The 144,179-nt window shown below is 42.7% G+C and overlaps 2 protein-coding genes across 2 annotated transcripts; one reads left to right on the top strand and one right to left on the bottom strand.

The window, feature by feature from the left end:
* The first annotated feature begins 14,436 nt into the window (after positions 1-14,436).
* On the top strand, positions 14,437-84,561 carry LOC115369336 (zinc finger protein 585A-like). The gene is made up of 3 exons (XM_030065923.1): positions 14,437-14,668; positions 27,230-29,145; positions 83,756-84,561. Exons 1-3 carry the CDS (start codon positions 14,479-14,481, stop codon positions 84,359-84,361), a joined length of 2,712 nt encoding a protein of 903 aa, XP_029921783.1. The 5' UTR covers positions 14,437-14,478; the 3' UTR covers positions 84,362-84,561.
* Positions 84,562-141,114: 56,553 nt separating this feature from the next.
* LOC115369352 (gastrula zinc finger protein XlCGF57.1-like) lies at positions 141,115-142,211 on the bottom strand. Its single transcript, XM_030065943.1, has one exon. The coding sequence runs from the start codon at positions 142,150-142,152 to the stop codon at positions 141,115-141,117; it is 1,038 nt and encodes a 345-aa protein (XP_029921803.1). The 5' UTR covers positions 142,153-142,211.
* Positions 142,212-144,179: the final 1,968 nt, after the last annotated feature.

Genomic DNA, 144,179 nt, shown 5'->3' on the forward strand with positions numbered 1-144,179 from the left:
TGTTTCTTCCAGGCATAAAACCAGATTGTTCTTCATCAATAATTTCATTTAATCCAAGCTTTAATCTTTTGGCAAAGATCAAAGCAAAGATTTTCGCACCATTGTTCAGTAGACTGATTGGTCTCCAGTTCTCAATGTTAAGTTTATCTTTTTGTGGCTTTGGAATTAATTTAATAAGACTTTGTTTCAGGGTTGGAGAAAGCTCCTCTTCTCTTATAGCTTCCTCAAACATGGCTACTAAAAATGGAGCTAGTGTTTGATTGAAATCTTTGTAAAACTCCCCTATTAGTCCATCATTACCTGAATATTTGTTGTCTTTCAATGCATTAATACTGTCTTGTACATCTATTATATTGATTTTTTTGATAACATATTGATTTAAAATTCTCGATTTTTTTTTAGTCTCTGGTTCTATTCCTTTCAGAAACACCGCCATATCATCTTCATCCAGTTGATCTGCCCCATACAGTTCCTTATAGAAATTGGCCACAAATTGTGAGATTTGCTTTTCATCATCACATATAAGGTCATTAATTTTGAGTTTACTGCTTGTGCAGTTGTCAGTTCTTCCCCTTCTTCTTCAGACAGGTTTAATTTGCCTGATAGACTGATTTCAAACTTCATTAGTTCCCAGCATTGCCCAAAATTGTTTAGAACCTTTGCTTGTTTCCATTATTTATCTATGACTTCTTGGGCTTTTTTTTTTTTTTTAATTCTTTGTCATGTATGAGAAATTTGTTTAGTTTCCAGTATTCACCATTAGAGTTGTGTCTCCTTGTCCCCATATTAATTCTGATTGTTACACTTTTGTGATCTGTAGGTTCTATTGTGACTGAATCCACTTTGTTTTCAATATCAGATGAAATTAACCAGAAATCCATGTATATGCTTTTTTATCTGAGTTTCTATGTCTCCAAATATCATTGAAACTTATCCTGTTGCAAACATTTTCTAATTCATTTATTTGTTTCTGTCTGGGAGGCCATCTATCCATGCTTTCATCCATCACTGTGTTTAAGTCCCCACCCCACAAAACTTTAGCTGAGGGAAAAGTTGATAACAGTTGGGCAATCTTGTTTTCTAGTGTTGATAATAAAGTTATATTCAATTGCTTATTGTTGAAAGCATAGGTATTTACAAGAATAAACTGAAAGTGGTCAAGTTCTGTTAGAAGAATTACCCATCTGCAATTTGTATCTGCAAAATGATTACTAACATGGCCTTTGAATTTCCCAAGCAAAATAGCTACCCCTGCTGATCTATTGCTGCCATAAGAAAACCATATATCTTTACCCCACTGACTTCTCCAATATAACATATCCGTTTGTACAGCATGAGTTTCTTGAACAAAATAAAAGTCTGCCCCTTTATTATGGCAATGTAAAAAAAGACATTTTCTCTTCAACTGATTTTTGATCCCCCTGGCATTGACAGAAAGAACACAAATTGACATCCAAAATAGCAAACAAACAATAAAAAACAAAACAAAACAAACAAACAAACAAACAAAAAAAAAAAAAAAAAACAATAAAGCAGAAATCACACCTACTCAGAAAACCTCTCTGGGTTGAGAGCAGATGCTACTACTACTGTGGCTGGCTACTGCAGCAGAACAGACTGCATTTAAACTTAACTTTTAGCTTTACCCCTCGTCATTTATTGTTGCATCTCCCTCGAAAAAAGAGCGAGAAAAAAAAAAACAAACAGACAAAAAAAAAAAAAAACATCTTTGGTATTATTGTTACTTCACGAGAGAGGGAGAGAAGGAGAAAAAATTAAATACTCCCAAAAATCAGGATGCAATATTTTAACAGTCAAAGGCTGTAGTGTTATTCAGGAGAGTAAAAGAGAAAAAGGGGGAAAAAAAATAAACATCTTACATGTCCTTAATTGTGACTCTTTTGCCATCGATGTAAGCGTGCGCTCCTCTGAAGCTCTCTTCCCCTCTTTCCTCGCCTTCTCCACCTGCGGTCACAGCTGGTTTCTGGGTTCTTTGACTTCTTGTGTCAGGTCCTCCATGATCTTTATCTTTCTCTCCTTCAGGAACTCTGATGTTCTGGCATCCTTCCAGATCTTATCTCGATGAGATCTTGACAGAAATCGTACTATGACGCGTCGGCGGGTTTCGAGGCAGCCGACCAATCACCAACATGAGCGACAAACGCACAGCGTGTTTCACGGCGGAGGAGCAGCGCCTCATATTAGAAAAATATGAGGAGGAAAAAATTAATATTCTAACAAAATCGAACCCCGTGGCTGCCGCGAAGAGAAGGCAGAATGCGTGGCAACGAATTGCCGACTTCATAAATGCGTAAGTTACACATCAATGGTTCCACATCTGATGTCGAAGCCCATTAAATAACTGTACTGCACAGGTGTGTTGCGTGTATGACAGGTATAGTTGAATTCCTCCAGGTGTAATCCCTCAGGGGTTAAAAGGACTTGGGAGCAAGTCAAAATAAAGCACAAGAACATCATTGCATCTGGTAAGTTTGCCTTTTTCATGCCATTACGTTATAGAGGCTATAATAAAGCTATAAGCTGACGCCACAATTCAATCACGTCAGTACATCATGTTGTTAGCCTGAATAAAATCATATACTGAGCCACGAAAGAACTTAGTAGGAACAAACGGAAAATATAAAGGCCTACTCGCCCTCTTGTACGTGTAATTATCAAATTTCCTTTAATGATCTCTAATTTCTGTTTCACTCTCTTACAGTGTCAGCTCTGTATACCAGGCAGCTTTTAGCCAGGTTGAAGTGCTGCTTCACGTTAGTACTACATCCTTTCTCTTTCTAGTCTTTTACACCAGGTTGTATGGTTTGTCTCTCTAATCCCTCATGGAAGTAGCTTCAATTTAACCACATTTTCCCCTCTGATTTACTCTGCTACAGCCAACAGGAAGAAAAACCTGCAGAGGCAGACGGGGCACGGTGGGCCTGGGGAACAATATACTCCTGCTGAGGAGCTGGCCCTGGCAAACAATGAGGGTCGCCCCATAATGGATGGGGTGGGGGGTGGGGTTGCCTCCAACCCAGGCTCACAGAGCAAATATGTTAAAAGTATGTATGTGTCAGTGTCAAAGCGTTGGCAGTTTACATAAGATACATCTGTTTGCATGGATCCTCATGTTGCATCACAAGCTCAACAAGTTATACATCCCCATATAATGCATTATACTACACAGTTCAGAACACTGATACCACTTTTCAAAATTCACAGATTTTATTGCTGTAATTGCATATTCAGTACAAGAAACATAAAAGCACGATACACCGTCTGCACAGAAACATTGGGACCTTACTAACACAGGCCAATCCACTTTCCCCTCAGCTGTTGGAGAAACCGTGGAGGTGGTGGTGCCAGAGGTGCCGCCAACATCTGACACCATGTCTCAAACAGAGGTTTGTCACACACACCTGCCACACACCTGCGCTGGACCCATGGCTGCTGGCATTTGGCTAATAGACCATTTCCACAGGTGGTGGACATTGGGGATGACACACTGTCCATATCCTCGGACAGAGCTGTGGAGGTATCACCGTTGCTCTTTACCACATATTGTACTGCATATGTATTGCACATATTGTTCAACCTTTCCACAGCAACACAGAGGGTGGGAGTGCAGAGACTACCGAATGGTGGTGGTCTTCACATAACTAAAACTACCTTGAAATGTTCCCTATTGCTGCAACTGCTATGTTAATGCAGCAGGAAGAACACTGTCCCTCCCCAGAAGAGCCCCAAGCCTCCACATGGACAGAGAGCAGAACCTCCACATGTGGGGGCAGACCCACCCAACATAAGAGATCACAAAAGGTAATGACATTAACCATAACAGGAACATGGAGGCTAATGTGACATTCCCTCCCCTGCAATTAGACAATGCTGAAATGTCAAAGCAGCACAGACATCCAAGTCAGGACAGCATTATTCATCAATTTTATATGTACATTATATGTACAATTTTCTAGTTCAAACACTTCCCATGCTTTAATCTGTGTGCTCTGTATTCTTATTTCAGAGTGCAGCTGACCCTGTGAGGGCTTTGTATAAGAGGAGCCTTGAAAAAGACATAAATTACAAGGACCTCAAAATGAAGAAGATCAAGCTTGAGATTGAGTATCTGAAACTCAAGATTGCAAAACTAAAGGTGAGTGAGTAATAACATTCATTGGACTGTGCTCAATTAAACTTGAACTGCCTAAAAGGTCAAATTAATGAAGTGGAGGATCTTAATGGGTATTCAGTTAACTACAGTGTGCATGGGGTCACTGTTAAGTATGTTTGACATAAACTGTACACATCTCAAGTACATTGTCAGTCGTCACAGGGTTACGTACATTGACTCACTCATGCCTCCACTACATCACTGTTACTGTGAGCATGACAACATATTCCACACTATTTGAGCCAGTAACATATTTTAATAGATTTATACTGTGCCATGAGATACCAAGCTACTGGTCAGGGTTTCTACACCCTTGCTAAATAAGATTTCAAACACCTTCGTGAATCTGCAAGCACCACAAATGTGTTCATTAACCTGCCTTCCAGGGACAAGAAAATGTATAACAGAAAAAGAAGTCTTCATTTTTTTTTCCTTTTTTTATGCAAGTTTATGGTTGCGCTACTGAACAGAATTGCCCCTTTGGAATAAATAAAGTAGTCTTTTTCAGTTGAAAAACTCTTGTGTGATTGCCTCCCTCACTGCCTGGCCTGTCGGATATTCCAAGTTTATGGGGTCCACAACATCAAGGGGCTGGAGGTCAAAACAGGGTGCTCTCTCCTTCCTGATTGTGGCAATGTTGCGGAGCACACAACAGGCAACTATAATTTTGCAGGCATGGTCTGGGGCCACCTTCAGACAGCGCAGGGAGGCAAAGCAAGCCTTCAGAAGGCCAAAAGTATTTTCAATCTTGACCCTTGTCCTGTTGTGTGCCAAGTTGTAATGGGTCTGTGGTCTGCATGTAGGTGGTGTTGTGGACTGATATAAAGAGTTTGTGTTATGAGTTCAGGATCCGCATGGCCTGGGGGAAAAGCTCCTTTTCAGCCTCTCAGTCCTGGCTTTGATGGAGCGAAGCCGCTTCCTCTCTTAGGATATGAGCTGCTATTACGTCTGCGACAGATCAGTGATCTTAGGGGAATTATTAAATTCATTTCTCAAAAAACGAAAAAAGAGAGAGGAGGAGAAAAAAAATAAAAAATAAAAAATAAATAAATAAAAATATGTATATTAGCTTACTCAAATTTAAGACAAAAATACAGACGTTACTGCTCTTATTAAAAGAGCCTACATTTTAAGTTTAGGTAAAGCACCAAAGTAATGGGAAGAGAAAAAAAAGAGCAGAAAGAGAGGGAAAAAAGAAGAGCGGTGGGCTGATGTTAGAGAGAGAGAGAGAGAAAAAAAAAAAGGAAAAGGGGCAGAACAAATATATGTTGCCTAACATTTATAATCCCCCCTGCAAAAAACTAAGAAAATCGCCCTCCATCTCAGCGGTTAAAGTATTTCTGAGAAAGAAACAAAAGAGAGAAAAAGGCTAGATTTAACCTGAACTAACCCTCTAAATTACTTTAGTAGGTCTATGCAATATTATTCGCACTCAGGTATTTGACATAAAAGGGGATAATATTTCAAAGTCTGTAAATTCTAGCAAACCATATGCGCTTTAACACATCCTATAGGCCTATAATTTATAACCACTGATTCCGCGATGCTGTATAGAGCAGCCTAACAACATTTACTTGTCCTTCACTGTAACTTTTTTACCATCAATAAACGCCGCAGCACCTCTGAAGCCTGCTCTCCTCCCATCCCTCCTCGGCTGCTCCACCAGCGGCCACAGCTTGTTCCTCGTGTCTTTAACTTGTTGTGTCAGGTACTCCATTATTCGGATTTTCCTTTCTTTAAGTAAGCCAGAGGTTCTGGCGTCCTTCCAGATCTTGTCCCCGTGAAACCGTGACAGGAACTGGACAATGATCCGGCGGCTGGAGCGCTCTTCTGAGGAGCGGGGACCCAACCTGTGCGCGATGTCCACAGAGAGAGGCAGCTGGTCACTGATGTCGGGGGAGATCTGGCTGAAGAGGTCGGTGATAATCTTCTTGACGTTCTCTCCGGTCTGCTCCAGGATCCCTGCGACGCGGAGGTTCCATCTCTTCTTGTAGGCGTCCAGGTCGTTGCATTTTTCGCGGAGCACTGTATTTTCATTCTCAAGAGTTTCTACTCTGGTCTGGAGATTGTCAGTTTTCTTTGTTACATCCTCCACCTGTCTCCCCAAAGATTCAAGGGAGTCTGTAACGCCTATCAAAGTGTCTGTGTTGCCTTTAACAGTTGTTTCTAGGGAACGGAGCCGCCTGAGGGATTCTTCTTGCATCCTCTCAACTCTTTCCATGGCTGACAGCAAGCGAGAGTTGAGCACAATCTGCTCGTCCTCCTCATTAACCAGTGTCTTTGATTTCTTGGATTTTGGCTTTAAGTTTGAAGTTTCAGGAGAGGACTCTGAAGATGGCCCCTCTGGATTCAGTAACTTGTCCATAACTTCCAACTGATCCTCCAGTGATTTTCGTGCATATGAGTGCATATTGGCGTGAAGTGAGTTCTTATTCATTTCCAGCGTTTCCAGAGTTCTTATTCATGAACAGCATTCAATAATCCAGCCGACAGATACAGGTCCGAAGCCAGGTAAAAAGTTTGGCTGGCCTCGTGTTCAATCACCTGTTCAATCAGCTGCAGCTGGCTTCAGTTCAATAGGTAGATTGGTGGACTCACGTCTCTTGGTTCAATATCCCCCCGCCCCTTATCTTAACAGTTCAGGTATAGGCATATCAGGCCCCTGGGAAAAAGTAAGTCTTCAAAAAAAATATATGTTTCACTCATCATATCGCAGAATAACTCCTGTTGGGTTTTGACCCTGAATAGTTGCTGGAAAAACTATTGGCCGCTACAGGGCTCCTATCAGAGAGCAATGCGTCATCAAAAGGTCGATTTGACTTTTTAATGTAGTCAGTGGATAATATTACATGCGGTTACAGCGGTGAATGAGGTAGAAGTGTCTGAAAATAAAACACAAAAAGGTACAGTATAAATACAACAGCTCCTGAAATACTACACAATCAACAAATAATCTACTAATCACAAATGATTATAATGTATGAATTATTAAGACAAATTACAACCGAAATGTGCATTATTAATGTCTCACACGCAAGCATTCTCTCCCGCTTAACCAGCAGAGGTCCCCACAACACCACAAACCAGCCATCAACCGCAGTCAACACAAACAGCATGACAGTAATATACTATGTAGCATCCAACATCAATACTATCCACTCTAGTCTCAGGTAACAAACACAGCAAACACACAGCTAGTATCTTGACAGACACAACAACTTGAGACATGTACAAGAGACTTAAATAACAAATTAAAGCACAGAGTCCAAACTCACATCGTCTCTGACTTCTATACCGGCAACCGCCGTAATAATTTTTTTTTTTTTTTTTTTTTTTTAATTAACAACGTACAATATACATCACACAAAGGGGTCAGAGAAAAAGAGACAAAAAATCAACACAAACAAAGAGAGAAAGAAACACGAAAAGGACAAAGAAAAACAAAAAACAAATAAAAAAAAAAACAAAAAAAAAACATAAAACATGGACCAGAGTACAGATTAGATACATAGAGAGATGCATAACATGCAGTCATCAATTTTTATAATATTTTTCCAAAACGGAGCCAGTTTTTAGAGCCTTTTTGCTTTCAAGTCCATCAATAGTTGTGCAGTACTGCTTCAGTTCATTAAGGAAGTGATCAAAGCTGGGTTTGGAGTCAGTCCATTTTTTCTTATGAATATGAAATTTTCCTAGAAAAAGCAGTAGCTGTACAAAAAAAATAAAGTCTCTTTCCTTTTGATTTTCTTCAAAACAAATAAAAATGTCTTTCTCTTTTAAGTTGATTGCTTGCCCAATTTTCCTGTTAATGTAGTTTCGCACATCCTCCCAGAACCTTCGAGCATACATACAGTGATAAAACAGATGGCAAATAGTTTCTTCCTCAGATCCACAGAAAACACAAGAATACTCAATATTAATGTTAAATCTCTCCAAGGTTTTTTTTTGCTGGATATATTTTATGCATTATTTTAAACGAAACCTCTTTAACTTTATTATTCAAACAAAATTTATCCCCAATTAACAAAATTTTCCTCCAGTCAATATCCTTATACCTCGCTGTCCAAAAAATTTTTGCTGAGGGTACAGTCAGGATGAGACTCTTGATAAATTTATTCGAACATTTATTCTTAATAATATCAATACCTCCAAGAAACAAAGCATTACTGGATGGATCTTTCACAGAAACAGTTGACCCTCTAATCAGCTGAAGTACACTTCTTGGTATGGCATCAAAGACCACTGCATATTCTTTTGGGGTAATTGGTAACCTAAATTTATCAATGAATTCTTCATACCTTAGTAGCTGTCCCTCAGCATTCCGTAATAAAGTTAACTCCGTCTTTTTTTTTTTTTTTTTTTAATTTTATTTGTCACTCCACGCATAAAAATACATATGTACAAACATACAAGGGGTACTAGGTGCCATGAGCAAAAAACAAATAACCAACAGAAAAGGATTTTACAGATCACTTCCACAAAATTTCTCCATGATAGCATATGTTTTAGCAGCTTTCTGATTTTTAATGTCTTTAATTGTGGCAGCATAACGTAGCAGTTCTTTTCTAAAAAGTACAATGTTTGGTTGAGATTTGGCCCATTTGTTTTTATGGATATGAAATTTTCCCAAACTCAAAATTAACTGACAGAAAAAACATATATCTTTCTCTACAGTCTGATCATCAAAGTAAATTAAAATATTTTTTTCCTGAAAAATGATCGTTCTTCCTGTATTTCTTTGTACAAAATGCTGGACATCTTCCCAGAAAGTTCTGCTGTATGTGCATTGATAAAATAAACGAGTGATGGTTTCATCTTCAAGTCCACAGAAATCACACAGATATTCAATATCTATTTTAAATCTTTCAAGTGTTTTCTTTGCAGGGTAGATTTGATGCAATATTTTAAATGAAACTTCTTTCACCTTATTATTAAAACAGAATTTCTCATCAGCCAGCCACACTTTAGGCCAGTTAATCTCTCCAAATCGAGCAGACCAGTAAATTTGTCCTCTGGGCAAAGTTGTAGAGTGTAAGCAACTTCTCAAATATCTATTAGAGCAGGATTTCTTTGTAATGTCTACTTCACCAACAAAAATCTCACATTTGTAATTTTCTAACAACAGCAGTATTCCTTTCAGTCCCCTTCAGAAGCTGCAGCGACCCCTGTGGTAGTGCATCAAAAATCACAGCATAGTCCTTTGGAGTAACTGGCAACTGAAATTTTAACAAAAATTCTTCACAGGAAAGTAAAAGACCTTGGTCATAGTTAACTCCGTCTCACTGCGCCGCCCCCAGACGTCTTACGCAACTGACGTACGTCATCCACGCAACTTAACTATGAACAACGCAAACTGCTCAGTCCCAGTATGAATGTGAGGAATTCCCAACAACTCCGATGCATTCTTACAGGCACGCCATCGCCTCACAAGCTGTTCCGTGCACACCGATCCTTACGTCTTCTTTCTCATGTTCTTCTTGTTCGTTTCCCCAATCCTTTTGTTTACATCCGCTTTCCTTCAAAAGTGGCGCAGACGCCCCACAATGCAAAGCGGCGTGACGTTCCCTCACATTCTCTATTGTGATGCCCACTAAAGTGTGATCACATTTGTGGTAGTTTTTTGTAATTTCATAATTCATCCTTTCTTGAGTATTTGTTAAGGGGTGTTCAACCTGTTTCCACCAACTTTGCACTAAAATATTTCATGTACATATCAGGAGTAATTAACGTGTGATCACCAGCAGGGGGCAGTGTGGCGTCTACTGGGCCCCAGGGGCTTTACGTCAGTTTGGTCCGCTTTGCAGCTTTCCTCTTTCTGCTGAGTGAGAAGACAAACAGACGTGGAGTTTCTCTGTCTCATTCATTTCTCCTGTTTACAGGTTGGTGGAATAGTAGATTAAGAAAAGTAATTGAAGTGCAGTATATTAACATGTCGCTGAATGTTTTAATGTCCGGTATTAAGCTTGTTTTATGAAGATGTGGACATATATGTGTACAGAGTAGTAGCTGTATTTTCCAAGGCTGTGTCCAAAATCACTCCCTAATCACTATATAGTGCACTATATAGTGATTACGCCTTTTTGTAGGGGTGTCCGAATGTTTAGTGATTATTAATGTTCACTGTATAGTCCACTACATTGAATTCCCTATATAGTGAGTAGGGAGGAGGGAGTGAGTGATTTCGGACACAGCCCAAGAGTATCTTGCTGCAGGCAAGATGGCGGACATGGGCACCGCCATACATCCAATCTATACCGGAAGTTTCTTCTTCGTGTAATTTATGGTCCATACCGATGCCGGAAGTCTCAAGCGGTAGTTGGTTAATCGCTACTCCGACCAAAAATAAAAATAAAAGCATAAAAAACACGAACGTTTACAAATAATTCTACGGATTTTTTGGCAGTTACATGTTTATCGTAAACGTGACTAGTTGTTTTTTTTTATAACTTTATTTAGTCATCTGAAAAATACAACATTTAAGGCACCATTTGTGTATTCATTATCCAAAGGTTTTTTTATTATTATTATTATTATTATTATTATTATTTTACAAGATCATGTACAAACAACATGGCTTACATTTTTTTAACATTCCAAAAATTATCCATTATCCAAAGTTGAAACAGCTTTCAGACAAAGAAAATAGAACAATCATAATAATAATTAAAAAAACAACAACAACAACAACAACAACAGAAAAGGAAAGCCAAAGATGTGAGAGTCTTCATCTTGGAAGGTAAACAAATCCATTAAAGAAACGAGTGTTCGGGCGATTTTTAGAATAATTTGACTTTGAGATTATTTATCCATCCGCTGATGTTGGGAATTGACTAGTTACCGTATTGATCTGAATATAAGACGATATTTTTTCCATTGAAAATGCCCTGAAAAAACGCCCTTGTCTAATATTGGGGGTCTAAGCAAATACACATGTATTGTACTTGCATATGTTCCGTGCTTGAATACAGCACACTTCCCCCGCTCTGGCATGGTTGGAAGGGGTGTGCTCCAGTACGGTACGGGCGTTCATGCACGAGCACATGCACGGTCATACACGCAGCGCGCGAACGTGGATACAACGTAAATCATGCAACTTTCCTCCTGCCTCCGCAAAATCGTTTAATGCGCAGCGCGATTACCGGCGATTGGCCGCGTTGCGCAATCAATAATCAACCATGTTGTCTGTGTCGCTGTCCATGGTGCTGCTGCAACCGCGTATAAACAGAAGTTGATTTATGATGAAAGGTATATATGGCAGTCTCTGCGCCGCGCACCTGTCAGATCCGGCAGACCTAACGGGGAGTGCGGTGCTGCACTGTGTGCGCCGCCACCCGGTTGAATGTAGCAGCCAGCTGACGTGCCGCTCCGGCTGTCAGTTGGACGCTTTCTGAAGTTACCTCCGAAACTGTCAAGGTAAATAAACATCCCTTAACCCTGGCCCTGAGTGCAATGTGAGACGGTGGCGGTCTCAGAAAGAAGAGCTAAAAAATGCCCACAGCCAGAGAAGAGCTTTTCGTGGTCCAAAAACTGGTCGATTAGACGAGATTGACAGGAGGGTGTGCGATTTTGTGAATGAGAAACGTAGTGAAGGACTGCCCGTTACGAGGGCTGTGATGCAGCAAAAAGCACTTGAAGTTGCCACAGAGCTCAACATACCCCGCACTGAGTTTAAAGCTAGCATGGGCTGGTGTCGCAGAATGTCCATATAAAAAGTATTTTTCCAAAAAAGGGTCTTGAAAAAGAGGGGTCGTCTTAAAATCAGGGTCGTCTTATATTCAGATCAATACGGTATTTTGACTCTGCAAGTTTATAGGCTACTGTAAAACTCAGAAGTTAGTAAGCCTACACTAATCACTAAGTTTTAATGTTAATGTGTCATGAATATAACTTTAATAACAACGTTATAAATACAAATGTGAATATTATGTTTGTGTGGTGGTGGTGGTAGGGGCGTCTACCCTCACACACACACACACACACACACACACACACACACTCAATAGGACTGAATAATAGCTAATATTGAATAGACTGAATTCTCATATTACATAAACTGAGGATTAATAAAATGAGAATTTACACAACCAAATTAACTGAAGACTTTCAGATTAGGCAGCAGTTGCAACATGCACAGTCACAACAATATATGTCATACTTACTTTGACATTAATATTAATTTTAATTTAAAAAAAAAAAAAGGGTTAGGGTTAGGGTTAGGGGTCCAGAACTGCGGTTCTCTCTCCTCTACACCATACAGGAAGAAGAAACTTCTGGTATGGACTTCCGGTATGGATTGGATGTATGGCGGCGCCCATGTCCGCCATCTTGACTGCAGTTGGTTTTTTTTTATTTATTTATTTTTTTTATTTATCAACCCACACATAACAATACATATTTACAAACACACAAGGGGCTCTACCATGAGCAAAAAAGTAATAACCAACAGAAAAGGATTTTACAGATCACTTCCACAAAATTTCTCCATGATAGTGAATGCCTTAGCAGCAGTTGGGTCCCTCTCGTATTTTCGCGCCTGATGACGTCATCTGTTGCTACCCAAGTCACGTCAGTCAGTTTTATTTTCAGCTCCTTGAATATTTTTATGAAGTCTTTATATTTTTCAAACGTGTAATATTGTGTAAAGGTTGAAAAATTGTGATTTCATGTACTGTAAAAAAAAAAAAAAAGGTTAAAAGCTAATGTTAAATACTAATTTTATATATTCTAAAATTGGTTAAAACAACTTGAAAATCTGTCAGCTCATGCATTTCTGGAAGAGTAAAGGATTTAAGTTGAAGGAGGAAACATACACTTAGGAACCGTATGTAATTTGTAGTATAAGCTATGTGTTATTTTCAGTTGGAAGAAGACAATCTACAGTGTAAAAACATTGGTTATTGTCATTTTGATTTATTTAATCAAACAAAGCCTATAATAGTTTTTGTTGAATGATGAGAAATTGTATCTCATTTTGAAGTTGTTTTTTTTTATATGGAGAACATTGAGTGTACATGTACTGACAGTAAAACAATGGGTTAAAGTGCACGTTTTATTAAATCCTCCTCCCTCTTTCTGCTGAGCGAGAAGACAAACAGACGTGGAGTTTCTCTGTCTCAATCATTTCTCCTGTTTAAAGAGAGAGCATAAGCTGTTTATGTGGTGCCCGCCGGTACCTGTAGCATTATCAGCGGTAGCAATGAAAAACTTTACAACTTCCGAAAATGTTATCGTCTTGATGAGACAGAGACCAAAAAAATCACTAACTGGTCGCGGAGTAGACGTTAGTCCAGACAATGTGGGGACAGCAGCATCCTTTACAAAATGTCTTTGTGGAACCGGCATTGTATTTTGTCAGGTTGATAAAACAGTCAGCGTTGAAATGAGCCCAACAGATGAGCAAATTTGGACTAAAATCCTGCGGGACCTGGGAAAAAATGACCATGAGCCGCTGGTCTGTAACGTGTGTTTCTTCTGGAAGAGTGTGCAGAGAAACATGAGTCTCCTTGCATCCGTTATCTGGGGAGGGGAGGCGGGCTGGCTAGTTTAAGTGGGCGGAGTCTCTGTATGCGTGACATCACAGAAATGGGGGCAGAGTTGTCTGTTCGTTTTAAAGGGAGAGAGTTTCAAAAAACAGGCTGTGTGCATTTCTCCATTTATCACAGGTTTAATGCATGGGACAATGTTTATGTGGCCCCGAGACCTTCCCTATCACCAAAACACAACCAAAATTGCATTTTTCATGTCATGAGGCCTTTAATGCCTCTGGATTTACAATGGGAGGTGTGAAAGGAAAATACACATTTTGGGCAGCTCAGACTTCCTGATTGATTCAGACTTGCTAATTGACTGGCCCATCCTGTGGTCTGGCCCTGGCCTTTAATCCTGTGGGCGTGAACACAAACACTTTTCATGCCTTTTGTTCCCATTCCGAATGGCATCCAACCTGATCACTGCGTCACAATAGCTTCCCTCACCTTTTGTTCTCTGCCTATTTACATATCGTCTGTAGTCACTGTATAAAGGTCTTCCTCTGACATTGCTCTTGGTCAGCTCATCGCCCCAGATACTCTCTGTGTGGGTCAGTTCACCAGTGTGCCGTGTACTTCAATTAACTCACATCATTGCAGCAGACTTCTAGACTGGACTACAATGGTTTTAAAGAACAACATTCTCAGAATCAGAATCATCAGCCGAGGAAGAAAATAAACAAAAACTCATTTCTGAGTCTATTTTTCTTTGTGTCAAAGCAGCAAAACGTCGGATCTCTTGCAGACGGCAGGAAGTGGAGGACCAAGTTTGTGAAGATGTCTGAACTCTGCGAGCTGAGATCGCAGGTGATGCGGCGACAAACTGCAGCCGCCGAGGAGACACTGGCTCTGCCAGAGGAGACGCTGGCCGAGTACAAGCTGCAAAGCTCTCGCCTGAAACTGAAAGTGGAGAGGCAGCAGAGGCTCCTGGACGCCATCTTGCTGCCGGAGGTGCGACTGCACAGAGGTTCGTAACTTTTAAACGCCATTTTCACATCACCGACTCACCTGGACCCTGACAGGCGAGGCTAACCGCCAGTTAAGATTCAGAAGAAAAGAAAAGATAATGATATAAATATCAATGTATGATAATAACAACTAATGATATCAATATCAATGCATGATAATAACTCTAAATGACTAACTTCATAGGCTAATATCATGTTAGCGGGTCTGTTCAGCCACAACTTTCAGATCATTTTAAAAACAAATTGTTTATTCTGAATGCAAATGATTTATCATCATATTTACTCACAGACAGCCGTTAATAGAGCAATTTCCGTATTTTACCACACGACCCGGCGCCTCGTCTGTCTGTGCCTTCATCCGTTTATCGGTGCTGTCGCCTCTTAGAGAATCAAGAATAAGAATTTCCCAGTTTGGGATCAATAAAATCTATCTATCTATCTATCTATCTATCTATCTATCTATCTATCTATCTATCTATCAAAACCAAGAATTTTAAGAAATGAAGTTAAAGTGGCTGCTGTGGATCACACAGGCCTCTGTACGACGGAGTACCAGGGTCACTGCAGGGGGAGTGGGGTGACATTCTGAAACAAAAAACTCTGAATTTTCTAGACAACTACTACTAGTACTACTAACAGAAGTAATAGTAATAGTGGTAGTAGTATATTAGTAGATGTAGTAGTAGTAATAGTTGTAATAGTAGTGGTAATAGTAGTAGCAGTAATTGTAGTATTAGTAGTAGTTGTAATAGTAGTGGTAATAGTAGTAGCAGTAATTGTAGTATTAGTAGTAGTTTTAGTAGTCATAGTAGTAGTAGTATATTAGTAGTAGCAATAGTAGTAGCAGTAGTGGTGGTGGCTGTAGCGTAATTTGCCATAGGCCCATGACAGATGACAGATGGCGCCGCTCTAGTGGCAGCTTGTTGCAGCAGCTCCCGTTCCCGTGAACGTTTTTTTTCCTTTTTTTCTAGTTTAATCTTAACTTTTATTTCTATTTAATTATTTATTGGTTTATTTAACTGATCAGTGCACTATGGAGACCAAAGTCGTCGTGTTTGTTCTGGTCTTTCTTCTGTTTTTTTCACTTTTTTCGTCCGTGTCTGGAGAGCGCGTACGGGACCCCATTGTTTACAGTAGGGATCAGCTGTTGGCCCTCCGTGGCACCGCGGTGCTGCCCCACGAGAGGCCCGACGTTCCCCGGGAGTTGAAGAGGAGGAGACGGGGGAGCCGTGCCGGAGCTGCTCGCCGCGCTAGAAGGAGGAGATACAGACCCGTCCTCCCGTCCATCATCATGGGGAATGTAAGATCTCTTCCCAATAAGATGGACGAGTTAGCGGCGCTGACTCGGCACCAGAGGGACTACCGGGAGTGCAGCATCATGATGTTTACGGAAACATGGCTGACTGAGCTGACCCCAGACACAGCCGCGGACCTGGACGGCTTCAAGCTGGTGCGGGCGGACAGGACGAGGGAGAGCGGTAAGAGGAAAGGAGGAGGGCTGGCAGTGTTTGTGAACGATAGATGGTGTAACTCTGGGCACATCACTATTAAAGAACAGCTCTGCTGCAGGGACATTGAACTGTTAGCGGTTGGTATGAGGCCATATTACCTGCCGCGGGAATTCTCGCATGTTATCGCGATAGCTGCGTATATCCCCCCTCCGCTAACGCTGATGCAGCCTGTGATGTTCTCCACTCTGTCACAAGCAGGCTGCAGACAGAGCACCCACAGGCCCTCCTTCTTATCTCTGGGGACTTTAATCATGCCTCTCCATCCTCCACTCTGCCCACTTTCACCCAGTATGTTACATGTTGCACTAGAGACAGTAAGATACTGGATTTGTGTTATGCCAACACCAAGGAGGCATACACCTCATCACCCCTCCCCCCCCTGGGAAGATCTGACCACAACCTGGTTCATCTCCTGCCTGTGTACAAACCTCTCGTGCACAGGCAACCAGCTGTGTCCCGCACAGTGAAGAGATGGTCCGACGAGGCTGAGGAGGCTCTGAAGGACTGTTTCGACACAACTGTGTGGGAGGAATTTTGTGATTCCCATGGAGAGGACATTGACAGTCTCACACAATGCATAACGGACTATATTAACTTTTGTGTGGAAAACACTGTACCCACCAGGACTGTACGGTGTTTTTCCAACAGTAAACCGTGGATTAACCCTGACATAAAGGCTCTCCTGAAGGAGAAAAAGAGGGCCTTTAAGTCTGGAATTAAGGACGAGCTGAAGGCTGTGCAGAGGCAGTTGAGAAGGAAGATCAGAGAGGGGAAGAACACCTACAGGAGGAAGATGGAGGATCAGCTGCAGCAGAGAGATGTCTGTGGAGTCTGGAAAGGCCTGAAAACCATCTCTGGCCACAAGAAACCTGACTCCCAAGCTACGGGGGACCAAAAGTGGGCTGATGATCTGAATTTATTCTTCAATAGATTTGATCAGTCATCTGCCCCTCCCCCAGCCCAGTCCTCCATGCTGCAGCCCCCCCTCTCTGCACCCAGTGTTAACTGCCCAAATTCCTCCCCCTCCCCCTCTACAACACTCAGCTCACAGCCACCCCCCACTTCTCACCTCATCAACCCAACTCCCCCACTCACACCCTCCAGCACACAGCCCCCCTGCTCCAACCTGTCTCTCACAACGACCCAGGTGAGAAACCAGCTCCGGAGGATCAAGGCAAGAAAGGCTGCAGGTCCAGACGGCATCAGCTCCAGACTCCTCAAGTCCTGCGCAGATCAGCTGTGCGGGATTGTTGAGCACATGTTCAACCTGAGCCTGAAGCTGAGGAGAGTGCCACAGCTGTGGAAAACATCCTGCGTGGTACCTGTGCCCAAGACTCCGCACCCCAAGGATCTCAACAGCTACAGGCCGGTGGCGCTAACATCCCACCTGATGAAGACCCTGGAGCGGCTGGTCCTTGTTCATCTCCGCCCCCTGGTGGGACCATCACTGGATCCACTTCAGTTTGCCTACCAGCCTGGCATTGGGGTGGATGACGCTGTGATCTTCCTCCAACACCGAGCTCTCTCTCACCTGGAGAAACCTGGGAGCACTGTGAGAATCATGTTTTTTGACTTCTCCAGTGCTTTTAATACCATACAGCCTGTACTTCTGAGAGACAAGCTGGAGCACACCGGGGTGGACCACCACCTCACACACTGGATTCTGGACTATCTCACCAACCGTCCACAGTATGTGAGGACCCGGGACTGTGTGTCCGACACTGTAGTCTGCAGCACGGGGGCCCCGCAAGGAACGGTCCTGGCTCCGTTCCTCTTCACCCTCTATACTGCAGACTTCTCATACAACACACCCACCTGTCACCTGCAGAAGTTCTCTGATGACTCTGCAATCGTCCGCCTCATCACAGAGGGGGACGACAGAGAGTACAGAGAACTGACGCAGGACTTTGTGGACTGGTGCCAGCGGAACTGCCTCCAGATCAACGCGGGGAAAACCAAAGAACTGCACTCTGCCCCTCGACACCGGTGAACATCAAGGGAACAGATATTGAGATGGTGACATCTTATAAATACCTGGGTGTTCACCTGAACAATAAACTGGACTGGAGCCACAACACAACTGCACTTTATAAGAAAGGCCAGAGCAGACTCTATCTGCTCAGGAGACTGAGGTCTTTTGGAGTGCAGGGGGCACTCCTGAAGACCTTTTATGACACCGTGGTGGCATCAGCCATCTTTTATGGAGTGGTCTGCTGGGGGAGCAGCATCTCAACGGCTGACAGAAAGAGACTTGACAAACTGATCAGGAAGGCCAGCTCTGTCCTGGGATGCCCCCTCGACTCAGTGGAGGTGGTAGGTGAGAGGAGGATGATGGCTAAGCTGTCATCCATGATTGTGAACGACTCCCACCCCCTGCAGGACACTATAACTACACTGGAGAGCTCCTTCAGCGACAGACTGCTTCACCCAAAGTGTGTGAAGGAACGCTATCGCAGGTCCTTCCTTCCTGCAGCCGTCAGACTCTATAACAAGCACTGCTCCCAGTAGACCACACACTCTCCAGGACTGCACTGACTGCACTAGAATGCACATTCTCAGCACCTTAACTACCCCCCACCCCCACCCCCACCCCCCACCCACGTACACACATATACACACACACACACTGCACTACTGCACACACATAAAGACGGGAGGGAAGGGGAGATCCCATAAGGCAGGATCAAGTGTGACAGTTCCTGAGACCCAGTCCGGGAGTCAGGTTCTGCCACTTGGTCTCATGGGTTCACACTAACCCTGAACCTCCGGAGTGTGTTGTTCCCCAGGTTTTGGGTTTTTTTCTTCTGTGGTTTAAATTGTTCACAGAGTATTTTTCTCATTCCTTGTTTACAGTGTTTATATTGCTTGTTTACAGTGTTTATATTGCTCTTTGGTCGTGTTATCTGTATATACTGTTTATTGTGTAAATTGTGCTTCGTATCTTGCTATCCACTTTGCTGCTGTGATGCGGGAAATTTCCCCACCGTGGGACTAATAAAGGAATATCTTATCTTATCTTATCTTATCTTTATGACCTGTGGGCCCCTTTGCCTGACTTGGGGGCCCCCTGGGCCCTTGCTGGAAAAAAAAAAATAATAATTTCACCATTTACCATTATATTTGTGATCTTATCTAAATAATAGATGCTGTCAAAAATGATTCATGATCGCCGTATCAAAACCTTGCAGGCTACCGTCGCCTGGTTGCGTGGTTGGTTTGTTACATCTGAGAGTTCTAAAGGCCAAGCTCGAACGAACGAGTCAGAACCAGAACGCAACGCACGCGGTCACTCACGGCAGAGTAATTTCTAGCTAGCTCGTGACAGTCTATCTCAGTGTTTCTCAAATGGGGGTACGTGTACCCCTGGGGGTACTTGAAGGAACTCCATGGGGTACATGAGATTTTTAAAAATAGTAGATCCGACCGAGCAATCTGATTGATCAATCAGACGTTTAGAATGTGCTCAAATAAGCATGACAGTACGGTTAGCCATGCTCAAATGAAAAATACTGAATCAATCACTGAAAATATTGAAAATATTGAAAATCACTAGTCTCTTTCCGTGACTGTTGCATTTTTTCTGATATCAGAGACATGGCTGCAGCCATCTATTACTGGACTTGGCTATTCAACTAGCAGGATGCACGATGCTTTCTATTCTCCCCTGCACCGAAGGGACTGAGCCCTAATTTCGTTGCATTATTATACGTATATGATTGTGCAATGACAATAAAAATCTATCTATCTATCTATCTATCTATCTATAACCAACCAAGCTACACTGTGACAACATACTCAGATCGAACAGAAAGTGCAACATTATTTAAGCAATAAGCCCCGAGAAGCCGTGGGTTACAGTGATTTTACAACGGCTGAGTGGCGTTCTTACCTAAGACACGACGCGCAGCGGAGTTTTAAAATCACTGTAACTCACGGCTTCAAGGGGCTTATTGCTTTTATAAAACGGTTACCCCAAAATAGCCCATAAAATACAGAAGACACAACACAGAAGAAAAATTGAGAACTATTCATTCTTCTACCAAGCAAGAAGGAGTGGACAGAACGGTTGGCAAGCAACACAGACGCTAAGATTGCTTTTTCATCTAGCGCCATCATCACGTCACATCAGGCTATTTGGGCTCGTTAATGCTGAATTGGATATTTCCATTAATAGTGTAACTGTTAAAATTGTGTTCAATTATGTTTGGACTCCTCTTTGCGACGGTGGCGTGCGTTTCGCGATAGGTGCGTTTTTGCGCAGACGTATGCCTAACGTTGACTGTAACAATAACAATAATAATAAAAGTATACTGTTAATTTATCATACATCGGTGCTGTCACACTGTGTCTGCTTTGGGTGGAGATAAAAGGCAGGTGGATAAGGCAGCAGGGAGAGGTAGGCTATTTCTCCAGGGAGGCCACCGGACACAGTGGGTTACCCGGCTGCTCATATATGAATCCCCGCAGACTTTCTATGTTTTTTTTGGCATCATCTTTGTGATTTTTTGTGCATTCAGGGTGACATATTTTAGGCCATTTTCGTTGTGGCGAATGCTGAAGGAGTCGGGCTTTAATTTGCGGTTGCCCTCGTTCGCGAGGGCAACCGCGAACGCGATTTCTTCCTTTCCTCGTTGCGTCCCAATTGAAGCTGCACGTCAAACCAGACTTTACAGACAAGCCCCCAAGGTGTGTTTGAACTTCGTGCCTGAAAGTGCTTCATCTTCTGGCAGTCTGCCTCGGTTATGGCTTGGTGGTGGGAAGATTTGTCACGTCCTTCTCGGCAGAGTTTCTTTACCTCACCGGCGAAAACATTGTTGCTGGTGGTGAATTCAGCATCCTTTAACAGACACCAAGCACCTCCTCCAACCACTCATCCAGGCTCAGGCCACCCAGCAAATCAAAATTCACTACAAAGTCTGACATTTTGTTTACAAAAGTCTTGAAACAAATGTGACCTAACCAGGAAGTGGAGCGCAGAGTAGTTGGTTGCTAGGCAACACTATGTCCATTTACATTGGCGCAGGGATATTTAGTGCTGCGGTCTACCAGTGGGTTACACTGATTTTACAACGGCATGGAACGCGGCTCAGCCAATCACATTTAAGGATGGGAAACATCCGTTTAATAAACAACGGATAAAACGCACACACAGTTATTTTTATTACTGTGGCTTGGCCTGCTGACATGACTGTGAGGGGATGAATGAATGAGGAGGAGTAGGAGGACTAGCGTTGCTTTGGGAGCGGGGCCGGCCGGCTGAGCTCACCGGTAAACAAGCACTCGCACTCGTAACATTTAAATCAAGTGGTGGAATGGCCGCAGGAGTTTCCTCCTGCTCAACACAGTGTCGTTTGGTGAAAAAGCCAAGTAAGCTGCTCTGTTTCGCCATAATAAACTCACTCTCCGTCTCTCTTTTTTCTCTTTACCTGTACATATTTCTTTCTTCCTGAGTCTGGGAGGGACCGTTTGCGCGCAAACTAAGGCTGTGTCTGAAATCACTCACTCACTCACTACTCCCTACTCACTATATAGAGAATTCAGTGTAGTGGACTCTATAGTGAACTCAATAGCGGACCGTTTCGGACACTACTACCACTACTTTGCCCGTTGTTCGGCGCCGTTCCGCAATGCATGACGGGATATATTGCCTGATTAGTGACCATCGGATGTCCACTACATTTTGCGGTGGATTGTGGGATACATCCAGTGGACTATATAGTGAACATTAATAATCACTAAACATTCGGACACCCCTACAAAATGGCGTAATCACTATATAGTGCCCTATATAGTGATTAGGGAGTGATTTCGGACACAGCCTAACTCATTCATTTCATTGGGTCACATGCTGATGACGCAGGCTTGGGTCGGGCACTCACGTATGATAGAAAGCTGCTGATTGCCTGAGAAGCTAGTTTCACATGAGCTCTGAGCTCTGGCAATAGGATGAACATTTTAATCCCAAAAACATTTTCTTCTGATTGGGTGGGCCTGGCTCAAAATGGGTTGGCACCGCCTATGCGGTAGAACAGCCGGTGCCCCTCTGGCCACTAGCGGCGCCCCTCCAGCAGATGGCGCCCTTAGCATTTGCCTATACTGCCTATGCCACGGGCCGGCCCTGATTCAATTAAACTAAATTCAAATTTAATTATGTAGCACCATGTTCGTGTTCGGAAATATAAGTTCAGACTTATTTCCCATAATGTGACCAAGCATGAATGTACGTGTTTACTTAATAAAAATAAACGTAATGAAAATCATGTGTTACCACTGTCAGTCTCTGAAATCAACCGAATAAACGATCAATTACTCATTCAAATTTTATTCATGTAGCACAAGTCATTCATGGTCATCCCAGTTTTGGAATGATCCCTTTTTATTTGGATTTTTACATGTATAATTTAAGAAAGATTGTGCCTCAGTTTTGAAATCATTTATTAACCATTCCAAAAAAAAAAAAAAAATCAATCATCATAATTTTGTTCAAGCTGTGAAGACAAAGAATGAAAGCATTAAATACAGTCCAAACCATGGCTTTCTGTTGTGTTTAAATTTATACTTACTTCCTTCTCCAGTTTTTTGATTTCCATTGATTTCCGACGGTGTTGCGCCGGTCAACAATCCCGCTTGCGCCGCACCTCTGGCCACTAGCAGCGCCCCTCCAGCAGATGGCGGCCTAGGCAATTGCCTATACCGCCTATGCCAAAATCCAGCCCTGTTTGTGATGATTTCCCTATATTCTTCATATAGTTCCATCAGCAGTGTCTGCTCCATCACTGAAAACGTCGAGGCTCTCCTTTTCCCCTCCTTTTGAGACAGTTGTATCTTTGTTTCGACACTCGACTGTTCTGGGCTGCTTATGTACCCTGTGAACGCGCACACTTGAAGCTTGTTCAAACGTTGCTAGAATTAGCGTTGACTTGACACGGCTGAATCGCGTTAGTGGAACGGGTTGAGGCTTTAGTGAAAGTTGACGCTAATTCAAGCCAGGCTATATCACGTAAGCGCAGCTTTCTTTAGCTGCTTTCATGGAATAGCCCTCTGCGCTCAGCTTGGGCACAGGCACATCTCACACTAGCTGAGGATATGTGTTTAACTTTATCAAAAAGCAGCTGACGAGAAATAAATGGATGGGAATAATCTCCTGTGTGTGCGCGTGAAAACGTGAAAGTTTGCGGGAGTTTAATTCTCACTCTCAACCTGTTTTATTGGCATCAGGCATTCTCTTTTTTTTTTCTTTTTCGCTCAAAGATGAAAGTTTAAGTGGAAATGATTTTGGATTCATAGCATTTAAAACTGGAATTACAGGTTCAAGATTCCCTCCGTAAAGCTGGACGCTCAGGCCAAGAATCAATTAATCAATCAGTGCTGCCAACCCATTTCTACTCTGGTGAAGTTTCCATTTTCTTTTAGGAATTTAAAACCAGACTTGGATATTTCCTACGGGATTTTCTAATAACAAAACATTCCTGGATATAAATATAATTTCACCGGTTGGTCATTGTAAGGCTCATCTACCAATTCAGACTTTTAGAATTTCAGTTTCTCCCTGTGGTCTGTCATTGTTGGTGGCCATCATTTCTGCTCAACATGAATCGGCTTTCATCAGAGAACAGCACTGAGGCCCACTGGTCCCTCGTCCAGCGTAAATGCTCCCTGGCCCATGTAAGACGATGACACCTGGGCCTGGTGGTGTGGTCAGATACCCTTGCAGGTCGTCTGGCACGCAGACCATGCTGATGTGAACGGTTTCGAATGGTCTGACATGACACTTGGGTGCCTCTCACCTCCCTTAAACGTGCCTGGAGTTGAGTGGCATTCATCATCCGGTTCCGCAGGGCACTGTTCACAATGAAGCAGTCATCAGTGTGGGATGTGGCCAAAGGACGTCCACTTCTATGCCTTTCTGTGACTCTTCCAGTCTCTCTGTATCTCTGTTGCAACCTGCTGATGACACTCTGTGACACTCTAAGCTCAGTGGCCACTTCCGTCTGAGAACATCCTGTTTGAAGCCTCGCAATGGCGAGGTGCTGCTGATCAATTGTTAGGTGTTGTCTTGGTCTCATGATGTCAAAATGTGAACAGCATGATGAGGAGGACTGTTTAAATACCAATTCTAATTGAACCAGGAAATTTATTGGTCGATTCATGGATCAAACACCTGATGTGAATTTTGCCATTAAACTCCTTGTTAGAGAACAGCAACTTGTGCAAAAAGTACTGAAACACTGAACAGTTGGACATGTGCATTCAAAAGTTTACAGAAGGTCACATTAAGTTCACCTGTAAAGGTTATAATGCATTTTAGGTTCATCCTGAAATTTCACCCGAAAGCCGAATATCCCTAACTTTTTGTGAGTAGTGTGTATATATGTATCTATATATATATATAGATACATATATCTATATCTATATCTATCTATATATATATATATAGAGAGAGAGAGAGAGAGAGAGAGAGAGAGAGAGAGAGAGATATAGATATAGATATAGATAGATACATATATACATATAGATATATAGATATCTATAGATATAGATATATATTTATCTATCTATATATATATATCTATATCTATAGATATATATATATATATACATATAGATAGATAGATACATACAGTACAGGCCAAAAGTTTGGACACACCTTCTCATTCAATGCGTTTTCTTTATTTTCATGACTATTTACATTGTAGATTCTAACTGAAGGCATCAAAACTATGAATGAACACATGTGGAGTTATGTACTTAACAAAAAAAGGTGAAATAACTGAAAACATGTTTTATATTCGAGTTTCTCCAAAATAGCCACCCTTTGCTCTGATTACTGCTTTGCACACTTTTGGCATTCTCTCGATGAGCTTCAAGAGGTAGTCACCTGAAATGGTTTTCCAACAGTCTTGAAGGAGTTCCCAGAGGTGTTTAGCACTTGTTGGCCCCTTTGCCTTCACTCTGCGGTCCAGCTCACCCCAAACCATCTCGATTGGGTTCAGGTCTGGTGACTGTGGAGGCCAGGTCATCTGCCGCAGCACTCCATCACTCTCCTTCTTAGTCAAATAGCCCTTACACAGCCTAGAGGTGTGTTTGGGGTCATTGTCCTGTTGAAAAAGAAATGATCGTCCAACTAAACGCAAACCGGATGGGATGGCATGTCGCTGCAGGATGCTGTGGTAGCCATGCTGGTTCAGTGTGCCTTCAATTTTGAATAAATCCCCAACAGTGTCACCAGCAAAACACCCCCACACCATCACACCTCCTCCTCCATGCTTCACAGTGGGAACCAGGCATGTGGATTTTCTGCGTCTCACAAAGACACGGCGGTTGGAACCAAAGATCTCAAATTTGGACTCATCAGACCAAAGCACAGATTTCCACTGGTCTAATGTCCATTTCTTGTGTTTCTTGGCCCAAACAAATCTCTTCTGCTTGTTGCCTGTCCTTAGCAGTGGTTTCCTAGCAGCTATTTGACCATGAAGGCCTGATTCGCACAGTCTCCTCTTAACAGTTGTTCTAGAGATGAGTCTGCTGCTAGAACTCTGTGTGGCATTTATCTGCTCTCTGATCTGAGCTGCTGTTAACTTGCGATTTCTGAGGCTGGTGACTCGGATGAACTTGTCCTCAGAAGCAGAGGTGACTCTTGGTCTTCCTTTCCTGGGTCGGTCCTCATGTGTGCCAGTTTTGTTGTAGCGCTTGATGGTTTTTGCGACTCCACTTGGGGACACATTTAAAGTTTTTGCAATTTTCCGGACTGACTGACCTTCATTTCTTAAAGTAATGATGGCCACTCGTTTTTCTTTAGTTAGCTGATTGGTTCTTGCCATAATATGAATTTTAACAGTTGTCCAATAGGGCTGTCGGCTGTGTAGTAACCTGACTTCTGCACAACACAACTGATGGTCCCAACCCCATTGATAAAGCAAGAAATTCCACTAATTAACCCTGATAAGGCACACCTGTGAAGTGAAAACCATTTCAGGTGACTACCTCTTGAAGCTCATGGAGAGAATGCCAAGAGTGTGCAAAGCAGTAATCAGAGCAAAGGGTGGCTATTTTGAAGAAACTAGAATATAAAACATGTTTTCAGTTATTTCACCTTTTTTTGTTAAGTACATAACTCCACGTGTTCATTCATAGTTTTGATGCCTTCAGTGAGAATCTACAATGTAAATAGTCATGAAAATAAAGAAAACGCATTGAATGAGAAGGTGTGTCCAAACTTTTGGCCTGTACTGTATATATACATATATACATATATATATATATATATATATATATATATATATATATATATCTATATATATGTATATATATATATATATATATATATATATATATATATATATATATATATATATATATATATATATATATATATATATATATATATATATATATATATATATGACTAAAACTAATGACCAAAACGAGACGAAAGTCTTTAATTTTCATCGACTAAGACTAGACTAAAACTATTTAGGACAGCAATGACTAAAATGTCACTAAGACAAAAAATTAAAATGGCAATGTAGACAGGACTAAATCAAAGTGTGATTCAGAAGTTCAAGGTCTCTAGAAGACAAGCTATTTTTGTGATGTTTCTCATTTAAAGAAAACACTGGGCAAGCTTCGAGACATGAAGACATGAACTGGTCAAAGATGACACCGAGATTCTCAGCGGCAGGTTTAATGTTAGAGCGAAGTCAGCCAATAAACTCATTAAGTGAGGCGGTGAGATTATCAGGACCATGTATAAACAAAGTTTTTATAGGGGCTCAGGTGGAGAAAGTTAGGGGACATCTGATCTTTGGTTGCCAAGCAATCATGGAGGGAACTGGAATTAGCTGAGAATAAGAAACAACCTGTTTCTCACCAAATTACAAAACAAACCAAAAAACCAAGTGTTGATTGTCACCATATCTGTTTTTTTTTTTTTTTTTTTTTTTTTAACAAAAGCTTTAGAAGGGATTATGCTGACATGAAGTGATGGTGACAGGCTCGGGTTAGCTTCCAAGCATAATTGTGTGTGTCTGTGTGTTTTTTTTCCAGTAGAGTGTAAAGAAGAGGTTCCCCCTGAGCAGCTTCAGCGGACCCCCACTCTGGAGTTTGAGTCCCCACATATTAAGGAGGAACAGGAGGAACTCTGGACCAATCAGCAGGGAGAGCAGCTTCAGGATATCACCAAGCTGCTGTTCAGTGCTGTCACTGTGAAGAGTGAGGATGATGAAGAGGAGGCTGAGTGGAACAGAGACGCCCACAACTTCACTGGACAGATGGAAGCAGAAGATGGTGAAGAGGAACGAGCCAGGAACCCAGAACCCTCCTCTGAGGCTTACACTGATGACAGTGATGACTGGGATGAGACCAGAGAAGCTCAGTCAGGTTCAAACCCACTGAGTGAAGTCCGTCTCAGTCATGACAGTCCTGATGTGGGAGAAAAACCAGCTTCCTGCTCCAAGACCAAGAAAACAGCAAAGAGTACATTCCCCTGCTCACTCTGTGGTAGAGGTTTTACACATAAAGGACACTTCAAGCTACACATGAGAAACCACACTGGAGAGAAGCCGTTCCCCTGCTCACTCTGTGGTAAAGGGTTTGCACAAAAAGGACACCTCAAGCAACACATGAGAATCCACACTGGAGAGAAACCATTCCCCTGCTCACTCTGTGGTAAACAGTATTCCGATAAAGGAAAACTCAAGAGACACATGAAAAGCCACACTGGAGAGAAACCGTTCCCCTGCTCACTCTGTGGTAAAAGGTTTACCGAGAAAACAACACTCAACAGACACATGAAAATCCACACTGGAGAGAAACCGTTCCCCTGCTCACTCTGTGGTAAACAGTTTACCGAGAAAACAAAACTCAACAGACACATGAGAATCCACACTGGAGAGAAACCGTTCCCCTGCTCACTCTGTGGTAAAGGGTTTACTGAGAAAGGACACCTCAAGCTACACATGAGAATCCACACTGGAGAGAAACCATTCGTCTGTTCACTCTGTGGTACAGCGTTTGCAGATAAAGGAAACCTCGAGGTGCACATGAGAAACCACACTGGAGAGAGACCGTTTCCCTGCTCACTCTGTGGTAAAGGGTTTGCACAAAAAGGAAACCTCGACCTACACATGAGAATCCACACTGGAGAGAAACCATTCGTCTGTTCACTCTGTGGTACAGCATTTGCATTTAAAGGAACCCTCGAGGTACACATGAAAATCCACACTGGAGAGAAACCGTTCCTCTGCTCAGTCTGTGGTAAAGGGTTTGCCAGGAAAAGAATACTCAACACACATATGAGAAACCACACTGGAGAGAAACCATTCGTCTGCTCACTTTGTAGTACAGCGTTTGCGCAGAAAGGAACCCTCACGGCACACATGAGAACCCACACTGGAGAGAAACCTTTCCCTTGCTCACACTGTGGTAAAGGGTTTGCACAAAAAGGATCCCTCAACAATCACATGAGAATCCACACTGGAGAGAAACCATTCGTCTGCTCACTCTGTGGTAAAGGGTTTACTGAGAAAGGAGACCTCAACAGACACTTGAGAACCCACACTGGAGAGAAACCGTTCCCCTGCTCACTCTGTGGTAAAGGGTTTACCAGGAAAAGAATACTCAACATACACATGAGAATCCACAGTGGAGAGAAACCATTCCCCTGCTCACTCTGTGGTAAAGGGTTTACCGAGAAAACAACACTCAACAGACACATGAGAATCCACACTGGAGAGAAACCATTCCCCTGCTCACTCTGTGGTACAGCGTTTGCAGAGAAAGGAAACCTCGAGGTACACATGAGAAACCACACTGGAGAGAAACCGTTCCCCTGCTCAGTCTGTGGTAAAGGGTTTGCACAGAAAGGAAACCTCGAGGTACACATGAGAAACCACACTGGAGAGAAACCGTTCCCCTGCTCAGTCTGTGGTAAAGGGTTTGCAGAGAAGGGATCCCTCAACAAACACATGAGAACCCACACTGGAGGGAAACCGTTCCCCTGCTCACTCTGTGGTAAACAGTTTACAAAGAAAAGAAAATTCAACACACACATGAGAATCCACACTGGAGAGAACCTGTAGGGACGCAGTGCTGTGTGTGTGTGTGTGTGTGGGGGGGGGGCGAAGCTTCATTGATCATCATACAGATGTAAGCAAACACGTGTGTGTCAGTGAGAGCAGCAGCAGGAGATGTTTCAGAGTCAATGCTGATGTTAGAGATCCAGCACATCCCAACACATTTTGTTACATATGTTGTGTTCATACAGGGAGAATTCGAGTTCCGGCAAAGTGTTTACTGTAATGAATGCCTGTTTCCTAAATAAACTGTTTGACGTGCAAATGCAGACAGTGTGTGTGGCTGCTTTTCCTGTGTTTCTGTGGTCTCCTATGCAGCAGCAACCAAAGTTGGCTCCTGGGCTCGGCCTCGGCCCCACAGATTGCGAGCCGGGCCCTCTGGTCCAACATCAGTGTCTGACCTCACAAATGCAAATTCCCACAGACACACTCCAACATCTGGTAGAAAGCCACCCAAAGGAGTGGAAGCTGTGCTGCTGCAAAGGGACCAACTCCATATTAAAGGCCCCATGCTGTCCACTTTTCCAGGGTTTTATTGGAACTGCTTATCTCCCTGCAAGATGTACCTGTGGTTTTGAGTACCTGTGGTCCGCTAAATATAGTTTCACAGCTCCTCTCTCTTGCCTTTCTCCTGGAGCTGTGGCAGCACACTTCGTTTAGCCAATCTGAAGAGAGAATCAGCACCCCTCCACTGATTGGTTGACTGTTTTTTGAGTAGCATACGGTCGGGTCAATCACAGGCAAGTTAACGGCTATAACGTTTTCAACGGTACCAATGAAAAACTTTACAACTTCCGGTGATGTTATTGTCTTGATGAGACAGAGACAAAAAAATCTCTAACTGGTCACAGAGTAGACGTTAATCCAGACAATGTGGGGGACAGCAGCATCCTTTACAAAATGTCTTTGTGAAACCGGCATTGTATTGTGTCAGGTTGCTTAAACAGTCGGCGTTGAAATGAGCCGAACAGACGAGCAAATTTGGGCTAAAATCCTGTGGGACCTGGGAAAAAAATTATTCAGACTTGCTAATTGACTGGACCATCCTGTGGTCTGGCCAGTGGGGGCGTGAACACAAACACTTTTCATGCCCTTTTGTTCCCATTCCGAATGGCATCCTACCTGGGGCCGGATTCTCCAAAAAGTTCTGACTAATAATCTTAAGATGTTTCTTAAGAGGAAAAATGAGAAGTTCATAAGAATGTTCTCAAGTGCTATTCCCCATTATTTTCTTAAGAACTGCACATTATCTTAAGAACTTCTTAATTTTTTCCACTTACGAACTTCTCAACTATCTACCTTTATGTAAACAAACAGCCTCGAGCTGCAACCCACAGCAGTTCCATCTAAAATACAACAAAACAATATCCGTTATAGTCTCAACTTGATGTTATAAAAGTGTTTTCTCAAAAATTGAGATACATACTTTGTATTGGACAGCGACGATATTACTAACCTATTAGTTAATGGAATCTAAATATAACTGACACTTGACAAAATGTCCTCATAGACTCAGAAACAATAGCCTACATGTGTCTAAATATTGGTTTAGATATTAGGCTGAATTACAGTTTTGATAACGATTATCACTATGTTAACATATACAATGTAAAATTATTAAGGTATTAGCCTACTACATTAATCTATGTTATATAATCAAATTCGGCTCTAAATCAATCAAAGATGTTTGAAAATTAGCTTACCTTCACACAGCATGTGGTTACTTAAGAAAAATCTTAAGAATAAAGTTGAGAACATTCTTAAGATCTTTTGTTTGGATTCTTAAGATATTTCGTTTGTGAATTCGAAAATATCTTAAGATTCTTCTTAAACCCAAACTTAAGAAAAAAAGTGGAACTTAAGAAGAAATTTAATCTTAAGAACCTTTGGAGAATCCGGCCCCTGATCACTGCGTCACAATAGCTTCCCTCACCTTTTGTTCTCTGCCTATTTACATACCGTCTGTAGTCACTGTATAAAGGCTGAATTATGCTTCAGCGTTAAAGAGCGTACGGGGGTTGTGCGAAGCAAGCATTTCCAACGCAGCGCGTGTGTGTCCAACATACCTCTGCGAAACACACTTAGCAATTCTCCGCCCACCAACGTCGCTGCTCTTCTGTATGTCTTTGTAATGGCGAGAGGACGAGTCGTATAGGTGCGGGTACTTGCGCACCTCCTCGGCCAGGCGTTCTTCCGCGAGATCCAGCACTCTCCAAAGTTTTCAAACACAACCGACGAGTCGAGACACAACAGTTGTTTTAAAAACGGCGCTGCCAGCCGGCACAACAGGATGTGATGCCGGTTGCAACGAAATGCCGGAAATGATGTACTTCGGCGGACCAATCACAGCTCTTGTGGGGCTGCGTAGGGTCCGCGTAGTTACAATTTTTGGGAGGCGCACGGCAAGGCCCTGCGGCGGTCGCACAACCCCCGTAAGCTTCGCACAACCTCCGTACGCTCTTCCTACGCGGAAGCATAATTCAGCCTTTAAGGTCTTCCTCTGACATTGCTCTTGGTCAGCTCACTGCCCCAGATACTCTCTGCGTCGGTCAGTTCACCAGTGTACCGGTAAACTTCAATTAACTCACATCATTGCAGCAGACTTCTAGACTGGACTACAATGGTTTTAAAGAACAACATTCTCAGAATCAGAATCATCAGCCGAGGAAGAAAATAAACAAAAACTCATTTCTGAGTCTATTTTTCTTTGGGTCAAAGCAAAGAAACGCCGGATCTCTTGCAGATGGCAGGAAGTGGAGGACCAAGTTTGTGAAGATGTCTGAACTCTGCGAGCTGAGATCGCAGGTGATGTGGCGACAAACTGCAGCTACCAAGGAGATGCTGGCTCTGCTGGAGGAGACGCTGGCCGAGTACGAGCTGCAAAACTCTCGCCTGAAACTGAAGGTGGAGAGGCACCCGGCACCTCGTCTGTCTCTGCCATCACCCGTTTATCGGTGCTGTCGCCTCTTGGAGAATCAAGAATAAGAATTTCCCCCTTTGGGATCAATAAAATAAATCTATATATCTATCAAAAACCAAGAATTTTAAGAGATGAAGTTAAAGTGGCTGCTGTGGATCACACAGGCCTCTGTATGACGGAGTACCAGGGTCACTGCAGGGGGAGCGGGACAACATTCTGAAACAAAAAACTGAATTTTCTAGACAACTACTACTAGTACTACTAACAGTAGTAATAGTAATAGTGGTAGTAGTATATTAGTAGATGTAGTAGTAGTAATAGTTGTAATAGTAGTGGTAATAGTAGTAGCAGTAATTGTAGTTGTAGTAGTAGTAGTAGTAGTTTTAGTAGTCATAGTAGTAGTAGTATATTAGTAGTAGCAATAGTAGTAGCAGTAGTGGTGGTGGCTGTAGCGTAATTTGCCATAGGCCCACGGGTTTTTTGACCCGTGGGCCCCTTTGCCTGACTTCGGGGGCCCCCTGGGCCCTTGCTGGAAAAAAAAAAAAAATTCACCCTTTACCGTTAATATTTGTGACTTCTTTTTTGTCTTATTTAAATAATAGATGCTGTCAAAAATGATTCATGATCGCCGTATCAAAACCTTGCAGGCTACCGTCGCCTGGTTGCGTGGTTGGTTTGTTACATCTGAGAGTTCTAAAGGCCAAGCTCGAACGAACGAGTCAGAACCAGAACGCAACGCACGCGGTCACTCACGGCAGAGTAATTTCTAGCTAGCTTGTGACAGTCTATCAGGTAGATCGGCGCAGTCTCCTCTGCACAGTTGATGTAGAGATGTGTCTGCCACTAGAACTCTGTGCAGCATTTATTTGGGCTCTAATCTGAGGTGCTGTTAACTTGCGATTTCTGAGGCTGGTGACTCAGATGAACTTATCCTCAGCAGCAGAGGTGACTCTTGGTCTTCCTTTCTTGGGGCGGTCCTCGTGAGCCAGTTTCGTTGTAGCGCATGATTGTTTTTTTGACTTCACTTGGGGACACATTCAAAGTTTTTGCGGCCTGACTGACCTTCAGTTCTCAAAGTAATGATGGACTGTCGTTTCTCTTTACTTAGCTGATCGGTTCTTGCCATAATATGAATTCTAACAGTTGTCAAAAAGGGCTTTTATAGCTGTGTACCAATGTGACTTCTGCACAACACAACTGATGGTCCCAACCCCATTGAGAAGGCAAGAAACTCCACAAATGAACCCTGACAAGGCACACCTGTGAAGTGAAAACCATTTCAGGTGACTACATCATGAAGCTCACTGAGAGAAGGCCAAGGGTTTGCAGCGCTGTCAACAAAGCAAAGGGTGGCTACTTTGAGGAATGTAAAATATAAAACATATTTAGAGTTATTTAACATTTTTTTCTTTGCTACATAATTCCATATATCTCGCTTCATATATTTGATGTCTTCAGTATGTGTCTACAATGTAGAAAGTAGTAAAAATATAGAAAAAACATTGAATGAGAAGGTGTGTCCAAACTTTTGACTGGTAGTGTATGTGTGCATATCTAGCCTACCTCTCCACACCATGGATGTATAAAATATACATTAGTAAATAAATAGTTAAAATTCAGATAAATAAGTAAATAAATAGTTAAAATATTGTAATCAACCTTGTTCCTAAACATATTTCAAGTAAATTCTTCAGCATACCATCAACCTGTTTCATGGTCCTCTTTTGTTCATGAATTATTCATTATCCGAGACAACAATTTTAACCATGTACATTGATTTCAAGCATTTTCTGTGGTCTTGATCTTAAATCTGAGCATGGCATTGAATTGCCCATATGTGAAAAACAATAAAAACACATTACATCCAGGTATTTACCTTGTACAGTCGAAAAGATATGTGATTAATTAGATTTTGACCTGGTGGCGGCGGCCATTTTGGATTTCTCCATTTTGAGGCATTATGGGACATTTTTGAGCCTGGCATACAGAAGATTTAAATTCAGCACCCTTCAAAACCCCCAAAAAGGTTGTATGCCAAAAATTAACACGATTTGCCGTTGGGACTTTAAATAAGCACATTTTCCAAAATCCTGCCTAGTCTATTCCATTTCCATGTAATTCGACAAACTGAAAGCGAAAGCTGGCAGCCTGTTGTGTTATAATTTGGTGAGAAAAAGCACAAGCGGTTCACCTTGCAACGGGTCCTAAAAACCCTATTTGTGAGTGAATGTTTTCTGTACTTTCCTGCATTTGAGAATGTAACTCGTTTTAATAATTTCCATATTAGAAGTAGTCAACAGTATCTGCCTTATGATGTCTTGATACAAAACACTGTCTCTTGGGAAAGAAAAATAATAAAATTACCTACAAAGTCAGACTGCAGTATTAAGAAATCACCCAATTGGAAGATGCTGATACCGACCTGTTAGACGCCAAAAGCAACCTTTGAGCTCCGTACGAGGTGCAGGCGGAGGTCATAACAGTACTGCAAACTGCTACTCAGGTAGAAGTACTGTTCCTCTACTGGTATTTGACTGCAGTAGAAGTAGAAGTAGTGCAGTAAAAATCTCCTGCGGTAAAAGAAAAAAGTGTCTTATTTTTAAATGTCCTGGCAGTAAAAGTGACTGAGCTCCTTTTTCCAAACAGTAACTGTGTTAGCTGGGATCTTTTCCATGCAGTTAGAAAAGGAGGAGAGAACACGCTGCACACTACATGCTTTTAAAGGGGCATTACGCTAAAACTGGAGTGAGGACCCTGTAGACTCAACTGACACGTGGGATAATCACATTTTTTGCCAGTTGAGTCTCAATGGTCTTCACCTCCATTGACCATCTGCAGTTTTTCATGGTGCAGTTTTTATTGTGAAATTAAAAAAAAAAAAAAAAAGTTGAGCCAACAAAGTGGAAGCAGGTTCCTCTTCTCATTTTTGTGAGTGAGCTTTTATTGTGAAAGGTTCCACAATGTGTCATTAGTCATTTGTTATCGAGGATGGATGCGATTTAATACTCAAGCACAAGAAGAAATGTACTTCAGTAAAAGTCAAATTACTGACTTGACAAAAAGTACCAGTACACAGATAATCTACTCAATTACAGTAACATGAGTGAATGTAATTAGTTGCTTCCATACATTTACATTCCATACATTCCATTTAATCATACAGGGTGTCCACAAAGCAAAAGATCACTGATGCCATTGCCACCACTGATGAGGCTCTGCTACAGTGAACATGGCAAGAAATTGAGTACTGTCGTGATGTGCTTCGTGCAGCTAATGGTGCCCATATAGAGGTGTATTAAATGAAGCAAAAAAAAACAAAAAAAAAAAACTTCAATATCTACTCCTCATTTTGTAATAATTTCCACAGATTTGTCTATTCATTTGCTTTTGTAATAAATTTGTTAAATCGTAAAGAGACTTTATGGACACCTTGTATATACATTTGTACTGTAAATCCTTCTGCCACAACTGTAAAGCACTTTGGGTCATCTCCTGTTGTTTTTAAATGTGCTATGGAAGTAAAAGTGACTTGACAATTTGTCATCTTAACCACAGGCCTAACCACAACCACAGGACCCAAAAAAGGCAGGAAGCAGCCGTATCCAGGCTCCCGCTCGTCTTCTTCCTCTGACGACCATAACCTAACTCCAGTGTTGTTTTTGGTCCATCTTTGTGCTGTCGTGGTGCAAAGCATGATCAAAAGTTATGCTGTTAGACTGAATATCAGTCCTGGCTTCTTTTTCATGAGTCTAAATGGTTTCCATTATCCAGCCGACTCACTGATAGATTATGTGCTCATTTCATGTTTTTGTTTGGTGAATCTATTTTAGATGGTCCTCTCTTAAATCCACTCATGCATTGTTTTACATAGTAGCTAACATTTCTAATCTAGGAGTCCCTATTATTCTAGATGGAAAGGGGGGTACACGTGCATAGGGTGGGTTTTTAATCGGGACCCGTTTTTTCTTAATCCTTGAAGGGTGTATTTTAAGATTCTGCCATGCAGGTACCAGGCTGAAATAATGTCCCATGGGGTTTCATTTTGAACCCTTTCTTACACATGACAAAAAGAAGAAAAGAAAAGAAAAGAAGAGGGAAGAGGAAGATTAGAAAAGAGGAATTTGCTCAGAGCATGATATGGAGTCCTCTGACAGTCTAGGCCTATAGCAGCACAACTAAGGGCTGGTCCAGCTTTGTCAAAAAGGAAAGTTTTAAGTCTACTCTTAAAGGTAGAGAGAGAATCTGACCTCCGAACTGAGACAGGAAGTTGGAAGGATCTGCCTCCCGTTCTAGTCTTAGAAATTTTGGGAACCACCAATAAACCTGCATTTTGGGGGCGCAGTGCTCTGGCAGGGAAATAAGGAACTATGAGCTCTATGAATTAAAGGACAAATCCACATCAAAAATGACTCAGAGGTTCCTTAAGCTTCCTATTCACGCTGTAAACTCTTTTCCATGATCACCAAACAGCTCTTTCATGCAAATCTGTGACTGGGTGACAGTTTTGTGTTGAACTGTAATTGTTATTACATTATGCGTTCAGTTATTCCATTTTTGAAAACTGAATAACTCCCTTTAATGTAATAATTATGACATTAACAGGAAAAAAAAAAACGCATTTCATGAATGGTAGGTACAATTTATTACGTTTTTCAGGAGATTGTGGATTATTATGTCATACAGTACAAATTGTTGTTACGTTAATGTTTTATTACGAGTGTTGGGTCACCCTGTGGTCCTCTTGAGGACCCCTGGTGGTCCCTTGGCCCCAGTTTAAAAACCAGGGACCTGTAGTATCAACCAGCCACACACTGACACACACACACACACTACAGCTGTGGACAGGGAGTAGAGGCCACATAGCCTCAGCATAGGCAAACAATGAGGGTCAGCCACCGAACTCTACTAACATGTAAGTAAACTCATCTACAATCTCTAATCTCTGCTGTCCATCCAAACATGGCATTTAATCTTCTGTTGAACATGAAAATCTTTTTTTTTTTTGGTATTTTTTTCTTAAAGTGTAATGATGCAATGATTGCACTTGTCCACAGCCTACTCTGACTTGCTTCAGGAGATTTTCTAGATTCAATCATCAGTATTTTTTTTTTTTTTTTTTTTTTTTTTAAGAAAAGGCCAGATCACTCTGATATCAAGATGGTGGCAGTGGCCTGGAGGAAACTGTTGGGACAAATAGATTTTTAGTGGAAAGAAAAAATAAATATGATGAGCTATCAGCAGCAGATGTCAGACAGCAAAATCATATTTTAATGTCTCCTGAGCCCTACAGTCTTATTTGTTTTATTTCAGGAAAATTTCAAATGACAGCATCTTCTATCAAGGCAGAACAAAAACTCAAAATCAATCAATGTTGTGAAAATGATCTCATTTGACGAAAAAAAGTTTTTGGTGGAAATAAAACTAAAGGCACATAAAATTGGTAGTTCACCACAAATTACAAACGTATACACATGTCATGAATTTAAAGGTTATGCTGAGAAATAAATGATAATAAACGATAATAAAATAATAAGAAGTATAATAAATAAAGTTTTCAAGAAATTGATTGAATGGATCAGAAGTTGTCAGTGTAGACTGATTTGCATTGGGACTTTTTAGATTGAAGTGAAATAAGGCAGATGATTTTTTCAGTATCATTATGTCAGATTAAAAATTTTGGCGTGTTTAAACCAAACCATTTGCACTGGAAAAAAAGTAAAATTCTCTCCCTATTGACAGATTTTGTTTCTGTATTTTGTATTATATTTTTATGAGTTGCACAAGATTAAATGTGTAAATTAAAAAAAAAAAAAAAAATGGAGCACATTTTTTGTTTTGCTTCACTGCTTCATCAGATTCATTGGCATAACCTTTTATTTTTTTTACTTGAAATGATTAAAATTAAGCAACTTCAGATGCGCTGGTGTTTGAGTTATTTAGTTTGCCGCAAATGTACTTTCTGATTTTCATTTTCTCTTTCGCTTTTTCTGGTGCCTTATCGGACAACAGATTAGACCGCCACAAGCTGTCCGCTTACCATCTCAGATACTGTTCCAGGTAAATGCTGGTAAAAACTTCCATTTGGTCTGTATCAGGGACCTGCAAAAGGAACAATTAACGGACACTGAATTCAAGAAACCCCTTTAAACCACCTGATCTGTATCAGAGAAGAAGTAAAACTATTTCATCCCACTGACTCTGATAATTTATTTCTCTGTTATTTAAAGAAAACCAAGATTTAAAGGCTTAATAAAACATTCTGCATTAAAAAAAGGAAAAAAAGTATTGTCTCTTGTTTATCTTGGTGCAAAAATGCAAAACCTTGCTAAGCAAAATTACTTGAGCAAAGTCGTTAATATATCTCTTTGAAAAACAGATTATGAATTGAGTCTTTATATCTTTACTTAAGGCTTGTAGTTGCAATTATCAAAGATTTAACCCTTTTGTGCATGATCATTATTATATAATAAATCACGAAGTAATCAAAGTTTTTTTTCTGAATTTTTTTAATTTTTTTAAAGAATTATAAACTGTGAAGAGGAAGCTGAATCTTTTATTTTGTAGGACTGACTGCTCGGTCGTCTGTAGGGAAAAGTGCATCAACGGTACAAAAGAGTTACTGGAATGGAATTTCACATAGAGGCCAGTGGAAAATTTCTGTTTCTAAACCAAAACCCTGCAACAAATGACTACTGTATCATCTTTGCAAGAGTAGTAGAATTATTCATTATAATTATTCACAATTAATTAATAGTTGCACATTAGAATTATTATTATTGTTGTTATTAGAATGACATTGCTGCTGTGTAACGTACAATACAACTTCCATGCCTAGGCTTAGGGATATAATTCAGTATAATATAGTGAATTGGATGAATTTCAAGCTACAGACAAAAAAATATAAATAATACAATCTGGACAAACCTATTACTTACATCTCATGTAACTGAAAAAAAAATGTATATACATATATATCTATATATCTATATCTATATGTATATCTTTTACCATGGCAAAGGCGGCGCATATGGATGCAGCAGCTGGTGGCTCCCTCAATTTCAGCATAAAGAGGAGTGATTCTCCCGTTCTTATTGCTGAGAATCGTGTCACTTGTGGGTGTATCACTTATGACAGTAATACACTCTTCAATATCAGAAGAGGAAGTGCAATAATTGCATTGAGTGCTGCGGACCTTGAGACGATATCTGCTCTCGGCATCTCAAGATCCGACAACCAAAACATTCGGATCAGACGTCATTGCAAGCGGTGCGGTCGACCCAGGAAGAGAGGGAAACGAGCCGGGGTAAGACTTAAACTAAAGGCTGAATTATGCTTCTGCGTAAGAAGAGCGTACGGGGGTTGTGCGACCGCTACAGAGCCTTGCCGCTCGCCTCCCAAAAATTGTAACTACACGGACCCTACGCAACCCCACAAGAGCTGTGATTGGTCCGCCGAAGTACATCATTTCCGGCATTTCGTTGCAACCGGTATCACTTCCTGTTGTTGTGCCGGCCGGCAGCGCCATTTTTAAAACAACTGTTGTGTCTCGACTCGTCGGTTGTGTTAAATACATGCATCAATTCATACATGCGGGTATAGCTGTCTCCACTGCAGCTGCCACGCTTTCTCCAAAAATTTACCCAAAGCAAATACCTCTTCTTCAAACAGCCATCTTAGCATATTAAATTCGGACAACCAAAACAAATCAGGATTCCTCGTTTGTACTTTTTCAAATAAAACATTTCTTAGGCTGGCATACAATGGACGATAAAAAACAAAGTGTAACTCGTCTTCTACATTTCCTAGATCGAATAAAGTACACAAATGCTGTTCTTCTGGTATCCCTTGATACGTACCCACCTCAACTGCCAGAGGCAAGACGCCAGCTCTCAATTGGGCACAGAGTGATCTTTGACCTTTCCTCAAATTAGATGCAACATATGGTTCAGTGCCGTACTCCTCTTTAAACTGAACATAATTTCTTAGCTTGGGTTTTTTTTCCAAATGTCCACCTCCCATTGCTCCTGACATTTAATTGACAATTTCTGTTTAATAATAGTTATGCTACACTGCACCACCACATTCGATCACGCACACCTTCCCGGTCTTTTTGCTCTCTTAAATGTGTATACCAACTGTGCAACTCTTTAAAGCCATAATGCCATGCAATTAGTTAGCTGTCATCAGCAGTGTTGGGCACATTACTTTGAAAAAGTTATTAATTATAGTTACTAGTTACTTCTACTAAAAAGTAACTGAGTTACATCATTGTCAAAGTAATTAATTACCAGGAAAATCAACTATTACGTTACTTTTTAAAAAATTGTTCAAATATGTCAAATAACTTGGCTGCCCCAGTCATTCTGGCGTATAGTACTATAGTGGAAAATACAATATACAATACAATAGATGAAAATACAATAGATGAATTGGAACTTTTTTATTCTATTGAACAGGCCACAACAGGCCAAGGCCTTTTGGGCATCTACTTCAGATTAGTAAGTGCAGGTGCCTATCAGCATGAATGGAAAATGAGCCCAGACTGCACATAGGAAGGTCATGGTGACAAAGTATACCACACAAATCCGTGTTTAAATCTGAATCTGATTCGATTGGTATATATATCTACCCATAAAGTTAGAACAAGGCATTAAAAAAGGCAAAAAAACAAAACAAAACAAAACAAAAAAAAAAAAACAAGGCAAAATAATAATAACAATAATAATGATGATAATAATAATTTAGCACCTGGGTTACAAAACAAATTCACAAAGAGTACAGAAATGAAAACTACAGAAACCCTAAATGCCACTGTGTGTCATCTAGTCAATGACAGGCAGAATAATAAGAATCACTTCACTCTCATGGTTAACAACAAAGTGAGGTAATAAAGTAAAAACACACTCCTGTCCAGTGGGGAATTGAACCCCTGGTCTCCTGCATGGCAGGCAGAAACACTATACGCTCTGCTATCAAAGAATGTAATGCCTTTGAATCGTATGTGCTTATCCTTCATTCATGCTCATAAATTACGAAAAACTCCGACAGTGAAAAAGTCCGATCGGTTTGAAATCGGTTTGACAGACGCTTTTTTTTCTAGCAGTTTCCATCTCAGTAGATCCTATGAGATAACGTTCGACCGCGCTGCACTGCACACCAGCGCACCGAGCCACAGGCTCGTGATATGATTGGGCCAGCCCCGTGTCAGTGAAGAAAAATAACCAATGGGCCACAGAGCAGCGTGTCTTAAGGGCCGGCCCGGTGGTTAGTAAACAAACTCTTGCAATGACTTTATTTGCCGAAATCATTATGCAGCCGGGACCAAACTACGCAAAAGGGGTTGTTTAGCAATGTGACTGGGCCAGCCCAGTGTCAATCGGGCCACTGATCTACTGGTTGTATGGGCAGGTCAGCTATTTAAATAATAATTTTTTTAAAAAAAAGTGTCGGGGGACTGTCGGCCCACGTAGCACATCGGCCCACCTGGCAAATGCCCGGTGTGCCCGATGGCCAGTCCACCCATGCTTCTCTCCCTGTCTCATGAAGTAACAATAATACCGAAGATGTTTTTTTTTTTTTTTTGTCTGTTTGTTTGTTTGGGTATTTTTTCACGCTCTTTTTTCGAGGGATATGCAACAATAAATGAAGAGGGGTAAAGCTAAAAGTTAAGTTTAAATGTGGTCTGTTCTGCTGCAGTAGCCAGCCACAGTAGTAGTAGCATCTGCTCTCAACCCAGAGAGGTTTTCTGAGTAGGTGTGATTTCTGCTTTATTGTTTGTTTGTTTTTTTCTTGTTTGTTTGATTGTTTGTTTGCTGTTTTGGATGTAAATTTGTGTTCTTTCTGTCAATGCCAGGGGGATCAAAAATCAGTTGAAGAGAAAATGTCTTTTTTTACATTGCCATAATAAAGGGGCAGACATTTATTTTGTTCAAGAAACTCATGCTGTACAAACGAATATGTTATACTGGAGAAGTCAGTGGGGTAAAGATATATGGTTTTCTTATGGCAGCAATAGATCAGCAGGGGTAGCTATTTTGCTTGGGAAATTCAAAGGCCATGTTATTAATCATTTTGCAGATACAAATTGCAGATGGATAATTCTTCTAACAGAACTTGACCACTTTCAGTTTATTCTTGTAAATACCTATGCTTTCAACAATACGCGATTGAATATAACTTTATTATCAACACTAGAAAACAAGATTGCCCAGCTGTTATTAACTTTTCCCTCAGCTAAAGTTTTGTGGGTTGGGGACTTTAACACAGTGATGGATGAAAGCATGGATAGATGGCCTCCCAGAGAGAAACAAATAAATGAATAAGAAAATGTTTGCAACAGGATAAATTTAATTGATATTTGGAGACATAGAAACTCAGATAAAAAAGCATATACATGGATTTCTGGTTAATTTCATCTGATATTGAAAACAAAGTGGATTCAGTCACAATAGAACCTACAGTTCTTACAGATCGCAAAAGTGTAACAATCAGAATTAATATGGGGACAAGGAGACACAACTCTAATGGTGAATACTGGAAACTAAACAAAATTTTCATACATGACAAAGAATTTAAAAAAAAAAAAAAAGCCCAAGAGGTCATAGATAAATATTGGAAACAAGCAAAGGTTCTAAACAATTTTGGGCAATGCTGGGAACTAATGAAGTTTGAAATCAGGAATTTGGCTATATTAGTCAGTAAAAGAATCTCTAAAATGAATTTAAAAAAGAATCTCAAATTGTTGGAAAAATTATGAGTCTATCAGAAGGGAAAGAACTGACAACTGCACAAGCAGAACTTGACAAAGCATATGAAGATAAGGTCAGAGGTGCTTTTATCAGATCCAGAAGAAAATGGCTAGAACAAGGTGAGAAATGCACCAAATACTTTTTTAATTTAGAAAAAAGAAACTTTGAGCTATCTTCATTGAGTAAACTCAAAATGAATGACCTTATATGTGATGATGAAAAGAAAATCTCACAATTTGTGGCCAATTTCTATAAGGAACTGTATGGGGCAGATCAACTGGATGAAGATGATATGGCAGTGTTTCTGAAAGGAGTAGACCCAGAGACTAAAAAAAATCAATGATAATTTGAAATCAATATGTGATCAAAAAATCAATATAATAGATGTACAAGACTGTATTAATGCATTAAAAGACAACAAATCTCCAGGTAATGATGGACTAATAGGGGAATTTTACAAAGATTTCAATCAAACACTAGCTCCATTTTTAGTAGCCATGTTTGAGGAAGCTATAGGAAAAGAGGAGCTTCCTCCAACCCTGAAACAAGGTCTTATTAAATTAATTCCAAAGCCACAAAAAGTTCAACTTAACATTGAGAACTGGAGACCAGTCAGTCTACTGAACAGTGATGCGAAAATCTTTGCTTTGATCTTTGCCTAAAAGATTAAAGCTTGGATTAAATGAAATTATTGATGAAGAACAATCTGGTTTTATGCCTGGAAGAAACATAACCAATAACATACGACTAATACTGGATATGATTGATTATAATGACTGTATATTGGATGATAGCTTTGTCTTGTTTATTTATTTTTACAAAGCTTTCGACACTATAGGTCACCAGTTTATGACCAGGATTATTAAATTTTTTGGTTTTGGAGAAAGATTTCTGAAAGTGGTCAAAACCTTCTATAAAGGATGCAATGGCTCAGTGAAGCTAACAAACGGAACAACCCCCAGATTTGATATCTTTGACATCTTTGACATATTTGACATCTGCTAGTTGCACAGGTTATGGCAGTTCATATTAAAAAGTATCGATTTCTAGGTGTTAGAGCTCTAGACAGAGAATTTAAATTTTCTCAACTAGCAGATGACACAGCAGTATTTTTAAAAAAACAAATATGAGGTGAACAAAGCCATTAAATGCATTGGAGAATTCTCTGTTGTATCAGGCCTAAGGATGAACCTAAACAAATCTGTGCTATTTCCAATTAAAAAATGTGATCTACTAGAACTTGATAACATTCCTGTGAAAAACTCACTTACTTATTTAGGTGTTGTGATTGATAAAAATGTAAATAATTGCTGTAATCTTAATTATAATGCAGTAATTCAACAGGTAAGCAAAAAGTTTAATATGTGGCTGATGAGGGACCTCTCACTGAATGGGAGAGTTCTTCTCTCTAAGGCTGAGGGTATATCAAGGTCAGTTTGTGTATCCTTAGCATTAGCAATGCCTCCTGCTATCTGCAAAAACTTAGATAAAATCCTGTTTAATTTTATTTGGAGAAATAACTGCCACTACTTAAAGAAAGGAATTCTATGTAACCCCAAGAGTAAAGGAGGAATGGAGGTACTGAGTTTTGAAATGTTGAATAATACTTTTAAAGTGAAATGGTTATCAAATGTGATCAAAGAGAATGACAACATCTAGAACACCTTCCCTAAACATGTATTTAATGGTGTTGGTGGGATTAAATTCTTACTGAAATGTAATTATAAAATTGAAAAGTTGCCTATCAAATTATCCAACTTCCACAAACAAGCTCTACTCACCTGGAAACTAATTTATAAACATAACTTTTCACCAACTAACCTTTACATCTGGAACAATGAGAGTATTCTGTACAAAAATAAGTCACTATTTTATGGAAAATGGTTTGACCATGGTATTGTGTTAGTAAGTCAACTTCTCAATAATGAAGGACAACTGCTGCACTATGAAGAATTTCTCTCAAAGTTTCACCTACCAGTTTCACCAAAAGAGTATGCTATTGTTTTTGATGCTGTACCAAGGGTCATACTGCACCTCCTTAGAGGCTCAGGAGTCTCCAACAAGGGCTCATTTAACAGTTCTGTTTTCATTGATGGGGTAGATATCACAAAGAAACAATGCTCCAATAAATACATCAGGAACTGCCTACAAATTATAACTCTGCCACCAGGTCAGTCCTTCTGGAACTCTTTATATGGTGACATCAACTGGAACAAAGCGTGGTTCGTTGGTGAAAGGTTCTGTATTGGTAACAAAATAAAAGAAGTGTCCTTCAAAATATTGCACAACATTTATCCCGCTAAGAAGACTCTGGAAAGATTTAAAATTGATATGGACTTTCTTTGTGTTTTTTGTGGACGAGAAAATGAAACAATACAGCACCTTTTCTATAAATGTATGTCCTCTAAAATATTCTGGACTGACATTCAACACCTCATAAGAAGAACAGCCAGACAAACGATCACGCTACAGGAAAAGGACATTTTTATTTTGTTTGAGAACAAGAAGATGGACAAAAACACAACATTCTTTATACAACTGGTACTGCTTATGGCCAAATTCCATATCCACAAAAAATGCTGGGTTTGGACAGAATCCAAACCCAGCCTGGAACACTTTACCCAAGAAATTCATCAATATGCAACAACAATAAAAGACATTAAAAATAAAAAAGCCATAAAAACAAACTGTATTTTTGAGAAGCTCAACATAGCCCCATTTTAAAAACGATTGTGGATAGTAGCTATTTACATTTCTGGCAATGTCTTCTGTTTCTGTTTGTTTGTTTTTTTCTCTTTCTTTTATTCCTGTCTCTTATATTGTCTCAATCTTCTGTTTCCCCTGGTTTCTGTTGTATGTATGGTAATTCATGTATATAATGTATCCCATAAGTGTTTTGTTTAAATAAAAAAAAAAAAAAAAGTCCTTATTGGACGGGAAAAGATAGAAATTACAGCCGTTCCTGCTGGAATGTGGACAATCGCCATCTTGACTTGAATCTGGGTGGAGAAGTTGTTTTTGTTTGTTTGTTTGTTTGTTTGTTTTTTTGTTTTGTTTTGTTTTGTTTATTTACACAAGTGCTGCATTACAGCCACGAAGACATCCAAAAAACAGAACAAACATACATACAATCATAGAAGCAGACAGCCATAAATCCCCCCCAACAAAATGTGTTGGAATGTGCTGCATCTCTAACAGCATTGACTCTGAAGCATCTCAATACAAAATAAATACAAAATTAAAAAAAAAATCATCCATTTCAAAAAGTACTCCCATTTTATTTTTATTTTAAGGCGGTAAATAGAGGCGGTAAATAAATAAATAATAATTAATAATAAAGGCTACTCGAATCTACGCGATGTACTCAGGTGGTAGCTTAGGAAGAGCGCGGTGGGTCTTAGGCGGCTACCAACAACACTACAAGCAAAGTCCACTTCAGGCACCGCCGCAAAATCTACAAATAAAAGCATGCACACTACAATACGGTCCCACCGCCTCTCAAGCTAGTATAGCCTGTTAGGTCCAAAATATGGTTGATTTACATCAGTCGTGTAGTGAGGAGAGGTACTTAACTGGGAGGAGGGATGAAGCGTACTTCACCCCTCCACAGATCCCACAACGCCTCCTCTCGTCTACCCCTCCTCTGGTGGCTACGACGCCGGCGCTCCTCGACTAGGCGACCTCTTTGGACCCACGCCGGCTCTTCAGCAGTGGCTGCGCCAGACTCTTGCCTGTCTCGTCTCCTCCAGGCTCACCGGGCAGCCGCGTGCTGCTTCTGCTCATCGCCACGTCTCACTAAGGCTCACCGGGCGGCCGCGTGCTGCTCGTCACCGCTTCTCACTCCCTGCAAAGCAAACAAACCCCGAAACAAAAAGAACCCACCCTTCCCCCATGGGCCAATCATTCCCCTCACCTTTACCTGCCCAGGTGTCCCGCAATCAACAATCCCCACCACCACATTCTCACGAGGGAAAAGTTAATAGACACCACCCCCTCACACACACACACACACACACACACACCTGTGACAGTAGCCTACAAGTATTATAGGAGCTTCATAACTGTTAAATCTGTCAATGACCGTGAGCGTCAATCTGTTCTGATTTGCATTTGTTAATCATTTTACATGCATATAATTACAGAATAAACACAGCACTCTGCTATAAAAGCAATTTTATTTGTATCAACATATACAACAAATTACAACATAAACAACATTTAGGCCTACAAAGTGCAATGTTTGTAAAACATTTTTCAATAAAAAATACATTGGGAAACACAAGCTGCAACACGCCATAAAAACAATTACTTAACAACTAAATAATACACTTTTTAACAAGGTCATTCGGCTGTAGGCCTACTTCTGTTTTCAGCAGGCAGTCTCTCCTATTAGGCCAATATTTGGTTAGGCTTCACATTAACTGCATAAATGAATGCATTCATAACACATCCGTATGTGTTAGTTTCCATGACTCAAAAATGAATCTTGATTTCCCGAAACTGAATAAATACCAAACATAACACAAAACTGCTTTGCTAGTTCAATCATGTTGTAACTTGAATATCCGCTGGGAAGAAGAAAAAAAAAATTAATGGACTGATAGCTATGCTTCTGCCGACTTCTCAGTCATTTTTAATCTAAAAGGTGTCGTGACAGCGACTCACCAACACACCTGATCTTTATCTACAACCAACCAAATATTAACAGTTATATTTAAATATAGCTGGGGGTGTGTCACTCCAATTTAACGTCAGCTCCGATTAATGTGGCTAAGCAGCAAAAGTAACGACAGTAAGCAGTCACATTAAGGCTGAACAGAGTTATATAATCACCTTTTCAGGCTGTTATCAATTTACCTCTGAAATAAAGACGACAATTTTCACAAATGTTCATTTCAATGTACACATGCAAACAAATTGTCAAATGTATTAAATCAATGGCCATAGGCCCAGGAAACTCATAAAGATTGAACAAATTAATAACGATTAATAGGCTAATTAATAACTGATAACATTAACACATTAATAACAAGAACAAAGTTATAGCTGCACATCTCTGTGGAAAATCTTACAGGTACTATAATCTGCCTCAGAAGATACTGTCCGTGGTGCTGAATCTGCCTCTGCCAGCGGGTACTGTCCGTGGTGCTGAATCTGCCTCAGCCAGCGGGTACTGTCTGTGGTGCTGAATGTACCTCTGCCGACGGGTGCTGTCCGTGGTGCTGAATCTGCCTCAGCCAGCGGGTACTGTCCGTGGTGCTGACTCCGCTGCAGCACTTTCTTATAGAAATTAAAGCTCCATAAAATTCACGGAGGATCTTGTTTAGCTCTTCTTTCCTTACAGCTGAGAAATCAGCTGTTTGCCCGGTGTTTGTCAGGTAGTCTTGTAGACATTTGACGGCCCAAGACGTTGACCAGGCCGTACCGGCTTCATTTCCTGACCTCTCCAGCTAATCCAGCTCTTCACTCGTCACTCTCGCGTATCTCTCCTTTTTCTCTTCTGTCTTGTCTTCCTTGTTCAGCCGTTTATCCAAACTTAGGTCACCAAATAAATCAAAATTGACAACAAAACGGTTCATTATGCAGGCGAACAAAGTTGACAGCGGCTATTGCTGTTGTCAATGCCGATGCCGAAAAAACCTCGCCGGTAGAACACTAGCGGGTGGTCCAATAATAAAAGGATGTGTCTGCACATGAGTGGCTATTGTGTCGCTGTCCTCACCTCAGTGCTGAACTGGACAAAGACGTTTAACTCAGCAGACTTTATTTCTCTCTCTGCACAAAACTGTGAATGGAAATATATCTTTGGACGTTTTGTCTCCCTCTCTCTCCATTTATTTAACCAACCAAGTTACACTGTTACAACATACTCAGATCGAACAGAAAGTGCAACATTATTTAAGCAATAAGCCCAGAGAAGCCGTGGGTTACAGTTTTTTTCAACAGCTGAGGGGCGTTCTAAGGCATGACGCGCAGCGGAGTTGTAAAATCACTGTAACTCACGGCTTCAAGGGGCTTATTGCTTTTAAAAAACGGCTACCCTACATATAATCCATAAAACAAACACACAAGAAAAACTGAGAACTATTCATTCTTCCACCAAGCAAGATAGAGTGGACAGAATGGTTGCCAAGCAACACAGACGCTAAGATTGCTTTTTCATCTAGCGACATCATCATGTCACATCAGGCTATTTGGGCTCGTTAATGTTGAATTGGATATTTCCATTAATAGTGCAATTGTTAAAATAGTGTTCAATTATGTCTGGATTCCTCTTTACAGGGATGGTGGCGTGCGTTTCAAGCCAGGTGCGTTTTTGCGCAGACGTATGCCTAACGATAACAATAATAATAAAAGTATATTGTTTATTTACCATACATCGGCGCTGTCACACTGTGTCCGCTTTGGGTGGAGCTAAAAGGCAGGTGGATCAGGAGGCAGCAGGGAGAGGTAGGCTATTTCTCCAGGGAGGCTACCGGACACAGTGGGTTGCCCGGCTGCTCATATATGAATCACCGCAGGCTTTCTATGTTTTTTCGGCAGCATCTTTGTGATTTTTTGTGCATTCAGGGTGACATATTTTAGGTAATTTCGTCGTGGCGAATGCTGAAGGAGTCGGCCTTTAATTAGCGGTGGCCCTCGTTCGCCCTGCGTCCCAATTGAAGCTGCACGTCAAACCAGACTTTACAGACAAGCCCCCAAGGTGTGTCTGAACTTCGTGCCTGAAAGTGCTTCATCTTCTGGCAGTCTGCCTCGGTTATGGCTTAGTTTCTTTACCACACCAGCGAAAGCATTGTTGCTGGTGGTGAATTCAGCATCTTTTAACAGACACCAAGCACCTCCTCCAACCACTCATCCAGGCTCAGGCCACCCAGCAAATCAAAATTCACCACAAAATCTGACATTTTGTTTACAGAAGTCTTGAAACAAATGTAACCAAACGAGGAAGTTGAGCGCAGAGTAGTTGGTTGTTAGGCAACGCTATGTCCGTTTACACTGGCGCAGGGATATTTTGTGCGGCGGTCTGCCAGTGGGTTACACTGATTTTACAACGGCATGGAACGGAGCTCAGCCAATCACATTTAAGGATGGGAAGCACCCACACACAGCCAGTGCCCCGCTGGCCGCTAGCGGCGCCCCTCCAGCAGATGGCGCCCTTAGCATTTGCCTATTCTGCCTATGCCACGGGCCGGCCCTGAATTTCTCCCTCAATTGCTCAAGTTGACAGATGCTAAAACTACCTTTAGCAGGAAATCCCCCTTTTTCGCACCACAAAGACAATTCAGACACCGCCAACTCACCATGCTTTTCATACATGCATTTTACAACACCGGTTAAATCATTAAAATTAATTTTCTTTCCACTGATGTTTCCCATCTTTTTAAATTTAAGTGCGCTACTTTCACTAGATTTTTAATTTTACGCGCGAGTTTGGTTTTCCTTTTTTTATGCTTTTTTCTATATATTACTCACCATCAATTTCCATACAGTGGGTTTTCACCTTCAAAATTAATTACGTGTTCACAAAAACAATAATACTACAACAACACCAACTTCCAGGACAAAGCACTCCTCTGCAACAATAAAAGCACAGACATAGACATAAACACAGACAAAGACGCTCACACTCAGACAAATAAATAAGCCAGCAAAACCTTCAACTCAGATCATGTGATTTCACTTTAGCCCTTCCGGCTGGCGCCCTCGGGAAGATTATTTTCCCTACAACTCAAAGGCCTTATTCCTCCTACACTGCGTTCCAACTTATTATGCAAATGATATTTTTGTCCAATTTTCCTAAATAGTCAATGAAAATGACAGTCAGTATGATTTTCAAGTCACCAACAGTAGAGTATAATTTGATTTTTATTGAACAAAACTCAAAATGATAACAGTATTTAAAAAAAAAAAAATAAAAAACTCAAAATACACTGTTCCAAGCTATTATGCACAACAGATTTCCAAAACATTTTGTAGGTTGTAAAGAACTGAAAATGGTCATTTGTTGACTTTGCAGCATTAGAAGGTCATATTTACGGACATCAAAAGCTATTTCAATCAAAAACATGTTAACAGGCCAAATTACATGTTAACATAGACATCTTAGATATCACCTTCACAATTCTTGCATCCATTGAACTTGTCAGTTTATGGACAGTTTCTGGTTGAATTTCTTTGCTGGATGTCTGAATAACCTCCCAGAGCTGCAGTTCCAAATACCTGTTTGCTGGTCTGTAAAGGCATTTTAGCAGCTGCTCTCTTGATTCTATGGATTTGTTTGGCAGAAACCCTCTTAATTATGCCTTTATCTGAGTGAACCCATCTGTGCTCTGACTCAGACACAAATCTTTTAACAGTGCGATGATCTCGCTTAAGTTTGCGAGAAATGTCGAACGATTTCATGCCTTTTCCAAGGCATTGCACTATTTCACGTTTTTCAGCAGTAGACAGATCTTTTCTCTTCCCCATGGTGCTTGAAACCTGTGGCTGCTTAATAGTGTGGAACATCCTACTTAAGTAGTTTTCCTTTAATTGGGCTCACCTGGTAAACTAATTATCACAGGTGTCTGAAATTGATTTCAGTGACCCAAAGAGACCTAAGACACAATACCAGCCATGAGTTTAATTGAAAAACAAAAAATTAAATGTTTATGGCACTGAAATCCAAATTGCATAATAAGTTGGAACACAGTGTACTTCAGAGCACTGATGTCCTCAGAGGACTACTTTCCTCCTACGAATAATTAATGATCAGGGAACTCCTGTTCCCCTACCCTTCAGAGGCCCCGGGCCTCCTACCTTAGAGCTCCCAGAGCTCTATGCTCCTACTATTCAGAATCTTACAAACAAATAAGCCAGCAAAACCTTCAACTCAGATCACGTGATTTCACTTTAGCCCTTTCGGCTGGCGCCCTCGGGAAACTGATTTTCCCTACAACTCAGAGGCCTTATGCCTCCTACTTTAGAGCACTGATGTCCTCAGAGGACTACTTTCCTCCTATGAATACTTAATGATCAGGGAACTCTTGTTCCCCTACCCTTCAGAGACCCCAGGCTTCCTACCTTAGAGCTCCCAGAGCTCTATGCTCCTACTATTCAGAGCCTTCCGCTCCTACTGCTTAGGTCCCAGACCTAAGAGGATCCCTTGGGTCCCAGACCCAATACTTAAGACAATCAGACTATTCAATATTGCTCTCGATATTTAATAGGATCACTTAGTGATGTCCACCAGCCAACGAAGAAATCCTAGGGCGTCTCTGAAGGCTAAGCGAGGTTCCCCTGTCTGCTTTCAGACTAAATTTTCTCCTGCAGGCCAATGGCATCAGGTTAGTGATCCCATCCTCGTCACCAAATTGTCGTGGAATTCTACAGCAAAAACGAACAGTCAGATGGTCTTCAGGCCTTTAATGCTGTGACAGCAGGAGAATCATAAACACCAAAGCTTGGGGGTAGATTGTCAGCATGACGGAGGTGACAGAGGACACTTTTAAGGTCTTCAGATTTTACATACACTTTGCATGTGTTACATAGTCAATCAGGTAATAAAGCAATAAAAACTTTCCAGAACCAGACCTAGTTAATGAACAGGTCTAGTCATAAATTCCAGACAAGTAACTGACCACCTCTAAATGAGATAAGCTGGTAGAGGGTCTGCTCCATTGCACATACCACCAGTTTAACTCTGAGGTCATATAAAGGCTAATGTAATGCATGATTTTAATGGTAAATTCCTTCACAGGTGCTGGAGAGGCTGGTCTTGGCCCACCTGAGGCCGCAGGTGAAGGCGCTGTTGGACCATCAACAGTTTGCTTACCAGCCCCATTTGGGAGTTGACGACGCCGTCATCTACCTGCTGCAACGAGCTCACATGCATCTGGATGGTGGTGGCAGCACTGTGAGAATCACATTCTTTGATTTCTCCAGTGCTTTTAACACCATCCAGCCACTGCTGCTGGGTGAGAAGCTGTGGGTGATGGGTGTCGACACCTCCATTGTCTCCTGGATTACTGACTACCTGACAGGCAGGCCACAGTTTGTCCGTCTGGGCAGTGTTCTGTCTGACGCGGTGGTCAGTGATACAGGAGCTCCACAGGGGACTGTGCTGTCCCCTTTCCTTTTCACCTTATACACCACAGACTTTCAGTACAACTCCGAGTCATGCCACCTGCAGAAATTTTCTGATGACTTGGCTGTTGTTGGGCGTATAAGTGAGGGAAGGGAAGGGGAGTACAGAGCAGTGGTGGATAACTTTGTGGAGTGGGCTGGACGCAATCACCTGAGGCTGAATGTCAACAAGACCAGAGAGATGGTGATCGACTTCAGAAAGAAGAGCACGGCTTCACAGCCACTGTGCATTATGGGAGAGGATGTGGAGGAGGTGGAGGACTACAAGTACAAAATCCAACACTGAAGCTGTCTACAAGAAGGGGATGAACAGATGTCATAGGATGCAAAAACACTGCCTTTTGGGTTTAATAGTATGATCGGGTAACCTCATATTTTGGAAATGCTTTGTTTATTTTATTGCCCACATTGTGTTATATGGTTGTTTGTATTGCTGAGCGCTACAAGCGATGGACAAGATTTTATTATTGCAGTGTGCTATGATTATGGTGTGCTGTGGAATTTGTGGACTGGTTTACCTGTGACGTGTTAAACAGAGGCACCCGTTGCTGCAGACAGACACACCTGAACCTCATCAGTGATTACAATCACGAGTTGTTCCTCCCACTCCATATAACCAAGACGCCAGATACCTGCGGGGTGCTGGACCGTGCAGACGGGTTGTTGGTGTTTCCTCCTGCTGTGGCTGCTGTTTCCTCGGGTCTCGACGGGCTCCCCGCTTTCCCCCCTCTGTGCGGACCCTCTGGCTTGGCGGGCTGACCTCCAGACTCTGAGTGTCAACGCTCGCTATTTCCGCACAGAAAGGGAAGTGTCCATTTTGCCTCTCTTGTTTGTGTGTCTGAGAGTCCCCCTGCATGAGCAGAGTGGGCGTGAGTGCACTTTCTTTCTGTGTGTCGAGGGTGTCCGACCTGGGAGACGGCAGGCAGCGGTGTTGGCGGCGTGATAAGACAGCCGACTGCGGAGCGGAGTCCCCAGCACCGGAACCGCGCATCGGGCGGCAGGCAGCGGCGGTGGCGGCGTGATAAGACGGCTGATGGCGGAGCGGAGTCCCTGGCGCCGGAACCACGCATCGGACGGCAGCGTGGAGAGCCGGCTGTGGCACCCACCGACTGGCATCTGGGCACAAGGAGAACCCGGAGCGTAGCACAGGACTAGACTGACGGGTACCCCGAACTTGTTGAAGTGACAGCTTCATTGGAACTATTTATTGGACTGAGATTTTAAGATTTATCAAGTAAAGCAATTGCATTGTTTTTATATATTGTCTTCTAGGAATAATAAATTTATTTAAACACACATCTGTGCTTCTCATTGTGTTGGTGTGGCCGGGAATCAAATTTTAAGACTGAGTAACATTTCATTTGTGTTACACAGACTCTACTTCCTGAGGAAGCTGAGATCCTTCAATGTGTGCAGCAAGATGTTGGAGATGTTCTACCAGTCTGTTGTGGCCAGCGTACTCTTCTTTGCCGTGGTTTGTTGGGGGAGCAGCATCGGAGCCAGTGACACCAACAGACTCAATAAACTGATCAGGAGGGCTCGCTCCGTGATCGGCTGCAAACTGGACACTGTGGAGGCTGTGGTGGAGAGGAGGACACTGAACAAACTGTTATCCATCATGGATAACCCCGACCAATCTCTCCACCACACACTGGACAGACAGCGGAGCTCCTTCTCCAACAGACTGTTACAGCTCCGCTGTCGAAGGAACAGATACAGGAAATCATTCCTGCCACAAGCCATCACACTATACAACAAATCACTTCTGTCAGACAGAGACTTGCAACTCTCTGCAGTATAGTTCTGTTTTTAACACTCCACTACTCAGCACCTTAATTGTTTATTTATTATCCACGACTCAGCACATTACTGGCATCACCACCAGCACAAGGTTAGGAGATAAAGTGGTAGATTAAAATGTTGAGGCCCTACAGAGTTATATCTACCTATGTTCATATCTTGTGTATGCCTGGCCCACTGGAGTAGGACTCAGGATTCATTTATGGTCATGTCAGTGGTGATTGGTGGTTTTCCTGTGTGGGTGTGTTTGGAGGGAGGTTTGAAATGGAAGGAATGTTTGGGGCGGGGGAAAGAAAAAAGAGGAGAACAAAGGAAAAGAGGGAGCAGAGAGGAGAGACCAGGGAACAATAGGAGGACATTCAATTTATATTGTGTTAAATTAAGAAAATTACTCTTTAGCAGAGGAAAGAGTCAGGTTTGAGGGATAGGTTCCCCGTGCTGAAAACCTCCAAGCAAGAGTGAACGCTGTGTTTCACAGTAACTATTGGGACTTCATCCTTTCCTCCACTCCCTGGAAATATCTGCTCTGCTGGTGAGATCGTGGCTTTTTTTTGCCCTTTTTGCAATGCATTGCTGTTTTCAGTTACATTTTTGCATTTTGAAGGGTATTTTTTCCTAATTGGAAGGATTTTTGAGTTGGACCCGATTATTTCACTTTTCTGGACCTATGGACTCTGCCAGAGACAATGAGAAAGCAATTAAGTGCATAGAGATCTCCTTTGTTAAATAAAATTGTTTTGTTTGACAGCACCATCTTTGGTTCTTATGTTTGAAAGTACCCCTCTGATTTAGTTTTCCTAACCTGATACTAACAGATCAATCAATTTACAGTAGGATCCTTAAGACTTGTGGTAACTAGGCTTTTAATTATAAGGCTGATTGTTACAGCACCATAACTGTTTATTTATTGGAAGTGATGATGATGAAGTCAGACAGTTCCCGAATCCCAGTACCAGGTGTCGGGTTCTGCCACTTGGTTTCCTAGTTTCATGGTTTCAAGCTTACCCTGTGCCATACTATCTACTATCTGTATATTTCATTTTTCATATTTATTATTACCATCGTTATATCTCACATTTCAACATCTCATATTCTTAGGTTAGTTTATTGTGTATATACTTAGCCCTTATTGTCTTTAGTGTATATATTTAGTATATTTAGTCTCTACTGTATATACTTAATTTTAGTTATGTTTTTTATTGATGATGCTGCTGTAACGTGGGAATTTCCCAGCTTGGGATCAATAAAGTCTATCTATCTATCTATCTATCTATCTATCTATCTATCTATCTATCTATCACAATAAAATGCCGGTTCCACAAATGAATTTTGTAAAGGATGCTGCTGTCCCCACATTGTCTGGACTAATGTCTACTCTGTGACCAGTCAGTGATTTTTTTGTCTCTGTCTCATCAAGACAATAACATTTTCGGAAGTTGTGAAGTTTTTCATTGGTACCGTTGAAAACATTATAGCTGTTACCTTGCCTGTGATTGGCCCAACCGTATGCCACTCAGAAAACAGTCAACCAATCAGTGGAGGGGTGCTGATTCTCTCTTCTGATTGGCTAAACGAAGTGTGCTGCCACAGTTCCAGGAGAAAGGCAAGAGAGAGGAGCTGTGAAACTATATTTAGCAGACCGCAGGTACTCAAAACCACAGGGACATCTTGCAGGGAGTTCAGCAGTTCCAATAAAACCCTGGAAAAGATGACAGCATGGGGCCTTTAATATGGAGTTGGTCCCTTTGCAGCAGCACAGCTTCCACTCCTTTGGGTGGCTTTCTACCAGATGTTGGAGTGTGTCTGTGGGAATTTGCATTTTTGAGGTCAGACACTGATGTTGGACCAGAGGGCCCGGCTCGCAATCTGAAGGGCCGAGGCCGAGCCCAGGAGCCAACTTTGGTTGCTGCTGCATAGGAGACCACAGAAACAAAGGAAAAGCAGCCACACACACACTGTCTGCATTTGCACGTCAAACAGTTTATTTAGTAAACAGGCATTCATTACAGTAAACACTTTGCTGGAACTCGAATTCTCTCTGTTTGAACACAACATATGTAACAAAATGTGTTGGGATGTGCTGCATCTCTAACATCAGCATTGACTCTGAAGCATCTCCTGCTGCTGCTCTCACTGACACACACGTGTTTGCTTACATCTGTATGATGCTCGATGAAGCTTCTCCCCCACACACACACACACACACACACACACACACACACACACACAGGACTGCGTCTCTACATGTTCTCTCAAGTGTGGGTTCTCATGTGTATCTCGAGGGTTCCTTTATGTGCAAACGCTGTACCACAAAGCATGCAGGGGAACGGTTTCTCTTCAGTGTGGATTCTCATATGTGTGTTGAGGGTTCCTTTCTCAGTAAACCCTTTACCACAGAGTGAGCAGGGGAACTGTTTCTCTCCAGTGTGGTTACTCATGTGTAGCTTGAGGTGTCCTTTTTGTGCAAACGCTGTACCACAGAGTGAGCAGGGGAATGGTTTCTCTCCAGTGTGGATTCTCACGTGTCGCTTCAGGTGCCCTTGACGTGCAAACGCTGTACCACAGAATGAGCAGGGGAATGGTTTCTCTCCAGTGTGGATTCTCATGTGTCGCTTGAGGGTTCCTTTCTCTGCAAACGCTGTACCACAGAGTGAGCAGATGAATGGTTTCTCTCCAGTGTGGATTCTCATGTGTCGCTTGAGGTGCCCTTTGTGTGCAAACCCTTTACCACAGAGTGAGCAGGGGAATGGTTTCTCTCCAGTGTGGATTCTCATGTGTTGCTTGAGGTGTCCTTTTTTTGCAAACGCTGTACCACAGAGTGAGCAGGGGAATGTACTCTTTGCTGTTTTCTTGGTCTTGGAGCAGGAAGCTGGTTTCTCTCCCACATCAGGACTGTCATGACTGAGAGGGACTTCACTCAGTGGGTTTGAACCTGACTGAGCTTCTCTGGTCTCATCCCAGTCGTCACTGTCATCAGTCTCAGCCTCAGAGGAGGGTTCTGGGTTCCTTGCTCTGTTCCTCTTCACCATCTTCTGCTTTCATCTGTCCAGTGAAGTGGTGGGCGTCTCTGTTCCACTCAGCTTCCTCTTCATCAGCCTCACTCTTCACAGTGACAGCACTGAACAGCAGCTTGGTGACATCCTGAAGCTGCTCTCCCTGCTGATTGGTCCAGAGTTCCTCCTGTTCCTCCTTAATGTGTGGGGACTCAAACTCCAGAGTGGGGGTCCGCTGAAGCTGCTCAGGGGGAACCTCTTCTTTACACACTACTGGAAAAAAACACACAGACACACACAATTATGCTTGGAAGCTGACCCGAGCCTGTCAGCATCACTTCATGTCAGCATAATCCCTACTAAAGCTTTTAAAATGATCTGAAAGTTGTCGCTGAACAGACCCACTAACATGATATTAGCTTGTGAAGTTGGTCCTTTAGAGTTGTTATTATCATGCATTGATATTGATATGATTAGTTGGTATTATCATGCATTGATATTGATATCATTATCTCACAGATGCTGCAGATTGTCTCTGTTTTTTTTTTTTTGTTTTTGAATCTTAACTGGTGGTTAGCCTCGCCTGTCAGGGTCCAGGTGAGCCGGTGATGTGAAAATGGCGTTTAAAAGTTACAAACCTCTGTGCAGTCGCACCTCCGGCAGCAAGATGGCGTCCAGGAGCCTTTTCTGCCTCTCCACCTTCAGTTTCAGGCGAGAGTTTTGCAGCTCGTACTCGGCCAGCGTCTCCTCCGGCAGCGCCAGCTTCTCCTCGGCGGCTGCAGTTTGTTGCCGCATCACCTGTGATCTCAGCTTGCAGAGTTCAGACATCTTCACAAACTTGGTCCTCCACTTCCTGCCGTCTGCAAGAGATCCGGCGTTTTGCTGCTTTGACCCAAAGAAAAATAGACTCAGAAATGAGTTTTTGTTTATTTTCTTCCTCGGCTGATGATTGAGAATGTTGTTCTTTGAAACCACTGTAGTCCAGTCTAGAAGTCTGCTGCAATGATGTGAGTTGATTGAAGTACACCGGCACACTGGTGAACTGACCCATGCAGAGAGCATCTGGGGCAGTGAGCTGACCAAGAGCAATGTCAGAGGAAGATCTTTATACAGTGACTATAGACGGTATGTAAATAGGCAGAGAACAAAAGGTGAGGGAAGCTATTGTGACGCAGTGATCAGGTTGGATGCCATTCGGAATGGGAACAAAAGGCATGAAAAGTGTTTGTGTTCACGCCCACAGGATTAAAGGCCAGGGCCAGACCACAGGATGGGCCAGTCAATTAGCGAGTCTGCATCATTTTTTCCCATGTCCCGCAGGATTTTAGCCCAAATTTGCTCATCTGTTGGGCTCATTTGAACGCCGACTGTTTTATCAACCTGACAAAATACAATGCCGGTTCAACAAAGAAATTTTGTAAAGGATGCTGCTGTCCCCACATTGTCTGGACTAACGTCTACTCTGTGACCAGTTAGTGATTTTTTGTCTCTGTCTCATCAAGACGATAACATTTTCGGAAGTTGTCAAGTTTTTCATTGCTACCACTGATAATATTACAGGTACTGGCGGGCACCACATAAACAGCTTAAGGCTGGTACACACTACAGGATAATCAGGGCTGATTTTTGTCCCATCTCCCCCTTCCGATCAAAGCCAGCAAAGGCCCGATTGTCTGATGTCTGCAAACGTCACCGTGTCTGATTTTCCTGTGGTGTGGGTGTGTTAAGAGTGATTTTGTCCGGTCCGATCGGCTCGGAAGGCCTCGGAAGAAGAGATCGTAAATAATGAACGTGTAATATTTGCGACTAGATATCCTGTAGTGTGTGGGGTGCTCCGACAGGAGCCGAGCACGCACTGTGTGTAATGTCCAGTGATGGGAATAATGCCGTTATAAATAAACAGTGTTACTTTTATCAGTATTGAGTAATCAAAAAAAATTGTTTCCCCCGTTACAACGCCGTTACCGTTACTGACAATAAAATGCACCGTTACAAGGCTATAACTGAGCTCACTGATGCGGGTTTCAACCGAGTAGGCTCTCTGTCAGCAGTCGGAGTTGACAATGAGCCCAAACCATAAGAAAAGTACACAATTCCGGATGGCCGAGTGGTTATTGTCCCCATCTGACATGCAGGAGACCAGGGGGTTCAATTCCCCACCCGGACAAGAGGGCATCACTACTTTATTATTTTACTTTGTTAACAATGACACTGAAGTAATTTTTATTATTCTGCCTGTCATTGGCTAGATGACACACACAGTGGCATTTAGGGATTTTCATTTCTGTACCTTTTTCGTGAATTTGTATTGTAACCCAAGTGCTAAATTGTTATTATTATTATTATTATTATTATTATCATTATTATTGTTATTATTACTATTATTATTCTACATGTACCGGAACAAAAGCCAATCAAGACGTGAGCTGAGTCAGTTGACTACGCGAGATTTGGAATATTGAGTGAAGACCCTGAAACTCTGCTGAAGAATCGGTCAGTGTGTGGTGTACTCCGTAGTGCAGACCACACACTATAAGATCAGAAGAGAGAGATCTAGTGTGATCTGTCTTTTGTTATCATCAAGTGTGTGGTCTCTAAATCTGTGAAGGTTTGAAGAATCCTGTAGTGTGTGCCAGCCTTTATGCTCTCTCTGTAAACAGGAGAAATGAATGAGACAGAGAAACTCCACGTCTGTTTGTCTTCTCGCTCAGCAGAAAGAGGGAGGAGGATTTAATAAAACATGTGCACTGTCAGTATGTTAGCTCCCGATTCTTTTGTTGAAAGCCCAAGAACAGACCGGAGTCAATCTTCAATTTTCTGATGCAATATTTATTATGGTCACAAATAAAGCAAGGCAGCGCTGGTCTCAGTGTGACAGAGCTCCCGCAGGATCTCCGTCAGAATGAGCCTCGATATCAGGAAATGATACACATTTATGTTCTTGGGCTGGGCCTGCCCCGTACAGAGGTTGGACTTAAACGCAACCGAGAATAATTGGCCAGTTACCCAGACATGGACAGGCCAACCACTGTCCATGCCTTGTTTCTGGAATGTGCTATGCTATGTGTGTGAATGTTGACTGGGCGTGTATCTAATGCAACAGACCTAACTAACAAGATAGAGAAAGTACATCTGGCTTTTGCTTTGTCTGTCCTCTGCTTAGCAGCCAAGCTGTCCTGAACTATGTCATACATTGGATAATGCAAGAAACATTGAACTATACGGCCAATTGTAACAAGTACATGTGCACTCAGTGTTCTCCATATAAAAAAACACAACTTCAAAATGAGATACAATTTCTCATCATTCAACAAATACTACTGTAGGCTTTATTTGATTAAATAAATCAAAATGACGATAACCAATGTTTTTACACTGTAGGTTGTTTTCTTCCAACTGAAAATAACACATAGCTTATACTACAAATTACATACGGTTCCTAAGTGCATGTTTCCTCCTTCAACTTAAATCCTTTACTCTTCCAGAAATGAATGAGCTGACAGATTTTCAACTTGTTTTTAACCAATTTTAGAATATATAAAATTAGTATTTAACATTGGCTTTTAACCTTTTTTACAGTACATGAAATCACAATTTTAAACCTTTACACAATATTACACGTTTGAAAAATATAAAGACTTCATAAAAATGTTCAAGGGGCGGAAAATAAAACTCTGACTGACGTGACTTGGGTAGCAACAGGTGACGTCATCAGGCGCGAAAATACTGCTTCTACACTGTACACATATATGTCCCCATCTTCATAAAACAAGCTTAATACCGGACATTAAAACATTCAGCGACATTTTAATATACTGCACTTCAGTTACTTTTCTTAATCTACTATTCCACCAACCTGTAAACAGGAGAAATGAATGAGACACAGAAACTCCACGTCTGTTTGTCTTCTCGCTCAGTAGAAAGAGGAAAGCTGCAAAGCGGACCAAACTGACGTAAAGCCCCTGGGGCCTAGTAGACGCCACAGTGCCCCCTGCTGGTGATCACACGTTAATTAGTCCTGATATGTACATGAAATATTTTAGTGCAACGTTGGTGGAAACAGGCTGAACACCCCTTAACAAATACTCAAAAAAAGGATGAATTATGAAATTACAAAAACAACCACAAATGTGATAACACTTTAGTGGGCATCACAATAGAGAATGTGAAGTTACGTCACGCCCAGGTCCGCCCCTGGCCAAATTGGGGCCCGCCGTGGGATGTGTGGACTGGGATGAAGCAGATCACAGGATGTAAAGGGAGACAAAGGCAACCATCAGGCAGCTAGGAAAGAGCCAACGAGCTGAACGGTTTCTTTAACAGGTTCAGCTCACAGCCTTCTGTCTCCCTCACACATCCAGACCCCCTCACACCCCCACCGCATCCAACCCTCCCCCTCTCCCCTCTGTGGTTAGCACTCCTGTGCAGCACCTCTCCTCCCCCTTCCCCTCTACCTCCCCCAATAGCAAATTTCCTTTGGCTTGGATGTGGCCCAAATGAACAGCAAAGATGTGGCCCAGTTACGGAAGTGAATGACGGCCATGGGTGGACTGGCCATCGGGCACACGGGGCATTTGCCCGGTGGGCCGATGTGCTACGTGGGCCGACAGTCCCCCGACACTTTTTTTTTAAAAAAAAATTATTATTTAAATAGCTGACCTGCCCATACAACCAGTAGATCAGCGGCCCGATTGACACTGGGCTGGCCCAGTCACATTGCTAAACAACCCCTTTTGCGTAGTTTGGTCCCGCCTGCATAATGATTTCGGCAAATAAAGTCATTGCAAGAGTTTGTTTACTAACCACTGGGCCGGCCCTTGAGACACGCTGCTCTGCGGCCCATTGGTTATTTTTCTTCACTGACACGGGGCTGGCCCAATCAGATCACGAGCCTGTGGCTCGGTGCGCTGGTGTGCAGTGCAGCGCGCGTCGAACATTATCTCATAGGATCTACTGAGATGGAAACTGCTAGAAAAAAAAAGTGGCTGTCAAACCGATTTCAAACCGATCGGACTTTTTCACTGTCGGAGTGTTTCGTAATTCATGAGCATGAAAGAAGGATAAGCACATACGATTCAAAGGCATTACATTCTTTGATAGCAGAGTGGATGGTGTTTCCGCCTGCCATGCAGGAGACCAGGGGTTCAGTTCCCCACTGGACAGGAGTGTGTTTTTACTTTATTACCTCACTTTGTTGTTAACCATGAGAGTGAAGTGATTCTTATTATTCTGCCTGTCATTGGCTAGATGACACACACAGTGGCATTTAGGGTTTCTGTAATTTTCATTTCTGTACTCTGTGAATTTGTTTTGTAACCCAGGTGCTAAATTATTATTATCATTATTATTATTGTTATTATTATTTTGCCTTTTTTTTTTTTGTTGTTGCCTTTTTTAATGCCTTGTTCTAACTTCATGGGTAGATATATATACCAATCAAATCAGATTCAGATTTAAGCACGGATTTGTGTGGTATACTTTGTCACCATGACCTTCCTATGTGCAGTCTGGGCTCATTTTCCATTCATGCTGATAGCAGGAGCGCCGGATTCATTTAAGAAGTGGGGGGGCCAAAAAGTGCGGTGTTGTGTGTTCAGCTCATTCACAGTGCCTCTATTCCGTGCACCTCATCAACGCCCCTATATTGCAACACTTACAGTATAAAAAATAAAACGACGTTTGGCTCATTCCCGTTAACTCAGACACACATGCCCCAAATCCATCACCAAGATTGAGGTGTCTTTAAAATTAATGCTTTGGATTTGTCGTTTCAATGTATATCATGAATTAACGCGCAGTGAGGTCCGTGGCTGGGTAGGCAGGATCAGCCAGAGCTGAAATCGCATAAGACATGCATACAAAAATATATATGAAGTAGAACTCAATATTAAAACCACTGCAAAGTCAATCAAGCTGCCGCTGTCAAAAATGTAGTTATTGACATCGGCGGATTATAGCGCGCACATAATTACTGCCAAGTAATTATCTGAGACAAACATTCACCTGCATTTCTGCAGAATTTACAGCCCAGGAGCTCCCAAAGACAAGATCACAACAAGAAATCAGCTGAATCTCAACAACACAGGACTTCCAGCTCCAGTGCAGTCTATAAGACCAACAACAATTAAGCAATAAGCCCTGAGGAGCCGTGGGTGACAGTGATTTAAAACGCCCCTCAGCCGTTGTAAAATCACTGTAACTCATGTCTTCTCGGGGCTTATTGCTTTTATAAAACGGTTACCCTACATATAGCCCATAAAATAAACACACAAGAGAAAAATCAAGAATTTATTGGTAATAATGCAACAATAAAATTGAGAACTATTCATTCTTCCACCGAGCAAGATAGAGTGGACAGAACGGTTACCAAGCAACACAGACTCTAAGATTGCTTTTTCATCTAGCGACATCATCATGTCACATCAGGCTATTTGGGCTCGTTAATGTTGAATTGGATATTTCCATTAATAGTGCAATTGTTAAAATAGTGTTCAATTATGTTTGGACTCCTCTTTGCAGGGACGGTGGCGTGCGTTTCGCGACAGGTGCGTTTTTGCGCAGACGCATGCCTAACGTCGGTTGTAACAATAACAATAATAATAAAAGTATACTGTTAATTTAGATTTAAGATTCAAGATTCCTTTATTTGTCATTTCGCCCATAGTAAAAAATACACAGGTTAAAACGAAATAGACGCTTCGGGTGGAGATAAAAGTCAGGTGGATCAGGAGGCAGCAGGGGAGGTAGGCTATTTCTCCAGGGAGGCCACCGGACACAGTGGGTTACCCGGCTGCTCATATATGAATCCCCACAGGCTTTCTATGTTTTTTTTTCGGCAGCATCTTCGTGATTTTTTTATGCATTCGTTCAAAGACAGAGTGACATATTTTAGGCCATTTTCGTGGGAAGATTTGTCATGTCCTTCTCGGCGGAGTTTCTGTACCACACCGGCGAAAACATTGTTGCTGGTGGTGAATTTAGCATCCTTTAACAGACACCAAGCACCTCCTCCAACCACTCATCCAGGCTCAGGCCACCCAGCAAATCAAAATTCACTACAAAGTCTGATATTTAACCTAACGAGTAAGTTGAGCGCAGAGTAGTTGGTTGCTAGGCAACGCTATATCCGTTTACAGTGGCGCAGGGATATTTTGTGCCGCGGTCTATCTGTGAGTTACACTGATTTTACAACAGCATGGAACGCGGCTCAGCCAATCACATTTAAGGATGGGAAGCACCCGTTTTAAAATACATTATAAACACCGCCCGTTCGGATCGCACATTAAACCTCCAAGCAAAACTCAGTCTAAAAAACCTAAAAAGCTACTGAGTCACTCACATACGAGCACAACATAGGAAGACTTTATAACCAGAGAGAGATCTCCCTGTTAGCTTTTACCTTTTCGTTGTGTGCACTGATGTGAAGCCTGAGCTGCTCCTCCAGCGCTGTGTCTGTGTCTGTCCGGCTCTTCCCACATGTCTTCAGGTTGATCAGAGAGCGGATGTGGGCTGTGGAGGTTTGGTGCTCCAGCAAAGCCTCGGCAGGCTGTGCAGGTCGCAGTCAGCCTCTCTCAGCCAGACGCTGCCGCGACCCGCTGAGAAAAGGAGACTCGGAAAGCACAAAAACTTGCTAGCTCGACTGCATCCACACAACCCGGTCCTTCTTTTTGTACCATTCCGTTTGAAAAGTCCTCGCATTTTTTGTCCCTTCCTTTGGATTAAATCCTTGAGGTCAGGTGTTGGTTTCCCAGTTAATATTAAGTTTTTTCCTCAAATATCAAGTTAGAAAGTATTTTCATGGGAAATCTCCTTCTTTGCTGCTAGCCAAAAGCACTGCGCGCCGTGGCGGTGACAACAGCATCGCGAGACCTTGTGGGGGGTTCAGGGCCTGTCGGGATTCCTGACATTCTTCATGAAGTTCAATTTTGTTTGCCAGTATTTTGTTTTCTTTTTCACCGGTTCGGACATGTTTGCAGATGCAAGCAGTCAATTCATAACAACATGCAGCAATGAAACAGTTTTATTGGCTGATGTACAGTACACTGCATGTATTTGAATTGTGTGACGTCCTCTTTGATTGGATTGAAAATGTAAGTATTCTTCTCTTGTTTTATGTTTATGTACTACGGAGCCGCGGAGGGGCCATTGAGAGAAAAATAAAACACACCATGCTACGTTATACTACGCTGTGCACTAGAAATGTTTGAGTGCTAACCAGATATAATTTGTGAGTGCCTGCTGTCAGCTGTATCTTTCTCTCTATGGCCCCTCTCTGTATTTTACCTAACATATGAGTTACCGTAAGTGTTGCAATATAGGGACTTTGATTGTGATTAAAAATAACGTGGGAGGAGGGTAAAAGTGGGGGGGGGCAATGGCCCCCTGGCCCCCCGTTTCCGGCGCCAGTGGCTGATAGGCACCTGCACTTACTAATCTGAAGTAGATGCCCAAAAGGCCTTGGCCTGTTGTGGCCTGTTCAATAGAATAAAAAAGTTCCAATTCATCTATTGTATTTTATTGTTCCACTATAGTACTATAGGCCAGTATGACTGGGGCAGCCAAGTTATTTGACATATTTGAACAATTTTTTAGTTGATTTTCCTGGTAATTAATTACTTTGACAATGATGTAACTCAGTTACTTTTTAGTAGAAGTAACTAGTAACTATAATTAATAACTTTTTCAAAGTAATGTGCCCAACACTGCTGATGACAGCTAACTAATTGCATGGCATTATGGCTTTCAAGAGTTGCACAGTTGGTATACACATTTAAGAGAGCAAAAAGACCGGGAAGGTGTGCGTGATCAAATGCGGTGGTGCAGTGTAGCATAACTATTATTAAACAGAAATTGTCAATTAAATGTCAGGAGCAATGGGAGGTGGACATTTGGAAAAAACCCAAGCTAAGAAATTATGTTCAGTTTAAAGAGGAGTACGGCACTGAACCATATGTTGCATCTAATTTGAGGAAAGGTCAAAGATCACTCTGTGCCCAATTGAGAGCTGGCGTCTTGCCTCTGGCAGTTGAGGTGGGTACGTATCAAGGGATACCAGAAGACCAGCGTTTGTGTACTTTATGCGATCTAGGAAATGTAGAAGACGAGTTACACTTTGTTTTTTATTGTCCATTGTATGCCAGCCCAAGAAATGTTTTATTTGAAAAAGTACAAACGAGGAATCCTGATTTGTTTTGGTTGTCCGAATTTAATATGCTAAGATGGCTGTTTGAAGAAGAGGTATTTGCTTTGGGTAAATTCTTGGAGAAAGCGTGGCAGCTGCAGTGGAGACAGCTATACCCGCATGTATGAATTGATGCATGTATTTATTTACTTTTGTTGGGAGTGTCTTATAAGCCCATGGGGGCTGGGCATTATTGTATGCAGGACACTTGAATAAAAATTATCTATCTATCTATCTATCTATCTATCTATGTGTGGTGGGCCGGTCTGGTCCAAAATGCCCGGGCCGATTTTTTGTCCCAGTCCGCCCCTGCTATCTACATCGGTATATCTCACATTCCAACATCTCATATTCTTAGGTTAGCTTATTGTATATACTTAGCCCTTATTGTCTTTAGTGTATATATTTAGCATATTTAGTCTCTACTGTATATACTTCTTAATTTTAATTTTATTTTGTTTTTTACTGAAGATGCTGCTGTAACATAGGAATTTCCCAGTTTGGGATCAATAAAGTATATCTATCTATCTATCTATCTATCTATCTATCTATCTATCAACCTGACACAATACAATGCCAGTTCCACAAGGAAGTTGCAAAGTTTTTCATTGGTACTGTTGAAAACGTTATTGTCGTTAACTTCCCTGTGATTGGCCAGACCGTATGCCACTCAGAAAACACTCAACCAATCAGTGGAGAGGTGCTGATTCTCTCTTCTGATTGGCTCAACAAAGTGTGCTGCCACAGCTCCAGGAGAAAGGCAAGAGAGAGGAGCTGTGAAACTATATTTAGCAGACCACAGGTACTCAAAACCACAGGAACATCATGCAGGGAGATCAGCAGTTCCAATAAAACCCTGGAAAAGATGACAGCATGGGGCCTTTAATATGGAGTTGGTCCCTTTGCAGCAGCACAGCTTCCACTCCTTTGGGTGGCTTTCTACCAGATGTTGGAGTGTGTCTGTGGGAATTTGCATTTGTGAGGTCAGACACTGATGTTGGACAAGAGGGCCCGGCTCGCAATCTGAGGGGCCGAGGCCGAGCCCAGGAGTCAACTTTGGTTGCTGCTGCATAGGAGACCACAGAAACAAAGGAAAAGCAGCCACACACACACTGTCTTGCATTTGCACGTCAAACAGTTTATTTAGTAAACAGGCATTCATTACAGTAAACACTTTGCTGGAACTCGAATTCTCTCTGTATGAACACAAGATATGTAACAAAATGTGTTGGGATGTGTTGCATCTCTAACATCAGCATTGACTCTGAAGCATCTCCTGCTGCTGCTCTCACTGACACACTCGTGTTTGCTTACATCTGTATGATGCTCGATGAAGCTTCTCCCACACACACACACACACACACACACACACACACACACAGGACTGCGTTTCTACAGGTTCTCTCCAGTGTGGGTTCTCATGTGTTTGTTTAAGTTTCCTTTATGTGCAAACCCTTTGCCACAGAGTGAGCAGACGAACGGTTTCTCTCCAGTGTGGATTCTCATGTGTAGCTTGAGGTATCCTTTATCAGTAAACCCTTTACCACAGAGTGAGCAGACGAATGGTTTCTCTCCAGTGTGGATTCTCATGTGTCGCTTGAGGGTTCCTTTCTCTGCAAACGCTGTACCACAGAGTGAGCAGACGAACGGTTTCTCCCCAGTGTGGATTCTCATGTGTAGCTTGAGGTGTCCTTTCTCAGTAAACCCTTTACCACAGAGTGAGCAGACGAATGGTTTCTCTCCAGTGTGGATTCTCATGTGTCGCTTGAGGGTTCCTTTCTGTGAAAACCCTTTACCACAGAGTGAGCAGGGGATTTTAGTCTTTCCTGTGTTCTTGGTCTTGGAGCAGGAAGCTGGTTTCTCTCCCACATCAGGACTGTAATGACTGAGAGGGACTTCACTCAGTGGGTATGAACCTGACTGAGCTTCTCTGGTCTCATCCCAGTCATCACTGTCATCAGTGTCAGCCTCAGAGGAGGGTTCTGGGTTCCTGGCTCGTTCCTCTTCACCATCTTCTGCTTCCATCTGTCCAGTGAAGTGGCAGGCCTCTCTGTTGCAGTCACCTTCCTCTTCATCGTCCTCACTCTTCACAGTGACAGCACTGAACGGCAGCTTAGTGATATCCTGAAGCTGCTCTCCCTGCTGATTGGTCCAGAGTTCCTCCTGTTCCTCCTTAATATGTGGGGACTCAAACTCCAGAGTGGGGGTCCGCTGAAGCTGCTCAGGGGGAACCTCTTCTTTACACACTACTGGAAAAAAACACACAGACACACACAATTATGCTTGGAAGCTGACCCGAGCCTGTCAGCATCACTTCATGTCAGCATAATCCCTACTAAAGCTTTTAAAATGATCTGAAAGTTGTCGCTGAACAGACCCACTAACATGATATTAGCCTGTGAAGGTTGTCCTTTAGAGTTGTTATTATCATGCATTGATATTGATAATATTAGTTGTTATTATCATGCATTGATATTGATATCACTATCTCACAGATGCTGCAGATTGTCTCTGTTTTTTTTTTTTTTGTTTTTCAATCTTAACTGGTGGTTAGCCTCGCCTGTCAGGCTCCAGGTGAGTCGCTGATGTGAAAATGGCGTTTAAAAGTTTTGGGTGGCTTTCTACCAGATGTTGGAGTGTGTCTGTGGGAATTTGCATTTGTGAGGTCAGACACTGATGTTGGACAAGAGGGCCCGGCTCGCAATCTGAGGGGCCGAGGCCGAGCCCAGGAGTCAACTTTGGTTGCTGCTGCATAGGAGACCACAGAAACAAAGGAAAAGCAGCCACACACACACTGTCTTGCATTTGCACGTCAAACAGTTTATTTAGTAAACAGGCATTCATTACAGTAAACACTTTGCTGGAACTCGAATTCTCTCTGTATGAACACAAGATATGTAACAAAATGTGTTGGGATGTGCTGCATCTCTAACATCAGCATTGACTCTGAAGCATCTCCTGCTGCTGCTCTCACTGACACACTCGTGTTTGCTTACATCTGTATGATGCTCGATGAAGCTTCTCCCACACACACACACACACACACACACACACACACACACAGGACTGCGTTTCTACAGGTTCTCTCCAGTGTGGGTTCTCATGTGTTTGTTTAAGTTTCCTTTATGTGCAAACCCTTTGCCACAGAGTGAGCAGACGAACGGTTTCTCTCCAGTGTGGATTCTCATGTGTAGCTTGAGGTATCCTTTATCAGTAAACCCTTTACCACAGAGTGAGCAGACGAATGGTTTCTCTCCAGTGTGGATTCTCATGTGTCGCTTGAGGGTTCCTTTCTCTGCAAACGCTGTACCACAGAGTGAGCAGACGAACGGTTTCTCCCCAGTGTGGATTCTCATGTGTAGCTTGAGGTGTCCTTTCTCAGTAAACCCTTTACCACAGAGTGAGCAGACGAATGGTTTCTCTCCAGTGTGGATTCTCATGTGTCGCTTGAGGGTTCCTTTCTGTGAAAACCCTTTACCACAGAGTGAGCAGGGGATTTTAGTCTTTCCTGTGTTCTTGGTCTTGGAGCAGGAAGCTGGTTTCTCTCCCACATCAGGACTGTAATGACTGAGAGGGACTTCACTCAGTGGGTATGAACCTGACTGAGCTTCTCTGGTCTCATCCCAGTCATCACTGTCATCAGTGTCAGCCTCAGAGGAGGGTTCTGGGTTCATGGCTCGTTCCTCTTCACCATCTTCTGCTTCCATCTGTCCAGTGAAGTGGCGGGCCTCTCTGTTGCAGTCACCTTCCTCTTCATCGTCCTCACTCTTCACAGTGACAGCACTGAACAGCAGCTTGGTGATATCCTGAAGCTGCTCTCCCTGCTGATTGGTCCAGAGTTCCTCCTGTTCCTCCTTAATATGTGGGGACTCAAACTCCAGAGTGGGGGTCCGCTGAAGCTGCTCAGGGGGAACCTCTTCTTTACACACTACTGGAAAAAAACACACAGACACACACAATTATGCTTGGAAGCTGACCCGAGCCTGTCAGCATCACTTCATGTCAGCATAATCCCTACTAAAGCTTTTAAAATGATCTGAAAGTTGTCGCTGAACAGACCCACTAACATGATATTAGCCTGTGAAGGTTGTCCTTTAGAGTTGTTATTATCATGCATTGATATTGATATCATTAGTTGTTATTATCATGCATTGATATTGATATCACGATCTCACAGATGCTGCAGATTGTCTCTGTTTTTTTTTTTTTTGTTTTTCAATCTTAACTGGTGGTTAGCCTCGCCTGTCAGGCTCCAGGTGAGTCGCTGATGTGAAAATGGCGTTTAAAAGTTACGAACCTCTGTGCAGTCGCACCTCCGGCAGCAAGATGGCGTCCAGGAGTCTCTGCTGCCTCTCCACCTTCAGTTTCAGGCGAGAGTTTTGAAGCTCGTACTCGGCCAGCGTCTCCTCCGGCAGAGCCAGCGTCTCCTCGGCTGCTGCAGTTTGTTGCCGCATCACCTGCGATCTCAGCTCGCAGAGTTCAGACATCTTCACAAACTTGGTCCTCCACTTCCTGCCGTCTGCAAGAGATCCGGCATTTTGCTGCTTTGACCCAAAGAAAAATAGACTCAGAAATGAGTTTTTGTTTATTTTTTTCCTCGGCTGATGATTCTGATTCTGAGAATGTTGTTCTTTGAAACCACTGTAGTCCAGTCTAGAAGTCTGCTGCAATGATGTGAGTTAATTGAAGTTCACTGGTACACTGGTGAACTGACCCATGCAGAGAGTATCTGGGGCGGTGAGCTGACCAAGAGCAATGTCAGAGGAAGACCTTTATACAGTGACTACAGACGGTATGTAAATAGGCAGAGAACAAAGGGTGAGGGAAGCTATTGTGATGCAGTGATCAGGTTGGATGCCATTCGGAATGGGAACAAAAGGCATGAAAAGTGTTTGTGTTCACGCCCACAGGATAAAAGGCCAGGGCCAGACCACAGGATGGGCCAGTCAATTAGCAAGTCTGAATCATTTTTTCCCAGGTCCCGCAGGATTTTAGCCCAAATTTGCTCATGTGTTGGGCTCATTTGAACGCCGACTGTTTTATCAACCTGACAAAATACAATGCCGGTTCCACAAAGAAATTTTGTAAAGGATGCTGCTGTCCCCACTTTGTCTGGACTAATGTCTACTCCCTGACCAATTAGTGATTTTTTGTCTCTGTCTCATCAAGACGATAACATTTTCAGAAGTTGTAAAGTTTTTCATTGCTACCACTGATAATGTTACAGGTACGGGAGGGCACCACATAAACAGCTTATGCTCTCTCTTTAAACAGGAGAAATGAATGAGACAGAGAAACTCCACGTCTGTTTGTCTTCTCGCTCAGCAGAAAGAGGGAGGAGGATTTAATAAAACATGTGCACTTTAAACCCATTGTTTTACTGTCAGTACATGTACACTGAGTGTTCTCCATATAAAAAAAACACAACTTCAAAATGAGATACAATTTCTCATCATTCAGCAAATACTATTATAGGCTTTATTTGATTAAATAAATCAAAATGACAATAACCAATGTTTTTACACTATGTTGTTTTCTTCTAACTGAAAATAACACATAGCGTATACTACAAATTACATACGGTTCCTAAGTGCATGTTTCCTCCTTCAACTTAAATCCTTTACTGAAATGCATGAGCTGCAAGCAACAGGTGACGTCACCAGGCGCGAAAATACAGCTTCTACACTGTACACATATATGTCCACATCTTCATAAAACAAGCTTAATACCGGACATTAAAACATTCAGCGACATGTTAATATACTGCACTTCAATTACTTGTCTTAATTTACTATTCCACCAACCTGTAAACAGGAGAAATGAATGAGACAGAGAAACTCCACGTCTGTTCGTCTTCTCGCTCAGCAGAAAGAGGAAAGCTGCAAAGTGGACCAAACTGACGTAAAGCCCCTGGGGCCTAGTAGACGCCACACTCCCCCCTGCTGGTGATCACATGTTAACTACTCCTGATATGTACATGAAATATTTTAGTGCAAAGTTGGTGGAAACAGGTTGAACACCCCTTAACAAATACTCAAGAAAGGATGAATTATGAAATTACAAAAACAACCACAAATGTGATCACACTTTAGTGGGCATCACAATAGATAATAGATAACATTCCGGTTCCGGCTCCGACGCGAGTGGCAGCCTTTCAGCAGCTCCGTGTATGTCCGCGTTTGTTGTTGTTATTTGTTTGTTATGTTGTATCCTTTTGTACCTGGGGCCTATTCCATCAAGCTGGCTAACGGGATAGCCTGGCTTATTTCGATAAGCCTCGCTAATTTAAGCAAGAGTTCCGTTCCATCAAAGTGGCTTATACAAGTTGCAGCTCAGTAACCATGGCAACTTAGTCAGCAGAACTTTTTTTTTTTTTTAATTTATTTTTTTTTTATTTTAGTCATTTCAAAAACAACATTTCAGGCACATTTTGTGTTTCCATTTTCCAAGGTTGAAACAGCTTTTACAAACAAATAAAAAAAAAAATAAAAAAAAAAAAACAAGAGCACAGGAAGGCTAATGATGTGAGAGGCTTAATTTACCAGGACAAATAAATCTATTTAAGAGAAGAGTCTTCGGGCGTTTTTGTTAGACATGTAATACAGATATTTTTTTAAATAATTTGAGATCATTTACCCATCCATTGATGTGTGGTCTTACTTTAAGAAATTTAGATCTATGAATAAAATATTTTCCAAGAATTATTAAATTATTTACCAGGAAGTCTAAATTTTTTTCTTTTAACTGCACTCCAACTTTTACAGATATCCAATTTAAAGGGTGTATATGAATTTGTTTAGATAACAGCCAGCTTTTAAAACTTAACCAAAATTCCTTAACATAGTCACATTCAAAGAAAATATGTTCCACAGTTTCAATATCTCTCTCACAAAATCCACACAAATTATTTTCCCAGTTAAATCTTGTATGTAAGAAGTGATTAGAAGGATATATATCATTAAGAATTTTAAAAGTGACCTCTTTGGCTTTCTGTGGAATTGGATATGATATATATCGCTTTCTTATCATTTTTGCCTCCACAGAATTGAAATCACGTAGAACATACCTCCTTTTTAGCTGACAGGGGTAATATTGTGCAGTCAGGATGTTTCTAATAAACTTATTAGAGAATAAATTACTCCCCAAATGTATTCCCTTCACACCAAGAACTCTTAAATTAAAGCCATTTGAAAATACCATCATTTGTTGAGTCATTGTTTTAAAGGGTGTTGGAATGGCCTTTAATACTTTCTTGTATTCTTTAATTGAGCATTGCAGGTTATATTTAACACCAAAATCCTCATGGGTTAATATATTTCCCTGTTCATCCATTAAATGAGCTACAGCCCAAATTCCTTTGTCCAACCAGGTCCCCAAAAACAATGACTTGCGATTCGACAGAACATATCTGTTGTTCCATAAAGGTGAATTGTGAGGAGTAAAGTTATGTTTAAACATCAAGCTCCAATACAGGAGAACTTGTTGGTGATAGTTGGAAAGTTTCACAGGCAGTTTACAAACATCATAATCACAACGCAACAGAAATTCAATACCTCCCATTTTTTCAAAAATTGCTTTAGGAATGCTGAACCAAAAAGAGTCTTTTTGTCGAATAAAAGCATTTAACCATCTTAATTTTAAGACACCATTCATAACTGAAAAATCAATGGCATTTAAACCACCCTCTTCAACACTTTTGACTACATCAGCTCTCCTAATATACTGGCATTTATTTTTCCAAATAAACTTGAAATTTAAGTTGTTGATAAGCTTGGTCATTTTATCTGAAATTTCAAGTGAGAACGCAGGATAAATAGCTCTTGATAGACTCTCCATTTTAGAAAGCAAAACCCTCCCAAATACAGTGATGTCTCTTTGTAACCAAGAATTCAGAATAGCTTTACACTTATCTATATTTTTACCAATATTTTCTCTCTCCCTTATTTCTTTATTCTTGGTGATAATTATGCCCAAGTATTTGACTTGTGTTTTAACTGCAATATTACAGATTGAAAGAGCTGGCTGATCATGCAGGGCAAAAATTTCACATTTATCCATATTTAATTTTAAACCAGAAGCTTTGGAGAATTGGGTGATGGATTGTAATGCTTTGGGAATTTGACCTTCATTTTTTAAAAATAATGTAGTATCGTCCGCAAATTGACTAATTATAATATTTCTTTCCAAAATGTGTATTCCATCAACTCCATTGTTTTTCATCAAAATTGATAATAGCTCAGCCACTAGAATAAATAATAAGGGAGAGCTGTTGCACCCTTGTCTAATACCCCTTTGGACTTGAAATCTTGAACAGGTACCGTGCTCCAAAGACACACAACTGTTAATATCCTTGTATAACATACCAATCAAGTTTAGAAATTTCTGACCAAAACCAAAATAATTTAGAGTATTTAGTATGAAATGGTGTTCCACTGAATCGAAAGCCTTGTAAAAATCTAGGAAAAGAATGAACCCCTCAACTGATAATTCGTGACTATAATCAATTAGATCTAAAACCAGACGTATGTTATTGTGAATAGATCGCCCACCCAGAAAACCAGATTGCGTTTCCTCAATAAGCTGTGATACACCTTTCTTCATTCTAGCTGCTATACACCCAGAGAGCAATTTATAATCAGTGTTGAGAAGAGTAATAGGCCTTAAATTGTCTAATATTCTTTTATCTTTGTTGTGTTTGGGAATTAATGTTATCAAACCTTGTTTCATGCTTGGCATTAATTCTTGTTTCTTAATGCATTCTTCTATTGCTTTGAATAACAACCTTCTGATATTTTTCCAAAAGAAAAGGTAGAAGTTGGCTGTGAGCCCATCGGAGCCAGGGGATTTATTCAGAGGCAGTTTCAAACTAACAGCATCTAATTCTTCTATTTTAAAATCGGATTCGCAAGCTTCTTTAAATGAATCATTAATCTTGGGTTTGAAATTTGCAATTTGGTCAAACAAGTTGTTGGCGTCAATTGGAGAATATCTAGATAAGTAGAGATCACTGTAAAACCTAAAAACTTCTTTCTCAATAATTTCGTTATTCTTGCATTCTCTTGCATTAATTAATAAACTTGATATCGCCTTGCTTTCCTGTCTTTTTTTCTCTAGCCTGCTGAAATATGTCATATTCTTTTCTCCCTCCTCCATCCATTTCGCTCTTGATCTTATAAAGGCACCCTGGGCTTTCTTCAGAAAGATATCATCAAGTTTGGATTGTAAAAGGAATAGTTTCTCTTTGTCTTCAGTAGTCATAACAGGTTTGCCACAGCATTGACTAATTTCTAGTTTTCTTCCCTTCTTTTTTCTTTATTTAATTCTTTACTAATTTTAATAGAGAAACCTCTAGTTTTGTATTTAAAATATTCCCATTTATTACAAAAGCTATTTATGCTGTCGTCATTTTCAATTTCAGTTATCATTTCTTTAATTTTAGAACAATAATCTTTATTTTTTAGTAAATTGGAGTTAAATTTCCTATTTCCTATTTTAATCCTATTAGTGGAATTCAACGTTAATGCTGTTATACAGTGATCTGTTAAAGGAGCTTTGGAGATTGAAACTTCTGAGACAGTTTCTTCAAGCTCATCTGCAGCAAGCCAGTAGTCAATTCTAGATTTAGCAGTACCATTAGGCTTAAACCAAGAGTATTGTTTCTTCCCCGGGTTCTGATTTCTCCAGATATCAACTAAGTTATTATCTCTAATAAATTATACCATGAGGGGATTAAAATGGTGATTATCAAATTTGGAGGGCCATCTATCTTCCCACTCATCCAGTGCCATATTCCAGTCCCCTCCCATCAATACAAAGTTGGTAGGATGGATTGCTCTCAATTCGGAAATCTCAGTAGTAACTTTTTCCAATATTTGTCTATTTTGAGAGACAGATTTATGACCATAAATATTAATTACCATCAGATAATGACTTTGCACCTTCAAAACCACAATTAGCCAGTGACCTTCCCTATCTGTTCTTTGAGAGATTACATCACCTGGAAACCTGTGAAAACAAATAGCAACACCAGCAGACCTGTTGCTTCCATGGCTGAATAATATACGATCACCCCACATATTAGTCCAAAAGTTCTCATCAGCTTCTGAAGAATGGGTTTCCTGTAGCAACATACAATGTGCATTACGCCCTTTACAAAATAGAAATAAGGCTTTCCTCTTAGCCAGGTCTTTAAGTCCTCTCACATTTAACGAAGCCAATGAAATAGTGCAATTGAACATTCACAACAAAATAAAGAAACAAGTTTAACAATAAAACTTTAAGTGCTTAGAGGTAGAACTTGTCTTACTCTTTTAACAAGCGGTAGAGTCCCTTATTAACATCTCTCAGTCAATCAGCATATTCGAGTATTGAATCTGCCAGTTATTAGCCAATTTTCTGACCATCTATGAAACCGTGAGGTCCACGGTAGTAAGCTTTTTTCCCCTCACGCCGAGCCTGTTCGATCTGCGGCCACAATTTCTTCCTCGCCTCTCTGTCCTCCTGTGGCATCATCTCCGTGAAGCAGATGCCTCTCTCTTTGCACACTGGTGAATCCTTACTGCAGCGCCAGATCTCTTCCTTGACCAGTCTCCGTACGAACAGCACCACCACCAGCCTGGACCGGTTGTCCTCCTTTCTCCCAACCCTGTGCACGACGTCGACAGCTTCTTCTAGCTGGTGCATTTCCAAGTTGGGAGCAATCTTTCTGAAAAGTTGAATGGTGTCTGCTCTCACATTTTCGTCACTTTTTTCGGCCATTCCTTTAAGCTTCAGACACCACCTCATCTTGTATCTTTCCTGCTCCTTAATTCTCCTTTTCAATTCCTCATTTTCACTTTTGAGGAGTTGATGCTGTTTTTCCAAATCTTTTACTTTTCCCTTGCATTCTTTAACTTCTTCAGCGTTGAACTGCACCGCTTTGGTCAAAGCTGCTAGCATGCAGCTAGTTTGTTTAGCTTGTTCCTTTAGCTCGTCGAAGTTTTTCTCCATATCTTGAATGGCTTCTAGTATGGTCAGGTTAGAGACCTCCGTCACTTCGTGTTGACCTTTACTTTTCTTGCCGACCGGAGGTTTGTTTGGGGTCACAGGAGTGGACCCTGTGTCTTTTCGTTTAGTTTGATTAGCCAAGCTAACCTCCATGGTATAATCGTGGTCGCCGACCTGCTTGATATCATCCTCCGGCACTTTCTCTAAGTTGCTCTCTGTTCGGGTCTTAGCGACCTTTTCCTCCGGCATAATCAGTTTGGCAGGCTTCAAGACGTTTTTAGAGTTCATTTTGAGTTTTCTGAGTGATTCTTAATATAAACTTTGGGACAAGTCTACCGCAGCTTCCGAGTATTGCTGCCGTTCAACACGCCATCTTGCCGGAAGTCCTAGTCAGCAGAACTAGCCTGCTCCGTGTCGGGCTTACGGTCAAGCTTAGCTCAGCTGCGTGTCAGAGAATGTCCGACAGACGCAAACAGACCCCCAAATGACTCCGTCACGCAGTGTTGGGCAAGCTACTTGGAAAATGTAGTGAGCTAAGCTACCAGTTACTCTGCATTAAATGAAGCTTCACTACACTGAAGCTACCCTCCAGATAATGTAGCAAGCTAAGCTACAACACAGTGACAACATGTAGCTTAACTACATCAAAGCTACTTTTTTTTTTTTTTTTTAAACATGAACCAACTTCATTCCAAGTCAGAAACAGAAAGTCAGGCAAAAAATGTTCAGTTCATTAGTTGATGAAACTGTGCTCTCTCTGCTTTTACTGCTACAAACCATGGCAACAAAAATACACAACATGTCACATAATAACAAAAAGCAGGTAGTGCATTTATACTAATGTGGGGGAAGTATGTATATATGTTAGTGTGTGTGTATGTGTGCACACCTGTATTTGCATGTAGTTTCTGCCTGTGTTCCAAAGTTTTTTCCTTATTAGTGGATAAGGAGGCCAGGCATCCTGATCTTTCTTACCAGCTTTCTTAACAGCTGCTTGTTCACGTGACACATGTGCTCGTGTCCCGCTGCAGCAGACAGGTAGGACAGGTACGCGACGTCAGACAGGAAAGTGGCTGTCGGCTACACGTACAAGTCAGCAGAGCAGCGGTGACGTCACCCACTGCTCCCGATCTATGTCAGATGTCAAACCGCAGCAAAAGCTCCGTTGCATTTAAGTTTGAGAAATGCCTGGGAAAATGTAGCTTCTGTGGACGCTACCGCGCTATTTGATCAGTAAAATAGTTTCACTACGTAAAAGCTATTTGATTTGGAAAACAGCGACGCTACGACCACGCTACTGACAAATGTAGTTAAACTAGTAAGGTCGCTACTTGTAACGCCGCTACTGCCCAACACTGCCGTCACGTCTATATTGTTGCCCCGGCATCACATATTCAATTTAATTAAATTCAAATTTAATTATGTAGCACCATGTCCGTGTTCGGAAATATAAATTCAGACTTAGCCTATTTCCCACAATGTGACCAAGCATGAATGTACGTGTTTACTTAATAAAAATAAACGTAATGAAAATCATGTGTTACCACTGTCAGTCTCCGAAATCAACCGAATAAACAATCAATTACTCAATCAAATTTTATTCATATAGCACAAGTCATACATCAATATGTTTGTGGTGTTCCCTAGCCATGTGAGCACACTAACTGTTAAAGAGGCATTTTACCAACTAGCAGGTGTTTTCATACTTCTCTCTAACCTATGACTTAAGCTACTTGCATAATGAAATCTAATTCTTTATAGGATTCCCCAGGGTTATGGGTGCAATAGATAGCACCCACATCCCAATCACAGGACCCTTGGGGGAGAACGAGTGAGACTATGTAAATAGGAAATCACAAAGTAATTTTTGTCCAGTGATTGGTGGCACATATGCACAATGCAGGTATACTATTAGTGGTGCACAGACTTCATGTTTGTTAGAAATATTCCGTTGTATCACAGACTTTGTTATAGTAGCCTACTTTTTTTTAAAGGAAACCCCTTATATTATAATGGTGACTGTCACGGCATCTGAAGGTGATGATTGGACGGGAGCAGCCCGTGGTGATTCAAACGCACTCCAAACGCCACTTATTCCGATTTAGAAAAAAAGATTTAACAAAAAAGGAGCAAACAAACATCAAGAGAAATTGCTCCATAATTCTAGTTAAACTTCAAATGTAACGAACAATTATCTGAAACTACTGACAAGTAGCTCTAAGCAGCGTAAATAGTGGTGATATTTTAAAATGGGATACAGAATATTATCCACTGACTGACAAAATTAATGGGTAGTTACATACCACTTTGCTGCCAAGTTCTTCTGGTAGTGCTGGTCCCACATCTAAAACCCAATATGAAATATTAAATTGGCCGAGTCTACTTATTTATCTCAGATAATCAGTGAAATGTATTATTTCACTATGATGTGGCCATGAATGAATTGATTTCAATGTTTGGCCTATTATAGGGCAGTTAGTCCAAACGCAAATGCTGAGAAGGTCTAAGCTATTTTCACAGTTTAAAAAAGGCATTGTCATATTGTCATTGTACACAGACAGTACGAGATTTATCGTACAACACAAAATATATATATTCACGACACACATCCAGCCTCACTCTCTATAGCACACACACTCACATTCTATAGGCCTGAGTAAAATATATGAAAATAGCTATAAAACCTCATCCAAAAATACAGTTGTTGCTCTAGTTTATTTAGTTTAAATTCAACAGAGGTTGATCTTCACAAGTTGCGCAATGTTCAGCTGTCAGAAATGAAAAGATACCAAGAATAAGAGAATAGGATTGATACAATATAATGAGAGTCAGTGTTGACTTACGCATTCACTCGGTCAGCAATTTTCTGCCAGCACTCCTCTCTCGCCTTATTGCTCTTAGCGATAATGTTATTTTAAAATTTTCATAGCTTTTCATGAGGACAAGCTGCTCCTCTTGCGTGAAATATGCAGCCCGTGATCGGTCCATTTTTCGCGGAAGTAGAATCATATGACGCCAAAACGCCCCCTTTTATGTGAACGCGCACAGAGCGCAAAGCTGACAGCCGGACTTTGATGATAACCACCGTTGTGATACCACTTAACTTTGATTGGAGCTTTAGGTTTTGTTGAGCCTGATAGTGAACACAAAGGCTGGGTATGTTGAGCCTCCTTCGTAGTACAGCCCTCAGGACTAATTAACGTGTGATCACCAGCATGGGGCAGTGTGGTGTCTACTAGGCCCCAAGGGCTTTACGTCAGTTTGGTCCGCTTTGCAGCTTTCCTCTTTCTGCTGAGAGAGAAGACAAACAGACGTGGAGTTTCTCTGTCTCATTCATTTCTCCTGTTTACAGGTTGGTGGAATAGTAAATTAAGAAAAGTAATTGAAGTACAGTATATTAACATGTCGCTGAATGTTTTAATGTCCGGTATTAAGCTTGTTTTATGAAGATGTGGACATATATGTGTACAGTGTAGAAGCTGTATTTTCGCGCCTGGTGACGTCACCTGTTGCTTGCAGCTCATGCATTTCAGTAAAGGATTTAAGTTGAAGGAGGAAACATGCACTTAGGAACCGTATGTAATTTGTAGTATAAGCTATGTGTTATTTTCAGTTGGAAGAAAACAATCTACAGTGTAAAAACATTGCTTATTGTCATTTTGATTTATTTAATCAAATAAAGCCTATAATAGTATTTGCTGATTGATGATTTTTTATATGGAGAACACTGAGTGTACATGTACTGACAGTAAAACAATGGGTTTAAAGTGCACATGTTTTATTAAATCCTCCTCCCTCTTTCTGCTGGGCGAGAAGACAAACAGACGTGGAGTTTCTCTGTCTCATTCATTTCTCCTGTTTAAAGAGAGAGCATAAGCTGTTTATGTGGTGCCCTCCCGTACCTGTAACATTATCAGCGGTAGCAATGAAAAACTTTACAACTTCTGAAAATGTTATTTTCTTGATGAGACAGAGACAAAAAAATCACTAACTGGTCACAGAGTAGACGTTAGTGCAGACAATGTGGGACAGCAGCATCCTTTACAAAATGTCTTTGTGGAACCGGCATTGCATTTTGTCAGGTTGATAAAAATGTCGGCGTTGAAATGAGCCCAACAGATGAGCAAATTTGGGCTAAAATCCTGCGGGACCTGGGAAAAAATGATTTAGACTCGCTAATTGACTGGACCATCCTGTGGTCTGGCCCTGGCCTTTGTTCCTGTGGGCGTGAGCACAAACACTTTTCATGCCTTTTGTTCCCGTTCCGAATGGCACCCAACCTGATCACTGCGTCACAATAGCTTCCCTCACCTTTTGTTCTCTGCCTATTTACATACCGTCTGTAGTCACTGTATAAAGATCTTCCTCTGACATTGCTCTTGGTCAGCTCACTGCCCCAGATACTCTCTGCATGGGTCAGTTCACCAGTGTGCCCGTGTACTTCAATTAGCTCACATCATTGCAGCAGACTTCTAGACTGGACTACAGTGGTTTCAAAGAACAACATTCTCAGAATCAGAATCATCAGCCGAGGAAGAAAATAAACAAAAACTCATTTCTGAGTCTATTTTTCTTTGTGTCAAAGCAGTAAAACGTCGGATCTCTTGCAGACGGCAGGAAGTGGAGGACCAAGTTTGTGAAGATGTCTGAACTCTGCGAGCTGAGATCGCAGGTGATGCGGCGACAAACTGCAGCCGCCGAGGAGACGCTGGCCGAGTACGAGCTGCAAAACTCTCGCCTGAAACTGAAGGTGGAGAGGCAGCAGAGACTCCTGGACGCCATCTTGCTGCCGGAGGTGCGACTGCACAGAGGTTCGTAACTTTTAAACGGCATTTTCACATCACCGACTCACCTGGACCTTAACAGGCGAGGCTAACCACCGGTTAAGATTCAAAAACAAAAAAAAAAACAGAGACAATCTGCAGCATCTGTGAGATAGTGATATCAATATCAATGCATGATAATAACAACTAATGATATCAATATCAATGCATGATAATAACAACTCTAAAGGACAACCTTCACAGGCTAATATCATGTTAGTGGGTCTGTTCAGCCACAACTTTCAGATCATTTTAAAAGCTTTAGTAGGGATTATGCTGACATGAAGTGATGCTGACAGGCTCGGGTCAGCTTCTAAGCATAATTGTGTGTGTCTGTGTGTTTCTTTCCAGTAGTGTGTAAAGAAGAGGTTCCCCCTGAGCAGCTTCAGCTGACCCCCACTCTAGAGTTTGAGTCCCCACATATTAAGGAGGAACAGGAGGAACTCTGGACCAATCAGCAGGGAGAGCAGCTTCAGGATATCACCAAGCTGCCGTTCAGTGCTGTCACTGTGAAGAGTGAGGACGATGAAGAGGAAGCTGACTGCAACAGAGAGGCCCGCCACTTCACTGGACAGATGGAAGCAGAAGATGGTGAAGAGGAACGAGCCAGGAACCCAGAACCCTCCTCTGAGGCTGACACTGATGACAGTGACGACTGGGATGAGACCAGAGAAGCTCAGTCAGGTTCAAACCCACTGAGTGAAGTCCCTCTCAGTCATGATAGTCCTGATGTGGGAGAGAAAGCAGCTTCCTGCTCCAAGACCAAGAACATAGGAGAGAGTACATTCCCCTGCTCACTCTGTGGTAAAGGGTTTGCAAAGAAAGGAGCCCTCAAGCTACACATGAGAATCCACACTGGAGAGAAGCCGTTCCCCTGCTTACTCTGTGGTAAAGGGTTTTCACAGAAAGGACACCTCAAGCTACACATGAGAATCCACACTGGAGAGAAACCATTCGTCTGCTCACTCTGTGGTAAAGGGTTTGCACGTAAAGGACACCTCAAGCTACACATGAGAATCCACACTGGAGAGAAACCGTTCGTCTGCTCACTCTGTGGTAAAGAGTTTTCACAGAAAGGACACCTCAAGCTACACATGAGAATCCACACTGGAGAGAAACCGTTTGTCTGCTTACTCTGTGGTAAAGGGTTTACTGATAAAGGACACCTAAAGCTACACATGAGAATCCACACTGGAGAGAAACCGTTCCCCTGCTCACTCTGTGGTAAAGGGTTTACTGATAAAGGAAACCTCAAGCTACACATGAGAATCCACACTGGAGAGAAACCGTTCGTCTGCTCACTGTGTGGTAAAGGGTTTACTGATAAAGGACACCTCAAGCTACACATGAGAATCCACACTGGAGAGAAACCATTCCCCTGCTCACTCTGTGGTAAAGGGTTTGCACAGAAAGGAACCCTCAAGCTACACATGAGAATCCACACTGGAGAGAAACCGTTCGTCTGCTCACTCTGTGGTAAAGGGTTTGCACATAAAGGAAACTTAAACAAACACATGAGAACCCACACTTGAGAGAACCTGTAGAAACGCAGTCCTGTGTGTGTGTGTGTGTGTGTGTGTGTGTGTGTGTGTGTGGGAGAAGCTTCATCGAGCATCATACAGATGTAAGCAAACACGAGTGTGTCAGTGAGAGCAGCAGCAGGAGATGCTTCAGAGTCAATGCTGATGTTAGAGATGCAGCACATCCCAACACATTTTGTTACATATGTTGTGTTCATACAGAGAGAATTTGAGTTTCAGAGAAAGGATGAATTATGAAATTACAAAAACAACCACAAATGTGATAACACTTTAGTGGGCATCACAATAGATAATAGATAACATTCCGGTTCCGGTGTTACGGATTAACTGGTTTCCGTGTTAACTGGTGACCTTTGTTTGTAAACGTCGGGCATCTGCAACAGCAGATGTTCTAATCACGGCGAGGGGACGCAGCTGACCTCGCGAACGCCTGAATGACTATTATTAAATCTCTCATAATTTTCTAGACTTGCCTAACTATCTGCTCAACTTAGCTTGTTGGTGGTTCATGTGGTTTAGTGAAACGGTGGGATCAGAAATCTACTCCATATTTTGCTTTATTTTCTTCAAAATAAAAAATGATCCACCCGGGGTTCGATACCGGGTGTGAAACTTAAAAGAGATGAGGGGAAGTTATTTAATTAGACCACTGGGCTATCGTACCTGTTGCGTGCTTTGTCTGACAATGTCATACATGTCAGGCAATGACAACCACACGGCCTCCTCCAGGTCTTGTATACTTGTGCCAGATTAACTTGTGACCGCTGTTATTGCGATGATAACAGCCCCCCCCCCCCCCCCCCCCCCCCCACCCCCACCCCCACCCCCCCCCACCCACACACACACACACACACACACACACACACACACACGTTGTAGTGCCTCTCAAGCTCAGCGCTTGTCGAGCATCGGAGATGTTGTTTGCTTGGAGGATATCTGGGGGAAATAGACTAAAGCGACTACAATGAATTTGACACAGAGCAACATGCATACAGTTGGCCCTGCAGTTTACAATACAAATCGATTCCCCAGTGGATGCAACAGCTGTATCCAACGCTATTATAAAAAGGACAGCATCAAATTTTATCATGAAGGCTAAGTAATCCCATGAAACCACACGAAACAACTGTTTGCAGCTGTTGCATCCACTGGGGAATCGATTTGTATTGTAAACTGCAGGGCCAGCTGTATGCATGTTGAGATGTAACAAATTCATTGTAGTCACTATAGTTTATTAACAGCGGTCACAAGTTAATCTGGCAAACAGCAAGAGGCTGTGTGGTTGTTTTTGCCTGACAAATACTTTTGTGTGTGTGTGTGTGTGTGTGTGTGTGTGTGTGTTATTTTTTTGTTGCCCTTGCACACCACCACAGTGGATTGAAATGGAGTAATCAAGACGTGATTGAAGTGTAGACTTTCAGCTTTTATTAAAGGTTTTTCAGAAGGTGGAGACAGATTTGTGTGCGTCGCCGTAACAGCGGTCACAAGTTAATCTGGCAGAAGTATACAAGACCTGGAGGAGGCCGTGTGGCTGTAATTGCCTGACATGTATTATATTGTCAGATACAGTCCACAACAGGTACGATAGCCCAGTGGTCTAATTAAATGACTTACAACACATCTTTTAAGTTTCACACCCGGTATCGAACCCCGGGTGGATAATATTTTATTTTGAAGAAAATAAAGCAAAATATGGAGTAGATTTCTGATCCCACCGTTTCACTAAACCACATGAACCACCAACAAGCGAAGTTGAGCAGATAGTTAGGCAAGTCTAGAAAATTATGAGAGATTTAATAATAGTCATTCAGGCGTTCGCGAGGTCAGCTGCGTCCCCTCGCCGTGATTAGAACATCTGCTGTTGCAGATGCCCGACGTTTACAAACAAAGGTCACCAGTTAACACGGAAACCAGTTAATCCGTAACACCGGAACCGGAATGTTATCTATTATCTATTGTGATGCCGACTAAAGTGTTATCACATTTGTGGTTGTTTTTGTAATTTCATAATTTATCCTTTCTTGAGTATTTGTTAAGGGGTGTTCAACCTGTTTCCACCAACTTTGCACTAAAATATGTCATGTACATATCAGGAGTAATTAACGTGTGATCACCAGCAGGGGGCAGTGTGGTGTCTACTGGGCCCCAGGGGCTTTACGTCAGTTTGGTCCGCTTTGCAGCTTTCCTCTTTCTGCTGAGCGAGAAGACAAACAGACGTGGAGTTTCTCTGTCTCATTCATTTCTCCTGTTTACAGGTTGGTGGAATAGTAGATTAAGAAAAATAATTGAAGTGCAGTATGTTAACATGTCGCTGAATGTTTTAATGTCCGGTATTAAGCTTGTTTTATGAAGATGTGGACATATATGTGTACAGTGTAGAAGCTGTATTTTCGCGCCTGGTGACGTCACCTGTTGCTTGCAGCTCATGCATTTCAGTAAAGGATTTAAGTTGAAGGAGGAAACATGCACTTAGGAACCGTATGTAATTTGTAGTATAAGCTATGTGTTATTTTCAGTTAGAAGAAAACAATCTACAGTGTAAAAACATTGGTTATTGTCATTTTGATTTATTTAATTAAATAAAGCCTATAATAGTATTTGCTGAATGATGAGAAATTGTATCTCATTTTGAAGTTGTGTTTTTTTATATGGAGAACACTGAGTGTACATATACTGACAGTAAAACAATGGGTTTAAAGTGCACATGTTTTATTAAATCCTCCTCCCTCTTTCTGCTGAGCGAGAAGACAAACAGACGTGGAGTTTCTCTGTCTCATTCATTTCTCCTGTTTAAAGAGAGAGCATAAGCTGTTTATGTGGTGCCCTCCCGTACCTGTAACATTATCAGTGGTAGCAATGAAAAATTTTACAACTTCTGAAAATGTTATCGTCTTGATGAGACAGAGACAAAAAATCACTAACTGGTCAGGGAGTAGAGGTTAGTGCAGACAATGTGGGGACAGCAGCATCATTTACAAAATTTATTTGTGGAACCGGCATTGTATTTTGTCAGGTTGATAAAACAGTCGGCGTTGAAATGAGCCCAACAGATGAGCAAATTTGGGCTAAAATCCTGCGGGACCTGGGAAAAAATGATTCAGACTCGCTAATTGACTGGACCATCCTGTGGTCTGGCCCTGGCCTTAATCCTGTGGGCGTGAACACAAACACTTTTCATGCCTTTTGTTCCCATTCCGAATGGCATCCAACCTGATCACTGCGTCACAATAGCTTCCCTCACCTTTTGTTCTCTGCCTATTTACATATCGTCTGTAGTCACTGTATAAAGGTCTTCCTCTGACATTGCTCTTGGTCAGCTCACCGCCCCAGATGCTCTCTGCATGGGTCAGTTCACCAGTGTGCCCGTGTACTTCAATTAACTCACATCATTGCAGCAGACTTCTAGACTGGACTACAGTGGTTTCAAAGAACAACATTCTCAAAATCAGAATCATCAGCCGAGGAAGAAAATAAACAAAAACTCATTTCTGAGTCTATTTTTCTTTGGATCAAAGCAGCAAAACGCCGGATCTCTTGCAGACGGCAGGAAGTGGAGGACCAAGTTTGTGAAGATGTCTGAACTCTGCGAGCTGAGATCGCAGGTGATGCGGCGACAAACTGCAGCCGCCGAGGAGACGCTGGCTCTGCCAGAGGAGACGCTGGCCGAGTATGAGCTGCAAAACTCTCGCCTGAAACTGAAGGTGGAGAGGCAGCAGAGACTCCTGGACGCCATCTTGCTGCCGGAGGTGCGACTGCACAGAGGTTCGTAACTTTTAAACGCCATTTTCACATCACCGACTCACCTGGACCCTGACAGGCGAGGCTAACCGCCAGTTAAGATTCAAAAGAAAACACAGAGACAATCTGCAGCATCTGTGAGGTAATGATATCAATTTCAATACATGATAATAACAACTAATGATATCAATATCAGTGCATGATAATAACAACTCTAAAGGAAAACCTTCACAGGCTAATATCATGTTAGTGGGTCTGTTCAGCCACAACTTTCAGATCATTTTAAAAGCTTTAGTAGGAATTATGCTGACATGAAGTGATGCTGACAGGCTCGGGTCAGCTTCCAAGTATAATTGTGTGTGTCTATGTGTTTTTTTCCAGTAGTGTGTAAAGAAGAGGTTCCCCCTGAGCAGCTTCAGCGGACCCCCACTCTGGAGTTTGAGTCCCCACACATTAAGGAGGAACAGGAGGAACTCTGGACCAATCAGCGGGGAGAACAGCTTCAAGATATCACCAAGCTGCCGTTCACTGCTGTCACTGTGAAGAGTGAGGCTGATGAAGAGGAAGCTGAGTGGAACAGAGAGGCCCGCCACTTCACTGGACAGATGGAAGCAGAAGATGGTGAAGAGGAACGAGCCAGGAACCCAGAACCCTCCTCTGACGCTGAGACGAATGACAGTGATGACTGGGATGAGACCAGAGAAGCTCAGTCAGGTTCAAACCCACTGAGTGAAGTCCCTCTCAGTCATGATAGTCCTGATGTGGGAGAGAAACCAGCTTCCTGCTCCAAGACCAAGAACACAGGAAAGAGTAAAATCCCCTGCTCACTCTGTGGTAAACAGTTTACCAAGAATGGAGACCTCAACAGACACATGAGATTCCACACTGGAGAGAAACCATTCCCCTGCTCACTCTGTGGTAAAGGGTGTAGCAATAAAGGAGACCTCAAAAAACATATGAGAATCCACACTGGAGAGAAACCATTCATCTGCTCACTCTGTGGTAAAGGGTTTACTGAGAAAGGACACGTCAAGCTACACATGAGAAACCACACTGGAGAGAAGCCATTCCCCTGCTCACTCTGTGGTACAGCGTTTGCACAGAAAGGAACCCTCAAGCGACACATGAGAATCCACACTGGAGAGAAACCGTTCCCCTGCTCACTCTGTGGTACAGCGTTTGCATGTCAAGGAATCCTCAGCAGACACATGAGAATCCACACTGGAGAGAAACCATTCCCCTGTTCACTCTGTGGTAAAGGGTTTACCACTAAAGGAGACCTCAAAAGACATATGAGAATCCACACTGGAGAGAAACCATTCATGTGCTCACTCTGTGGTAAAGGGTTTACTGATAAAGGACACCTCAAGCGACACATGAGAATCCACACTGGAGAGAAACCATTCCCCTGCTCACTCTGTGGTCAAGGGTTTGCATGTAAAGGACACTTGAACAAACACATGAGAACCCACAATGGAGAGAACCTGTAGAGACACAGTGTGTGGGGGGGAGAAGCTTCATCGAGCATTATACAGATGTAAGCAAACACGGGTGTGTCAGTGAGAGCAGCAGCAGGAGATGCTTCAGAGTCGATGCTGATGTTAGAGATGCAGCACATCCCAACACATTTTGTTACATATCTTCATTCAGAGAGAATTCGAGTTCCAGCAAAGTGTTTACTGTAATGAATGCCTGTTTACTAAATAAACTGTTTGACATGCAAATGTGTGTGTGGCTGCTTTTCCTGTGTACCTGTGGTTTTGAGTACCTGTGGTCCGCTAAATATAGTTTCACAGCTCCTCTCTCTTGCCTTTCTCCTGGAGCTGTGGCAGCACACTTCGTTTAGCCAATCAGAAGAGAGAATCAGCACCTCTCCACTGATTGGTTGACTGTTTTCTGAGTGGCATACAGTTGGGCCAATCACAAGTAAGTTAACGGCTATAACGTTTTCAACGGTAGCAATGAAAAACTTTACGTCTGAAAATGTTATCGTCTTGTTGAGACAGAGAGAAAAAAATCACTGACTGGTCACAGAGTAGATGTTAGTCCAGACAATGTGGGGACAGCAGCATCCTTTACAAAATTTCTTTGTGGAACCGGCATTGCATTGTGTCAGGTTGATAGATAGATAGATAGATACCGTATTTTACCAATTAATCGCCTGGGCGTTTAATATGCCAAATCAACTTGGACACCGGGCGTTTAAAGAACCAGGCGGCTATTCGCTGCAGGCCTTTATTTATTTTTGCACAGACCTGGGGTCCGTTTCACAAAGCAGGTTTAGTGAAAACTCTGAGTGTGTTAACCCTGAAATGAGGTACAATTGTCCCTCATTTCAGCACCAGGCCATTATTGTGATGACAGTTAGTGTCCAATTTTCAGTCTGTCCATTTAAGATTATGGTACACCCCTTTGTTCTAACATTAGCTAGCGCTCTTATTTTGACAGAAAACGGAAGTGCCGCACAGTTATTGTGTTACTGTTTACTTCTGCAAAAATAAGGTGAAAAGCCTTATTTTGGGTTACCTACATATAATGCAAACAATCGCCCCGGCGGTTATTCGGGTGGGCGTTTAATACGCAAAATGTGTGCAGACCCCAGGCCTTTATAAGAACCAGGTGGTTATTTCCGGCCCGGCGATTAATTGGTGAAATACGATAGGTAGGTAGATAGATAGATAGATAGATAGATAGATAGGTATACTTTATTGATTCCAAACTGGGAAATTCCCACGTTACAGCAGCATCTTCAATAAAAAATATAAAATTAATATTAAGGAATACATACAATGGAGACTAAATATCCTAAATATATACACTAACCACTTCCAATAAATAAACAGTTAAGGTGCTGGGTGATGGATAATAAATAAACAGTTAAGGTGCTGGGTGATGGATAATAAATAAACAGTTAAGGTGCTGAATAATGGATAATAAAAAAAAATAAACAATTGACTGCAGAGAGCAACGTATTCTCATGAAACTGTTCGTATGATATCGTCCGAAAAATAATGCACAAATTTCCGTGCATATTCCTACGAATTTCCAGCAGCACGAGCGATCAGCGTGCCTGCGCGAGCCCCGAAGCGAGAGCCTTAAGAAAAATGGCGGACATTCCTTTTATTCTCAGTGGAAAATGCAATATTTTAAGAGAGCTTATGCATTCAAATGCAACATTTCTAGCGGGAAATGTGCATTTTATTTCCAAAATCTTCGTTCAGTTTTGTATATAATGTTTACTTTGTTAGTTATTACGAAGATTCTTTCAGGTTTCTATCGTTGCTATGGCTGTTGCTATGGACGCTGCTACCACTGATGTAGCTTCCGCTCGCCGTGGAAATATGGGGAGGGAGGCGTGGGGTTAACCTGCTCTCACAGAAATCTGTGAAATGAGCATGAGCAAGCATGACAAAGGCTTACAGTGCAGCAACAAAAAATGGCACAGACATGGGGTCAACATTTTTGGAAAGCTCTTGACCTCTACTATCATACCCGAGGGCAAACCAATAGGGGGCGCCACTGACTAGTGTCAAAACATGGAAAAAACATGATTTCACTATCTTAAGAAAAAAATAAATAAAATCTGACCAAACAGGCGTTCTTCCCACACCCAAAAACTATAATAAAGATTGAAAAATTAGTGATCACAACATCACATAATAGACATAACATATTAGAACTACAAAATCTATGGCGCAGGACACCTCTGTGTGTTGCAACTCTGCACCAATTGTACTTCTGGTACCCCTCTTCCGGGTTAGGATAAACATTGTGAATTTAGGTTTAAAAACCATACATACGGTAGTTTTTCAACAGCAAAAGCATAACCTTAACATGTAGCCTATGTTTATACCACGAGTAAAGATGTGTTATGAAAAAAAAAAAAAATATATATATAGACTATTGTCACGACCCGGCTCATGAGCCGTGACAAAAAGTGGAGGTACACAGTGTTTAACGTAAAGAATTAAAGATTTATTAACATAACTTAACCAAAACCATTCTATAGTTGTGAAGTGTGAAAATCTGTAATGTCAGTGTGTCTGCCGATGGATGTGTGAACAAATGGTGAGTGCGGGGTGTTGTGTAAGAGAAATAAAACTAAATCAGGCCAAAGCCAACCAAAGAAAAGACGTGGTGCCATCAGGGTGGATAAGAGGGGGAATGAGGGAAGGAGAGGGGGCCTTTTAACCCCTGGGAGCCTGGCCAGGTGCTCCCAATTGGGGAGACTAGTCTCCACCCACCAGCAGCCTGCAACAGGGACACACACACACACACACAACAGGGGGAAAACACATAACCACACCCAGCAGGCCCTGCCAGGCAGGAGGCCGTCACACCCCCCTCCATAAGAAAGGGGTTCCAACCCCGGAACAACAAATAATCAAAGTATCTCTAACCATTAAATAAGTTCTTGCAAGCTAGACATAAGTTATCACATAAATATACATTTTTTTTTTTTTTTTTTTTTTTTTTTTTTTTTACACCAAACGAACTACTAACCTGACATTTTCCATCCGTGGGTGCAGCTCAGCACTTGTAACATACCCCTTCCCCCTCAGCAACCTGGTACCAGTAAGAAGCAGTTTAAGAAAGGGAAAGTTACGCACAAGGAAAAGTTACACTGAGGACATGCAGGTTGCTACACAGTTATTACAGTCCTACTGAGGAGCTCTGGACAGCGCGTCTGCCACCACGTTGTCAGAACCCTTGATGAACTTAATGTCTAGCCAGTAGGACTGCAGGAGTAAAGACCATCTTATTAACCTCTGGTTTGGACATTGCAGAGAGTTAAGGAAAGTTAGGGGATTGTGGTCGGTGTAAACAACAACCGGTACAACACCACATCCCACATAAACATCAAAATGTTTCAGGGCCCAAATGAGTGCAAGCGCTTCTTTCTCTACCGTAGAATAGTTTAACTGGTAGGAGTTGAATTTCTTCGAAAAGAAGCTCACGGGTTTCTCAAAGCCAAAATCATCAGCCTGCAGGAGGACTGCGCCCGCTCCCACGTGACTAGCGTCCACTTGGAGTGAGAACGGACGGTCAAACCGCGGGGCCGCCAAAACTGGCGCATTAATCAATAGTGCTTTCACACGCTCAAAAGCCTGTTGGCACACAGGGGACCACACAAAAGTTACCTTACCCTTCAATAAATCAGTAAGTGGCGCTACCACTTCAGAAAAATTTCTGCAAAAACTTCTGTAGTATCCCACAAGACCAAGAAAACGCATGAGTTCTTTTTTCGTGGCAGGTGGAGAATACTGTTCCACAGCTCGCACCTTTTCCTGCACCGGACAGACTGTGCCCTGCCCAACCACCCGACCCAAGTACGTCACCGTCGCCCTCGCGAACTCACACTTTGCAAGGTTGACAGTGAGACGCGCTTCTGCCAGACGGCTGAACAGCGCCCGGATGCGCTCCAGATGAGAAGACCACGTATCAGAACATACAACAACATCATCTAAATAGACAGTACATCCCTCCAAGTCACCCAGGACTTTGGTCATGAGCCGCTGAAATGTTGCCGGCGCGTTACGCAGACCAAAAGGCATTACATTGTAAGAAAACAAGCCATTTGGCGTTATAAACGCCGAGATTTCACGTGCCCGCTCTGACAATGGGACCTGCCAATAGCCCTTCAGTAAGTCAAATTTACTCACATACTTAGCATGGCCAACCTGGTCAATACAGTCTTCCATACGAGGAAGTGGAAACGAATCGGGCTTAGTCACTGCATTCACCTTACGGAAGTCCGTGCAAAACCTGGGAGTGTTATCAGATTTGGGAACTAACAGGCAAGGTGAAGCCCAGCTTGAGGACGAGGGCTCAGCGATTTCATGGTCCAACATATACATTACCTCAGCGTCCAGATATTTACGCTTTTCAGGATTGACTCTGTAAAATCTCTGCCGAATTGGCTGAGCATCCCCAACATCTATATCATGTTCAATGAGGTGCGTCTGGGTGGGAGTGTCTCCGAACAAACATGGAAAATCATTGATGAGCTCTGATAAATCTGCCTGCTCTGACTCCGCCAGATGACCCAGCAAAACACTCAACTGGGAAAGTGACTCTGAGTTCTTCAAACGGCCATGCAACACAGCAGAATCAAGCCCAGGCAATCCATCCTCTACATCTGCTGCCACAGACTGAGGAGCAGAAATCACAGACACTCTTTGCACTGAACATGCCGGGTGCGTGCGCACCGGAGGAGACTGAACATTAGCCACAGATGGACCAGACCCACGACCATAATAAGGCTTCAACAAATTTACATGGCACAGCTGAGTTGCCTTCCTGCGCTCAGGGGTGGATATAATATAGTTCTGTTCAGACACTTGCTTCAACACCTTGTGTGGACCAGTAAATCTCGCTTGGAATGGTGAAGTAACAATGGGCAGCAACGCCAATACCTGGTCCCCCACACAAAATACACGGCGCTCAGCACGTCTATCATACAGATTTTTCATTTTACCTTGCGCAGATGACAATTTCCGTTTTGCCAGCTCTCCAGCTGCATACAATCTGTGCCGGAATCCATTTACAAAATCTATAAGATTCTTGGGAGGCTCTGCCTCCCTCCACTTGTCATACAACAGGGTCAACGGGCCACGTACAGTGTGCCCAAACACCAAATCATTTGGACTAAATCCCGTGCTCTCCTGTGTCACCTCTCGAGCCGCCAACATCAGCCAAGGCAACCCCTCCTCCCAGTCTGCATCCATCTCAACACAATAAGCCCGCAAGAGCGACTTCAGGGTCTGATGGAAACGCTCTAGTGCGCCTTGACTCTGTGCATGGTAAGCCGAGGCCTTGTTATGCTTTACATGGAGCTGTTTCAACACCTGGGAGAAGAGATGAGAAGAGAAGTTTGACCCCTGGTCCGACTGGATGATTTTTGGGATACCAAAAATAGACATAAACTGGGTGAGAGCACGTACCACAGACCGAGCAGTTATCGTGCGAAGCGGGTAAGCAGCTGGATATCTGGTGGATTGACACATCACTGTGAGAAGGTAAACTGCGCCAGAACGAGAGCGAGGCAGTGGACCCACACAATCAATAATTACATGTTCAAAAGGCTGCGCTACAGCTGGAATTGGAAACAGAGGAGCAGGTGCTATACCCTGGTTGGGCTTACCAGTGAGTTGGCAGGTGTGACAAGTTTTAATATAAGCGGCAACATCCTTTTTCACACGCGGCCAAAAGAAATGCCGCAGCAACCGGTCGTAGGTTTTCCGGACACCCCAGTGCCCAGCATCATCGTGGGCCAGCTTCAGCACAGACTCACGATACTTACGAGGCAACACAATCTGAATGATGGGGTCTCCAATGAACCTGTCCCCGTGGGGCACCCACTTCCGGACTAACAATCCACCATGCATAAAATAACACCGTGAGTTATTTTTTACCTCCTCTGCAGATAGCACTTGTTCAAACAACTCTCCCAGAGAGAGATCAGCTCGCTGCTCAGCCTTCAGGTCCTCCTGTGAAATCTCCAGAGGAACACCAGACAAAGAAAATGCACACAACTCTGAGACATCAGCCTCCAACTTCTCAACACCAGACACATCTGAATTGCCACTCGTCATAGAGCGCGTTACCGCACAAGCAGTAAAAACGTCTGGGAAGTTCACTTCACTGTCATCAGGCTGCTTCCTCACTAGCGGAACAGATGACACCACCAGAGGCGGTGGCGGCGGAGCATCAGCCCACACACGATCTCCTGCCACACCATTCCCCAAAATCAGTGTGATGCCCTGGATAGGCAGCGCCGGACGCACACCAACAGCCACCTGGCCCTCAAAGAGATCCGAATGCAGCATGACGTTATGCAGCGGCACCTGCAACACTTTCATGCCCATTCCCAAGACAGGAACGGAGCACCCAGTGTCGCTCTCTTCTGAGAATGGCAACACTGAGGCCTGGATGAAAGAATCAAAAGCGGCAGTATCCCGCAGGATTTTCACTGGGACTTTAACAGCACTACCTACCAAGGAAACAAAACCATCAGACACAAAAGGGAGGAACGAATCAAGTTCATCAGGTAAGGCTTTCGCTTGCTTCTCAGCACTTACCACATGCACAGCAGACAACGTAGGCTTAGACACAGCCAAACAAGCACCCTTTGCCTGTCCCACAGGACCAGTCTGTTTAGACTTGTTCTTAAGGGCAAAACAGTCGGCCTTCCAGTGCCCTTTTTTATGGCAAAAATTACAGACTTTATCAGAATTTCTCATGCCACGCTCTCTCATGTCAGGTCTACCTGTGTGGGCAGAAGAAAACGGGCCGCCTGCGTCCTCCACAAAACCAACACTGTGCGCGCGTAACTCCCTTGGATTACGCCGGTGAGTTAAAACGTAGTCGTCGGCTAGAGCAGCCGCTGCAGCAGCAGTTTTCACTTTCTGATCGCCGATGTACGTGGCAATACTCTCAGGAATTGAGTTCTTAAACTGCTCCAGCACAATTAAATCACACAGTTGGTCAAAGTTCTCTACCTTCAAAGCAGAACACCAGCGCGTAAAGTGCGCGGTCAGGTCACGTGCAAATTCCAAATGAGTCTGCTTATCTCCTTTTACCCACGTCCGAAAACGCTGGCGATAAGCTTCGGGAACAAGCTCATAAGCTTTCAAGACAGCTGATTTTACAACAACATAGCTTTGACAGTCAACAGAAGACAACGAGGAGTAGGCCTCCTGCGCTCTCCCAGTCAATGCGCACTGAAGCATTAACGTGCGAGCCGACTCCGGCCACTTCAGCGTGTCCGCCACCCGTTCAAACAGAGCGAAAAACGTCTCCGGATCCTTGTCATTGAATTTTGGCAACAGACGCAAGTTACCCAAAATGTCAAAACCATTGTCCGGCCCAGAGCTACTGGAGAAACTCTCCCGCTCCGCAACACTGTCAACAGGCAACTTACCACATTTAATCAAATCAAGCTTGTACTGCTCCAAATTCAGTTTTGACTGTTCAGACTGAAAGCGTAGTTTTTCAACTGCCAGTTCTTTCTCAATTTCCGCCTTCTGCTTCAATCGATCGTGTTCCAATTGCAACGTGAGCATCTCCTTCTGTTGCTCAAATGTTAACCCACCGGCGGCAGCCGGTGGAGGCAAACGAGCGGTCTCAACCGGACTGGGAGGACCACTGGGAGGTTGCTCCTCACTTACGGCCAAAACCCCCGCATCAAACAAGGTTGCCCTCAAAATACATCTAATGTTGTCCTTTAACCTTTTGTCAGGCACATCCACCTCATAATGCTCAGCTATTTTTAACAGCTGATCTTTGGTGCATTTATCCAAAAACTCCTCCGATGGAGCTTTAACAAAATCTACAATCTCCGCCATTTTACACCAAACCAGAGAATTAAATCCAAACACCCTGCACAAACAAAGGAGGCAAAAGCAAGTGTCAGCACGGTGCCTACAACCACAAAGAGCGCACAATCCCCTCTATCTTACCTGCCTACTGTAAACTTACCTGGCTCCACTCATCCCTAGTCTTCATGCAGTCCCGCGGCGGGTACTTATGCACTAAATACCGCTGGCACGGAAAAGCGACCAATGAATGGCAACTCCCCCGAAACCACGGCCGTGCTCCCGAGCAATTGCTCCAACCACGTTCACTGCAACACTAGTGAAAACAATAAACTCGACGCACCCAAAGGGGTAACGCCGCTATACCTATCTAGGGGATTACACACCCGAAAAACCTTCAGCACCAGCCGACTCTCACTAATACCCCAACACCACGAAAAACAACAAAAGCAACCAACTTTTAAACATTAAACAACTTACCAAACACTGTCTAACTCCAACAGAGTGCGTAAACAACCACTCAAGGTTTCCAAATTACGCTCTACAACAGCTGCACTGTGGGAACCCCGATGACGTCAGCTCATTCACAACTTCGGAGCCCATTCACAAATCACTACTTACCGATCGCGTACCTGGCTGCGCACACCAGGACCAAAACCAGTAATCAGCGCACACTCGCAACAACAAACCAAGAGACATGCGTGATCTAATTCACAATTCAACCACATTACCAAAGTCTCTATACAAACCGGGAAAAGACGAGCCCCCAATTTGTCACGACCCGGCTCATGAGCCGTGACAAAAAGTGGAGGTACACAGTGTTTAACGTAAAGAATTAAAGATTTATTAACATAACTTAACCAAAACCATTCTATAGTTGTGAAGTGTGAAAATCTGTAATGTCAGTGTGTCTGCCGATGGATGTGTGAACAAATGGTGAGTGCGGGGTGTTGTGTAAGAGAAATAAAACTAAATCAGGCCAAAGCCAACCAAAGAAAAGACGTGGTGCCATCAGGGTGGATAAGAGGGGGAATGAGGGAAGGAGAGGGGGCCTTTTAACCCCTGGGAGCCTGGCCAGGTGCTCCCAATTGGGGAGACTAGTCTCCACCCACCAGCAGCCTGCAACAGGGAGACACACATACACACAACAGGGGGAAAACACATAACCACACCCAGCAGGCCCTGCCAGGCAGGAGGCCGTCACACTATATAAATCGTTAGTGCTATTTTGACGTGTTTCCGCGGTTTTTCCACCTGCTCTGTTTCGCTGACTGAAAGGGTTGTGTTCAATGGCGTAACATATCAGCATATTATCAACTTTCATGCACTTTATTACACTTTATTGACTTTATTGATGAAAGTAAAATCAGATACGTCGCTGATAAACACTAGGATTATGGGTAATGTAGTGCTTCTCCGTGATATGACATCGCAAATAAAACGTGTTTTCTTAAAATAAAGTTGATATTATACGGGACTTGTGGACTCGGCTGAAGCACATGCCATCGTTACACATCCTCATAGCTCGTGGTAAGTCTGCCTTGGATGGTTACAATGTTATGGCTAATAATCAGACCTTTTTCCGGAATATCGATTAAATTTGCACTTCCGGGATCTATGAACTACCACCCACAGCGTGACGTCACGGAATCTCGCCGACTTCCAGTGAACACTGTTTGTGTGGTGATCACACGGAATTAAAACCATAGAAATCGATTAAAACAGGTTACATGCGAGGAGCACGCAATGCGTTATTAGGAGGTCATGCTCATTTCACGGATTTCTGTGAGAGCAGGTTAACCCCACGCCTCCCTCCCCAGATTTCCACAGCGAGCGGAAGCTACATCAGCGACAGTGGTAGCAGCGTCCATAGCAACAGCCATAGCAACGATAGAAACCTGAAAGAATCTTCGTAATAACTAACAAAGTAAACATTATATACACTAACTGAACGAAGATTTTGGAAATAAAATGCACATTTCCCGCTAGAAATGTTATCAAAACGCATTTGAATGCATAAGCTCTCTTAAAATATTGCATTTTCCACTGAGAATAAAAGGAATGTCCGCCATTTTTCTTAAGGCTCTCGCTTCGGGGCTCGCGCAGGCGCGCTGATTGCTCGTGCTGCTGGAAATTCGTAGGAATATGCACGGAAATTTGTGCATTATTTTTCGTAGGAATTCCTACGAACGTTTCATGAGAACAGCCTGCAGAGAGTTGTGAGTCCAGCTTCCTCAGGAAGTAGAGTCTGCACATCTCCTTCTTGTAGACAGCTTCGGTGTTGGATTTCCAGTCCAGTCTGTTGTTGATTTTGACGCCCAGGTACTTGTAGTCCTCCATCTCCTCCACATCCTCTCCTTCATGCACAATGGCTGTGAAGCCGTCCTCTTCTTCCTGAAGTCGATCACCATCTCTCTGGTCTTGTTGACATTCAGCCTCAGGTGATTGTGTCCAGCCCACTCCACAAAGTTATCCACCACTGCTCTGTACTCCCCTTCCCTTCCCTCACTTATACACCCAACAACAGCCGAGTCATCAGAAAATTTCTGCAGGTGGCATGACTCGGAGTTGTACTGAAAGTCTGTGGTGTATAAGCTCCACAGGAAAGCTCCTGTGGAGCTCCTGTATCACTGAGCACGTTTACATGCACACCTTATTCCTGTATTAACCGGAATATTCGCAATATTCCGGTTGCACACGTGTCATGTAAACACGCACCAAACCCGATTAAGGTCATATTCTGGTTGGAGAGAATTCCGAATCAGGCCCCTGGAATATGCCTGTTCCAACCGGAATATTGGGGCATGTAAACACCTTAATCGGAAAATACCCCGAACCGGAATATTCAGTCACGACTGCGCATGCTCGACTCGCAAGGAATTCTGTGGCGTCTTTTTTGCTATGGTTACTGCAGGCGGGGAAAACGGCATGGCAAACAGCAGAAAGAGCCAGGAGACTGCAGTCCGCCTTCAGCTAATGAAAGACTTAAATATCATGGAGGATATCGATGGGAGAAAACATAGAACTAGCGACAGAAGAAGAAGAAAAAGAAAGAAGACAGCGCCTTCACCTGCAGCCTCAGGTGGGCCAAGACCAGCCTCTCCAGCTAAGCATGTGCCAATATGAAAAAAATTAAACCGGTTTGATATTGAATTAAAAACTGAATCAAACCGTAATACCGGTTTTGACCACTTGGGGTCGCACTTGCGTCTTTTTTCCATTTTATTTTTCCAATGTGGCTGTTGACCCATGCTACAGTATGTTGTTACATGAATTAGCGACATCATTTGAACAACAGAGTGACAGTGACACATTTGTCTTTATTTATCAACCCTCACACAAATTCAATTATTTTAAAAAATCAAACATAACAACAGATCGGCAGACCGAGCCTACTCGTTCTCAGTGAGTGCAAATGAACATGAAAACAAACTTTAAACATCCTCAAATAATTATACAATATAATAAAATACAAAAATGTCTCAATAATAATAAACTGTTGCATAATTCAGTAGGCCTAGCCTACTCAGAGTGCAAGTAATATGAAAACAAAACAATAATAATATAAAAAAGACCTGGTTCAATAAACAACTGTAAACCTAGGCTACATACGGTATGGCATGAATCGGTAGGCCTAGCCTACTCATATTCACTGAGTGCAAATGAACACAAAAACGAACTGCAGAGTAAACAATAAACATACTCAAATAGAACATAAAAAGTCTCAATAAAAAACTATGAAATAAAATGGTAGGCCTAGCCTACTCAAACAGTGCAAAATCTGCAAATGGGACTTTAAACACTGAATACAAAACCAAAACTACTATAGAGGCTACTACATAAATTAAGTAAAAATAAGAATTAAAACGGCAAACTAAAACGTGCAGTTTGTGCACACAAATATATACGTGAAAATGTTTAATTTAAAGCCCACTGCAGAAATTGTAATTCCCGGCGGGAAAATTCACAGGTTCTTGGCCAGAAACACCAACATATCTACCTTTGCAGGCTTCAAGAGAGACCTTTCAGCTCTAACAATATTCCCCGCTGTGCTTAACACCCTCTCCGATGCAGTGCTTGTGGCGCAAATGCAAAGGTACTAGGTACTTGCGTGCTACATTTGCCAACAATGGAAAGCGTGGCTCATTGCGTTGCCACCATTGTAACAGGTTGTCTTCTCCATCATTCACAGCCTCCTGTTGGTAAGTTGCCAATTCGCCGGCAACCTTCTCCTCTGTGCTTTTTGGGAGAGAAGCGGCCGCTGATTTCTGACCTAGAAGACTTCCCAAAGTTTGTTTTTTCTTTTTGGGCAGTGGAGCAGCTTCTGCGTCCCCACTCCCCCCTCCCCTGCCCCCTCCTCCTCACCTCGCTGCATTTTCCTAGCCAAAGTGACTGCCTCCACCTCAACTTTACGCACAATGTCACCAAACTCTCCTTCATCAAAATGAATCCCGCGGTACCGTGGATCAATGAAGGTAGCTGTGCGCATCAAATCTTTGACTAAGGCCTTATATATCTTGACTCTAGGTGCGTCAAGATGCCCTGCTTCAGATCCTTGGCGAGATCTTTGTCATCCTCTGCCTCACACAAAATCTCACTCCTCATGAGTTTAAGCACTGGGATAAGCAACGAAGTGGTGATATAGAGAGAATGTCAGTGAAGTCACCGACTGACTTGAGAGTCAACACATCCTTATCAGACCAGCTGAGCTTGGCAATACATTTTGGATCATTAGCTTGAACACGACATATTGCTGATTCCTGTTCCAGAATTAGCTCAATCATTTTCTGTTTGGAGCCCCAGCGTGTCGCACAGTCCTGTTGGATGATATTAATAAAACTGTTGGGAGGGCTATAATAATAGTATAGTAATAGTATTACAGTTTTTTTTGATTGCTTGAACTCATTTTACAAATGCTTTACTCACTGTGCCAAAACTCTAAACACAACACAAATAAGACACAACACCTGGAAATAAACCATACACATTTATGGCAAACTGAAACTCAGTCATCAAAACTTAAAAATCCTTTGTCAAAATGCAACTCTGATAACAAAAGGATACACATTTCTATAATATGAACACACTTTCACAGCAGCAAGCAACACAATAACATACTTAACACAAAACACTGCAGTTTTTACTGCTTTTCTTTTATTTCTTCAAAAAGAATTCTGCAAAGCTCAAAACAGAAATTAAGCATCTTTTCACAGTAACAGCTGTTTCCAAAATAACCAAAAAATAAAAATAAATAAGAAAGGTGTCAACTCTGTCAACTGTATACAGTATACAGTATATTGTACTTTACAGTACAGTTTTTTCAATCACTTTTTCCAGTATAATGAAACTGGGATCCACTTTGTCGTCATCTTCACCTCCAAACCACAGCAGAAGTTTTCTTTTGCAAATGTGTTCATACCTTTTCATTGGATTCATACATTTTTCACACTCTTTTGCACCTGCATCACTATGAAATCACTAGTGCACCTGCATCACTACCCTTTCCACAAATCACCAATCAGTCAGGATGCACCTACAAAAAAAGGGCCTATAAATTGTATTCTGTATTTTTTTCAACTCCTTTGAGTTTTTCTGTGTAACATTGTATGTGAATTACAGTATTTCAGTTTTTCCATCAACACAGTAAAATTTCACTTCAAAATCTTTATGAGTTTGGATGCAGTTCTTTACTGTAAGTTCACATTTGAATGTGTAGCTCACAGGTGAACCTGGTTCAAACTGTTAGCTGTATTTTGTATTGTGTTGTCAGCTGTGTTACAGTACAGTAGAGCTGACTGAAGGAATCTACTCATTTGGGCAGAAGTTGAGTTGTTTGAGGGAAATATTGGCTTTTGCTACTTGCTTTACAATATGTGACAATGTAAATTGTCAAAAAAAATATGACTACCGTACACGCAGGAAAAAGTAAGGTTGAACCTGCTCAGACTGAAAAGGCTGTGTTGCATTCTGGTGTTGAGTATGAAGTGAGTGAGTGAGTGGATTAGTTGTGTTGGGCGCTGACAAAATGTGCTTTTGCTTTGAAATGTTTTGTCATGGTAAGAGCCTTTTGCAAACAAAATGTGTTATTTTGGGAAGAGAGCCTCTCATTAGGCCGATGTATTAGCTGTTTTGATACCAGGGTTTCTGAGTTGACAAACATAAATAAAGATACATACATAGTATGTAAAGCAAAAATAAAACAGTACAACAAAATCAAACTACGTACAGCTACAAAATCTCATCCACATCGCATACGATGTCTTCCTGTGCCTCTTTCTCTCACTGCCTCCACGCAAAGTACTCAACATGGCTGACCTGGGGTCTGTTTGTAGTGCTTAGGCCCTGACTGATTGGTGTTCAGTTTTCTAAGTAAGTGCTTTCACGTGTGTGTCTCAGGTTTTCTTATAACCTGATGTGTTTTTTATTTTGAACATAAGTGTTTTCCCAATTGTAACCACATGATTTCATGTTTGAGCGAGGTGTCTTCTGTATGAAATAGTGTCTAGTGTTCAGGAGGAAGTGTGTTGCAGAATTGCAAACACAGTTTAAAGCAGCACTTGTGTCTAAGGTATGGTAAATAAATGGTAAATGGACTGCATTTCTATAGCGCTTTTCTAGTCTACTGACCACTCAAAGCGCTTTACAATGTTTTTGCCTCACATTCACCCATTCACACACACATTCACACACTGATGGCAGAGGCTGCCATGCAAGGCGCCTAACTGTCCATCAGGAGCGGTGAGGGGTTCAGTGTCTTGCTCAAGGACACTTCGACACACTCTGGAGGAGCCGGGGATCGAACCGGGAACCCTCCGGTTACCGGACGACCGCTCTACCTCCTGAGCCACGCCGCCCCCAATGTATGGCCACGCTGTGTTTAAGGTTTAGTTCCAATGACTTCAAGTTTTGTCACATTGGTTTAAGAGTATGTTCTTCGTGTGTAAGCAATCGAAAAAAACTGTAAATAGCCTAATTGATATGCACGTATTATTTAATTGTTTTAAAAAATAACTGGATAAAACAAGATGTGGGTGGGCTTAACTACAAGGCCATAGACTACATTATGTTTTTATTTACTATTACGTGATTGAACGTAAGCGAGTGGTCTTTTTTTTTTTTTTTTTTTTTTTTTTTTTACACAGTGATATACTCACATACTGATAACCCCTTCTCTTTATTTTTTATTTATTTATTTATTTTTTTTTTATTACACCAAGTGGACATAAAGTACAGACAGTAGACATACAGTACAAAACACAACAGACAGCGCAATTACAGTTGCAATGACAGTTACAATGATATGTATATGGGTAGGGTGTGTGTGTGTGTGTGTGGGGGGGTGAAGTAACAGACGGTATGGTGTTATTATATCCGATATGGTATAGATAATATAATAAAGATAACTAAACAAATAAAGTAAAGATAAAAAAAAGAGTAATAATAATAATAAAATACCCATACATATATGCACACAAACATACACATACATAGCAAGTGGTCTTTTAAGCCGAGGTCCTTCTGTGCCGCGCTCATGTTCCTTTTTCTCTTCCAGCTGTGAGAAAACTGGCCAATGGTGCTGCAACATCGTTACATGGTGTTGTCGATCTTTTTGCAAATCCGTTCGTCTGCCAATGTGTTGTTCATGGCAAGATGCCGATTATGGCCAAAACAATTAACCCATGGCCAGCACAAGACGTTAGTGATTGCAGCAACAATATTGGCTCCGTTGTCGGTTGTTATTGCTGACAGTCTTTCAGAATCCAGTTGCCAATCTCGTAATTGTTCTACAAGTGCATCAGCCATGTTTTTTGCTGTGTGATCCTCTGGGAAGTAACTTGTCTGGAGGCACTTAGACACCATCTTCCATTCTTCATCTATCAAATGGACCGTTAATGACATGTATGGAGTCATGTTAACACTGGACCACATGTCCGTTGTCAGTGCAAAGAAGTGGCCTTTGTTAATTAAGACTTGCACCTCATTTCTAACTTTATTATACAAGTCAGGAATGGCAGTTTCTGATATATACTTTCGACCAGGTGGCTCATACTGACAGTCGAGTGTACGGAGGAGTGCTTTAAATGATGGGTTTTCCACCGTGTTGAATGAAATCATCTCTTTGGCAATAAATTTGGTGAGTGCATCTGTGCACTCCATCCATCTGGCACTGTCCTTGAATTTAGTGCCCTTGGAAAATGCCCCTTCTATGGACACTTGTGTTGATGAAGAAGCCCCAGCAGCAGAAGATGGCCCCCCTTTTGCTGCGGGCCCCATCTTTGCAGCAACAGAGGCATGTTTCTCTCGCAGGTGAGCATGCAAGTTCGATGTATTAGCCTACCACCTTTAGCCGGGACCTTTTTAAGACAGTGCTTGCATGTAGGCGCATCTAAATCTTTAGGCTCACCCTTTTCATCCTTTTCAAAGCCAAAATGTTGCCAGATTTCCTTTGTTTTAGTCTTTGGTAATACTAAGTGTTCTGCCATAGTGCCAATCCTCGTCACTCCAAAACTCTCGAAACTTTGCAAGACAACAGCACACCCCTCACCCCTGGCCCCACCCCCCAGCCCCACATTCACTTGAAACCTGATCTCCTGCCAGTTGTTGTTGCATTCAATTCATACAAATGACAAACATAATAAATATAATACAGATGAATTTAATGCCGTTGGCAAATACACGTGACACCGTCAGCAGCAAGTTTTTATGAACTACATTTTAACATTTTGGACACTTCAAATTTTTTTTTTTTTAAATGACGGACCGATTCCGACGGTCCACATAAAATGAACCGGTTCAATCAAGTAAACCGGATCAAACCGGTTAAACTGGAAATGGGCACAAGCTTATCTCCAGCACCTTCATCAGATGAGATGTGAGGGCAACTGGTCGGTAGTCACTGAGGTCCGATGGAGTCGACTTTTTTGGGATGACAGACAACAGCTGGCTGCCACAGGTCCTCGGGATCCTGGGGCTGATACCATCAGGTCCTGCGGCCTTCCGCTGTGATCTGCTTCATCCCAGTCCAAACATCCCTCACGCTTCCTCCTGTACCTGTCTTTGCACCCCCTAAATTTCTCCCTGAGTCGAAAACAGTTGAAAAAAGTCGGCGTTCAATAGAGCCAAACAGGTGAGCAAATTTGGGCTAAAATCCTGCGGGACCTGGGAAAAAATGATTCAGACTTGCTAATTGACTGGACCATCCTGTGGTCTGGCCCTGGCCTTTAATCCTGTGGGCGTGAACACAAACACTTTTCATGCCTTTTGTTCCCATTCCGAATGGCATCCTACCTGATCACTGCATCACAATAGCTTCCCTCACCTTTTGTTCTCTGCCTATTTACATACCATCTGTAGTCACTGTATAAAGGTCTTCCTCTGACATTGCTCTTGGTCAGCTAACTGCCCCAAATACTCTCTGCGTGGGTCAGTTCACCAGTGTGCCGGTGAACTTCAATTAACTGACAGAAGAATACCTTCTTTTTGACTCACACCATCCACTGGAGCACAAACTGGGAGTTATCAGAATTTTGCAACACAGGGCAGATAACATACCAACCTCCACTTGGGCCCAAGCTGAGGAACACGAACACTTAAGGGTAGCCGTGAAAATTTGTGGCTGTCTGAGTTGTGCTTTTGGCAAAACACGCTCCAGAAAGAATAACAACACTGATGATGCTGAGAAAATGAAAGACAAACGCAAAAACATTGTGATTCCATATGTCTGGGGTTTCAGAGAAACTCAGGAGGATTTTCAACAAACATCAAATCCCTGTATGTTTCAAACCTGGAAACACTCTCAGGCAGAAACTGGTTCACCCTAAAGACAGGATACCACACAACCAGAAGAGCAATCTGATATATGCCGTCCAATGCAGTGAGGAATGCAAGGACTTATACATTGGCGAAACAAAACAACCACTGAATAAGTGCATGGCCCAACACAGAAAGGCAAACTCCTCAGGTCCAGTCTCAGCTGTCTATTCACATTTAAAGGAAAAGGCATACTCCTTTGAAGACAGCAATGTTAAGATTTTGGACAGGGAGGACAAATGGTTTGAGAGAGGAGTAAAAGAGGCCATCTATGTGAAAGTGGAAAAACCATCCCTCAACAGGGGAGGGGGTCTGTGGCACCACCTATCTCCGATTTACAATGTTGCCATTTCCTGCGATGGACTGGCGACCTGTCCAGGGTGTTTCCTTGCCTTCGCCCTATGAGCGCAGGGATTGGCTCCAATACAAGACAAGAACAGTGATGGTGAATCCAAACACAATACAAATACAGACAAGACCAAAACGTAAAACAGTAGTAGCATAAAGGGGTGTGTGTGTGTATGTTTTGTTTTTTGTTTTTTTTTTCCTTTTCTTTTTAGGGCCCGAGCACTGTCCCAGTGCGAAGCCCTATTGTTTTTGTACCGTTTCTTTTTCTTCTCCTTCTTATTATTACGTCTCTTTAACGCACTGTCCCAGTGCGAAGCCCTGTTGTTTTTGTACCGTTTCTTTTTCTTCTCCTTCTTATTATTATGTCTCTTTAACGCTTAATTTGACCCCCTAAACATGCTCAAAAACTCACCAAATTCGGCACGCACATCAGGTCTGGCGAAAATTTTGATAAAATCAAAAATCGGACCCCCTAAGTGCAAAAATGGGCTCGGTAGTGCCACCTAGGGACGCAAAGGCAGCCGCTGCAGCCCACAGGAATGTGATAGAAAGACCAAACCAGCGCCAAAACGTAGATCTCATCAAGCCCAACATTTTTCATCCTGTGCCCCCCACCTAAAACCAACAGGAAGTCCGCAATTTGCATTTGAAAGTCACGTTTTCGCCCAAATTTGTGCTTTGTAGAAAATGTATCTCCTCCCAGGGCGTTAATTTTATCGGCTTGAACAGCTAATATATGACAGAGGACACAGTGCTTAACAAAAGTTCTTCAAGGTTATGTAACATTTCACACAGTTTGGATTTCAGAAGGCCGCAAAGTCAGAGTGTCCACAACCAGCGCCTCCACTTTTCCCCATAGACCCTGGTGGTAATAACGCAGAATGCTAGGGGCTAATTAGGCCCCTGCTGACTAAAGTAAAAGTCTGACAGCTTTCAAACCTATGCCGATGGAAAGAGGACCAAAATTCCTACAAAACTATATATCATGGTGTTAAATCACAAGTCTGTACCACCAGCCCGTCAATCACTGGTAGTCACCGCCCATAAATTATAAAGGTCCTCCCCTCAGGTCACCAACCCCTTTTTCCCTCCACACCAGTGAGACAAAGGAGAACCCATGTAAGTTGTCTATGGAAATGCTGTTCAACCAGAGGAGGAGAGACTACAGAGAGGAAGGCCACAACGGGAAAGAATGCCTCCGAAATATCTACAGGATTACCAAACTGAACTTCATGGCAGGTCATCCACACAATCGAGAGAGTGTACAGAGCCTGTTTCAGAAACTGACCTATTAAAGCAGGAAGTAGCACAATTAAAGGGTATGGTTAAAGAATTGTTTGGAAGAGTTGAACAGTATGAACAGAGCTACTCAGAAGGAGATTCAGAGGGAGAGTGTGATATACAGTCCCAAGAGGCCCAGCAAGTCCATTATGAATGTAACCAACCTCTGCAGACTAACATAGAGTCTCAGTGTGAGAAAGCCCAGTCTGAACCTAACTTGTCTGCATCAGCATTAGCCTTAAATCCTGGCAAAATTTCCCAGTCAGCCCAAACACTTTTCCCTTATGTTCATAAGCCCTCTGCTCACACAGAATCTGAGTTTAAGAGACCTGCTTCAGTTTCTTACATAAGGCATGGTCCACATTGTCAACTCCATGAGCCTCCTAGTTCACCACCTTCAGTCTCATTAGCTCATGCTACACCAAACCTAGTGCCTGCTTCAAATAAACCGCAAAGTTCAGACTTGCCACCCCATGGATACAGCTCCCATATACCATCAAGCTCGATTCTGACTTCTACTATCTCTTCCTCCCATAATCCTACAATAAGGCCCCCCTTTTTACCAATACCCCAAGTTCCTATTCAAGTGCCTACAACCTACTTACCACCTGAGCAGATACCACCGGCCTCTTCTTCCCATGTGTCTTATCAAATATACCCCTCAGTATCATCTCATGGGATTAGTGGGGCTCAAACAGTCTATGGCCCTCTCAGTCAGTTACCACCAGCTCAGGGGACTCTACCATCATTTGTGACGCATCCGCCTCCTGTCCCTACAGCTCAGGCTGTATCAACCAGTTCACAGCCATTTTCTCACTATTCAAGTGATATAGCTTCACACCAGTTCCAATATGCATCTCAGCAATCTGTGCAGCAGCATCAGCCTCAATATGTTGTGTCCCAGTCAGCTCCAGTTTCATATGCCCCACAGTTTACTGGAGTTCCTCTTAACCCAACTTTCTCCATACCAGTGGCTCCTGTACAGCAGACTATAAGTACAAGGTATCCATCGCGGGTTGAAGGACCTTCCTTTCCTTATTTCATCCATAACGACCCCCATGAATTTGTAATGTTGAAGATGGCTTTTACCAACCTTCTACCTGCAGAGGAACCTGAACTGTACAAATTTCATATCCTACTGGATCATCTACGTCTCCCCTCTGCTTGCCATATTGCACTTTCATATGCTCATGACCCACAACCTTTCACTAAGGCCCTGGCAGCTTTAGAGCGACAGTATGGTCAACCACACCAATTGGCCTTGAAGGAGATACAGACCATACTAAATCTCCCTAAATTGGCTCGCGGAGATGCTGAAGGGTTTCAAAACTTTGCTGTTAGAGTGAGGTCAATGGTGGGGATGTTACAGTCACTTAAATCAGCAGAGGGTGCTGCTGAACTAGCCTGTGCATCACATGTTCAGCGACTGTTGAGTAAACTGCCTGTAGAATTGGTTTCTAACTTTGCCAGACATTCTGGCAAATGTCTGCCTCTCCTAATGCTCACTATAACCTAGTGGATTTGTCGGCATGGCTAGAAGGAGAGGCCGAATGTCAAGCGGTTGTAGCACAAGCCAGTAATCTTGAAATCAGTGCACCTTCAGTTCAAAGAAAGGATACAGGTCAGAGACTGAAGTTTCCTACAGCAACCATTCTCCACGGGGCTGACCGTAAGTCCTCATTTGGAAACACTGCATCAGGAAGTTTCTCACAACCCCAAACGAGGTATCCATGTGCATATTGTCAGTCAACCTCCCACTACCTGACAAACTGTCAAAGCCTAAAGGACTTAACTACAGAAAAAGTGGCAAAATGGTTAAAGGAAGAACGGAGATGTTGGAAATGTGGCAGAAATCACAAAGCAGCAGATTGCACTCTGAGGAAACCCTGTCCCAAATGTAATGGCCAGCACCTAGGCATATTACATGATGTAAATAGAAATCAAACAGTATCTAAAGTATTGTACATGAATCCTCAAAGCCTGTCACCCAAAGTTCTACTTAAAGTGGTTAAAGTAAGACTTTACAACAAGGGCAAGACACTTATGCCATTTTAGATGATGGATCAGAGCGTACAATGCTGCTGCCAGGCGCTGCTAAGTATCTCGGTCTGGAAGGAGAGCCAGAAAAACTTGAGCTGCGCACAGTGAGACAGCAGACAGAGACAATAGAGGGAAGAACTGTAAGCCTCAAGATATCTGCTGCCTCGGTCCCTGAGAGAAAATTCTCAATTGACACCGCCTTCACTTCTGACATGATCATGTTTGTTGAGCAGACCTACCCCACTGATAAACTTAAGCAGCGCTACCCACACTTACATGGTCTCCCACTAAGCTCCTTCTCTAAAGTTCAGCCACATATCCTCATCGAATCAGACAATCCATTCCTTATCACACCTATAGAGAGAGTCCAACATGGCCCGAAGGGAGCACCAGCTGCAGTGAGAACAAGGCTCGGATGGGCTTTACAAGGACCTACATCCCTTGGTGAGTTAACTGATACTACTCAATGCCTATTCACATCACATGCCAATCCCTATGCTGAACTGAAACACCATGTAGAGCAATTGTGGCAAGCTGATATCCTTCCCTTCAGAAATGAAAAATTGATCACTAGATCTAAGCAGGATACTGAGGCCATGGAGCTTTTGAATGTTAAGACCATACGATTACAAGTAGACGGAGTTGAACGTTATGCGACCCCTCTATTAAGAAAAAAGGATGCACCCGAGCTGAAAGCTCCAGTTGAATCTGTAATGCCACTGCTTCGCCGAGCTGAGCGCAAACTTGAAAGAAACCCTGAATTGGCTGACATCTACAATAATGAGATTAGCAAACTAAACCAGGCCGGTTATGTTGCAAAGCTCAATACAGGACAAATTGATCAATCTAAGGAATCATGGTACATTCCCCATCACCTTGTGGAACATAATGGTAAACATCGGGTTGTATTCAACTGCTCATTCACCTATCAAGGCCAAGTACTGAATGACCAGCTCCTCCCTGGCCCTACTTTAGGCCCATCACTACTTGGTGTTTTGCTCCGTTTCCGCCAGCACAGAGTTGCTATGAGCGGAGATATTAAAGGAATGTTCCATCAAGTGAGGCTCTTACCAGAGGACAAACCACTTCTTAGGTTCTTATGGTGTGACATGAAACGTAAAGAAATACCAACTGTCTACGAATGGCAAGTGCTCCCATTTGGCACAACATGTAGCCCCTGCTGTGCAACATATGCAGTCCAAAAACATGTTCAAAACTACAGCAAGGGAAATGAGGATGTGCTTGAAACTGTTCTTGAATCATTCTATGTAGACAATTGCCTCAGATCACTTTCCTGCCCCAGTGAAGCAAAAGAACTACTCCTCAGGATAAGGACCCTGCTATCCTCTGGCGGATTTGAGATCAGGCAATGGGCAAGTAATTTCCCATCCGTTGTTGACCACCTCCCACCAGATGCCAGATCAGATAGCACCGAGCTCTGGCTGAATCAAAACCGGACAGATCCAGTAGAGGGTGCACTTGGGCTAAGCTGGCATTGTGTTTATGATACCTTGGGCTATAAACACAGACCTGTTTCTTACCAAACCTTAACTATGAGAAATGTGTACAAAGTGCTGGCTTCACAATATGACCCATTAGGATACATCATCCCATTCACCACTAGGGCCAAAGTTCTACTCCAGCAGCTCTGGGTGAAAATTAAGCAGTGGGATCAGCCTATACCCAGCAGCAATCTGCAACAAGCCTGGTATGAATGGGAGAGTGAACTCCCAAACTTGGCTCACATCTCCTTCCCCAGGTGGTATGATGGAAATAACCCTGATGCATCCTGCAAAGTAATAGAAAGAGAACTACACATCTTCTGTGATGCCTCAGAAAAAGCATATGGCTCAGTGGCATACATGAAAACACTAAACCAGATGGGTGTGACTAACATCTCATTTGTAATGGCCAGATCACGTGTAGCTCCTCTAAAGCAACTGACTATACCTCGTCTGGAGTTATCTGCAGCCTTGACTGGAGCACAGTTAAGTAAACTGATCAAATCTGAACTCACAGTCTCCATTGACAGAACTTTCCTATGGTCTGATTCTACTGTGGTATTAACATGGCTTTACTCTGAGTCCTGCAGGTATAAAGTTTTTGTAGCCAACAGAATTGCAGAGATACTTGAACTAACCTCAGCCAAGGAATGGAGGTATGTGGACACAAAGCAAAACCCTGCAGATGACATCACCAGAGGTAAACTACTCAAAGATTTAACTACCACACACCGATGGAGTAGAGGTCCTGAATTCCTTCATCTCCCCTCTAGTCAATGGCCTGTGCGTCCTGCTCCATCCCAAGAGATAAGTACAGAGCTGAAGAAACCCCTTTTTTGTGGCCTCACACAACCCACTAAGTCATTAGACCTACCAGATCCAAAAGAACACAACACCTGGTCAGACCTGATAGATGCCACATATCAATTAATGCAAACCTCAACCTGTCACTCAAATTCTGACTCTGCTGGTATACCAAGAACCAAAGCAGAAACGGCACTCATTTCTCATGCCCAATCTGAAAGCTTTCCGGAGGAATTTCAAGCACTGAAATCAGGCAAAGAAATTTCCCCACACAGTCGTCTGTTACCCCTCTCTCCTGAATTTGACAGAACTCTGGAAGTAATAAGAGTAGGTGGCAGACTTAGACTAAGTAAAGACCTTGAACCTGATGCTATCCATCCCATAGTGCTTGACCCTAAACATCCTCTAACACAGCTTCTGATTAAAGACTATGATACACGACTCCTTCACCCAGGACCTGATAGAGTTTTTGCCGAAATACGCCGTGCTTACTGGATCCTCCGGGGCAGACAAGCTGTCAAGAAACATCAATGGTCATGTAATGAGTGCAGAAAATGGCGGGCAAAACCTGTCTATCCAAAAATGGCTGACCTACCTCCCTCCAGGCTGAGGTTATGGAAGCCCCCTTTCTGGTCTACAGGAGTAGACTGTTTTGGTCCCTTAAATGTCAAACTGGGGCGGCGGGTTGAGAAACGATGGGGAATATTGTTTAAATGTATGACCACCCGATGCATTCATATTGAACTGTTAACCAGTCTTGACTCTGACAGCTTCCTCATGTCCCTCAGGCGTTTTATTGCACGGAGAGGACGTCCTTATGAGCTTCTTTCAGACTGTGGCACCAATTTCAAGGGAGGAGACAGAGAGTTGAGAGAGGCTTTTGCAGCAATGAACCCAAATCTGCAGGAACAGCTAAGTAAATTCCAAATACAGTTCCACTTTAACCCTCCAAATGCCCCTCACTTTGGGGGAATGTGGGAAAGAGAAATAAGATCAATTAAATCTGCTCTCAGGGTAACAGTGGGTAGTCAGACTGTTTTTGAGGAAGTCCTATACACAGTGCTAGTGGAGATTGAAGGAATCCTAAATTCTAAGCCAATTGGATACTCTTCCTCTGATGTAGCAGATCCTGACCCCATCACCCCAAATCTCCTTCTCATGGGGCGGCGAGATTCCTCTCTTCCACAGGCTGTCTATGCAGATACCAACTTGCTTGGACGGAGACGATGGCGGCACAGTCAAATACTGGCTGATCGGTTTTGGTCATGCTTCATCAAAAACTACCTCCCCAACCTACAGGTACGGAACAAATGGCTAAAGGACACTCAGGAATTGAAGGAAGGAACAGTAGTACTTTTAATGGATCCTCAACTGCCAAGAGGATTATGGCCAGTGGGGACGGTGTCCCGCCTCATACCCAGTCAGGATGGCAGAACTCGAACTGTGGAGGTCACATCCAAAGACAGAAAGTTAATTAGACCAGTGGCCCGACTGGTCATTCTTTCATCAGTTGAGCCTGACTCCAAAGATTAACTCGTGATTTTTTTAATGAATTCAAATGTACCATTTGAAGGGGCGGCTGTTAAATCACAAGTCTGTACCACCAGCCCGTCAATCACTGGTAGTCACCGCCCATAAATTATAAAGGTCCTCCCCTCAGGTCACCAACCCCTTTTTCCCTCCACACCAGTGAGACAAAGGAGAACCCATGTGAGTTGTCTATGGACTTTTCCCCTTTTCTGTTTATCTATCTGGTGTATCATGGATTGAAGATTAACACTGTTTTCTTATTTAGTATGAAGTATGAATACCTGAGTTAGCTTTATTGGAAGAATAATATTCCAGTTGTGGATGCATTAATGAAGTAAGTTAAATACTAATTTTATTTTTCTTTATTATCTGTTTGATACTCAGAATTGTAAGATTTGTTTTTCTTTCTTTGAATTCCTGTATAGCAAAAATCATCCACTATTTGAGTGAAATAAACCATTGAAACGGCATCAAGGATCCAGTGTTTAAATGTGCACACCATATATGATGTTCAGTGAACCACCACCACCAGCAACTGTATAGCTTTTTCACATGGTGTGGACTGGAAAAAGTGTGTGGCCACTGTGAAGAGTTGTTTAACAAGTGGGACTCCGGTTTCGCTGCTCTGCACTGTTCTCCCTCCCCTCCTCCACTCCTCTGACTCACAGTAACTGCCTGCAGCCTTCTCCCAATACACACTCATTGGGAAGGAGCAGTAACAACTCTGTGTGTGTGTGTGTGTGTGCTTAATGCCACAGCCACCGGGCACAAGTGGGCACGAGGCGGCACGGGTGCGAGGGCCCGTCCAACGCTGCTTGCAGCTTTAATTTCTTCCTCTTCTTTCCCTTCCCTTTTTTCTTGTGTTAATGTGTTAATATAGTGTAGAATGGAATACTAAATGGCATACAATACTATGGTGACAGTATGTTAAATTTAACTAATAATGCTATGATAATAATAATAATAATAATAATAATAATGGTATAGTGGTGTGAGAGTGGTAATGGCAGTAGCATGATAGCAATAGTGTCTTGATTCATAGTCTATTGTTCAAGTGTATAATATGATATTGATATTGAGGATAGTGTTGAGGGACAAGGCCAGGTAGGGCGGCAGAGAGAGCGCAGAGACCCCCCACACAGACCTCCAGCGGCACAGCCGCAGACCCCCGGGGGAGAACAGGTGTAGCAGGACGCCGCACAGACTCCCGACGCCCCCCTCCACCCCCACCCCCCCACCTTTTTTTTTTTTTTTTTAATAAATATTATTTTGAGGGAGGTCTTAATTTGGGCTGCACCCCGACCCTCAGGAGGCTGCTTACCCAAAGCAGCTCTGCTCCAGGCACATCTTCTGCTAGGGCCACTCCCAGACCCATCGGGAGGGAGTCTGCCCAGCAGAGGAGTGAACTCTCTTGTTAATGATATTGTACTGGTTGATAGTAGTGTTGCCACTCCACAACCTTGGCGGGAGGGATGGGTAGGGATGGAGATCAGTTGCTCCCGCCCCGTATTTGTGTGTGTTTGCTTGTGTGGGTGTTTGTGTGTATGGATGTACATCAGTGTGTTTAAATTAGAGTTCTCATATTCTGCCCAAACCCGACCCGACCCGACCCGACCCGAAAATGCCTAAAATTTACGTGAATTGGGCGGGTCGGGTCGGGCTTCGGGTTCTGTGGGGGATTTTTTTTTTTTTTTTTTTTGTAATAAAAAAATAGAATTATGTGTTGTGTTATTGATTATGACGTTACATTTTTATGTGACTGGTGGAGAGAGTGAGAGACTGGATTGGATTTGGAGGCTAAACTTTCAGTGACAGACAGACAACCAGCTGTGCGAGCGCAGTGCAAACAAGTGAGAGAGAGTTGCAGCAGTATCCAGCTGTGCTGGCAGACACGGCAGCAGGGACGGTTTCTGCTATGGGCAGTGCAACTGCCCAGGGCGCAATCTACTTGGGGGTGCACGAGAAAAAAAAAAAAAATCTCCAGTTTTCTAGACTACCGTATTGATCAGCACATGCCGCGGCACCATCAGTCGGCATTAGGCGGGCCTGCCGCGACACCGTCCGATACCGCGCCCACCCGTCAGGTCTGCCGGATCTGACAGGTGAGTTGCCTGATGCTGATGGTGCCGCCTGATGCCAACTGATGGTGCCCCGGTGCCGCGGCCGACCGGCGCTGCTAAATAATGGCGAATTTGGCGATTTCTTTTTTTCGGGCTTTATCGGGCTGTCGGGCCTAAAGTTCGGCTAATTAGTCGGGTCGGGTCGGGCCTCGGGCTGGCCCAGTTGGGCCCGGGTTGGGTCGGGTCTTAATTTTCAGGCCCGATGAGAACTCTAGTTTAAATGCCTTATGTGTATGTGCAAGGTAAGACCAGATTTATGGATGCTGTGGTTTGGGAGTCAGGCAAACGTTAGAAGTTAGTTTATTGATGAATGTAGACCAGGTTTTGTCAAAGCGGTGTGTGTTATGATTAAGTGAGGCTGACATTTTTTCTATTGAGATTTGATCTATAAGCAAGTTCTTCCAGTGGATAATGTTTAGTTGATCTCTTGCTTTCCAGTGTAGGAGGATTGTTTTCTTGGCGACAGTTAGGGCTGTGTACAATGTAGTTTTGTTGTGATTATTGAGTTGTAAAGCTGACATGTTGCCTAAGAGGCAGAGTTGGGGGGACAAAGGGATGCGGCAGCCTAGTATGTGTGATAAGTGGTCTGTGACTTGAACCCAAAATTGCTGAACCAATGTGCAGTGCCAGAAAGCATGAAGATAATTGTCTGTGGTGTTATGTGTACAGTGAGTGCATTTATTTGATGTAATGAAACCCATTTTGTTCAGCCTCTCACCCGTGTAGTGTGTCCTGTGATTGACCTTGAATTGAATGAGTTGTAAATTTGGGATTCTGCAGTAATTGAAGTTATTTTTGCAAATGTGAGGCCAGAAGTCTGCGTCGGGAGTGATGGAGAGGTCCTGTTCCCATTTTGAGACTGGGAGTGAGATGGAGGTGTCAGAGTTATTAAGAAATGTGTATATTCTTGAGAAGTCATTTATGATGGTCAATTGGTCCTGAGTATTGAATGTATGTGTGAGTTTTGGGAGGAGGATGGACTTAAGCTGTAGGTAGTGGAGATATTGGTTATTACTAATGCCAAAAGTATGGATTAGCTGTTGAAAACTGATGACTTTGGATTCCTTGATGATGTGGTGAAGGTGTGTTATCCCTCTGTCTTTCCATGAAATGAAGTTTACTGGTTTCCTGTTTATTGTAAAGTCCGGGTTGTTCCAAATAGGTGAGCGAGTGGATGGTGCAACCGTAGACCCTTTGATGTGAATAGTTTTCCACCAAGCTGTTAGAGCTGAGGCTATGGAAATATTTTGAAAACAGGTGTTATGTTTAATTGTTTGACTGATAAAAGGTAAGTCTGAGAGGTTTATATTATTGCATAGTGCTTGTTCAGTTTCTAACCAGTGTGAGTCCAGGTCTGAAGGAGTGATCCATTGTTTAAGGTGGTTTAGCTGACTTGAAAGGTGGTATAATTCAAAATTGGGTGCTTCTAGTCCTCCAAGAGATTTGGGTTTCTTTAGTGTTGATAATTTGATACGGGGTGTTTTATTTTTCCAATAGAACTGGGAGATTGATGTATTGAGAGACTTGAGCCAGGATGGGTTTGGAAGGGAGGGGATCATCATGAATAAGTAATTAATCTGAGGGAGGACCGACATTTTTATTGTTGAAATTCTTTCTGAAAGGGAAATAGGCAGATTTGTCCAGCGATTGAGGTTATTTTGTATTGATTTGAGTAATGGTATGAAGTTTAAGTTGAACAGCTCTGACAGCTTGGGGGAAATGTGGATTCCTAAGTATTTGATGTTTCCTACAGGGAGGTGAAACTGTGAGGTGAGGGTTGCCACATCCCTTTGGGCCATGCATAGTGGTAAAACGGTGGATTTGAATAAGTTGATAGAGTAGTTGGAGAGAGATGAGAATGATTTGATAACAGAGACATTCTGGTAATGATGAATGGGGTTCTTGAAGGAGGATCAACACATCATCTGCATAAAGGATTATCTTGTGTTCTGTGGATATTGATGTAATACCTTTGATGTTATTATCTTGTCGTATGCTGGCTGCAAGTGGTTCCAAAAAAATTGTAAAGAGTGATGGAGAGAGTGGGCATCTTTGTCTGGTGCCGTTGTGAAGTGTGAATTGTTGTGAAATTAACCCATTTGTTGTGATGGTGGCTGTTGGTGAGGTGTATAGTGCCCTAACCCAGTTAATGAATGACTCCCCAAACCCAAATTTTTGTAATGTTATAAATAAGAATTGCCAGTTCACTCTATCAAATGCCTTCTGAGCGTCTAGCGAGAGGATTATAGTTTCCGACTTTTTATTGTTCGAGAGTTGCAATGAATTGAATAATTTCCGAGTGTTGTGGGATGATTGCCTTCCTTTAATGAAACCGGTTTGATCAGGGTGTACAATGGAGGAGATGACTTTTTCAATTCTGTTTGTCAGTGCTTTGCTTAGGATTTTGATGTCTGTATTGATCAGGGAAAGAGGACGATAACTGGATAGATGCGTGGGATCTTTATCGGGTTTTAAAAGTAGGGTGATTAAGGCTGTATTCATGGTAGGAGGGATTCTATTAGTTGTGTGAAATTCATTGATCATTCTGAAGAAGAGGGGGGAGATGGTGGGCCAGAAATGCTTATAAAATTCAGCAGGGAAGCCATCGGGGCCGGGAGCCTTATTGTTTTGCATTTTATTTAGTGCATCGTAAAATTCACGTGGGGTTAGTGGCTGTTCTAGTGAATTCGTTTGTTCTAATGTTAATTGGGGTAGACTGATATTGTTCAAAAATGTATTTATATCGTGGGTATCCGGGTTATGAGATAATGTATACAAATCTTGATAATAATTCCTAAAGATATTGTTGATGTCTTTTGGGTTGTGGTGTGGTTTCCCTGCTGAATCCTTAATTACAGATATGGTTGTTTTTTCTTTATTTTGTTTAACCAGATTTGCCAGATATGCTGCTGACTTATTGCTGTGTTGAGATGTGTTGAGTCTGAGTCTTTCAATAAGAAATTTAGTTTTTTTATTTATAAGATTGCTCAGCTCCATTTTATATGTCTGCAATTCACTGTATATGTGGTCATTGAGATTGGCTGCCTGCTTGATTTCTAGTTCTTTAATTTTTTCCTCCAATTTAGATTGCAGTTTTATATCTTTCTGTTTTTTGTATGATGAATAGGAAATTATTTTGCCTCTTAAGACAGCCTTCCAGGTTTGCCAGAGTAAGGTTGCAGAGGTGTCTAGAGAGTCATTCATTTCCATAAAGAATGCCCACTCTCTCTTAAAATAACTGTCAAATTCTTGGTCCTCTAGCAGTGATGTGTTGAATCTCCATCTGGTTGAAATGTTATGGGTTGTGAAGTGAAGGGATATTACTGGGTCTTGGGAATATTAGTCAACAGTATGGGGTGTCTGGTCAGGACACGGACGAAGGTTCTTCATTCAAGGGTGTTTATTGTTAATGACGCAGAGAGCAGTACAGGCATGGGTCCAAATCTTAATGGTTTATCTTGTGGGTGTGTGGGTGTGGTTCTAAAGAGAAATAAACAACAGGCAATTAGCCTACTTCTATGGCTAAACAACGAAATATCTTATGCAACATCTTTTCTAAATAATCTAGCCTGGTACTAAACAATAATAATATAGCAACAGCAGTATGCTATGTTAATAATAATACCCAAGGAATAGCGCTAGCCATCTAAACAACCCGAAATAGCGTCAGGATAAATGTACGGAGAAACAGGAATGTCAGGAATGTAGCTAGCACGTTGCTAATCCAAAACGATCTCCAACTAAATATACAACAACAAACTACACATTTCTGTGATAGTAAACTACACCAAAAATCCTTGCTAAACAAAGGGGTTTACTCACTTGTGGTCACGGAAGCACACAAACAAAGGAAAAGGATAAACTTGGCGAATTCTGCAGGCTGAGGAATTGCTCACAACAACCGAACGTAAACTGAATCAAAACTAACTGAAAACAAAACTGTACGTCACAAGCATGCACTAGACACAGGGCGTTGCCTAGCAACGTATCAACAGTCTGCTCTACTGTGTAGTAGAGCCAAAGCTGAGCCTTCAGCACAGGTTGTTTTGGTGCGCAGTGTAATTGAGACCGATGCATGGTCGCTGATTGTGTTTGAATGAATTTTTGTTTCAGAGATATCCGAATGTAGAGTTGCTAATAAGAAAGAAGTCAATTCTGGAGTATGTACAATGAACTTTCGAAAAATGAGCGTATTCTCTGTCAGTGGGGTGATTTAGCCTCCAGCTGTCGCCAAGACCGCAATCCTCCATATACTGTTTTAAAACTGCAGTAGATTGAGGTATTCTGGTCTTTCTTGTTGTGTCTGATTTATCTATTGCTGGATCAAGTGTTATGTTGAAATCTCCACCTATGATTATGTCTGAGCTGGGTAGATTGTTAATAATGGAGAAAAGGTTGTGAAAGAATGAAGGATCATCGTTATTAGGGCCATAAATACTGGCTATTGTAAATGGTTTATTATCCATAGATATGTTAATAATAACGTAACGTCCTTCTGGGTCTGATATTGTAGTATTATGGTTGAATTTAATTTTATTATTAATCATAATTGCGACTCCTCTCTGCCTTGAGTTGTAATTTGCGGTAAAAACATGAGGAAAGCATGTAGATTTTAGGACAGTGTTTCTTGTTTAGTTAAGTGAGTTTCTTGCAATAAACATATATCAACTTGTGTTTTGAGAATATCATTAATGACTTTTAACTGTTTTGCCTGATTCCCCATTCCACATATGTTCCAACTGATAATTTTCATAGTGGACATGATGCTAATGAATTAAAATGTGTTTGGTTGTTTTCCTAAGACAAGGAAAGAGAGAAAAGAGAAAGAAAAAAATATATGAGGTGATGATGATCATGGTGGTGAGTGTGTGTGTGTGTGTGTGTGTGTGTGTGTGTATGTGTGTGCGTGCGTGTTGTTCTTGTCATTCAGCATTTCCCCAGGACACCCACCCCCACATTTCCCATGCCCACCCACACAAAAAAAACATGAAATATAGATCAGTACAGTGCATGAGACAAAACAGAAAAAAAAAACAAAAATCGACATTATAACAAAAGAGAAATCAAAGAGGGGTAAGCTACCAGCTGTACCCTAGCTGCATTCTTTAGGAGTCAATTTTAGAGGGAAATAAAAAAAAAAAAAGGTTAGGGAAGAAAAAAAATAAAGAATAAAAAGAAGAAAGGGACTTCACCTTGACGAATCTGCAGCTCCCTCTGGTCATGTCGATAAGCTCCTATGGCAACTCGTCGCTCTGATGACGTCTGTTGTCCGCGACTGTTGTCATGAGCATTACCGGCTTGTGTTTGTGTCTCCTCCAAAGAGCCAGTAAGTGATCTCAGGGTTAGTATAGTTTCCCGTCAATGTAAAGTTTGTCTATGACCAGGCGAGCCTTTTTGTTGTTCTTCCTCGCCTCTGTCATGACGGGGTGAAGCAGTCTGCGTCTCCTCAGGATCTCCGGTGGGTACTGGTCGCTGATGGAGTAGCTGGTCCCGCGTAGCTCCTTTCCTCCCCCCATAATGGACATTTTCATTTTCGTGTCCACAACTTTGTAACTTTTCGGAACTTTTAAACGCCATTTTCACTTCACCGACTCACCTGGACCCTGACAAGTGAGGCTAACCGCCAGTTAAGATTCAAAAGAAAACACAGAGACAATCTGCAGCATCTGTGAGATAATGATATCAATATCAATGCATGATAATAACAACTCTAAAGGACCAACTTCACAGGCTAATATCATGTTAGTGGGTCTGTTCAGCCACAACTTTAAGATCATTTTAAAAGCTTTAGTAGGGATTATGCTGACATGAAGTGAGTATACACTTCATGTCAGCGAATTAGAGTTCCAGCAAAGTGTTTACTGTAATGAATGCCTGTTTAATAAATAAACTGTTTTACTTGCAAATGCAGACAGTGTGTGTGTGGCTGCTTTTCCTGTGTTTCTGTGGTCTCCTATGCAGTAGCAACCAAAGTTGGCTCCTGGGCTCGGCCTCGGCCCCTCAGATTGCGAGCCGGGCCCTCTGGTCCAACATCAGTGTCTGACCTCACAAATGCAAATTCCCACAGACACACTCCAACATCTGGTAGAAAGCCACCCAAAGGAGTGGAAGCTGTGCTGCTGCAAAGGGACCAACTCCATATTAAAGGCCCCATGCTGTCATCTTTTCCAGGGTTTTATTGGAACTGCTGATCTCCCTGCAAGATGTTCCTGTGGTTTTGAGTACCTGTGGTCCGCTCTTCTCTCTTGCCTTTCTCCTGGAGCTGTGGCAGCACACTTCGTTTAGCCAATCAGAAGAGAGAATCAGCACCCCTCCACTGATTGGTTGACTGTTTTCTGAGTGGCATACGGTCAGGCCATTCACGGGCAAGTTATCAGCTATAACGTTTTTAATGGTACTAATGAAAAACTTTACAACTTCCGAAAATGTTATCGTCTTGATGAGAAAGAGACAAAAAAATCACTGACGGGTCACAGAGTAGACGTTAGTCCAGACAATGTGGAGACAGCAGCATCCTTTACAAAATTTATTTGTGGAACCCGCATTGTATTTTGTTAGGTTGATAAAACAGTCGGCGTTGGGCTAAAATCCTGCGGGACCTGGGAAAAAATGATTCAGACTTGCTAATTGACTGGACCGTCCTGTGGTCTGGCCCTGGCCTTTAATCCTGTGGGCATGAACACAAACACTTTTCATGCCTTTTGTTCCCATTCCGAATGGCATCCTACATGATCACTGCGTCTCTGCCTATTTACATACCGTCTTTGGTCACTGTGTAAAGGTCTTCCTCTGACATTGCTCTTGGTCAGCTCACTGCCCCAGATGCTCTCTGCATGGGTCAGTTCACCAGTGTACCGGTGAACTTCAATTAACTCACATCATTGCAGCAGACTTCTAGACTGGACTACAGTGGTTTTAAAGAACAACATTCTCAAAATCAGAATCATCAGCCGAGGAAGAAAATAAACAAAAACTCATTTCTGAGTCTATTTTTCTTTGGATCAAAGCAGCAAAATGCTGGATCTCTTGCAGATGGCAGGAAGTGGAGGACCAAGTTTGTGAAGATGTCTGAACTCTGCAAGCTGAGATCGCAGGTGATGCGGCGACAAACTGCAGCCGCCGAGGAGACGCTGGCTCTGCCGGAGGAGACGCTGGCCGAGTACGAGCTGCAAAACTCTCGCCTGAAACTGAAAGTGGAGAGGCAGCAGAAACTCCTGGACGCCATCTTGCTGCCGGAGGTGCGACTGCACAGAGGTTCGTAACTTTTAAATGCCATTTTCACATCACCGACTCACCTGGACCCTGACAGGCGAGGCTAACCGCCAGTTAAGATTCAAAAGAAAACACAGAGACAATCTGCAGCATCTGTGAGATAGTGATATCAATATCAATGCATGATAATAACAACTAATGATATCAATATCAATGCATGATAATAACAACTCTAAAGGACAACCTTCACAGGCTAATATCATGTTAGTCGGTCAGTTCAGCCACAACTTTCAGATCATTTTAAAAGCTTTAGTAGGAATTATGCTAACATGAAGTGATGCTGAGAGGCTCGGGTCAGCTTCCAAGCATAATTGTGTGTGTCTGTGTGTTTTTTTCCAGTAGTGTGTAAAGAAGAGGTTCCCCCTGCGCAGCTTCAGCGGACCCCCACTCTAGAGTTTGAGTCCCCACATCTTAAGGAGGAACAGGAGGAACTCTGGACCAATCAGCAGGGAGAGCAGCTTCAGGATATCACCAAGCTGCCGTTCAGTGCTGTCACTGTGAAGAGTGAAGATGATGAAGAGGAAGCTGAGTGGAACAGAGACGCCCGCCACTTCACTGAACAGATGGAAGCAGAAGATGGTGAAGAGGGACGAGCCAGGAACCCAGAACCCCCCTCTGAGGCTGAGACTGACACAGTGATGACTGGGATGAGACCAGAGAAGCTCAGTCAGGTTCAAACCCACTGAGTGAAGTCCCTCTCAGTCATGATAGTCCTGATGTGGGAGAGAAACCAGCTTCCTGCTCCAAGACCAAGAACACAGCAAAGAGTACATTCCCCTGCTCACTCTGTGGTAAACAGTTTACCAAGAAAGGAAAACTCAACAGACACATGAGAATCCACACTGGAGAGAAACTTTTCCTCCTCTCACTCTGTGGTACAGCGTTTGCAGAGAAAGGAAACCTCGAGCTACACATGAGAAGAAAAATTGTCGTAATTCTCAGCACCAATCTCCCCTTTTTACAAAGCCTTCTGATCAATTCCGTTTGTTAGGCTCACTTGCTCGTGAGCCTAGCAAACAGCTCGTGCTCGCTGCTCGTTCTTGCTGCTCGTGTGTGGTCTGTGTTTGCTACCTGTTGCCTACCTGTGTGGGGAGCCCTGGTTTACTGTTTACTGTTCTGGATTAAAACTGCCGATCTGATCAGATCTTACCGGTGCTCTTCGGATCTGATCCCTCCTCGCCCTGAGTCGCTATACTTTCCTTGCTGGCGGCTCAGAGGAAGTTTTCCACCTTCTTTCTGTGCCGCCGGTTTTGGGAGTTGTGCTGACGCGCTAGCTAGCTAGCTGTTCCTCCTGCCGGTTGACCTCACCGAGGTAAGTGGAGACTTGTCTCGTGTGGTCGATTTTGCGGGGAAACAGTTTCCGGCTCTGGCTGGATCTCCAGAGTCTGTGATCGGCTTCTCATAAATTGTAATACGGGTTTCCCCCTGGAGGTTCGGGTGCTACACGGCTGCTCGCCTGCTTGCGTGGGACGTGTATGTGTGTGTGAGCAAGCATTTAGGCTCCGGCTCACTTGTGGTCGTTTGTGTGTGCTAGTTTTAACACTGTTATGCCCTGTGAGGACTGCCGAATCGCAAACAGGAGCATTACTAACCTCCGAGAGGACATTAAACGGCTGTCAGATGAACTCCGGAAAAAAGACTCTCTCCTGTCTGATTTCATGGACACTGCAGCTACACAATCCAAAATAATTTCCATCATGAACTCACCCGCTGCAGATACCATCCTCTGGGATCCATCTTTGTCCCGCTCCCGGCCCTCCTCCTGTTCAACTCCCAGCGCTAAGGCTTTCTGGTCGGAGGTGGTGTGCGGAGGTAAGAGGGTAAAGTCCCGAGTCACCTCCCCTCCGCAACTCAACCTCACAAACCGCTTCTCCATGCTACCACCCGATGTCACAGTTCACCCTGCTGATGTCCTCATGGCCGAGGCTGATGCTGCTCCGGACCGTGCTTCTGCCGTGACGGTTCCTGCTGTTGCGGCCGTGCCGGTGGCTGCGGGGTCGGCGGCTCTGACGACGGCTAACGTTAGTCCACGTCCAGCCGCTGTGAGTGTGATGGGGGCTCCGCTGTCACGCGCCGCGGTCACGGCTCCTATTGCGGCGGCGGCGGCTGCTGCATTGGCCGTCCCGCCTTCCGCTGCCGCTGCGGGTCCTCCTGGAGCTGGCCGGAGGAAAGGCGGCTCTGCTGGCGCTGTCACCCCTCCACCTGATGCTGGTGCCGATCGGGCGGCTGCCCGGTCCACCGCGAGACAGAAGAACAGCCAGCCGGGCAAATCCTCCGCGAGTGGGCTCCCCTCTCCGCAGCCTGCCGTGGTGCAGCCTCCATCCAGCACCACCTGCTCACGGGCCACCAACAACCACCACCGACCGGCTTCACCTCTGGCCCCCTCCAGCCCCCATCTCTCCCCCGCTGCTCAGGCTGCTAGCACAGCTAATGCTAGCACCCTTTTCCGTTCTCCACCTCCACAATACATCCTGATAGGTGACTCCATGGTTAGGTCTGTTCCCATCCCAAATGGCATTACATATTCATTCTCTGGTGCAAAAATCCTGGACATACACAAACACATCCCCGCCATCATCGACCGTCACCCGTCTGCCCACACAGTCATCGTACACTGCGGTGTGAACGATCTCAGGTGCAGACAATCAACCAAACTACACGCTGATTACGAGCTGCTGGCTGAGACCATCGAAAGGCTGGGAAAAATTTGCATTTTTTCTGGTTTAATCCCCACCCTTAGACGAGGATCAGAAATGTTCAGCCGCCTCTATAGCGCCAGCCAGTGGCTGTCCAATTTCTGTGCAGCATGTGGCTATGGATTCATTAATAACTTTGACTCATTCTGGAAAAAAACTCATCTGTACAGGTACGACAATCTCCATCTTAACAATAAAGGAATCTCTGTTCTAGCCTCTCACCTTTCCAACCATTTCTCCAGCCTTGCCGACTGACGCCATAACACCACTTCCATCGCCACTTTGCAACCCACATTCATCCCAGTCATCGCAAATAATAGGCCACTACACAACCACTGTTCTTTTTCTGTTAAACCTCCCCGCTTTTCCCGTCAAAACTTGATTTATGTTAATATTCAGAACAATAATTCACAGATAACCAGTCCACCTGCAACCCTCACTATGGCACTTTTAAATGTTCGCTCTCTAGCAAACAAGTCTTTTATTATTAATGATCTGATTTTAGATAACAAGATTGATTGTCTCTTTTTAACTGAAACCTGGCTGGGCGCTGATGCACCAGCTGTTCTCACTGAGGCCTCCCCACCAAATTTTAATTTTTTATTTTCTAACAGGAGTGGTAAAAGAGGTGGTGGGACTGCAACAATTTTCTCTAACTCTATTTTAACGAAGGAAATTCCACAAAATAATTACACTACATTTGAATGTCATGCATTTGTTTTTAGCAGTCCCCCTATTTTATGTATGGCAATTTATAGACCACCTAAGCATGCCTCCTCTTTTATCAGTGAATTCTCTGAACTTTTATCAATTATACACTCCTCATATAACAGAGTGATAATAACTGGTGATTTTAACTTACACATAGATAACATTTCAGATCCCATTACTATTGAATTTTTAAATATATTAAACTGTATGGATTTTACGCAACATGTCACACAGCCCACTCACAACAGAGGACACACCCTGGATTTGGTCATAACCTATGGCCTGTCCACTGGTGTGTCCTCTGTTGTCGACCTGGCTGTGTCAGATCACTATTGTGTGTTTTTTAAAGTTACCAGTTTTATTCAACAGGAGGCCCCGGTGAGAACAGTGAGGAAACGCCATCTTACTTCTGGAGTGGCTGCAAATTTTATTGAGATTTTATATAATACCCCCGCTGAAATTTTACCTGCACCCTGTGATTTTATTGTCGATAATTTTAACACTAAACTGAGGTTAGCCCTCGACTCAGTGGCTCCACTTTTAACTAAAACGATAAAAACTAAATCTACATCCCCCTGGATAAATTCTGAAATTAAGAGTCTGAAAAGAAAGTGCAGGAGTGCTGAAAGGAAGTGGAGGAAAACAAAACTGACAGTACACCATGAAATATTCTGTGAAAAACTCAAAATTTATAATAACGCAGTTAAACAGGCAAGAACTTCCCACTTTTCAAAACTTATCTCAGTTAAAAAGAATGACCATAAATTCCTCTTCTCCACAATTGATCTTTTAATAAACACCGATTTTAAAAAGTCCTCCATGGTACCAACTGATGCTCTATGTGAGGACTTTGCAGACCACTTCAGAAGTAAGATTGATGTCATTAGATCTACTTTTTTTTATCACAAAACAGTGTTGCTTTTAATAGTCCTGAGCCATTGCTTTTACCAGAGGAAATACTGGAACATTTTGTCCTGGTTGATGCAGAGATGCTTGGTCGAGTTTTCTCCCGAGTTAACCCAACAACCTGCCTTTTAGATCCAATTCCCACATCACTCTTAAAGACGTTTTATGGATTCTTTGAGTTTGAACTTTTAAATATTGTAAATTGCTCCCTCCAGACAGGTGTCTTCCCCGCTGCCTTTAAAACGGCAGTGGTGAAGCCCCTTCTGAAGAAGAGCAATTTGGACCCTAACATTCTTAATAACTACCGACCTGTATCCAACTTACCCTTTTTAAGTAAAATTTTAGAAAAACTGGTTTTTATCCAATTAAATGATTTTTTAAACAGAAATAATATTTTAGATCAATATCAATCTGGTTTTAGGATGAACCACAGTACCGAGACAGCCCTCCTGAAGATTGTTAATGATCTCAGGTGTAACATGGACTCACAGAAGCTCTCAGTCCTGGTGCTACTGGATCTAAGCGCTGCTTTTGATACAGTAGATCACCACATTTTATTAAACAGACTCAGAAACCTGGTGGGCCTCTCTGGTACTGTTTTTAACTGGTTTTATTCCTATCTCACAGATCGCCGGTTTTTCGTAAGTTTGGATACATGTTCCTCTAGAACCCATGAAATGAAGTGTGGGGTGCCCCAAGGTTCAATTTTAGGTCCAATACTTTTTAATCTCTATATGCTTCCCCTTGGGGACATCATCAGGAGACACGGCATCAATTTTCACAGCTACGCTGACGATACACAGCTCTACATTGCTGTGTCCCCTGATGACACAGGGCCTATTGATACCCTTTTAAATTGTATTTTAGATATAAAGTCATGGATGGCAGAGAACTTCCTACAGCTCAACCAGGACAAAACAGAGTTTTAGTTATTGGCCCTGAAGGCAAGAGAGAGAAACTTTTACCAAAATTAAAGGATTTTAAACCCGCAAAATGTGTCAAAAATCTGGGCATCCTTTTCGACTCTGAGCTTGATTTTATTCCACATATTAGAAGTATAACAAAGATAGGATTTTATCATCTTAAGAACATAGCCAGAGTGCGCCCGTTTCTCTCTCTGGCCAGCACAGAGGTGCTAATGCATGCTTTTATCTCTAGTCGTTTAGATTATTGTAATGCCCTGCTTTCTGGTCTCCCCAAAAAGAGTATTTCACACCTTCAGTTACTCCAGAACTCAGCTGCACGTGTTCTGACGAGGACCAGAAAGCGAGCTCATATTACACCAGTTTTAAAATCACTGCATTGGCTCCCTGTGCGTTTCAGGATTGATTTTAAGGTTCTTTTATTAGTTTTTAAGTGTCTTAACGGCCTTGGGCCTTCTTATCTATCTGACCTGCTTTTACCCTACCAGCCCTCGCGCACCCTGAGGTCCTCCGGTACCGGTCTTTTAACTGTTCCCAACGTTAGAACAAAAACCCATGGTGAATCTTCATTTTATTATTATGGCCCACGTCTGTGGAACAGCCTGCCGGAGAACCTCAGGGCTGCTCAGACAGGCTCAAGACCCACCTTTTTAATCTGGCTTTTATCTGATTCTATTTCCACTCTTTTCTGCTGCTTCTATTGTTTTTACTGCTTTTAGTTGCTGATTAATAATTTCTTTTTTTTACTTTTTAATACATATTTATGTTGCCTGCATTGTTTTATTGTTTTTAATTTATTATCATTTATTACACTTCATTTTTTATATGTTTATGTATATATATATATATATATATATATATATATATAATTTATTTACTTATTTCTTCTCTATTCCGTTTAGTATTGATTGTATTTTACTCTGTTATCTTTTAGTTTTTAGCTCCAGTGTTTTCCTCATGGGGGCCCTCCACACCGGGAGCTGTATCTGGCCTGCCTGCGGGGGGTGCCGTCCTGGGGGTTGTCCTGGCCTGGATGGTTGGGGGCCCTGCTCCAGGGCCTTATGGCCGTGGTGTGGGCTCCTATCTGTCTGGGTCGGGGTGGTCTCTGTGGTGGTGCCCCCTGTAGTCGTGGGCTGGGACGCCTCCCGGTGTGGATGGCTCCCAAAGAATGAATGGTGTTTCCTCATCTGGTCCCTCAGTGCTCAGCCATATTTTATTCTATCTTTGGGTTGGGTTGGGGTGGGCTGGGGCGTGGTGGGGTGTATGCCTGGAGTGTATGCATGTGTGAAATATGTTGTACTTGTGTGTGTGTGCGTGTGTGGGTGAGTATGAGGGGGTGGGGGATTAGGGTTGTATGTATTTTAATGTAAAGCACTTTGTGTTGCATTTGTTTTATGTATGAAAGGTGCTATATAAATAAAATTTGATTTGATTTGATTTGATATCCAGTATTAGTCGTATATTATTGGTTATGTTTCTTCCAGGCATAAAACCAGATTGTTCTTCATCAATAATTTCATTTAATCCAAGCTTTAATCTTTTGGCAAAGATCAAAGCAAAGATTTTCGCATCATTATTCAGTAGACTGACTGGTCTCCAGTTCTCAATGTTAAGTTTAACTTTTTGTGGCTTTGGAATTAATTTAATAAGACCTTGTTTCAGGGTTGGAGGAAACTCCTCTTTTCCTATAGCTTCCTCAAACATGGCTCCTAAAAATGGTGCTAGTGTTTGATTGAAATCTTTGTAAAACTCCCCTATTAGTCCATCATTACCTGGAGATTTGTTGTCTTTTAATGCATTAATACAGTCTTGTACATCTATTATATTGATTTTTTGATCACATATTGATTTAAAATTATCATCAGTTTTTTTAGTCTCTGGTTCTATTCCTTTCAGAAACACCGCCATACCATTTTCATCCAGTTGATCTGCCCCATACAGTTCCTTATAGAAACTGGCCACAAATTGTGAGATTTTCTTTTCATCATCACATATTAGGCCATTCATTTTGAGTTTACTCAATGAAGATAGCTCAAAGTTTCTTTTTTTCTGATTAAAAAAGTATTTGGTGCATTTCTTACCTTGTTCTTGCCATTTTCTTCTGGATCTGATAAAAGTGCCTCTGGCCTTATCTTCATATGCTTTGTCAAGTTCTGCTTGTGCAGTTGTCAGTTCTTTCCCTTCTTCTTCAGACAGGTTTCATTTGCCTGATAGACTCATAATTTTTCCAAGAATTTGAGATTCGTTTTTTAAATTCCTTTTAGAGATTCTTTTACTTACTAATATAGCCAAATTCCTGATTTCAAACTTCATTAGTTCCCAGCATTGCTCAAAATTGTTTAGAACCTTTGCTTGTTTCCAATATTTATCTATGATATTTTTATATGGACCTGAGTCTAGAATAAAGTTCATAATAATATAATATGACTTCTTGGGCTTTTTTTTTTTTTTTTTTTCTTTGTCATGTATGAGAATTTTGTTTAGTTTCCAATATTCACCATTAGAGTTGTGTCTCCTTGTCCCCATATTAATTCTGATTGTTACACTTTTGTGATCTGTAAGAACTGTAGGTTCTATTGTGACTGAATCCACTTTTCAGTATCAGATTAAATTAACCAGAAATCTATCCTTGATTGAAGAAACCCATCTCTATTGCTCCATGTATGCTTATATAAGCTATTGCTTATGTGAATTTCCTGCGGGATGAATAAAGTATCTATCTATCTATCTATCTATCTGTATATGTTTTTTTTTTATCTGATTTTCTATGTCTCCACATATCAATGAAACTTATCCTGTTGCAAACATTTTCTAATTCATTTATTTGTTTCTCTCTTGAAGGCCATCTATCCATGCTTTCATCCATAACTGTGTTAAAGTCCCCACCCCACAAAACTTTAGTTGAGGGAAAAGATCAACTGAGCTGAGCGGCACCGGACGCTCACCTGTCCGCCTGATGCCGTCCGGTGCCGCGGCCGGCCCGCCTAATGCCGTGGCCGACTGGCGCCGCGGTAGGAGTAGTAACATGGAAGGGCGCAAGCCAGTAATTTCGCCTAGGGCGGCAACATAGGCAGAACCGCCACTGTGTAATTTCACAGAAAAGGGCCGGTTTTCCCAGATGTGTTAAGAAGGTCTCCAGAGCTACTATCCATCATTGTTAAGAAGCTCAGCTGATTTTTTTCAGTTGTCATGTCCTCTTGTTTTAGAGTCACACGCTGTGGTCCTCGAAACAACACGTAATAATTATCCATGGTGGCGGTGATCAGGGTGGCGGGACTGAATGCACCTGGCTGCTGTGATCTGCTGTGAGCTACCGCTCATTACCAAACTTCTGGGTCACGTAAACCGGACCAATTAAATAATAAAATCAAATTGAGTCCTGATTCCCGTTTTTCCATTTCGTATTTTTGATCCGAGCCTAAAATTGAACTTTGAAAAACCAGGTATATTTTGGATTTTGGTGTTAGATTAAAAAACAAATAACAAAATAACTAGTCACTTGTTCATTTTTTAATGAACAAGTGACTGGTCAAACGTGCGGACAAGTGACTGGTCAAACGTGCGGACACCGGTCGTACGCGCGCCAGTAAGCAATCTGTGATGATAAATCCCACCTGTTCTAAACTGCCATGCTCGTGCATGGTTAGGCTCATTTGCATTCAGAAACGCCTCCAATTGACCATATATGGTAGCCGCAATCCCTTTAAGAGCGCATGAATGGATTTTTTCCTCGGCCATTTAGCAGGCGCGCTCAATGATGGTTCTTCAACGCGCATGAGCCCGGTTGTAGTGCTGCTCCTGCGGGTCCTCGGGTTGGCTCTGGGGGTCATTAACCACGGCTTCAGAGGTTATCCCCGATTACCTATAGAGCTGTTATAATAAACCATACGAAGCCCAGAAAATAATTTCAAAACGTTGTAACACTCACTAATAAGCCAGCCATCCTCAACAGCTCCTGCTTGGATGTGCACACCCACAGAGCTTTTCTGCAGAATAGATGAGTCGTGCGTTCCTCCAGGCCACCGGGCAACAACGTTTAACAGAGATATATTTGCATCGCAGATTATTTGTGCATTGATTGAATGAAATTGGATTGTGTGGTGGTGTTTTTATTGCGATGTGGGTGCAATCTATGGCTCCAATTATGTTTGGGAATCCGGTGACGGCGTGAAATCTTCGTTGAATTTCCGCTTGTTGGTGATGTCTGTATGGGAACTGAATATAAGTTGGGGCCAGAGAAATTATTGCATCCAACACTGCCGGCATGATTCTGCTTAGTGTTGGCTGCGAAATGCCACATATGTCTCCAAACTCTAACTGAAATGTTCCGGTGGCCAAAAATCCCACAGGAGCTGGATGCGCACTGGGATGGCTTTGGTGCGTTTTGTCTCTCACTTAAAAACTGGTTGTAAATCACGGCATAAATCCATCAGTATGTTTTTGGGGAAGCGGTACCTGCTCAGATGCCACCCTGTGCTCTCACTGTCAGCTCTTTGAAAACGGTTCTCCAAATCCTCCAATAGTGCAAGATAAGCCATGGCACTTGCACTTCAAGTTTTCTTTTCAGGTTGTCCTGTCACAGCTGTCTTTTATAACTTGTTACATCAATTATTGAAATTGTCCGCTAAATTACTAATTGGGATTTTTTATTAATTAGAAGAAACAGGGAACGTGTGAAGTTGCTGAACACTGTGACTCTCTTCGTGCGTTCTATTTGTGGTTTCACTGTTCTACCACTAGGTTTTGTGTGTATGCATGGTAAGAGTTTTACTTAAATTTACACATGTTCCTACGCAAAAGTACAAGTTGATAAATCCCATACTGTGCGTGGGAATGTTCTAACGCACCCATTACGCACACATCTGTGCGTACGCACGGTTGATAAATGAGGCCCCTGGATTATTAAATTTTTGGGTTTTGGAGAAAGATTTCTGAAAGTGGTCAAAACCTTATATAAAGGATGCAATGGCTCAGTGAGCCTAACAAACGGAACAACCCCCAGATTTGATATCAGGCGGGGAATTAGACAAGGCTGTCCACTGAGTCCTCTTTTATTTCTGCTAGTTACACAGGTTATGCCAGTTCATATTAAAAATTATGCACCCACCCACACACACACACACACACACAGGACTGCGTCTCTACAGGTGCTCTGCAGTGTGGGTTCTCATGTGTTTGTTGAAGTTTCCTTTCTGTGCAAACCCTTTACCACAGAGTGAGCAGAGGAATGTTTTCTCTCCAGTGTGTATTCTCACATGTGCGTTGAGGTTTCCTTTCGGTGCAAACGCTGTACCACAGAGTGAGCAGGGGAATGGTTTCTCTCCAGTGTGGATTCTCATGTGTAGCTCGAGATGTCCATTCTTTGCAAACCTTTTACCACAGACTGAGCAGGGGAAAGGTTTCTCTCCAGTGTGGATTCTCACATGTAGCTCGAGGTTTGATTTCTGCGTAAACCCTTTACCACAGAGTGAGCAGAGGAACAGTTTCTCTCCAGTGTGGATTCTCATGTGTCTGTTGAGTTTTCCTTTCTTGGTAAACTGTTTACCACAGAGTGAGCAGGGGAATGTACTCTTTGCTGTGTTCTTGGTCTTGGAGCAGGAAGCTGGTTTCTCTCCCACATCAGGACTGTCATGACTGAGAGGGACTTCACTCAGTGGGTTTGAACCTGACTGAGCTTCTCTGGTCTCATCCCAGTCATCTCTGTCGTCAGTGTCAGCCTCAGAGGAGGGTTCTGGGTTCCTGGCTCGTTCCTCTTCACCATCTTCTACTTCCATCTGTCCAGTGAAGTGGCGGGCGTCTCTGTTCCACTCAGCTTCCTCTTCATCGTCCTCACTCTTCACAGGGACAGCAGTGAACGGCAGCTTGGTGATATCTTGAAGCTGCTCTCCCTGCTGATTGATCCAGAGTTCCTCCTTTTCCTCCTTAATGTGTGGGGACTCAAACTCCAGAGTGGGGGTCCGCTGAAGCTGCTCAGGGGGAACCTCTTCTTTACACACTACTGGAAAAAACACAGACACACACAATTATGCTTGGAAGCTGAACTGAGCCTGTCAGCATCACTTTATGTCAGCATAATCTCTACTACAACTTTTAAAATGATCTGAAAGTTGTCGCTGAACAGACCCACTAACATGATATTAGCCTGTGAAGTTGGTCCTTTAGAGTTGTTATTATCATGCATTGATATTGATATCATTAGTTGTTATTATCATGCATTGATATTGATATCATTATCTCACAGATGCTGCAGATTGTCTCTGGGTTTTCTTTTGAATCTTAAATGGCAGTTAGCCTCGCCTGTCAGGGTCCAGGTGAGTCGGTGATGTGAAAATGGCGTTTAAAAGTTACGAACCTCTGTACAGTCGCACCTCCGGCAGCAAGATGGCATCCAGGAGTCTCTGCTGCCTCTCCACCTTCAGTTTCAGGCGAGAGTTTTGCAGCTCGTACTCGGCCAGCGTCTCCTCCGGCAGAGCCAGCGTCTCCTCGGCGGCTGCAGTTTGTCGCCGCATCACCTGCGATCTCAGCTTGCAGAGTTCAGACATCTTCACAAACTTGGTCCTCCACTTCCTGCCGTCTGCAAGATATCCGACGTTTTGCTGCTTTGACCCAAAGAAAAATAGACTCAGAAATGAGTTTTTTTTTATTTTCTTCCTCGGCTGATGATTCTGATTTTGAGAATGTTGGGTTTGCTGCAATGATGTGAGTTAATTGAAGTACACCGGCACACTGGTGAACTGACCGACGCAGAGAGTATCTGGGGCAGTGAACTGACCAAGAGCAATGTCAGAGGAAGACCTTTATAAAGTGACTACAGACGATATGTAAATAGGCAGAGAACAAAAGGTGAGGGAAGCTATTGTGACGCAGTGATCAGGTTGGATGCCATTCGGAATGGGAACAAAAGGCATGAAAAGTGTTTGTGTTCACGCCCACAGGATTAAAGGCCAGGGCCAGACCACAGGATGGTCCAGTCAATTGGCGAGTCTAAATCATTTTTTCCCAGGTCCCGCAGGATTTTAGCCCAAATTTGCTCATCTGTTGGGCTCATTTCAACGGCAACTGTTTTATCAACCTAACAAAATACAATGCCGGTTCCACAAAGACATTTTGTAAAGGATGCTGCTGTCCCCACATTGTCTGCACTAACGTCTACTCCGTGACTGGTTAGTGATTTTTTGTCTCTGTCTCATCAAGACGATAACATTTTCAGAAGTTGTAAAGTTTTTCATTGCTACCGCTGATAATGTTACAGGTACAGGAGGGCACCACATAAACAGCTTATGCTCTCCCTTTAAACAGGAGAAATGAATGAGACAGAGAAACTCCACGTCTGTTTGTCTTCTCGCTCAGCAGAAAGAGGGAGGATTTAATAAAACATGTGCACTTTAAACCCATTGTTTTACTGTCAGTACATGTACACTCAGTGTTCTCCATATAAAAAAAAACACAACTTCAAAATGAGATACAATTTCTCATCATTCAGCAAATACTATTATAGGCTTTATTTGATTAAATAAATCAAAATGACAATAACCAATGTTTTTACACTGTAGATTGTTTTCTTCTAACTGAAAATAACACATAGCTTATACTACAAATTACATACGGTTCCTAAGTGCATGTTTGCTCCTTCAACTGAAATCCTTTACTGAAATGCATGAGCTGCAAGCAACAGGTGACGTCACCAGGCGCGAAAATACAGCTTCTACACTGTACACATATATGTCCCCATCTTCATAAAACAAGCTTAATACTGGACATTAAAACATTCAGCAACATGTTAATATACTGCACTTCAATTACTTTTCTTAATTTACTATTCCACCAACCTGTAAACAGGAGAAATGAATGAGACAGAGAAACTCCACGTCTGTCGCTCAGCAGAAAGAGGAAAGTTGCAAAGCGGACCAAACTGACGTAAAGCCCCTGGGGCCCAGTAGACACCACACTGCCCCCTGCTGGTGATCACACGTTAATTAGTCCTGATATGGATGTAAGGTAGTGACATAAAGTGACCGCTAGGTGCTGCTCTTGCCTTGTTTTTGTTATTGTGCCGCTTGCCGTACGCACTAGTTTTGTCCCGTGCAGGGCACCGTATTTTCAAAATGCTTCGCATTGCTCTGCAAGGTAAGCTGTGTTAAAACTGCAGTTAGCAGAAAGCATTGAAATCTAAGAACTAACACCACCCATCCACCCAATTTGTGTCGGTAGTTGAATGTTAAGATGTTTAAGTGCAGGTTCATGTGAGTTTTAGCGGCAAACTGATTAATCCGTGTCGAAATTTACAAACCGTGTTCTTGCCATAATTTTGGCTAGCTGTCCCAGTGTTACCTTAGTTACAGCTCGCCCAGGTGTTTTTTGTTGGTCGCGTGTGTTTCAGTTGATCTACTGTCTAGAAAAGACATATTGAATCAATCTTTTATTTTGCACTTTTTGTAATACTAAAAAAATGCTTCGCATTGCTCTGCAAGGTGTCTGAGATGACTGCTGGTTCCGGTGAAGGCAAAATAAAAGTCTCGACCGCATTAAAAGAACCTGGCTCCGTTTCTCTCCCACAAGACACACCCGCCCTTAACACAACGCAGAGTCACTCTTCTCCACCTGGGCGTGCAGGAGGGTTCCCGGGATTCCGCCGGGGCCGGGGAGCGAGGAGCCATCGTCTCGCTGGGTTACATGTACATGAAATATTTTAGTGCAACGTTGGTGGAAACAGGTTGAACACCCCTTAACAAATACTCACACACACACACTCAAAAATTACCAATTTTTGGCGTGCCGCCTCTCACTGACCACACAATCCCAGATGTATAAGGAATAAAATGACGGCGTAACAACGTTCCATTAAACTTGACAAGCTCTATTAGTTTCTCTATTAGTTGCTACGAGACAACGGACTGGGATGTACTCTGTGAGCCACACGGGGAGGACATCAACAACATGACGGACTGCATCACAGAATACATCAGGTTCTGTGAACACACCACCATGCCAACCTGGACTGTACGCTGCTTCCCCAACAACAAGCAATGGATCACCAGCGACCTGAAAGCACTCCTTAACAAGAAGAAGATGGCTTTCAAGTCTGGAGAAGGAGGAACTGAGGAGAGTGCAGCACAAACTCAGGGAGAAACTGAGGGGGTGCAAAGACAGCTACAGGAGGAAGCTGGAGGCCAAACTCCAGCAGAACAATGTGAGTGATGTGTGGACTGGGATGAAGCAGATCACAGGATGTAAAGGGAGACAAAGGCAACTATAAGGCAGCTAGGAGAGAGCCAATGAGCTGAACGGTTTCTTTAACAGGTTCAGCTCACAGCCTTCTGTCTCCCTCACACATCCAGACCCCCACACACCCACTGCATTCCAACCCTCCTCCCTCTCCCCCCTGTGGTTAGCACTCCTGTGCAGCACCTCTCCTCCCCTCCCCCTCTACCTTCTTTTCCACTGAAGACACCAGCACCCTCCCCCGCATGACTGTGACTACGGGCCAGGTTAGGAGACAGCTGGAGAGACTCCACCAGAGTGAGGCCGCAGGACCTTATGGTATCAGCCCAGGATCCTGAGGACCTGTGCCAGCCAGCTGTCGTCTGTCATCCAACACCTCTACAACTGAGCCTGAGTCAGGAGAGAGTCCCGGTGCTGTGGAAGACGTCCTGCCTGGTTCCTGTCCCGAAGAAGTCGACTCCATCGGACCTCAATGACTACCGACTAGTTGCCCTCACATCTCATCTGATGAATGTGCTGGAGAGGCTGGTCTAGGCCCACCTGAGGCTGCAGGTGAAGGCGCTGTTAGACCCTCTATAGTTTGCTTACCAGCCCCATTTGGGAGTTGACGACGCCGTCATCTACCTGCTGCAACGAGCTCATATGCATCTGGATGGTGGTGGCAGCACTGTGAGAATCCCATTCTTTGATTTCTCCAGTGCTTTTAACACCATCCAGCCACTGCTGCTGGGTGAGAAGCTGTGGGTGATGGGTGTCAACACCTCCATTGTCTCCTGGATTACTGATTACCTGACAGGCAGGCCACAGTTTGTCCGTCTGGGCAGTGTTCTGTCTGACGCGGTGGTCAGTGATACAGGAGCTCCACAGGCGACTGTGCTGTCCCCTTTCCTTTTCACCTTATACACCACAGACTTTCAGTACAACTCCGAGTCATGCCACCTGCAGAAATTTTCTGATGACTCTGCTGGTGTTGGGTGTACAAGTGAGGGAAGGGAAGAAGAGTACAGAGCAGTGGTGGATAACTTTGTGGAGTGGGCTGGACGCAATCACCTGAGGCTGAATGTTAACAAGACCAGAGAGATGGTGATCGACTTCAGGAAGAAGAGGACAGCTTCACAGTCACTGTGCATTCTAGGAGAGGATGTGGAGGAGGTGGAGGACTACAAGTACCTGGGTGTGAAAATCAACAACAGACTGGACTGGAAATCCAACACCGAAGCTGTCTACAAGACGGGGATGAGTAGATTCTACTTCCTGAGGAAGCTGAGATCCTTCAATGTGTGCAGCAAGATGTTGGAGATGTTCTACCAGTCTGTTGTAGCCAGCGTACTCTTGTTCACTGTAGTTTGTTGGTGGAGCAGCATAGGAGCCAGTGACACCAACAGACTCAATAAACTGATCAGGAGGGCTGGCTCCGTGATCGCTGCAAACTGGACACTGTGGAGGCTGTGGTGTAGAGGAGGACACTGAACAAACTGTTATCCATCATGGATAACCCCGACCACCCTCTCCACCACACACTGGACAGACAGCGGAGCTCCTTCTTCAACAGACTGTTACAGCTCCGCTGTCGAAGGGACAGATACATGAAATCATTCCTGCCACAAGCCATCATACTGTACAATAACTCACATCTCTCTGACAGAGACTCACAACTCTCTGCAGTCAATTGTTTATTTTATTTTATTATCCATTATTCAGCACCTCAACTGTTTATTTATTATCCATCACCCAGCACCTTAACTGTTTATTTATTGGAAGTGATGATTCCATGGGGCCGAATCAAGTTGGACAGTTCCCAAATCCCAGTACCGGGCGTCGGGTTCTGCTACTTGGTTTCATGGTTTCAAGCTTACCCTGTGCCATGCTATCTACTATCTGTATATTTCATCTGTCATATTAATTATTAACATCGGTATATCTCACATTCCAACATCGCATATTCTTAAGTTAGCTTATTATATATACTTAGCCCTTATTGTCTTTAGTGTATATATTTAGTATATTTAGTCTCTACTGTATATACTTCTTAATTTTAATTTTATTTTATGTTTTTTACTGAAGATGCTGCTGTAACGTGGGAATTTCCTGGCTCGCAATCTGAGGGGCCGAGGCCGAGCCCTGGAGCCAACTTTGGTAGCTGCTGCATAGGAGACCACAGAAACACAGGGAAAGCAGCCACACACACACTGTCTGCATTTGCACGTCGAACAGTTTATTTAGTAAACAGGCATTCATTACAGTAAACACTTTGCTGGAACTCGAATTCTCTCTGTATGAACACAAGATATGTAACAAAATGTGTTGGAATGTGCTGCATCTCCAACATCAGCATTGACTCTGAAGCATCTCCTGCTGCTGCTCTCACTGACACACTCGTGCTTGCTTACATCTGAATGATGCTTGATGAAGCTTCTCCCACACACACACACACGCACACACACACACACACACACACACACACACACACACACACACACACACACACACACACACACACACACACACACACAGGACTGCGTTTCTACAGGTTCTCTCCAGTGTGGGTTCTCATGTGTTTGTTTAAGTTTCCTTTATGTGCAAACCCTTTACCACAGAGGGAGCAGACGAATGGTTTCTCTCCAGTGTGGATTCTCATGTGTCGCTTGAGGTGTCCTTTATCAGTAAACCCTTTACCACAGAGTGAGCAGGGGAACGGTTTCTCTCCAGTGTGGATTCTCATGTGTCTGTTGAGGTCTCCTTTCTTGGTAAACCCTTTTCCACAGAGTGAGCAGGGGAATGGTTTCTCTCCAGTGTGGATTCTCATGTGTAGCTTGAGGTGTCCTTTATGTGCAAACCCTTTACCACAGAGTGAGCAGGGGAACGGCTTCTCTCCAGTGTGGATTCTCATGTGTTTGTTTAAGTTTCCTTTATGTGCAAACCCTTTACCACAGAGGGAGCAGACGAATGGTTTCTCTCCAGTGTGGATTCTCATGTGTAGCTTGAAGTGTCTTTTATCAGTAAACCCTTTACCACAGAGTGAGCAAACGAATGGTTTCTCTCCAGTGTGGATTCTCATGTGTTGCTTGAGGTGTCCTTTTTGTGCAAACGTTGTACCACAGAGTGAGCAAGGGAACGGTTTCTCTCCAGTGTGGTTTGTCATGTGTAGCTTGAGGTGTCCTTTATGTGTAAAACCTTTACCACAGATTGAGCAAGGGAATGGTTTCTCTCCAGTGTGAATTCTCATGTGTAGCTCGAGGCTTCCTTTATGTGCAAACCCTTTACCACAGACTGAGCAGGGGAATGGTTTCTCTCCAGTGTGGATTCTCATGTGTACCTCGAGGGTTCCTTTCTGTGCAAACCCTTTACCACAGACTGAGCAGGGGAATGGTTTCTCTCCAGTGTGGATTCTCATGTGTCTGCTGAGGTCTCCTTTCTTGTTAAACCCTTTACCACAGAGTGAGCAGGGGAATGGTTTCTCTCCAGTGTGGTTTCTCATGTGTAGCTTGAGGTGCCCTTTACGTGCAAACCCTTTACCACAGACTGAGCAGGGAATTGGTTTCTCTCCAGTGTGGATTCTCATGTGTCTGTTGAGGTCTCCTTTCTGAGCAGGGGAGCAGGGGATTTTACTCTTTCCTGTGGTCTTGGTCTTGGAGCAGGAAGCTGGTTTTTCTCCCACATCAGGACTGTCATGACTGAGAGGGACTTCACTCAGTGGGTTTGAACCTGACTGAGCTTCTCTGGTCTCATCCCAGTCATCACTGTCATCAGTCTCAGCCTCAGAGGAGGGTTCTGGGTTCCTGGCTCGTTCCTCTTCACCATCTTCTGCTTCCATCTGTCCAGTGAAGTGGCGGGCGTCTCTGTTCCACTCAGCTTCCTCTTCATCGTCCTCACTCTTCACAGGGACAGCACTGAACGGCAGGTTGGTGACATCCTGAAGCTGCTCTCCCTGCTGATTGATCCAGAGTTCCTCCTGTTCCTCCTTAATATGTGGGGACTCAAACTCCAGAGTGGGGGTCCGCTGAAGCTGCTCAGGGAGAACCTCTTCTTTACACACTACTGGAAAAAAAACACACAGACACACACAATTATGCTTGGAAGCTGACCCGAGCCTGTCAGCATCACTTTGTTACAATTGGCCGTATAGTTCAATGTTTCTTGCATTATCCAATGTATTACATAGTTCAGGGCAGCTTGACTGCTAAGCAGAGGACAGACAAAGCAAAAGCCAGATGTACTTTCTCTATCTTGTTAGTTAGGTCTGTTGCATTAGATACACGCCCAGTCAACATTCACACACATAGCATCATGCATTCTAGAGACAAGGCATGGACAGTGGTTGGCCTGTCCATGTCTGGGTAACTGGCCAATTATTCTCGGTTGCGTTTAAGTCCAACCTATGTACGGGGCAGGCCCCAACCCAAGAACATAAATGTGTATCATTTCCTGATATCGGGGCTCTTTCTGACTGAGATCCTGCGGGAGCTCTGTCACACTGAGACCAGCGCTGCCTTGCTTTATATGTGACCATAATAAATATTGCATCAGAAAATTGAAGACTGACTCCGGTCTGTTCCTGGACTTTCAACAAAAGAATCGGGAGCTAACAATTGGTGCCGGTGACCCGGATTGACTGACTCTGAGACCGTGTCCGATTGAGGACCGCCGGAGTCGATTGGAGGAGAAATTTTTTCAGACAATTCCAGGGCCCTAAAACAAAGGTAAAGCAGAAAACCTTTTTCCATCTGAAATTTCTGCACATTGGACATACTAAATTAAATTGTCTGATTAATGCTACCCTCTGATCGCTAAATTTGCTAAAATCATAGTAGCCTAAGATTATGGGAAAATAAATAACTGGTTGTGTTTTTCAACTGAATGGTCACATGTAAAGTATCAAGCACATAGACTCACTTGAGAGGAGGTGAATAAGTGTCCTAGTCTAGTTTAAATTGGTTGAATCTAAAAATTTTATGGGACGCTAGAGTTTCCGCTTAAAGTGATGCCGGATTATTGCCAAATAGTCCGATGCCGGATTATTGCCAAATAGTCCGATGCCAGGAGATGTCCTGATGCGGCTGGGTGTGTTGTCAGAGAAAGTCTGGTGCCGGGGAAAGCCCGATGTAGGGAAAGGCCCTATGCCAGAGAAAGTCAGATGTCGGGAAAAGGTCCTGATGTCGGGAAAAGGTCCTGATGTCGGGAAAAAGTTCTGATGCCGGGAAAAAGGTTCTGATGTCGGGAAAAAGGTTCTGATGTCGGGAAAAAGTTCTGATGTCGGGAAAAGTTCTGATGTCGGGAAAAAGTTCTGATGTCGGGAAAAGGTTCTGATGTCAGGAAAAGGTTCTGATGTCAGGAAAAGGTTCTGATGTCGGGGAAAATCCTGATGCCACTAGGTGAAATTTCCTGTATTTCTGTAGACAACAGGCCTAAGGTTCTATAAGGACACAGGGAAAGTTTGTTATTTTTCATACCAATGTGGGGTGGTTTCCTACTTGATTGATATTTTTACTGTGCCTGTGGCAGTGTATCGAACAGTTGAGACTGGTCGAGAATTCCTGCCCTGACACAGATCTCAAGTAGTCCTATAAGGGGGGCATTGGAATAGATTGG

The sequence above is a fragment of the Myripristis murdjan genome, chromosome 12, assembly GCF_902150065.1.
Source record: "Myripristis murdjan chromosome 12, fMyrMur1.1, whole genome shotgun sequence".
NCBI lineage: Eukaryota > Metazoa > Chordata > Actinopteri > Holocentriformes > Holocentridae > Myripristis > Myripristis murdjan.

Bases quoted from the DNA above. Each gene is read 5' to 3' on its own strand.
- LOC115369336 (XM_030065923.1), top strand. From the start codon at position 14,479: ATGTCTGAACTCTGCGAGCTGAGATCGCAGGTGATGCGGCGACAAACT. The intron at 14,669-27,229 runs GTTCGTAACTTT...TTTTTCCAGTAG, and splicing joins GGAGGTGCGACTGCACAGAG to AGTGTAAAGAAGAGGTTCCC. The intron at 29,146-83,755 runs ATGAGAACCCAC...CTCAAGCTACAC, and splicing joins AGGGATCCCTCAACAAACAC to ATGAGAATCCACACTGGAGA.
- LOC115369352 (XM_030065943.1), bottom strand. From the start codon at position 142,152: ATGAGAATCCACACTGGAGAGAAACCAATTCCCTGCTCAGTCTGTGGT.